The following is a 142592-nucleotide window of genomic DNA, read 5'->3' as shown; positions in this document are numbered from 1 at the left end:
AAGGTGAGCAAGCAGACAAGTTGGAGCGAGAGGGTTTGATGCTCAAACAACTATTGGGTAAGACCGATGACACTTATATGAGTTGGAATCAATGACCAGGAGTGGAAACTGTGGCTGCCACTTTGTACTGTGGAATCCTGCCTTTGATCGCTCTTCATCAACACCCTCTTAGTAGGGTTTAAGATGGTTATGGGGGTCAGAGGCACATTATGATGGGGAGTCTACTGCTTGACTAAACAGGATCACATTGGTTGTTGCTGCTCTCTCTGTTGCTTATGATTTAACTTTTCGGAGGCTGCCAGATTCCATTATATCCAGTGGTGAAAGGGGGGCTGCTGCCAGACAATTCACAATCTGGAGCCAATAATCTGCAGAAGATGGGTTTTCATTTTCTTCTAATCGGAGGACAACCATGAGTGGCTGCCATTGTGTGCTGGCCAATAAATCAAAGCTCTGTTTAGATAAAGCAAGGGTGTTGATCAGGGATGTAGGTAAAGGGGGGTTTCCTTGGGTTTAAACCCCCCCTGGCATGTCTGGCAGGGGGCGGGTGCTCCTGTATGCCCACACAGGCACTGCCCGCATTGCACACTTGCAAGCTGCAAGCCAGCCGGAGCCCGGGAAAGAAAGTCTCGCCTCTTGCAAAGCAGGTCTTGTGAGATGTAAGACTTTCTTTCCCGGGCTTCATCTGGCTTGCAGTCTGGAGGCAGGGTTTGGGGAGGTGGGGTCACGCCCCCAGGGGTGGGTGGGGCTGGGGCCCTGTCCCCTGAGCCCCGCCCCCCAAACCCACCCCATAAAAATTCTATACCTACGTCCCTGGTGTCAATGGCTGGGAAGTCAGATAAATTAAGGACAGTAAAGTTCTCTCAATTGACCCAGTTGGATTTTGTGATGCCCCCAATGGGAGACAAGAGAACATTGAAGACTTGACCTTCCATACAGAGTGAGTCTGAGACACTGCTTAAACTCAAAATGGTTCATTGAAGGTGGGGTGGACCCTTATTCTACCACTTCACTGAGCAAAGCTGACTTGTTAAAATATCTATACCTTTCCTTTTGGATCAAATTTGAAGCCCTCCTCCAATCTAAGGAGACTTCTTCCAACTTAAGTGGCTCTTTAAGGCTGGAAGAAGAATACATGGAGGATATTGGAAATACCCTGCTGTTGCAGTTGCAAATGATATCACTTCTCTTTTTTCGCTGAGTTTGTAAGTTGACTGAGACATCGTACACTTGTTCAACTGTCCTTGACTTCTGTTGCTTAGATCTATCTTCATCTAGAACAGTTAGTTGGAACAGTTACAGAGAAAGGCTAGTGTAATTGCTTTTTAAGAGTTATGCATCCCCTTTGGGGATGAGGCGGTCTATGAAGTCCAATGAAATAAATAGACTTCTTATCTTGCTATATCAGATGTATCTCATCTACGCCTGCTGGTTGGCTTATTTACACCTAAGTTGCTTCTCTCTTATTTAATGGTAACCAATCAGATATCTAGATCAGACTTGGATAGCCTCAGGCTAGCCTGATCTCATCAGATCTCAGAAGCTCAATCAGTATTTGAATGGGCATCCTCCAAAGAATATCAGGATTGTGACGAGGAGGCAGGCAATAGCACTCTACTTCCAAACATCTCTTGCCTTGAAAACCTTTTGCGGTCACCATAAGTTGGCTGTGACTTGAAGGTACACATATACAACTAAGTTTCTAGAAATAACCATGTGACTGTGATGAATCAAACTTAAAGATAAGACAGATATCTATATATATAAAAATCTATCAGTTCGTTTTTCTGCTGACAGGTAATCTCCCAAACTACTGGACCGATTGCTTTGAAATTTTCACACAACGTCACATTCACATGTGGCCAGGTTTTCATACTGTTTCCACACCTCCTGTTGTGTACATGTCACAACTGTGCCAGTTATTGTGTACATGCTACACCTGTGACAGTTGGAACCACAGTTCTGTTCCGCAACAGCGCCATCTGCTGGCTATCAAAGCAACACCCTCTGATACAAGGGAACCAACCATGCCTTCCTTGAAAACCACTGCCTTATGGAGTGAAAGGGATGCGGCGGGCTATCTGCGCATGGCCCACCCACCCTAACGGAGGAAGGGGAAGGTGAGGGCGGGTCCAGTGGTTTGCTGGGCCAAACGCTCTGAAATTTGAACACAACGTAGCTCATGCCTCCCAGCGTATTTTACGCTAGATAATTCGCCTGTAAGGGAAGGGAGTGAAAGAGACAGGACCAGCCCACCTGGACATGGCCCACCCACCCTAGCAGAGGAAGGGGAACGTTAGGGAGGGACCTGCAGGGTTGCCATGCAAAGGAACGGGAGAGAGGGAGGGGAGCGAGGGGCCCCTTGCCTCTCCCCTCCCTTGCAATCACTGTGCAATGACACATGTTTGAACCATTCACTTCCCCCTTTCTTCCTTTTCCACTTCACCAGACTCAGCCACAGCAACGCGTGGCTGGGCATGCTAGTTTTTCTATAAATAAGTGTCCTTGTAGTAAAATCAGATTTCTGTGGCTGTAAGTCTCAGAAGGAAAGTGAGATAGTGAGATTTTGAGTCAGCTGGACTTTTTGATTATCCCTAAAACCAGTGAAACAAAAGCTGAGACATGATTTGTTTAAAAACTATTATTAGCTATAACATGATTAAGCAATGCTAGGAATGCTGATAATTTTAGCATTTATTTCCACAGTATTTGTGAGGTTAATTCCTGTGTGCCTTTATATTTTTTTCCTGTCTTGTTCATTAAAATGAATTTTTTCGGTTCTCAATAAAAGATAAAAGTTTATACAGGTGCCTTGTCTGTTGGTTCAGATAAAAGAATTGATTCACAATTTTTGTGTTAGAGGCCAAAACATTCCTCTAACATGATAAACCCTGGATATCTCTGTGGGTAACCTTTGTTTTCACAGCCAAAGCCTTGAAATGTGTCTAGTGCAGTCTTTAAAATGTGTGAGAGGGGATTTCTCACTACTCCATTGTTTTCACAGCCAAAGCCTTGAAATGTGTCTAGTGCAGTCTTTAAAATGTGTGAGAGGGGATTTCTCACTACTCCATTGTTTTCACAGCCAAAGCCTTGAAATGTGTCTAGTGCAGTCTTTAAAACGTGTGAGAGGGAATTTCTCACTGCTCCATTATTTACAAAGTGTGGAATCCTGGATACATTCACTGGGCCTGTCAGGGGATCAGTCTCAGAATGGACCAACTAGCTCTTCTGTGGCAGCTACTTATTTCAGATAGTGTTTATTTTAATCCCATGGTGTCTCATGCCAGTAAATGTTGCAAGGTTCAAGTCAGGCAGTGTAGATTTCACCTCTCTTTAAGTGGCAGCTGATGGACTGATAGTGAGAGCGACAGTTGAAAAACAGCAGTTAAGGGAACTGAAGACATTAGTGAAGGAGTTGAAAGGGGAGTGTGTGTCGTGAAACCATCAGGAAGAGCTGTTTAAAGTTGACTGAAAAAGAGGTAGGTTTGTAACAAAGGATACCAAATGTAGCAGTAGGGAAACTTCAAAAGTTCAGTGGAAGAGAAACCTGGTAACCTTCTACTTGTCTGTCCTTAGTGTTATGCTCAAACCATAAATAAATGCTCAAACTAAGGCCGGTGGACTGGTCTCAGGAAAAGAAACCCACACACAATCTCAGATTTCGGTCTATGTATATTTTAGGGTATGAATAAATGGTGGCAACATGTAAATGACATGTTTGAGTCTCCAGCCCCAATAACTGTGCAGTGTCTGAGTGAGGGGCAATTGTTAAAGGGGGGTAAGTTAGATGTGTGACAGTCTGACATACCTATATAACCTTGAACCTTGGAGAGAGAGAGAGAGAGAGAGAGAGGTTGGTAGGTCCTCTATTTGGGAGAGGAAGGTGTGGCACTGTTCCTGCCTTTAATTTTATGCTTCATGCACCCTGTACTTTTTTCCATGGACTTTTAAAAAATGTGCTTTTCTAATTTTCTAAAATTAGTTAAATATAACTCCAGCATTGGAAATGTCCCTTCCTTTGTTTCATATCAGCTGTGTTAAGAACTGAAATGGATTGTTGGCTGCTTTTCAGTGCCTGGGAAAAACCCTTCCTGTCCCCATTTCACTGTGGTCATTTCAAAGCTGCCCACAAAAAAATTGATGAAGGTTTTTGTCTAGAGGTGTAACGTTTACAGAAGCGGCAAAGGAATGCTTCTTATCTCCAGCATACACCCATAGAAAGGGTTGCGGATCCACACCAAGGCTCCATTCTGCACGCAGTCTGTCAGCTCACATGCCACAGCTGCTGAAATATTTTTAAACAGTAATATTGGCCCCTTCCGCACACGCAGAATAATGCATTTTCAAACCACTTTCACAACTGTTTGCAAGTGGATTTTGCTATTCCGCACAGCTTCAAAGAGCATTGAAAGCAGTTTGAAAGTGCTTTATTCTGCATGTGCGGAAGGAGCCATAGTCTCGGACAAGTATGTTTTTCTAGTGCATTTTATTTGCTTATTCCAAAGGAACCCAAAGCCACTAATGATAAGCAGGTCTCTGAAGAGGCAGCATATGCATTTTCTAAATAGAGGAAGAAATAATAGGGAGATATTATTTTTTTAAAAAATCTAATACTACAATAATAAATCCAGGTCCAAAAAAGGCAAAATCTCGCATAAAGCAATCTGGGACCTTCCAAGGCCCTCTGAGTACCTTCAGATTTCACAGAAAGCCTAGAAGAGAAGAAACCAATCTCACCGTCTCAGGGAAGAAGTTCTACAAGTTAGAGGCAGTGGCTGAAAATAGCCTCTCAGGTTTCAGTAAATTACCCGAGACAATGAGAGCTTCACGCAACAAGATCCTACCAGTTGAGATCTGAAGATCTGGCTGGCCTGGCCAAACGCTGGACTGTCAGAGACTTTTGATGAGACTACTTAGAGTTTTGAATGTCCGAATGACTGGGTTTAGACTCAGAAACAAGATGGAAACTGTTGTGTTGAGCAACCTCTAGTTTTATATTCACATTATAATGAATCTCTGACCTTTTTCACACAAATTGGTTAATACGTTTCAAGAAAGTTTTCAAACCGCCCCGCCCCCCTATATTTGACAGCACTCATCTTCTCCAAATGCTTCAGGACTGTTATGAGAGGTTTTTTTGATGTGTGTGTGTGTTATTCATAGAAATGAGTCTTCGATTATTCTTTGCTTCCTAGATTCAACCCTCGCCAACAACAAAATGATGAATAAAGGTGAGGAGAAAGGAATGAAGTCAGACGCAAAAAAAATGGCCGAGGAGAAAGCTGGTGATGGCTTAGAGGTGTGGAAACAGCAGCGGGAAAGATAAAATGGTGTAAAAAAAGACCACTTGGTCAAAATAATAATTTTAAAGATGGTTTCAACAAAATGGAGGAAAAGCTGATCTATCTGCATGGATGCTCATTTCCCAAACTGCTAAAACAAAAATCCAAATGGCCCCTTAAATCCTAACATTTATTCATTTGTTTATGATTTATGACTCTTGTGAGTCAAAGCCCACTCCTTCAAATACATGGAATACTTCACACATACTTTGTCTGAGCTGAAGCAGAAATGCAACAATTTCCACTTAGCCTCTGTCTCTCTGCCCGAGCTAGATAACCAAATGCATCTATCCTGAATAACCACACCTCACATGCTTGCAAGAAATAATTTGTTGGACTTATGTAACATCCCTGCAGGCACTTTCTGAACAGCCACATCTCACAGCTCTGGTATGTGGGTAACCTACATACTGTTGCCTCTTGATTTTGTATACATTGGTCAGGCACATAGATTTTCTTGTGGTCTTTCCTGAAATGTCTGTAGTGACAGAGGAGGAGATCTGAACTGTTCACACGTACCTGTGTAAGTCTGGTATAGCGGTCAGATCTTTGAACTAGGATGTGAGAAACCTAAGTATGAATCCCCACTCTGCCATGGAAACTTGCTTGGGTGACATTGGACCAGTCACACAATCTCAGTCTCCACCCTGGCTACTGTATGCATGGGAGAACTCTAAGGAACATGGTGTGACATGGTGGCAGGCAGTGGCAAACTATCTCTGAACATCTCTTGCCTTGAAAACTCTGGGTCGCCAGAAGTCAACTGTGTCCTGATGGCAAAAAAGCCCTTTTTTCCTTGTTTCCTTGCTCAATTTCTATCTTCTTCTTCTTCTTCTTCTTCTTCTTCTTCTTCTTCTTCTTCTTCTTCTTCTTCTTCTTCTTCTTCTTCTTCTTCTTCTTCTTCTTCTTCTTCTTCTTCTTCTTCTTCTTCTTATTATTATTATTATTATTATTATTATTATTATTATTATTATTATTCGGCTTAATAGACCGCCCAACCCCCGAAGGGCTCTGGGCGGTGTACGAGACATAAAACAAATACAATATAAGGTCTCATAAATACAATATAACGATAAAACATTAAAATACATTATAGCAATTAGTAGACTCTTCATGGGTGATCAGGCAAGTAGCTTGTTAGGAGATTGGGTTGGACACAGAATTTTACGGGCTTTAAAGAATCCCTTTAAAGAACGCCTCCCCATGTGCTTCTCAGTCCGTGCAGGATTGAATGTAGTAACCACAGGCCTCACTCTTCACAGGTAACCACATTTGTTTTTATTTACTTCACCAATTTGCAACCAATAATTACCGCTGGCTTCAATAAAGGAAAGACTCAAACAAAAGGTCAGCCTTTTTTATTTGACAGGTGGCAGATGTTCAAATGGTTTCAGCCTCCTTGTATCAGGAGGAAGTCATTCTGGAAGCTCTGTGGAAAGGTTGGATGGATTCCTTTTTGCCGGAGACTAGGAAGGCCGACAAAGCTCGGGATGAGGGTAGGAGCTCAGTGAGATTTCTAACCACTCTTTCTCCTTCTTCCTCTCCCATGCGGCTACACGCCTCCCTGGATAGGAGAGAGAAAATTAAAACCATGGTTGCACTGCCTCGCTAGGCTGCCCTGGGTGATGTTAGATGTGAGACTCAGGCGAGATGTTCCAAAGCCTTTTACCTCTCCTCCCTCCTCCCTCCCACCACGGGCGCCTCTTCCTCTTCTCACACACTGGTCCAATTCTTTCCCCTCCACGTCAGCCCCCTGCCGGGCGACGGGCTGAGGCCGGGCGGCTCCTGCTGCGCCTGAATCTTGCCATTAGGGATGGGTCTTTGATCCCTGGGGCTCTTGGCAGCGGGAGCACCACCTGTCCCTGATGGGCCTTTCAGAGCCTATGGCTGGCTGGGGCCACCTCTGCCCTTTTTATCCTTGAGTGTGGGCCGCAGCCATGGCTGATGACGCTTTCTCCATTGTGACTAAATACAATGGCTGCTCTGTTAGGCAAACCAGTCAGTCAGGCCATATCATCAAGTTGACCAGTACATACTTCTATCAACAGACTAAATATTTTATTTTGTGGCATTTTATGAAACAAATACAAGGTATTGTAGAGAGAAATTTAGATGCACAGGAATCAACCATGAAGTATTAGAACATTTTTTGTAATCCATTATTGGGAAATGAATTTCATTGAATGAGATCTATTTTAATAATATATTTATATGAAGAATCAATCATTATTATTTCATGAAGACTGCTGTGACGTAAGCCACGCTTCAACTTGATGCACTTACAGTATCTTTCAGACTGTACTCTCTAGTTTCAATTAAATGGTGGTACAGTATTAAGGATGGATGTAAAGGCTATAATCTTTATGTTGAATGACAAAATATTGTTTACAAAAAAGTTTTATTTTGCAATGTGCTTCAGTCCAGTGGTTCTCACTTCTCATATTTTACACAGCCCCATCATAATAATCATACCTGTGGCGTAGCAAGGGGGGAAAGCGCCCAGGGCACTGGTGCGTCCTCTGCCCCGTCCCACCCTGAATATTCCCGCCCCACCCCGGAACGCCCCCGCCACACCCCCGCCACGCCCTCATCACACCTTCACAGGGGCGCACGCCTGATGCGTTGTGCACCCCCTTTCCCCTTGGACTACGCCTCTGCCTGTCCCATGCCCCACCTATGTGTTGAAGAATGTGAGTCACAAGTGGGTTGCCAGTTGTAGGTTGGGAAAATCCCGGATATTTGGGTTTGGAGAATGGGGCAGGCAGGGAATGGGGAAGGGAGGTACCTCAGCAGGTTATGCCATGCAGTCTTTCTTACAAATCAGCCTTTTCCTCCAGTGGAGCAGATCTCAGGAGATCTGTTGTGCTTTCAAGAGATTCCAGGTACTACCTACATGCTGTAGGTAGTATGTAGATGTTAGCAATCCTTGGCTCATACCAGGACAGAAGCAAAAAGCCAACTTTCCCCACAGTACATTGTTTTATAGGCATTCTGATTCATTTACAACCAATCACCTTTATTAGGTATGTTAAATTTTTAAAACAATTTTTTAAACCCTAACCAAAATAAGATCAAAGTCAGAGTGACTAGTGGTTTAACAAAGCCAGAGGTAAGAACTTCACTACACCTTCAGTCTGTTTAGAACAGCGATCATTAAGGAGTAGCTGCGTCTTGGCCCTATTGGAGAGGGCGTGGTTAACGTTTACGTGAATCAATATGGCGGGCACAATGCAGTAGAACGTGTTCCGTCATTTCAGTCAGAGTCAAGGACCAATAACAGAACCTTTTATGCAGCAGGATGCAGAGATATCTTCGAGTTGATGCTGTGGGGAGAATATTGAAGCGAGCCAGCATAAAGGCACATCTTAAAGCTGGGAATGTGAGGTTAAAAAAACAATCTGGTCTTCAGGGAAACCATGGACCCCCATAGATAGATGGTGAACATGATTTATTAGTGCGGGATGACAGAGTTTGTTTTTCAATATCTAATATTCTTTGTTTTATTATTTGGAGGATTTGAGCCTCACCTTGATTTGCAAAAAAAGTCTTAAGGAGAAATCTAAGTTTTTGACTTGGGCTGTTTCCCCACTTTTAAAAATGATGTCGGTTTCATCTGGTGTGGACCTTTTCAGCGCGGGGATTGTGTTCCCTGGCTTCCCCACTGCCCCGCGCTCTGCACGGGGTCATCAAAAGGCGCCGTTTTCAGCAGCGCCAGAAATGACGCGAGCTGAGGGGGTGCAAGAGCGGCAGAGTCGGGGCGGCTGCGTTGTCGCCGCCCCTGTAGTTAGAGTGCTGCTTGACCCCAGCTGCTTACTTAAGTGCAAGAGAAGTAGCGCAAGTGAATGGCAGGTGAGTGGGGAAAGGCCCTTGGTTAAGTATTTTAGAGTCCAAGAGAGACAGAAATCAGTTAAGCTGTGCTGCACCGGACTACCAGAGGCTTCACTCTGGAGTGAAGACGCACCCAGAATTGAAAGGTCAGTATCCAGATATGGGAGATAATGAGATTTATTTACAGTAAATATTAAGGACAAAGAAAAGCCAACAGAAGGACAATATTAGGTTCCTGGCAGGTAGGATTGGCAGGAAGGAGCACATCCAAGGCATTTGCTGAAGGGAGGCTTGCCATAAGGTCACAGATAATGTAAGGCAGAGGGGAGGAGCAGCAGGTAGACCATTCGATTGGGGGAGAGTGAATTCTTAATGGATAAAAACATCCAGTGTCCCATCATAGGCTTCAACGAATGAAATACACCAAGAAGATGCCAGCCTTCTTCTGTGTCCTCTCCTGTGGCCACGTCTCCCTAGATAGGACAGAAAATGAAAACCGTGGTTACTTCCGGCTAAGGCCCTGGTGATGTTAGACTCAGACGTATGTTCAAAATCTTTACTTCTCCTCCTTCTCCCACCATGGCGCCTTCCTCTTCTCCACCATCCACCTTCCCCTCCATGTCGTCCCCTACGTCGGCGACGGCTGCGGCTCCTGCTGTGCCTGTGGTTGCGGCTCCTGCTGCGCCTGCGGCTCCTGCTACGCCTGAATCTTTCCACTTGGGGTGGGTTGTAGATCCCTGCGGCTCTTGGCAACTGGAGCTCCATCTGTCCCTAATGGGCCTTTCAGAGCCCATGGCTGGCTGGGGCCATCTCTGCCCTTTTTATCAGTAAGTGCAGGCTGCAGCCGTGGCTGATGACGCTTTCTCAATTATGACTAAAATACAATGGCTACTCTGTTTGGCAAACCAGTCAGTCAGGCCATACGGTGAAATTTATATAGGGAATTAATGTGCCAGTACACCCCGCAATCAGCAGACTGAACATTTTTATTCCTGACATTGTATGAAACAAATAAAAAGCAAATTTGAGAAAAATGTAGAAATCAACTATGAGGTCTCAGAACACATTTTTCAGAAGTTATTATTGGCAAATGAATCTTTCTTGATTGGGATCTATCTACATTATATGTTTATACGAGGCATCCGATGTGTGTAAAGGATGTCTCTTTCAAGGCAGTGAACGGTATTGTGAAGTCTGAATTATTGACATATACACCTCAATTGGAATTTGGTATGTATTCATGACTTTTCTGGAAATAAGAGCGACTGAAATGGTGGTTGCTTTTACACAAACTGATTAGGTTTACTCCCTACGCTGGAAAAAAAATTGTACTCAATTTTTACCACAAGAATCTCATGATAGGAATTCACCTTCTGGTCAACGTTTTGACACTATGCATTTCCCAGGGAGTACCAGATGTGAAGGCAACTCAAAACTCATTATTGAATAAGATGTTTAGTAGCTTTGGTGCTTGAACACCAATAATTATTTCATGGGGATTGTGACATAAGTCACCATTCAAATTGATGTGCTTATAATCTCTTTCAGGTTGTGCTGTCCTGATTGGAAATGAGGTACAATATTAAGGACTGTACAATATTAAGGACTGATATAACCGTTGTAGTCTTTATGTCGAATGACAGAATATTATTCCCAAAAAAGGTCTTATTTTGCAGTAGGTTTCAGTCCAGTTGTTCTCAGCCGTTTACATTTTACCAAAGGCCCTTGTTATTTATCGTACCTCTCCCAGTCATGCTTGTGTGTTGAACATGGCTCATATTGGGTTGCAGGCTGTAGACTGGGAAATTCTTGGTGATTGGGGGTGGAGAATGGGGAAAATAGGGCTTTGGGGAGAGGGAGGGACCTCCAGCAGGTTAAACTGCCACATACAGTCCTTCCTCCCAAGTTCCCAAGTAGCCATTTTTTCCAACAAAACAAATATATCTTGTCTGGAGATCAGTTGTACTTTCAAGAGATTCCAGGCCCCACGTGGATGTTGAAAATTCTCCACTCACCCCAGGACAGAAGTGGAAAGCCAACTTCCCCCACAGTACATTGATATATTTCTAGGCATTCTGTTCTAGTTTTCTTTTACAGTAAATACTAAGGAGTAAGAAAGCCCTGCAGGAGCACAATGCTGGATTCTTGGCAGATAGGATTGGCAGGAAGGGGCATATTGAAGACCCTTTCTGGTAGGCAAGAGAGGCATGCCAAAAGGTCACAGGTGGATAATGCTTGGCAGATAGTGGCAGCAGGTAGAGCACTGGATTGAGGGAGAATTTCAGTTACAATGGCTTCTGGTTTTCAGTTACTAGATTCCTTCACTTCAATATGGATGTTACAGCTTTCAAATAACTTTACATTTAGTTTCACCCACGGACAGCTGTGTGTCTCTGATTAGGGTTAACCTTAACACAGAACTGAACGCTCTCCTAAGACTCCCACCCTTACTCCAAAGGTAACTGACACTGGTTGGAAACAAGAGTTTCCAATGTTAAGAAAATCCAGTTCTCATCTAGACTACATCTGCATTCTTCCATTGGAAACCAAGATTTTCTACATATAATCTTCCCACACACATGTTCCTAAATGTTTTTACAGGGCAGGATGGTGTGTCAACATGGCCACATTCATGGTCCAACAGACAGAACGACGTACATTCAAGTCTATTACAAAAAGATGTAGGAAAATATTAAACCACCCCAAATAGAAGTGGTGTGCAATGGAAAGTGAATGAAGTAAAAACAGATGTCCTCCTTTATGCAGATAGTCCCCAAGCTACTCCTGAGGGTCAGGGGAATTTGAATCTCTCCGCATGTGCTTCTCAATCCATGCAGGATTTAATGCATATGCTCACAGTGGTAACCACAGGCCTCACTCTTCATAGAAATCATTCCGATCAAATGGTCTCCAAATCGCGGGATTGACATTGATTCTTCAAGTTAGCAGATCAAGATTCAGACAATCCAGGTAACCACGTTTGTTTTTTATTTACTTCACCAATTTGCAACCAATAATTACCGCTGTAGCTTCCAATCAAAGGAAAGCACTCAAACAAAAGGTCAGCCTTTTTTTTATTTGACAGGTGGCAGATGTTCAAATGGTTTCAGCCCCTCCTTTGTATCAGGAGGAAGTCATTCTGGAAGCTCTGTGGAAAGGTTGGATGGATTCCTTTTTGCCGGAGACTAGGAAGGCCGACAAAGCTCGGGATGAGGGTAGGAGCTCAGTGAGATTTAACCACTCCTTTCTTCTTCCTCTCCCAAGCGGCCCACGTCTCCTTCGGGATAGGAGAGAAAATTAAAACCATGGTTACTTCCTGCTAAGGCCTGGGTGATGTTAGATGCTTGAGACTCCAGGCTAATCGTTTCAAAGCCTTTACCTCTCCTCCTCCCTCCCACCACGGGCGCCTTCCTCTTCTCCATGCCGTCCACCTCCCTCCCACGTTAAGCCGCCTCAAGGGCCGGGCGACGGGCCTGAGATAGCTGGCGGCTCCTGCTGCGCCTGAATCTTGCCATTAGGGATGGGTCTTTGATCCCTGGGGCTCTTGGCAGCGGGAGCACCACCTGTCCCTGATGGGCCTTTCAGAGCCTATGGCTGGTTGGGGCCACCTCTGCCCTTTTTATCCTTGAGTGTGGGCCGCAGCCATGGCTGATGACGCTTTCTCCATTGTAACTAAATACAATGGCTGCTCTGTTTGGCAAACCAGTCAGTCAGGCCATACGATGAAGTTTATATAGGGAATTAATATAACAGTATATACCCCAATCAGCAGACTGAATATTTTATTTATTTATTTATTTATTTATTTATTTATTTATTTATTTATTTATTTATTTATTTATTTATTTATTTATTAATTATTGTATTTTTATACCGCCCTCCCCCGGACATTTTATACCGCCCTCCTTCCTGACATTTCATGAAACACATAAAGATACAGCCCCCTGCCTACTCTGGGGGCCTTTGAGTTAAAATTATCAGGAAAGGGCATTTTAAAGAAAGGAATCTCTCGTGCTTTTGAGTTGTGTTTGAACTGCTTCTAAACTTCATCAGTCTTTATTGAATGTTTTGCGTTTGGCAGAAGGGAAGCTGTTGAAATGCGATAGACAGGAAGGAGGTGATCCTGCTCCCAAAGGGGAAATCGCAGCTCATTTAAGACCATAGCAGTGCCGCCCCACATCGAGTCACCTTTGAGATGTTGGAGAGAACACAGTCATCCTAAATTGCACAAAGCCGCTGGTTGTATTCAAATTCAGATTCACATGCTAAAGACACTGACCCACCCATATTCCAACCTTTTCAAAAAGACCACGTGGGTGAAATGGCAGAACGGTCCCGGAAGCAGAGAGAGAAAACTTGGCTGCTGTTTGCCAGCTAATGGAAACATTTCTCAGATATCACGTGTTAAACGGTCCTTCCTTCTTCTCTGTGTTTGAAAATCAACCAATCAACGCTCAGTGTGGGGGGATGATTGAGGCAGTGACATACAGGTACGCTTGAGTTATTGTTCCCCCGTGGAAGGGTAAAATGGTCGCCTGCAGCTTCACTATTTACAAAATAAGATCCTGTTTGGGAAAATTAGGCTTGTTTTGCAACGTGGTGGTGTTCTGACAGCTCTAGAAGCTCACCCTAACCTCAATCCCCACCCCCATCCAGCTTTGCACAGTTTTAAAAGCACACACATGCAAATACCACACACCGACCCTGTAGGGTAGGGCATGTCTCTATAAAGCTAGGCAAGCCCGGACAAGTTCAGGCATGCTCCTTTGGGCGGTGAGGGAAGGCACGTTGACGCGCTGTGTAATTTTCGTGGAGCGTGAGATGTTCTTTGGGAAACCTCGGAGGAAACCTTGATAACCCGCTAAGAAATTCTTGGATCTCAGAGTTATGTGTGACATATCAAAACAATCCTTCCAGCAGAGTTTAGAGTGTTTCCCCACGGTATTTCCAGGTGTGCCTTGTGCACGGTTGGCTCATAGTCTGCATTTTTGTTAAATCGGGGTGGGCTCTTATGTGAGCATCGACTTCATTGGACAAAGCCTCATTAACTGCAGTGAGGATGTGGAACTTGGCCAGATCTTTGGCAGTTAGCCTCTTCAAGGCTGTTCTAGGAACTCTGATTACTCAAATGCACCTCGGCAATTAAATTTAAGTGGCTGTTTTTCCACTTTGCCTTATGTAGCCCGACATGAGGTAATGAGGTTATGTCTATATTACTTTTGACTGTGGAGCTCTGTGCATTGAAATTATGTTGCTGGACAGTGATCTTCAGGACTCGTGGAACGTTTGAGACCCCCTCAGCTTGGCTGTCCTCCCCTTCAGAGCAGCCAGATTTGCTTGGAGAGGAAAGTACCATTCTTCCGGCCTCTCTAGTGAATGCAAGCTAAGAAGATCTGCAGATTAGCAAGGGGATGTCATTCAGTGATGGCAAAGGTTGCCAACTTCCAGGTAGGACTTGGAGATCTTCCAAAGTTACAGCCTACAGAGATCAGTTCGTATGGAGAAAACGTCTGCTTTGGAGTATGGACTTGATGGTATTATACCCACTCTCCTCCCCAGGCTCCGCCTTCCTAACTCCAGGAATTTCTCAACCCTCAGTGGCAGAGTGGCAGAACCCCTCAGTTCCTCACTAGGGCAACTGGCTTGTGTTTCCTGTCCTACCTCTTTAAGCTGGCTGTTCATACTCTGGAACTTGAGATGGTTAAAGTCATATCTCTGGCTCATTCTCTTCACTATGAGTGATCACTGTTTCCCATTCTAATGGATTAGCTTGACTTTAAAATAAATGGCACTAGTTTGTTCTTGGGGAAAGATCTGGTTTCATTCTCCATATTTTTATCCTATCAGAAAACCATGGTTGTCAGCAGTCCTGTGACTGTTCCTTGTCCTGGGAAGCTGTGCTGCAGCATGGCTGGTAGGCGCACGAATACAAAAATGCATCATACAAGCAGTGTTTGGCTGTGTGGGGGGTTATTGTACATGCAAGTGGAATACAGAAAGCAGCCTTAATGCCAGTAACGCAGGGCATGGTACAAAAACATAAAAATAAAAAATGGGGTCCAATCGCTGCACCTTCCGCGATGCGGCTACTTGAAATCAGAGCAGAAAGAAGTCTGTGGAATAACAATGCAAAAAATGGTTTAGAATGCAGCATTGAATAATGATAAATTCATTAAAGGCTGATTCACTAGTTAGGCAAGAAGACTTCCCATTTGACTCTGCAAACTGCTGCCCTGAATGTGAAATGTTGCATGGGTTTGTCCGCTCATTTGTTTACTAAGCAACGCAATAAGAATCAATATATATTTTAGTGGTCTGCTTCTGTATGCTGTTTACGTGCTGTGGTTTGTTTTTATGTTTAGTACATTGTTTTAATTGTGAACCGCCTCGAGCAGGATTCTGAAAAGATGGCATGGAGAGATCCTAAATAAACAAATATCCTAAATAAACAGACATTTGGAGCTGTCTATCTTGTCGGGGTTCTGAAGAAATTTGTCCCCCTCTTACCTTTGCCTTTCTACTTATTTGTTGACCTTTTATTATGTTTGAATTAACACCAAGACATCACAAGTGGTGGCACCAGTTAGGAAAACAGCCCTCCAGAGAGGTCAACCAACCACAACCACCTGTTCAGATTCATTTCAGAGTCCGTTCAAGCTTCCTCTGCCAGAATTCAGAAGATGCAGGGTTCCACTGGAAGACTCAACTACACCAAGCATTTTCAACACCGCTTCTGCTCAGTGTTTTATCAAGGTCAGCACTGTCTGCTCTGACTGGTAGCAGCCTTCCAGGATCTCAGGTTATTCATCTTGCCTTGCCAGCAGTGGTTAAGAGCAGGTGGACTCCAGTCTGGAGGAGAAGTGAGTTTGATTTCCCACTCCTCCACATGAGTAGCAGACTCTTATCTGGTGAACTGGATCTGTTTCCTTGCTCCTGCATGTGACGTCTGCTGGGTGAGCTTGGGCTGGTCATAGTTCTTCAGAACTCTCTCGGGCCCACCTACCTCACAAGGTGTCTGTTGTGGGGAGAGGAAGGGAAAGGAGTTGTTGTAAGTGACCTTGAGTCTCCTTACAGGAGAGAAAGGCGGGGTACAAACCCAAACTCTTCTTCTCCTTAAATCCAAAGATGCTGGGGATTGAAGCCCAGCATGGAGTGTTGGATTAGGATCTGGGAGACACAGATCCAAATCTCCACTTGGCCATGGGAGCTTGCTCAGCGAGTCACACACTCTTAGCCTAATCTGCTTCCCAGGGTTGTTGTAAAGAAAAAATTGAGGAGAGGAGAATGACGTTAGCCAATTTGGGTGTCTCTTGGGGGGTAAAAATGGGGGGTAAATAAAAAAAACTAATAAATAAATGAACACACCTCAAAGTTCCTGAATGTTAAGCAAATGCTCTGCCACCAAAGCACCATCTATCCTGGAGGGAAAAGAAAATAGTTAATATTGGGAGGGAAGGTTGTAAGGTTGTTAATTGTTTTGAAAACCTTGTGGTTGAAAAGTGAAGATATGAATCAAAGCATGCTTTTCTGGAATTGTGGAACACCATATACTGAAAGGTGGTATAGATCAATCACTTTTCAACCTTCGGAGTTTGGACCAGGGGCGTAACGAGGCAGCCCTGGGCAAACGGTAGCCCTGGGCAAAACCTGAGTTGGATGCCCACCCCCCCATGGGCGGCCACTCCACCACGACCAAATTTCTTTTTGCACCAGGACATTGGTGCCTGCAGGGGGTGCATTTTTAGACATATCAGCACCAATATTTCAGCATATCATCAGGAGACAGTCCTTATGCTACTCCCCAAGTTTGGTGAGGTTTGGTTCAAGGAGTCCAAAGTTATGGACTCCCAAAGGGGGTGCCCCCATCCCCCCATTGTTTCCAATGGGAGCTAATAGGAGATGGGGGCTACAGTTTTGAGGGTCCATAACTTTGGCCCACCCTGAACCAAACTGCACCAAACTTGGGGGTGCCATCACTATCTCCCAGATGATACCCTGGAATTTTGGTGCTGATACATCTAAGAATGCCCTCCCTGCAGGAACATCCTAGAAATTTGCCCAAGAATCTTTGTTCTGCATTGAGTTTTCTGCACTGCTGTCAATGGGGGTTGCAGGCTGTGGGGGGCACATTTCTGAAGGCACAGTCTCAAAACTTTCAGGATCTCATCAGGAGACTGCCCTAATGATACCCCCCAAGTTTGGTGCAGTTTGGTTCGGGGGGGCCAAAGTTATGGACCCTCAAAACTGTAGCCCCATCTCCTATTAGCTCCCATTGGAAACAATGGGGGATAGGGGCACCCCCTTTGGGAGTCCATAACTTTGGACTCCCTGAACCAAACCTCACCAAACTTGGGGGGTAGCATAAGGACAGTCTCCTGATGATACGCTGAAATATTGGTGCCACTAGCCTAAAAACTGCGCCCCCTGAAGGCCAAAAATGGAAAACCACTAAAATACCCAAAAACGAACCCAGCATTTTGATGCCCCCCACAAGGTGATGCCCTGGGCAGCTGCCCCCCTTTCCCAATGGGCATTACGCCAGTGGTTTGGACCATTGATAATAGGGAGACATGGAATGTATCTCTTGCACTTTGTAAGTTTTTGTGCTGATTGGTAGAACAGCCTGGCTCAGCCACCTCAAAGTTTGGACACTACACAGGGTCAGCCACAGATGATGATGATGAAGAGTTTGGATTTATATCCCCCCCTTTCTCTCCTGTAAAAAAGACTCAAAGGGGCTTACAAGCTCCTTTCCTTTCCCCACTACTGACACCTTGTGAGGTAAGTGGGACTGAGAGAGCTCCGAAGAACTGTGTCTAGCCCAAGGTCACTCAGCTGGCATGTGTTGGAGTGCACAAGCTAATCTGGTTCACCAGATAAGCCTCCACAGCTCAAGTGGCAAAGCGGGGAAAACCTGGTTCTCCAGATTAGAGTGTACCTGCTCTTAACCACTGCACCTCGCTGGGAAACCACAAAGGAAATGTGGAGCTGCGAAGCAGCCAACATCAAACCTAAAGATGCCAGCCTCCTGGTGGGACCTGGGGATCCCCTGGAATTACAGCTCATCTCCAGACTACAGAGATGTTCCCTTGTAGAAGACGGATGCTGTGGAGGGCAGACTCTATGGCACTTCACCCTACTGAGGTTTCCTTCCAAACCCAGGATACATGCCCAAATCTCCAGGAGTTTTCCCACCTGGTTTTGGACCCCTACCCCCATCCCCTGCCAGTGGCCAGGGGAGACTTGGCAACCCTAAAAGCGCCTCTGCTCATTTCATAATCTTGGGGGCACCACGAGCCAGTTGTGACTTAATGGAACACAATTATTATCATGAGCCTTTGCTTAACATGTCAGCACTGTCTGCTGGCCTTTCAGCAGCGATTCAACTGTGCCTTGGAGGACTGTAGGGGAATTTTTGGTCTGAGTCAGCAGCTAATAGGAGGAGGAGCTTGGTGAATGGGCTGACTCGTCATGTGCGGAGCCCTGCTAGTCTGTTGTCGGAGATCAACTCTCAAGGAGCTGACGTCCAGAGACCTGTGGATTTGTTGCTCACATTCAGAGGGGTAAGCTCCAAGGCATTTTTTTGCAAGAATCCTGTCTGTGCTTTCTGCTGAGAGTAGAAAGTGGTCGGAATAGTAGTAGACCAGTCCTATCAGCCAGCTGTGTTTCAGCAGCTGACAAAACATTCCTGTAAGGAGATCGTCTTCCAGTTTTACTGGGTGATGTTTTGTTAATTTCATTGGCCAGCAGTTGTAAACAGCGATTATCTCACAAGCATGCCACAAAACAGTTTAAAATGGAGTGAGAGGTTTCAGGAGGTGAACAGAATGCATGATGAAGTGAAGCATGTTGAGTTCTAGAAATGCTTTCCCTGCCTACTCTCGGGGCTTTTGCACAAAGAAAATGATCAGGAAAGGGCATTTAGAAGAACAGAATCTCTTGTGCCTTTGAGTTCTGTTTGAACGGCTTCTAAACCTCAACAGTCTTTATTAAATGTTTTTGCGTTCGGCAGAAGGGAAGCTGTTGAAATATGATGTATATGAAGTTGTCTTGCTGCCGAAAGGGGAAATCACGGCTCAGATCAGACCATAGCAGTGCTGCTCCAGCATCCAGTCACCTTTGAGATGTTAGAGAGACAGTGGCGTACCTAGGCAAACTGGCGCCCTGGGCAAAACCTGAGTTTGATGCCCCCCATGGGCAGCCACTCTCCCCCACCGTGACCAAACAAAATTTTTTTCCACCAGGTTGTTTCAAAGTCACTATCACATTATAGAACATGCCCCAACTCACACATCTGAACACAGCAGAAATATTTTTTTGAAAACATTTTCAAAATGCTTTCAAAATGTTTTATAACTGCTATGAAAACATTTTATGGTGTTGTATCTAGTCCCCCCAGTTGGCGAAACAGCATCACTTTCAATGTTTTTTAAACTGGGGACCCCAGATTCTCCCTTTAAGGTGGATTTAAAAGGAGAATCTGGGCTCCCTAGTTTAAACAAGTGATGCTGGAATCCACCCCCAAACAGCATTATTTTCAATGGTGTTTAAACTAGGGAGTCCAGATTCTCCTCTTAAATCCACCTGAAAGGGAAAATCTGGGGTCCCCAGTTTAAACAACATTGAAAGTGATGCTGTTTTGGGGTGGAATATCTCCCACCCTGAAACAGCATCACTTTCAATGTTTAAACTGGGGACCTCAGATTCTCTCTTTAAATCCATGCCGAAGGGGGTGGATTTAATAATAGTCATAATAACCTTTATTAGGCCTTGAGAGAAGAAAAGAAATAAAGAAAACAAGCATTGGCAGGAAGGGGGTGGATTTAAAAGGAAAATCTGGGGAAATGCCTGCTGTCAGGGGGTGCCTGCTGTCAGGGGTGAAATTGTTAAGATAGCAGCACCAAAATCTCAGAGTATCTTCATGAAGCCTCTCTACTGGTATTGAGAGTATGTCACCCAGGTTTTGGTGAAGTTTGGTTCAATAGGGTCCAAAGTTATGGACTCCTCCAAAGGTGTAGCCCCCATCTCCTATTGAAAGCTCCCATTACTGGAAAGCAATGGGGGGATGGGGCAAAGCACACCTTTGGGAGTCCATAACTTCCTTGGGACTCCCTGAACCAACCAAACCCTCACCTCAAACCTGGGCGATGAGCATCATCAGGAGAGTCTCTCAAAAACTCCCTTGGAAATTCCTTTGGTGCTGCTAGCCTAAAAACTGCGCCCTCTGCAGGCCAAAAACGGAAAAACACTGAAAATATTAAAAATGCCACAGACGAACCTGCAGTTTTTGCGCCCCCCACAAGGCGGCGCCCAGGGCAACTGCCCACTTTGCCCAATGGGAGGAACACCTCTGTAGAGAGAACACAGTCATCCTAAGTTGCAGAAAGCCACTGATTGTATTCAAATTCAGTTGTTAACCCGCTTTGGAATAATTTAGTAATCTGTACATATGCAAGTAGCGTAGGGAGATCAGTTCCCTTGAAAAGTGAAAATAACAGTAGCAGGCTGGATTCTTGGTTTAGACAAGCTAAGAAGGTTTTGTCAATAAACGTTACATTCAGAACAGGGACCGCTGTTTTTTGTGGAAAGGGCCTTTGCGGAGAAAACACCCTCTTGGGAGAGAGGCAAGGGGAAAACGGGTGTCATTGGGCTTTTGAAATCATTTTTCTTTGGAGGAGAGGTCTAAAGTTTTGTAACCAGCTGTTTCCTGATTTAGTCACATTACCAGCCTCTGTGATTTCACTTTCTCCAGTTCTGTTTTGAGAGGGACAGGGAGGGCAGAAATCAGCCTCCGTTTTGATCTAGTACTACAGGGCTGGCCATTCTGATTTCAAGAAATTTTTTTTAAAAAAATATTGTGGTTATTCTTTGCCCTGATAAATAAAGAATGGATCTTTTCTTAAGTACAGAACCTACATGTTTATATAAACATATTCTAAAAACCATCAGCAAATTCTTGTAAGCAAGCTATACTAATAAAAAAGTTGGTGTGTGATGATTACTATAATTAGTTCTAATGATTTTTCTTCCAAAATATATCACAATATCAAATTGTCATCTTTTTACTTATTTTAATTATTCAATCAGTTTCTCCCTTTTAAAAACTATTTCCATTTTTACTTATCAAAACCAAAACATATACTTATAAATTTTAACGATATCTCTTCCACCTTTCTTCGTTGTTGATCTTATTTTGATGAATGATATGAAAAGTACATTTTCCATTTACCTTGGAATTCTGGATTCAGTCTCTTATGCACAAAGTTGTTCCCTTGATTTGTTTATTTGCCCTAATCAATACTTGCGGTACAGTAACTGGTTGGTACTTCCAGAGGGAACAGAACTTGCCAGTGGCTTCAATTACAAAACAAAACATCCCAGTCTATACACCAAGAGACAGTCTTGTTTGTGCCCTCCACATTTAAAAGGTGGCACAATACACCATTTAATTTAATGTATGTTTCATGGATGCTTCTGAATTACCCTGTGTTACTGTTGCCAGCTACCTAAAGAAGAAATGTTTGTGGATGGGATGTTATTTATCTGGCAATATTTTGACTTCCAGGCCATGAAAAGTTTCAGTTGCCCATTTCTGCACATTAAACTCTTGCCTTGTGTGTGCTTTTAGTAGAACAGCTTTGTACATATCACGTGGAAGGTGCACACAAGACAGTACACACACTTCTTGACATGTCTTGAAGCAACATTTTTTTTGTTTTGTTTTTTTCATGACTGGTTCCTCAGTGTGTCAGAATGACTGAATGGAACATCCATATTCTGAAGCAGTAACTCTGAATGCTGGTGGGGTCAGCTACAGGGGAGCCTGTGGCCTCTGTGCCTTGCCTGTTGGCCTTCTGGTTGGCCACTACGTGAAACAGGAGGCTGGACCAGATGGGCCTTTGGATTAATTTAGTGGGACTGTTCACATGTTTCAAAATTCAGCAAAGAATCTCTGTGGCTGAGTGGAGATTTGAACCTGAGATACCTTGTCCAAGCCCAATGGTCAAACCACACTGACCTTCAGTGACTTCCTTAGTTCTTCCAGCTCTAGCTGTGTGTATGAAGTATTAGACTTCATGTTCCATCCATGCATATTACTCTTAGAAGTGTATGCTAGAGTTTTCAGTTCTAGCATGGGAATATCCTGGATATTCAGAGATGGATCTTAGGGAGGGCCTCAGAAGAGTCCCTCCAAAGCAGCCATTTTCTCCAGGGGTAGTGATCTCTGTGGTCTGGAGATCAGCTGTAATTCTGGAAGATCTCCAGACTTTACCTGGAGGCCAGCCATCCTAGTGTATGACTTTATCCATAAATAACGCCTTGTTCTTTTTTTCCTTTCCATGTACCAACTGCCTCTATTCTGTGCTGTTCCCTCAGTGGCAGGCACCATGGCACCTAAGTCTCTGCCTATTTTTAGAACTCTTGCATTCAGTGGTACTGCCTGACTCCTCCCTGGTAACACTGCGAGGGTGTTTTGGAATTGCATGCGGCACACCATGCCAGTGACTTCATTGAATCACACTGCTGTCTCCATGCTCACCTGCAATGACTTGTCTTTCAGTGGAATTCAGAGTCTTGATTTCAAAGGAAATCTGAGTCTGGATTTTCTGCAGAAAATGATGTGCTCCTGGCATGCCCTTTGCTCAGTGTATATGGAATTTTTTGCCAAGATGCTGAGCAAGTTCCTGTAGATAGGATAGGAATCACAGTGGCAGGGAGGGGCACCATCAGTGCAACAGCATTTTGTCACTTACAGGGAAAACTCAGAAGTCACATCCTACTGCTCTAGGAAACTCCAGAAATTCTATCCTAAAACCATAGAGTTCCTAGTGATTCCAAAAGTGGTGTGATGTCACCACTGTTTTTTTTTTCATGAAAGGGATTGTAATGCTTTCAAGCTGAAGTTACGGTATTTTTCCCCCTTCTACTAGCCTTCAGAGCAGAAGTAAGCAGCAGGTAAATGGTATCCCCCACTGCAGACCTGGACAACCTTCTCACCAGAAACAGATATTTCTGTCACTTTGGTAAATGGTCAAAATTGTACATATCATCTTTAACCTCAGCTGTCTTTAACTTTGCCCCAGACCAATTTTTAATGAAAAGCAAGTTTGCATCAGACTGAAAACTTGCCATGAGATACCAGCAGTGTATGTGGGGATTGCTTTTTCATTTTTTCCTCACAACTTTAGTTCCATAAGACCTGAAGAAGAAAAAAGGTTCACGTGAGAAGGTGGACACTGTTCTGTCAGCATGTGCTGCACAGATTGTCTTCTTCCTTGGAAGAACTGCTTCTCCAGTAGAAATAATGGCAATTCTTCAGAAACACCTCAGTTTTCTCCAGTAGTGGGCTTCAGCCGATTCGCACCAGTTCGGCAGAACCAGTAGTTAAATTATTTGAATCCCACCACTGTTTTTCTCCAATGCATGGGAATCCAATTGGCCATGCTGGCAGGGGCTGGTGGGAATTGTAGTCCATGAACATCTGGAGCACCATAGGTTGGACACTCCTGGTTGGAAACTTACTGTTGGTGTCCCCTGCAATTTTGCAGCTCCATGCAAACTTGCTTTTCTTATGAAATCAGAATTTAAGCTTTGCACATATTTCAAGCCTTTACCAGAGCAACAGAAATTGCTGTCAGTTTCTGCTGAGGGGTGTGTGCAGGGTTGCAGTAACTTGCTCATTCTATCGTGTCTACACAAATAATTCTATATAAAGTGAGCAATGAGCATGTCACGAATGCATCATTTTCTTCAGAAAAGACAGACTTGGAATGCCACTGAAACTGTGAGTCCAATGAAAGATGAGGAATCATTGCCTAATCAGCCCACAAATGCAGGCTCCAATGTGCGATTCTGAAGTGTAATCCATCCAGTTTATGCCCCATCATTCAACAAAATAAGAAAGGACCCTGGAACATTTCAAGAACTCTATGAGCATTTATGTTGATGGTGGCTTCATGGGGTCATTTTTCCACCCGCCTATATAGAGACAAAATCCAGACCCTTTTGGAATGTGTGAGATAGTTCCAGAGAAGAGTTATTTCTTCCATCTAACTGACTTTTGGATTACTTGATATATTATTGTACTGTTGTTTGCGATGTTTCTGTCCAAACTTCCAGTTTCAGTACTTTAAAAGCTGTGAGAGGGAATGGGTTGTTTAAGTACAGGTTTGAACAGGGCAACAATATCTTTAACCATTAACAGTATTACAGTCTCTCCCATTCATGCTGAACAGTTAAGCCAGAAGGTAACCCCGGTTAAGGCTAAACAGAATTGCCTTCGCAACCAGAGTCTCACTGGTTTCAAGGGAGTCATTTAGCAGCAATGGAGATTGCCCTGCGGTTCCATTACAGTCTCTTCCATTTACACTGATCAGTTAAGCCAGAAGTTAACCCTGGTTAATGTTAATCAGGATAGCCTTTACAACCAGAGTCTGAAACTGGTTTCTATGGAATCGTTAACAGCAGTGGAGATTGCCCTGTGGAGATCAGTGACAAGCTGTTAAAGGGAGGTGGGCTGGGACACAAATTGCTCAGGGTTCAACCATTATGAGGAAGCAGTTATCTCTATGGTGACCAAATGAACAAGAAGGTTACTGGAATTATGGAGATTTATGCTTTTTCAGGCCCTGACCTGAATAGCCCAGGCTTGAATGATTTCATCAGGTCTAAGAAGCTAATTAGTGTCAACCCTGGAAAGTATTTTGATGGGAGACCTCTGAGGAATACTAGGGGCATGATGTGAAGACAGGCAATGGCAAACCACCTCTGAATGTCTCTTGACCAGAAAACCCTTCAAGAGGTTGCCGTAAGTCAGGTTTTACTTGATGGCAAGAAAAGAGAGAAGCTTTTGGGAGGGTAAAACGAACATGACTACAGTTGTTGAAGGCTTTCACGGCCGGATTCAACTGGTTGTTGTGGGTTTTCCGGGCTGTGTGGCCATGGTCTGGTGGATCTTGTTCCTAACGTTTCACCTGCATCTGTGGCTGGCATCTTCAGAGGTGTATCACAGAGGGAAGTCTGTTACACACACTTCCCTTTGTGATACACCTCTGAAGATACCAGTAACAGATGCAGGCAAAACGTTAGGAATAAGATCCACCAGACCATGGCAACACAGCCCGGAAAACCCACCACGACCAATGGCTATAGTTATTGTCTATGAAATTTAGGCAGTTTTTCATTGCGCTGGGCTCACTGTGAACATACCCTGGTTTTGTTGCCTTGTTCTTCAGTTTTGTGATCCTGCTTCATATTTTCTAACTTCCTGCTGCATACTTTAATTTTGTATTCTGATTTTGCTGCATTGTTCTTCAACTTTGGCATTTAACTTCATTGACCCTATTTTCAGCTGCATGCTCTGATTTTGTGATCCAGTTTTGATTGTGTTGGCTTGCTGTATTCTGTGGCTGCATTCTTTTAAAATTGTGTAATCTTCCTTGAGTCTTGATGAAAAAAGGTGGACTATAAATGAAAGCAGTGTTTAAAATTGCAGTATAATCTGCTGGTAGCTGCTGTATGTTTTCAGCTGTTGGCTGTCAACCAGCTTGAGAGGGTGGAGACAAGGGTGAATGATGTTCTGCCAATGGCACAGCGTCCCTTCTGGTGGATATCCAGAAGTGATGTCACATCATTGATGGGATGCTCTAGGGTTCAGACAAAAATCTGGGTTTGCCATGTAGCTTTGGCCAAATCCTAGAGCAGTGGTGGCGAACCTTTGGCACTCTAGATGTTATGGACTACAATTCCCATCAGCCCCTGCCAGCATGGCCAATTGGCAGGGGCTGATGGGAATTGTAGTCCATAACATCTGGAGTGCCAAAGGTTCGCCACCACGGTCCTAGAGTATTTCATCAGCAATTTAATACCTGTTTTTTCCCCTGCCGCTGAGCAGTGGTGCGCAATGAAGAGAGAGGCTGGGAGATCGTCTCAGGCTGCTGTGATGATTTTATTAAACTATTTTTTTTTCAGCTCTCCTTCCTAGACATCACAAAAATGTCCAATCGGGTACCCATCATTTCCCCGGAAGATCTGGAGAGCATCACCCTGACTAGGGCAGGATTTGGCTTCATTCTGAAAGCTTTCCACACACCGCGGAACACTGACGTTGCCTTGAAGCTGCTGACTTGCAAGAGTGCGACAGACAGGTGGGTCTCCTGGAGGCGATGAGCAAGAGACAACAGCTCCAGAACAATTTAAATTACTGAACTAGGTGCTATTACAGATCTTAAACAGGCATAGCTGCTGCCACCTAGGATCTGGCCAGATCTCTTCCTTCCCACTTCCTGTTTCCTGCCCTAGCCTACTTCATCTCCCGCGAAGAAATGCTTCCAGCTCTTGTTTGTAGCCACTACTGTGATCAGGAACATGGAAAATGTTGTGTGAGTTGCACACAGTTTGCTTTTAATTGGTGGGAGCATCTGCAACATTTATTGAAGTGTGTGTACTGTATACACACAGTTTTTCTCCAAAAAGACTCAAAGGGATTTAACAAGAACAAGAAATTTAAATCAACCACTGCAGATCAAGCAAGCAAACAAGCAACAAATCAAAATGAGTACATCTTAGGGTGGTCCTGGATTTATTGCCTGGTTCAGTTGAAGTTGTAGGCTGTGAGCCACAGTGCTAACAGCCCTTTGACCCTTGTCAAGGACTCACACCTCTAGCCATGCAGAAGCTTTACTGAGTATTCCTGATAGGAAGGGGAAAAGCCCTCAGTGAAGATGTTAAACTGCTGGCAAAGATGTTCATCTTCTTATTTCTTCCCTCTCTTCCTGTATGTGATGCTGGGGGGGGGGGGAGTGAAGAGGGTACAGATGGATATGGAATCGTTTTAGCAGAACTATTAGTAGCTTTGGGTATTTAACATATGTATTATCAGTGGCATAGCTGCCATGGGGACATCTGGGGACAAACGCCCACTCTGGGGGCAAAACCGCCCCCCACTCTGCTGCCCAAGAGGCAGGCCTCCACCTGTCCCTCAGGCAGCAGATGACCTGGCTGAGGCTGCTCTACTGAACAGAAGGGGTGGCCATGAGGCCACTCCCCCTCTGCCCAACGGAGCAGTTGCGGATGCTGACTCTGTCAGGCAGAGGGTATGCCTTGGGCTATCTTTTCCAGTTATGGTGAGCATTTCAACAATATACCCATGAGCCTTTGCTAAATATGCAGATTACATATTATGGTATTATAATGAGAGAGTCTGTTGGTCCATCTCGCCCAGAACGATCTACTCTGGCTGACAATGAATGCCTTTTCAGGCCTAAAGCAGGGAATTGAGAAAGTCTTGTGTAGTGAATCGTCTTTTTTAGTCAGGTCTTTTAAGATTCTTGAAGTGTAATATTAGGAACTGAACGTCCAGCTTTTCACCCGTCGAACATTATTCCATTGCTCGACATTACGATGGTTCCTCCTATTGTAAAAAAAACTGAATTGGGCTCTAAGAGCACTTTTGATTATGAAAGCGATTGTGGGGGGGGGGGGAATTTCCCCCTGATCCTTTTAACTGGAGATGCTGGGCATTGGACCTGGAACTTTCTGCGTGCCAAGCAGTTGCCCTACCAACTGAGTCAGGGCCAACATTGCTACAGTTGGAGAACAGCCCCTGTTAGCCCTTCACACGTAAGTCCAAGAAAGGTTACTCAGCACTTGCGTTGTGCAAACAACTTGAGCTCACTCATGGAGGAATGTGGCCAGGTGACCCTGCAACAAAGATTTCCCATCAATGTAGAATTGCAGTTCCCTTGAGTTTTTCATTTCCGTAGTCTCAGTCTAACTCATTTCATTTGAAAGGGTCATGGGAAATCACTGCCTATAACTCTTGATGTGTTTGCAGAGACTTGAAGGCGCTGCTGGAAGATGTAGCTGGCATCCAGCATGTTAACTGTGAAAGGCTCATACCTTCCATTGGCATCTACCACTTCCAAGGACTCCTTGGGGTTGTTACGGAATGGATGCACAACGGATCGCTCCATTCCCTCATCCATGAGGTATGCGAGAGATGTTCCTTTTCCTGATGCAAATAATTGAAGGCGGCTTTGAGGCCCCCCCCCCCCCCCAATCAGATAGGTAAACATTTATTGTATATGACTAAAGGCTGTGACATGTTCCAACCGGAGTATTACATTTCATACTTTTATATTATGTGTGGTTCAAAATAAACTTCTGGCATAAGCTAGAAACCCAGAATAGAGTTTGAGTTTAAATACTGAAGTGAACATGTTGTTTGGATCCTTTTTTTTTTTAGCACGAACTCTATCTGGATTTGCCTCTTCCTCTGTGCATAAGGATATTGACAGATGTGGCAGAAGGCCTCGGTTATCTACACAGTTTGGAACATCCCATCCTTCACCACAGCCTGAAACCTTCTAATGTCCTCCTAGATCTTGAGTACAGAGCCAAGGTGGGCCTTTTAAAAAAATATTCTCCCCCACATTTCTTTCCGGTGGTGGAAAAGACCATCAAGTTGCAGCCCAGTTGTAGCACCCCCTCGTGGGATTTCCAAGGCTAGAGTTGAACAGAGGTGGTTTGCCATTATATCTCTCTGTATGGCAGCCGCAGACTTTCTTAGTGTCCCTCATTCGAGTACTAATCAAGGGTGACTCCGCTTACTTTCCAAAATCTTAAAAGATGAAACTAGGTTGGACCATCCAAGTCAGGCCTATTTCCTTTTAGCTTACAGTGAAATGCATTTAAAAGAAATAAAGGTCTGAGAAGATGACTTAACTAGTATTATACACAGAAGATTGGTTGGGTTTTGCCAATGGCATGATACCCAGAGGTGGGATCCAGCAGGTTCTCACAGGTTCCTGAGAGTAGGTTACTAATTATTTGTGTGTGCTGAGAGGGGGTTACTAATTGGTGATTTTGCCACGTGATTTTTGCCTTAGTTACACCCCTCCTCTCAGCAGTAGCACGCAGAACTTGAAGCAGTCTAGCAGGAGGTGCACCGGCGTGCGTGGCAGCCTGCGCCTGCGTGCATTCGTTTCCCACCCAAGGACTGGCGCAGTGGCTTTGACCTTGTCACAGCCCCGCCCTGGAATGCCCTGCCCCGGAATGCCCGGCCACACCCCCGTTGTGCCACGCCCAGCCCCACTGGCGCTACGCCACAGTTTGAATCCCACCACCATGGGAACCTGTTACTAAAATTTTTGGATCCCACCACTGATGATACCTTACTCCTTAAAGCAGTTACCTCCTTCCTTGATTCCAGCTATCAGATTACGGCTTTCCCACCTGGAGAAGGCAGCAGTTAAGATCTGTCCTACAGAACTCTAACAACAGAAGTTGTTGGGATTTGCATTACCTGTCCCCTGAAATACTCCAAGGAGGTAGCTTCTCTCGAGAAGGTGATATTTACAGGTGAGCTGGGTTGGGTTTTTTTTTTCAAAGCAGAATTTCATCACTTGAAACTTCTAGACACCATCCTGTCTATATACGAAGCTACCTGACAGTGTAGCAAACTGCTGTCATATAAACATTTGTCATATGGACACATGTGCATGAAACTTCTTTATACTGAATCAGACTGTGGATCATCATAGTCTGTATTGTCTGCTGAGGATGGCAGTGGTTCCACAGCGTCTCAGGTAGACGTTGCCTACTCTCTGATCCCTTTTGACTAAAGATGCTGGGGATTCAACTTGCGACGGTCTGCACACCCAGCAGATGCTCTGCCTCTGAGCCATAGCTCCTCCCAGCAGTGGCGTAGTGGCTTAAAAGCAGGTGCATTCTAATCTGGAGGAACTGGGCTTGATTCTCCGCTCTGCCGCTTGAGCTGTGGAGGCTTATCTGGGGAATTCAGATTAGCCTGTGCACTCCCACACACGCCAGCTGGGTGACCTTGGGCTAGTCACAGCTTTTCGGAGCTCTCTCAGCCCCACCTACCTCACAGGGTGTTCGTTGTGAGGGAGGGAGGGCAAGGAGATTGTAAGCCCCTTTGAGTCTCCTACAGGAGAGAAAGGGGGGATATAAATCCAAACTCATCCTCCTCTTCTTCCTCTTCTTCCTCTTCTTCTTCCTCCTCTTCCTCTTCCTCCTCCTCCTCTATGTCTGTTAACAGCAATTCACCATGCTCTTAGGCAACTTGCTTGACATTTGCATTTTGAGGGTCAAGCCAAATGCTGGAAAATCTGTGGACATGTTTCCAAAACATTGTTATTGCTAAATAGGGAATGTGGCTTGGCTGTGTACTGGAAAGGGGGCAGAGCTACATCTTCCCTACCAGCTCTCCCGACTCTGCCTAATGCGGGCAAGAATACAGCTTGCCATGTATTTCTACCAAAACAGGAGTTTCTCCATGAGGAGAACTTTTTTTCAAAATGGCACTTCAGGCTTGCGAATTTGCTAGTTGAGATATCAGATACTCCAAAGTAACACATGCTTTTCTCTTGATATTTATGCTTAGTTTTGGAATGATGTGTTGGGAAAGCCTAAGCAGACAGAAGCCACTGGAAGGTAAGCATCTGTTTGCCTTTTCTGATCCTTTCCTTCCCGCCTCCACCTGTGGAGCCTTTATTTATTCCCAGGAGTGCTTCTGTTCTTGTTTCTCTCTGGCTTGTTGCTTTCCTGAATACAGTCGTGCCTCCAGGCCCAGGAGGAGCATCTTTTGAAGTGTCGTGACTCATTTTCAAACATGCCCTGTCATAGCTCAGTTTTGGCGTGAATTGGTCTACTACGCATTTCCAAAGACAGATCGGTTTGATGCACCTTCCTGATGCTTCCTGCTGGGGAAATGCACTCTTTGGATTTCCACAGACGTTGTGCTTTGCAGGGACCCCTGAATTCTGTTAGTAAACTTCACCTGCTCGGGAAAATCATTCAGAGGCCATGACAGAGCCTAACCGGGTTTGATTCCCCACTCTGCCGCCTGAGCTGTGGAGGCTTATCTGGGGAATTCAGATTAGCTTGTACAATCCCACACATGCCAGCTGGGTGACCTTGGGCTAGTCACAGCTTCTCGGAGCTCTCTCAGCCCCACCTACCTCACAGGGTGTTTGTTGTGAGGGGGGAAGGGCAAGGAGATTGTCAGCCCCTTTGAGTCTCCTACAGGAGAGAAAGGGGGGATATAAATCCAAACTCTTCTTCTTCTTCTAACAAATCAGTTCACAAACAAACAGAGGCTATGGTACCATCGTTTAGAAAAAAGATGGGGCAGTTCAATTGAATTTGGCCTTCATTTCAATTCCCTACACCATTTGCAGGGGTGACCTGTCTGTCTCCAAACTTGACTTGGGGCTGTTTCTGTCATCACTCCATTGGACAGAACAATAATTGTAGACTTCGCCTGGCAGGTCCTGCTTCTACAACCATTAGTAAGCGAAATGGTCAAGGAATGGCCAAGACTTGCTTGATGCTGCACAATAGCATTTCTATAGCAATCTTTAATTGAAAGTTTGGAAAATGAATTCAGTGCCATGTATTGTCGAAGGCTTTCGCAGCTGGAATCGCTGGAGTGTTGTGTGGTTTCCGGGCTGTATGGCCGGGTTCTAGTAGCATTTTCTCCTGATGTTCCACCTGCATCTGTGGCTGGCATCTTCAGAAGATCTGATGGTGGTAAAGCAGGTGGAGTATATTCTACAGGTATATATACTCCACTTGCTTTACCACCAACAGATCCTCTGAAGATGCCAGCCACAGATGCAAGCGAACCGTCGGGAGAAAATGCTACTAGAACACGGCCAAACAGCCTGGAAACAACACAACGTCCCAATTCAGTGCCAATCCAATAGGCACAACGTGAATGTAGAAAAACAGCTAGGATGTGATGGGGAGCAAGAAAGTTTGTTTTCCACGTTAGCCCCACAGCTGAGTGGAGGTAAACAATGTTTATTCATGCTATAGGTTGAAAATTAGAAGAATGGAAAAGGTAGGAAACATTGGTGTATCTAATTTCAGAGCCTTCCAGTTTCAGAGCCCTTGAAGTCATCCGTGTATGAGGGCTAGATTCATTGCCCAGCCTTGTGCAAACCATACAGTCTAAATGCCTTGTCTAATGCAAAGGAAGAATCAGAAAACAGACGCGTAAAGAGAGAAAAATAATGGGATCAGGCTCCATCTTGGGAGAGCCGTGCTCAAGCTTTTCTCAAAACCTATTTAACTATTCATTGATCTCAGCAAAGACTTCAGGGATCAATGCATAGTTGTGCCTGTGGTAGTTTGCAGAAGCCATGATTGTTCAATCAGTTTCGGAAGCATTCAGATGTGGTGTTTCGAGGCAGTGCTCTGACCTGGAAGGCAGAGGCTAGCCTGATCTCTGAAGCTAAGCAGGATCCATCCTGGTTAGTAGTTGAATGGGAGACCACCTGGAAAGTCCAAGGTCATTTGCGGAAGCTGGCAATGGCAAACCACCTGTTTGTCACTTGCACTGAAAATTGCCATACATTGGCTAGGATTTGACGGCACTTTCTACCACCAGAGGCAGTAGCTGACAGGTGCTGTCCGCACCTCGCTTGTATTTTGAACCTCTTTTGCTTTTCCATATACTCAAGTATAGCCTCAAGTGCTATCTATCTGTACAAGAACAGGCCTTTTAGATAAATCATTCCTACATCCTCTGAATCAGAGCTTTCCAGCCTTGTCCGTTTACACAGCTCAGCTGCCAACCATCTGGTGTTGAGTAATCAAATGAGGTGAAACACTGCGATGCACATAAACTTTCAAAACATTCTACACGCCACAAGATGTCAGGAGGCGTAATCCTGCCTAAGCAGATCTCTGAATCTATCAGTCATGTGTACGCACGAGTCGCATGTTGCAGAGGTTTAGTAACAAGATGATTAAAATGTTCAGAATACAACAGAAACTTATTTCTGATATTGGGAAGGATCCTACAGGCTAGCCCAGAGGTCTGCAGAAGAGAGTCGAAAGAAACAGCGTAGAGCTGTGGTTAGACCAGAGGTGTCAAACTCAGGCCCTTCAGGTGTTCATGGACATGGGCTGATGGGAATCGCAGTCCATGAACCCCTGGAGGGCCTGAGTTTGACACCTGTGGGTTAGACTAAGATTTGGGAGACCCAGGGTCACATCTCCTGCCCTTCCGTCATGGGAGCTTGCTGAGACACCTCGGGGCCGTCACTCTCTCACAGCCTAACCCACCAAACAGGGCTGTTGTGAGCATAAATAGAGGAGGAGGAGGAGAAAGTTGTAAGCTGCATAGGGTTCCCATGTTGGGGAGAAAAATGGGATATAAATAGCTAAATAAATATGATTCAATCCAGGATTTGGACAGCAAGCAACTTGACTGTGGCTAGAAGTCATCGTTTCTCCCCTGTCTCAGACTGAAACAAATGGGGTAGGTGAGATGAGAACGTTTGTTTTCAAATGGAGCTATTATCTTCTTTCCTTCAGGCATGAGCCGTTACCTGTTTCTACATCTGGAATCCCCGGTAAATCTTTCCATGCCTCCGAAAACGCAAGCCAGGGCTGTAATCCCAACTGATGGATGGCAGCTGAAATCTGTGAATGCACACTGTGGCCAAGCACTGTGATTCAGATGATGTAGAATGTTTGTAAGGGTCTATTCTCATACACATAGACAACACTCAAGGTATACCATAGAGTCTAGGTAAAATCCCACACCTAGTTCCCTCAAGGTGTACCATAGAGTCTAGGTAAAATCCCACACCTATTTCCCTCCTCCCAAGGCACTGTTCCCAAGTCTCCAGAACTTGGGAGTCATCAACCCTCCCCAGCTGTTTTAGGACAAATAACAATTGGCATTTCCACTACAAAACTGCAGCCAGTGGGTCATTTGGACTGAAAGTCCGGATGGGAAAAGGCAGTTTGCTTTCAGTCTTATACTGCCCTCTTGTGTTGATATGTGTGAACATATTGTCTGTGGAAGTCACCGACAGCACTGTGAATCAATAGGAAGGGTGTATTCTGCTTAGGATAGTTCGTAAACCTAGTACAAACCCTAGATAGTAACCAGGCTCACATCCACAGCTTCAGTAAAGAAACATTTTCTTTGGGTGCCTCAGGCAAGAAGACCCTGCTTGAAGCTGTGACTAGTGTCTGCAACAGAGTTCGCCCTGGAGTCGAACCGGCCTTTATTCCCAGCAGCCTGCCTCATCGAAACAAACTGATAAGGCTAATCGCAGTGTGCTGGCACCCAGAACCCAGTTGCAGGCCCTGTGCTGCAGGTACGTTGGCTGACCAAAAAATGGATTCTCTACAAGCCATTTTGGCATCAGGGGATACAGAAAAGAGCACATCCGTTAGGGTTTGCACAAGTGCAGATATCACTTGTCTGTACCCACAGACTTACTTTTGCACTTTCCCCTCCTTCTACAGATTGCAAAGAGTTGCTACAGGATGTTCTTGGTATGTTTAGCAAGGAGATGATTTCTGACGCCATCTACAACCTGATTCATGCCAAGGTGAGTGATGCCTGTAGCATCCCATGTGGTTGTAGTGCCTTGACTTTTGGGCTCCCCCAGTTTCAAACACTACCATAAAAGGCTTAGCTGCTAGACACCAGGTAAAGGTTCTCACCTAAACCCTACTGTTATACATCATCTGCAAAACAGGCTGCTTATGTAAGCACCTCTAAAAACACTTAACATGTACACAAATAAATGACAGAAGGAGAAACAAAGTTCCAAACAGGAAACCTCTGACTCCCTTTTGCAGAGCAAGGAGAAAGGCTACCGTACCCAATAAGGAGATTTACTCCAGCAAGTGCAAGTGCAGTCTCTCAGTCTCCTACTTTGTGGGCAGCTGCTAATGAATAATACAGACTGGCTCAAAAATAGCAGAGCAAAGGATAAGATGCTTTGTCAGATCCCAGAAGCGGAGGAGGAGTTTGGATTTATACTCCACCATCCTCTCCTGTAAGGAGACCCAAGGTGGCTTACAAGCTTCTTTCCCTTCCTCTCCCCACAACAGACACCTTGTGAGGTAGGTGGGACTGGGAGAGTTCTGAGAGAACTGTGACTAGCCCAAGGTCACCCAGCAGGAATGTAGAAGGGCAGAAACACATCTGGTCCACCAGATACACCTCTGCCACTCAGGTGGAGGAGTGGGGAATCAAACCCGGTTCTCCAGATCAGAATCCACCTGCTCTTAACCACTACACCACAATCCCCATCCCTTTTGCCAAATATCTTTCTGTAACATTTTGAAACATGGGGTAGGAATGCAGGGGCCATACTGGGCCACAGTGCTCAGAAAAGCCACACGGAGCATATCAAAATGGCCCATATGCCCCCCCGCCAAGCCACTGAGCAAATATCACTGATTTAGGATAACACAGAATGTTAATTATCTGAAACCGATACATCATACACACCTCCACAGATGTCTTAGCTTCTCTAAGGGCCAGATCTCATGTTTCAGATGTCCTGCCCAAGAATGATACTGAACCAAACCCAAAGGATGTTTAATATAAGTCCTTACTGCTTATGGCTATATAAAGCTGACATAGTGGGAAGCAGTTGAGCCCTTATCTGCCACCCCCCCTTTTTTTTTATGGGTTACTTCTCTGTCCTTCTCTGCTTACCTAGAAGTGAGGAACAGAAGGGCTGGCTGGTTGCTAAACACATTGCCAAGCTTGGCTTTCCTCATTCTCCCCACCCCCACCCCCGTTGCTGTTGAAGCTAAAAGAAGGCAACAGCCACTATGACAGTGGTGGCGAGCCTATGGCACTCCAGATGTTCATGGACTACAATTCCCAGCAGCCCCTGCCAGCATGGCCAATTGACCATGCTGGCAGGGACTGCTGGGAATTGTAGTCCATGAACATCTGGAGTGCCATAGGTTTGCCACCACTGTACTATGACATAGTGGTTAAAACGTTGAGTAAGGACTGGGGAGATCTGGGTTCAAATGTCTCCTCAGATCTGGGTTCAAATGTCTACGCTTGGGCCGATCACGCTAATGCTTTTTATGACCACATGTACTGAGAGCCCTCCAGCTGCAAGTATCAGGAGTGCATGCTGCAGGCAATTCTCTCAATATATGCAGTAGCCCTTTGGTTTGTAAAGGTGCATCTTTTCAGCCTTGGTACACACATATTGGAAACCTGGTAAGTTTCCAGGATCAGGTTCTCATGTACCAAAGCTGCAAATATATACATTGTCCATCCGACAAAACGACAATTGTACATATTGGAAGGATCAGATGCTGTGCACGCTTCTGATATGTGTATTCAAAGTTAACAATGGAAAGGAGCTTCTCTCTCAATCTAGTCTATCTCTGAGGGTTGTCGCCAGAATAAACAGGAGGATGAGAAAACCGTGTAAGTCACTTTGAATGCCTTTGGAGAAAGAATAGGGTATAAATGTGAATAAAAAAAATAGAGAAAGGGTCTCCTGAAAGAGGTGTGCGTGTGGGAGAAATGGGGCCCACTACTCCAATGCCAGTGTTAGACCCCCCGCCCCCACCTCCCTGGCTGACTGCCGGTTTGCAAGCTATGGAATCTTTTGAGATGGAAAATAAACATGTGAAGCAGTTCAAACTTTGTCTGGATGACATCATAGTTCCCCCTGCCCCCATCCCTTGGAAGAATGAGGTCACCCCAGCAGCAGACTTGGGTTCATTTTCTTGCTGAGATACTCTTGTCAATTGTCCATCCCTTGTCACACTTTAGTGACCAGCAGTTTCACGCTGTGCTTCTCTTTTCCAGGACTGTGCAACAGATGCTGCCAAAAGCCCAGTTTCTCACGGTCTCGAAATCGATTTGCGCAACTTGGAGGTGAGCACATTCCGTTTGTTTGAGACATGATCCTGGAGGAGGGGACTGCTCTCTGCTAAGACTGGTAGTCCAGCCCTTGGCTGTACGTTTACTGGAACCCTTTCTCATGGCTTTCCCGGGAGCTCTTACAAATGCACCTTGCTGTAAAAATGTTGAAATGCTGATGGCTGCTCTGTAGGAGCAATGTGGTGTGGATGCCAGCATACATTTCAGGTTTCTTATGGGCAGTCTATCATTGTGTTTGGATAAAAGGGGAATTTTGTAATCTGTTTTTCAGACTCAAGGCAGAGAGAGAGAGAGAGATGCCAAAATAATTAATCTTTAAAATTGTGTCTGTGTTAATGGATTACACAAGGTTTGAGGCAGCAAATAAACAAATAAATGCATATTTCCCTGCCAGATATTATAACAAAGAGCTTAGAGGAACTGCCAAACTCAAACGTATTTCTTGTATCAAGCGGAACTGGGGAGGGGAACCGAGCACTTGCCGGAAAATCCAGGGAATTGCTGCATCGGGGCTGTGTGTTTCTGTTGTTGGAATATTAAACTGTAGATTTTGCTTTTTGTCACAGGCCAGCAGCCTCCGGGACGAGAACAGGCAGACCAAAAAGATTACTCTAGAAGCACAGAGCTTGCCAGATATCCACCTCAAAAGCAGCACACACACACAAGAAAAAGAAGCTAAGCAGACACTTCATGCCAACGCCAGCCCTCCTAATACAGCCTTGGAAAAAGGTATTAATAACTCTCCCCCCCCCCTTCCCAACCTGGGGTTTTGCCTCCTTAATGGGGTGGGGGGGGTGTTGTTTGCAGGGGAGTGGAGGGAAGACTCCATCAGTCTCATGTTTGCTGGTTCTCTCCTTCAGTGCCTATACCTCCACCTAGCCATTCACAACCTATTTCAACCCAGGTAGACTCCAAGACCAGAAGCACAGTTTGGAAGGGGATTTTCAGAGAAGAATTGGCAAGGACTAAGGAAGGCAATGGCAGGTGACCTCTGAATGCCTCTTGCCTTGAAACCCCTATGGGGTGGTCATAAGTCAACTGTGCCTTGACGGTGCCATGCACGCACACTCACACACACAAGAACTGCAAGATCCGTTTCTTCTCAGCAAATGCTCTCCTGCATTCATATTTCTTCTGCAGGCACATTTGCTAGGCAGCACACAGAGTTCTACCCTTCTGTTTCCACCCCTGCACCCAGATTAAACTCTTGTGTGAGGGATCAAGAGTACATCCTTCAGCATGGCTTGCCAAAGTACCTGTTGGCTTCAAGACTGACTGGCTTGTGAGCCGGGCTCCATGAGTCCTAGCTAACTATTTGGGGAAAAGCATGCTCTGTCTGTGACACAGAGTAGTCAATAGGCTATGCCATCAGCTTCTGTTTGCAGGGAGATTGGAAAGGTATCACCAGAAACAAATAGGACTCAGTTTCCCTTCCCCTATTACACGTTATAAAACTATGTGACTCTGACTTCTATGATCATACCTCTTTACTGGTGTGGAACAACAGGGCGATATTTAAAAGACAGCTAATGTGTTGTGGTGTGTAGAGTGCTGGATCAGAGACTTGGGTTCAAATCTCCACTCTGCCATGGAGGCTCACTGGATGACCCTTGGGCCCCTCACATATTAGCCTAACCTGTCTCACAGGGTTGACATGTGGGTGAAACTGAGAAGAGAAGAAAGATATAAGCTGTTTTGGGTCATCTCCATTCAGGGAGAAAGTGGGGCATAAATGAAATAAATAAAAATAATAAAGTAACATGCAGCTGCAAACATCAGAAGGGTTCATGTCTTCTATATCTCAGTCCTACTGGGGGATCTAACATGTTTCCAAAAATCACTGTGCAAGAAGCCAGAAAATGCACTGCGTTAGGATTTATCTTGTGCATTTCTTCTAACTGAAAGGACAGCTGTTGACTCCCAACATCCTTTCGCTGGCTTATCAAATATCACCTCCTCTTCTTTAATCAGCTCTGTTGATCTGAGGGAAGAGAAATATTCAAGAACATAGATAAATCCAATCTTAAACTGTTTCAGCTCTGATGAGCATAGTTTAATATATACTGCGCTCCCAGACCTTTTCGCCTCAGAGTGGTATCAAATCAAAAATTTACTCTCTAGGTTTACTATTTGAAGATCTTTGTATATTGTCACCCAGAGAGATATTCCAAACCTTAAAAAGCAAACTTTTAGAACAGGAATGCCATATCTTATTGGGGCAAGCAAATAAATCATAAAAAGCAAACTTTTAGAACAGGAACGGCATATCTTATTGGGGCAAGCAAATAAATCATTCTCACCCCTTTCTGTTGGAATAGTACTTGAACAGGGGCATATAGCTAAATATCTCAAATTATTAACTGAACCCCAACAGAGATGGATTATTACAAGGGCCAGATGCAATACTTTCCCATCTGCCATTACGAAGGGTCACTATTTATCTATCCCTCTCCAGGATCGGGTTGGTCCACAAGGTAAAAATCAAGTGAGACTCTTGCTTACATTATACTCGATTGTCCAAGATATGTGGATATTAGGGATTTCTCTCCTTGGCTGGCCCTAGACAAATCTGAAAGAGACTCTGACAATTCTGTTGTGGGACTTCTGTTAAACAAGTAGTAATTTTTTTTTTACAAGTGGCCGAACTTTCTAAGTCAGTGGTGGCGAACCTATGGCACAGGTGCCAGAGGTGGCACTCAGAGCCCTCTCTGTGGGCACATGCAGAGTGCCCCCCCCCCCCACATCTAGGCTGGCCTGGGACGCTGGGCTCAATTATTAGCATTAAACCTAAGACCTAGTTTTGGGGAAGCAGTGTCGGCAACCCTGTTAAACCCCACTGATTTTCATGCGAGGAAGTAAAGCGCGATCCTTTACCTGGGATTAAGCTCAGTTGCTGGCAATGGGGCTTGCTTCTGAGCAAACCCTCCTAGGGTCGTGATTCATCCGCTGGAAGAGTTGCACGGTTGCTTCAAAGCAAAGCCACCGACTACCACCAAGCTTACTCCCGAGTAACACACGCCTCGAAGCCAACCATTTCTTCTAAACTAAAACCTCAGTATTCCGTTTCAATTGCCGTTTTGGCACTTTCAATAAATAAGTGGGTTTTGGGTTGCAGTTTGGGCACTCGGTCTCGAAAAGGTTCGCCATCACTGTTCTAAGTAATGTCTAATGCTAGATACAGTTTCTCTGTTTTTTGATCATATTCTTGCTTTATACATTACAAATGTCTGGTAATGTTCCAGAGCTTATTTTATATGCTTAATAAAGGTTGTTGCTGTTGTTGATAAATCCAATCAAAATGTTAGGTGTGCAGGCAGAATCTAGGTCAGGTTGAAATCCCACAAGCGCTGTTTTCCTAACAGGCCGGCAGGATGCAAAACAAGTCTGAACAAACAAGTCTAAAGTTTGAAGGTTATCTTGGAGTCACTTCCCATTTTACTTTGTTTTTAAGATGTGCCTGGGAAAGGAGAACATCTTTCTCAAAGGGCAAGAAGTTAAGACTGGCATCCAGAGGCGTATCTGGGGAAAATGTCGTCTGGTGCAAAATCTGAGTTTTCTGCCCCTCCCCTCCATATGAGCTGCCGCCCTCCCCCATCACGACTGAACAACTTTTTTTGCACCAGGTCTTGAAGTTAGTGTATGGACCCAGGGGAAGGACCTAAGGGGTGTGAGGGGCGATTTTCTGCCCCCTATGTGATTAAATGACCGTATCCGGGGGACATTTGACCCCCATATGTCCACCTGGGTGGTACGTCCCTGCGTGGCATCCTACAAACCTTTCCAAAGCTGGCCCACTGAATATGTACACTTCTCACATTAAACATTGTGCATAGTATATACAGTCCCACCTACCACACAAGGTGTCTGTTGTGAGGAGAGGAAAAGAGGGTGATTGCAAGCCATTTTGAGACTCCTTAAAGATAGAGAAAAGTGGGGTATTAGAACCGACTCTTCTTTTTCTCCAATAATACTCTGAAGAGTGGTATAGAAATATTCTAGTTAAATAGTTAAAGGCAATGGTTTGTTCTCAGTTTACTGAAGCGACTGTATGGTTTGATGACCCTTCTCTGGTTCCAGTTTTTTTGACACAGTGCAAATCTTGAACTAATTTCTGCAGGCCCTCCAGCATGTGGCAGCAAAAGACAGAGCCCTCCTCATTTCTTATCCACTCTACTTACACTGGATCCAAGTGAAAAAGTCACCTCTTCCTCATGCAGGAAGTCCGAGGGTTGGCAGCCCCCGCAGCAACCTGTGCAGGGACCAGCTCGTAGTCCTACCCACAGTAACCTTCCCTCCACCTGGCCTGGATGCCCACTCACAGGTGAATTTTAAAAAGCTGCTAATTTAGAAGAATCAGTCCTGTTTCCAATCAATCCATTCTGAGTTGCAATCTGTTGCCGATTGATCATGGCTTGTACAAGAGAAGGAAACAAATGTGGGAAATGAGTCAACATGAGTTTAAAATGAACAATCCAAGTTGTAGAAAACTGTCCAATAAACTTCACTTTTACAATGACAGGTTGTAGCTGGGGAACAGCAGAAGCTGCAGTCCCCCACAGCTTTGGAACAAGCCTCAAGTGACCTGAGAAGGGCTTGCTCCCAAGTAAACAAGCATAGGACTGAACAGAAAAACTAATTACAGCTGCTTCTGACGTTGATTCCAGGTGGCAGGCGGGTTAGTTGTAAGCATGCAATAACACTGACGTCTTCAAGCCTAATGAAATTCATCTCAACATAAATTGTTGTGAGTCAGATCTCGCTTCATCAGATGAGTGTATGTCTTAATGATTTCCACTTACAGTTAGAAGCAACAGCTGGGCAGTTGTGGGGAGATGTTGCACAGAGAGGCCAGGCAGGAAGAATAGCTAGCCAGAGAGAAATCAGTCTGTCAAATCCAGTCAAGGAAGGCACAGTGGGAAATGAGATAAGCAGAACTAATTAAGAGCAGTGTTGGAAGAAGGGTGGGGATCATACTGAGCTATTATCTGTAGTGAGGGAGAAAGCCTGAGACCCCTTCCGCACATGCAGAATAATGTGCTTTCAATCCACTTTCAATGCACTTTACAGCTGTGCGGAATAGCAAAATCCACTTTCAAACGATTGTGAAAGTGGATTGAAAGTGGATTATTCTGCATCTGTGGAAGGGGCCTGAGTCTTTGCTTAGCCCTGGAAGAGGGATAGTATCTCTTATGTCCAGTAGCAATTTTTATGCTCGTCTGGTGTAGCTAGTTATAACTGACCACTAATTTTTCTCACTGTTTGCAGGCTCTAGCTTAATGCTTATAAACGTTACAGATTAGATGAGGGAGTCTGAAAAACTACTCTAAAAAATGAAATCTTTGTATCACATATTTACCCCACCCTTTCCTCTCAAGGAGCTTGATAAATTTAGTTCTTTAATACGTTAAATGCATTTAGTGATTGGTCCAAGTTAATACAAAAATCTGAAATTGTATGAAGGCCTGTGTTACAGCGCAGGGATACAATTGTACAGGAGTGCTATTTGGCGTGTCTACTGAATACTCCATTTAGGGTTGCCAAACTCAAGGTTCTGCCTGGAGATTTCCAGGTAGTATAACTGACTGATTCCCAGACAACAGATCACTTCCCCTGGAGATATTGGCTGCTTTGGAGGATAGGCTCTATGGTATTATATATCAGTGAGGTCTCTCCCCAAAATCCACCTTCCCCAGGCTCCACCCATAAAAGTCTTCACCCTGAAAAGTCTTGCACAGGCAATGGCAAACCACCTCTTTCTCTTGCCTGGAAAAACCTTATGGAAAACCCAGAGTTGGCAACCCTAACCTTTGTTATTCCAGTGAGGCTTCATCTACCTTTGAGTCTCCTAGGAGTATGATTTGTTTAGAAACTTCCTAATTGGTTATTCCGCCTTGATATATAGTTGTATGAACGATATAAGTTCTGCTCTGTTTTTTTTTAATTAGAGCTTTCCCCATTAACCTTCCTTGTAATTTTTTTAAGTTTCATTTTCTCTTTCACCTGCACCATTCTTTTACTTGAAGTCTAAGCAACTCCAATTGCCTCTCAATGAAATCCTCAGTTTAAAGGGGGGGGGGGGGGGGAAAAACTTCAGAAGAACTGACCAATTGGTTTATAGAGCAACATGCAGAGCAGCAGCATGAATAGCTCAAACTAAGTCAAACTTGTCAGAGCTTGGAGCAGGGGCGTACTGCCCAGGTGGACATATGGGGTCAAATGTCCCTGTGCTGCAGCCATTTAGTCATGTGTGGGGTGGAAAATCCCACACACACCCCTCCTCCTTTCTCCCAGGTCTATACACGGACTTCAAGGCCTGGTGCAAAAAATGTTGTTTGGTCGTGGTACAGGAGGGTGTGTGTGTGTGTGGAAAACTCAGATTTTGCACCTGGCTACATTTTCCCTAGATCCACCTCTGGCTTGGAGGCTAAGCAGGTTTGGCCATGGTCAGTATTTGGATGGAAGACAAGCATAGAAAGCTGCAGTTAGTATGCACAGGCAATGGCAAACCACCTCTTTCTCTTGCCCGAAAAACCCTATGGAAATTGCTATAGACTGGCTGCGACTCGATAGCTCATTATTATTATGTGGATTATGAAGTGGCATGTGTTGCAGAGGCATGAGATGGGCATATAATCCCAAAAGTGTATGAAAGATAAGAGTTCATTATGTTATATTCTTCTGTGCTACAGATCCATGCTCTAAAGGAAGCTGCTGCACCATCCTAGCCTGCAGGCGAGAACCCATCTTGCACTTTATGACAGAAGGGCGCCTGAACCACATCCTGGACGTCCTGCGCTCCCAGCAGATTTTATCCAGAACAGACTATGAAACAATCACTTCGTTCTCTACTGTGACCAGCCGGGCACGCGCTTTGCTGGACACTTGCCTCAGCCTTGGGGAGAAAGCTGCCCAAACCGTTGTGGGCATTCTGTCTGGCAGCAAGTGCAGCCCTTTGGCAAGAACGCGGTGAATTGAATGGCTTTCAGCACAGCGAGTTGTTCACAATTGTCTTTGTGAATGGTAACTTTGTACAGGCGTTGATTCATGTGTCTTCATGACCTTCCGCCGTGCATGAGAGAGTCTTGCACACTTCCGCTCAGTGACTTTAACCCAAGGAGAATTGGATTAAGAGGTCAAGTCGCCCGCTGCCTGAGCTCATAACCATCAAGAGTCCTTTTTACAAAAAAATAACGATGGACCTTTGAGATGTTGGAAGGAGGGCACAGCTGAAGTCCAGCGTTGGCTCTTAACTTCCTACTTGGAGAGGAGGCATTGTGGTGCTCTTGTTTTTCCTGCTGGGAGAGAGGAGATTGCCGAGACTTGGCCAATGAAGGGGAAAGGGCACCTAAGGCTGGGGTTGCCCCTCAGAGCAACAACAAAGGATGCCTGCTGGGGTGTGCAAACCTTAAGGGCAAACTCAGGCCAGCCTTGCACCAGCAGGGCATCCTGGTTCAAATGAGCTTTTATTAGTTGCTGAGTCAGAGGGTTTCTGAATAGTCCCCGAGGCACTTGGTTGGGTGTTTTAAATGACGTATCACCATCTGAGCTTGTAACTGAGGCGGGTGAATTCTCAAGAGAGGCTCTGCTCTGCCTTAGTGGGCATGTCCATCTGATCGATAAAATAGCGCTGAAGGTTTCTATAACCCTGTCTGATAGCAGCCACTTAAATTAGTAGCAGCAATTAACAGTCTGGCCCAGCTACGCCTCTGATGCAAGTAAAGAGAAGATTTCAAGCGTGGCCAGATTTTTTTTAAAAAGCATCTCTTGCTCTAAAGTTCAGAAACAGATATTTCACTCTAACCACCTGTCATTCATGCCAAATGACTTGAATTCTGCTTAACTTTCTCTCGATGGCTTTTTCAAGAAATGCAGAATAAGGGAGGAAAGGAACTTTCCTTGCTGATCATTTTCTCTCAGCCTTGCTTACAGCTATTTTTATTCTAATTACAGCTCCGGTGATTACTTCTCATTTTAAAAATGAGAGGGGGATTGCATACAATTCTGCATGATGCAGAGTTTAGAATCCTGTTATGTATACCATTTGGGCAAGCTTGATTGCTATGTGTACATTGTGCAATAAATAATTTCAGAGCTGGTCCATTGCAACAAAATTAGACTTCTGCTGAGGATATACACTCCCATGTCGCTGTCAAACTGACTGTGACTCATGAAAGCTTATGTTGGAATAAATGTTGGTCTTCAAGGTGCTGGGGACTTCTGTTTGTTTTTGTAAGGAATGAAATGATTCACTCTTGCTTTCCCTTCTCTGGAAAACTTTCCACTGTACTCTTGCTCTAACACCTGGCAAGGACACTCTGACAACATGAGTATGGTGTGTGCTCCAAGTTGTGCTGAAGCTGCTGGCAGTCCTGTGGGTTACTTGTATTTGAGCTTCTAAACATCCAAAGGTCACCCACAGCAAAGAACATGACCTCAAGGCCAAAATAGTTTCCGGAAGCATTCTGTGACATTGCTGACCCCAGAACCTGTTCTACAACTGTGGTGCCACCAGTAATCCTGCTGTGTCTAACACTGGCCTCAGGGTTTCAGCTCATGAACAAGGTCAGGAGGACTGAAAATCAGGTTTTCTTATGGATGATGGTCAAAAACTATGTCCGACATTATACTTTGGACTGTGTGGGAAATGCAGCCAGGGCAGCTTCTGTTGTCCCTCTTAGATAAGCAGATAATGGAGGTATAAGATGGAAGGAGATGAGAAGCAGGTAGGAGAACCAGGTAGGATCAATGTGTGAACACAATCTAGCACACTTGGGCTGCTTCCACACAGGGATGACTCCCTGTTCTGCTCTGATTGCCACTAGGAATGAAAAGGTGTTCCCAATGGCAAAGGTGACTCTGCACAAAGGTTAATTCTGTGCTTTACCTTCCTGTCTGCTATCTCTCTCACTCAAGCAAGCTTACTGCCATTTTTTTAAAAAAAAATTATTGGCAACAATCATAGTGCTATAATGTTATAACAAGACTGCCGATAATGTTCTAAAAACTTGGCAAAAATACTGGTTGGCAGTATGTGTGTGGGGTGGGGGTGGGGGGCAGGGAGTGCTGCCAGCTGTGCGATTTCTGCTTCCACCCGCTTTGGGTACAGCCTTCCAGAAAAGATTGCACCAAAGCAGGTGTGAAGAAAAGATGGAGAAAATGGGTTGAAGGTCAGTGGAATCATGACTACGGTGCAGAAGCCAAAATTAAATCTGCTGCGATGGAATGGGGAGTTGGGGAGGCACAGAAGCTATGTATTGTAAGGGGCAAAATATAGGGTATTTATTTATATTTATTTACAATTCAAACTTACTGTCCCGCCCACCCCCGAAGGGTATGCTGAACTGTGTTTCTGCCTGTCTGTTTCAGGGTCCAATTCCAAGTGCTGGTTCTTACTGACAAAGTACTGATTGGTTTGAAACAGGGGATGGACTGCTTCCTCCTATACCAGTGGTGGCGAACCTTTGGCACTCCAGATGTTATGGATTATAATTCCCATCAGCCCCTGCCAGCAGTCCATCCTATACTAACCAGCTTACTAGTTAAGAGCCTCCACTTTAGTCCTGCTATCTCTGCTCTGACCTGCAGAGGTGTGCTGCCAGCCGGTGCTAGCTCGGGCATGGCCAGATAGACCGGAGTCCAGGCAGGCAGCAAGTGAGGCGCAGTCAAGACAGTCCATAGTCAGGACAAACAGCAAGCAATGACATGGTCAAGACAGTCCAGAGTCAGGGCAGGCAGCAGGCACAGATGTGGTCAAGGGAGTCCTGAGTCAAGGCACAGGCAGGAGGTCAGGCAGGCAGGCAGGCTGAGAGCCAGAGGTCAGAGAAAGACCAGGCACATGGGGCTTACCAGAAAGTAAGTGGATGTAGGCACACTTCCCTGTCCAAAAGGGAATGTGTGACAATCTAGGAGAAACAGGTTTAAAATTCAGATGAGAAATTGGTTTAAAACTCATAACGATGGCTCTCACAAAGTCTGGCTGTTGCATAGCAAACAGTAAACCATTGTCTCTCTTGTGAATGTAAACAGTTGCTGCAATAATGGGACCTCTTCTTGAATGTGTGGCAAGGCTTCAGGCATTCTTAAGCAAATACTTCTTGGACCCTGAGATCCCATATCTTCTGAAGAGTCATAAGATTTCGCATGCTGGGCTCTATAAATCTTAGAAAGTTTCCAGTTCAGAAACAAAACCATTAAGAAGGGAGGGGGGAATGATTCAGGTTTTTTAAATGAATAGGGTAGAGAAAATGGATAGAGAGAACTTTGTCTCCTGTAACACTAAAACTTGGGAGGGGGCACTTAATCATCTTGATGGGCAATTGATGGGGGCGGGGGGGAAACAGTGGACCTTTACTCAACATGTTATTAAATTGTAGAATTCAGTACCAATGGATGTAATGATGACCACTAGCATAGCTTTCAGAGGGGGTTAAACAAAAGAAGAGGAAGACCCAACATGAGTTGGATTGACTCTAAAAAGGATGGCATTGCACTAGCAAACTTCAGATCTTTATAGCTTCTAAAATATTTAGTCAATATGTTGGCCCTTCCAATTTAAATTAAAAACAAACTTGTTAAAAAATCTCCTAAGTTCTTGAATTCCAAGAACATGAAATGCTGATTCACTGTGCCTAGCTAAAAAAATGGTGGCATTGGGAGATTTTCAAAATTTTGTGAAAGTTTGGGTTGATCGTCTTAGGGCCTCTTCTGCAAAGCAAAGGTAGGGATACAAATCTAACTCACACATTTTGCCAGCAGCTTCCCAAACCTTGTGGAAAACAACACATGCATTTTCTACAGACATTGGAGGGAACACAATTTTCTCTGTACAAAGATTGTGTCAATTCAGGAAGGTAAAATAATGTGTGAAAGCAGCCTTATTATTGTAACATACTAGGAACTTGTGCAAAATTTAAAGGTGCTATACTGTAACAGCTAAGGATATGTAAGAACTCAGAAAGAGCATTAGGTAAGTCCAAGTTGTCCAGCACAACTGTGAGGTTGAGTAACTTGTCTAAACCGGCATTCCATCTTGACCGGGATGAGACATGCTATTCTGATCTCAGAAGATCTCAGAAGCTAAGCCCCGTCAGCCCCAGGGGTTGCTATGCAGAAGAAGACAATGAGCAAGCCACCTCTGTATGTTTCCTGCCTTGAGAAGGCTATGTTGCCGTAAGTCAGGTGGAACTTGACATTACTGTCTTTGACTTTACCACACACATTCTGCCACTCCACTCAGCTGAGCTTGCGGCTTTCCTCCAGCCCCAGGAGCTCTCCATTCATAGAAGAGGCTATTTTGAACCTCCTCCATCTGAGGAAGTCTTCCTGGGTCAGACTTCAAATTTGGCTGAGTGATTTGGTAAGATGCCAGCCACTGTGCCCAAAAAAGATTTTAGAAGTGTTCAGCATAATCATTTGCTTGAAGAAACCAACAGAATTATGGCAGTATTGAATTTCTGCCCACAAAACTTTGGGGTGAAAAGAGGTGAACCTGGTGAGCACAAAATGTTCCTCAAAAACTAATTTTATTTCTTTTCCTTGTGTGCTGTTTGCAGCCTGCTGTGTGGGCATTTCTTCTCCCTGGTTGCAGGAGCCCGGAAAATCGGGGGATAGTGGGAGACACCACAACTGTAGATAGCCAGTTGTATCTTAATGGTCACTACAGATATGAACACTCCAAAAGTTTTCTGTATTACTCTGATTTGTTGTCATGGCTGCTCCTAGGGCCGTGGTTTGGCAGGTCCCAAGGGGCGATGGCAGGTTTCTGTGGTAAAGGTTGATGTGTCAACCCAGTGCTATGAAGTAAGTGTGGGCATTGCGGCATTGGGTGTGTGCCTCTGTGGTTTCTTTAAAGGTTTGGGGCACCCAGCTGTATAAATAATATTTACTATCAGCTGTTGCTTTTTGTTTTCCAGGTAGGCAGCAAAACAAGACAGACTTGCCTAACCTGTTGTTGGGTAATAGAGCTTCATTGTAAGCTATACCTGTGACCCATTGCGGTGAAAGCTGTTTAATCAGGGGGCTTGTTTTGGACCCTAGAGAAAAGAAATATTAGGCAATACTTTAGAAAGGCAATAGTCTATCAAAAATGAAAAGCTAAAGTGCAAGTAAATGGATTTGACTCTGAAAGTTTCCCCCCTGGCTAGCCGCTAGACTAGAGAAGCCAGCGGGGATGTCCTTTATCACCCCGTTCTTTGTCCACTCATTAGAACATTTGATGGATGCCATGAAGACTAACAGCAATATTAGAGGTGTAGAAATAAATGGCCAAATACATAGGACTGATATATTTGCTGATGATGTGGTAATATTAATGGCAAATCCTAAAGCCAGCATGGTGTAGTGGTTAAAAGCAGGTGATTCTAATCTGGAGAACCGGGTTTGTTTCCCCATTCTTCCATGTGAGCAGCGAACTCTAATCTGGTTAACTGGATTTGTTTCCCCTCTCCTACACATGAAGCCTGCTAGGTGATCTTGGGCTAGTCACAGTTCTTCAGAACTTTCTCAGCCCCATCTACCTCACAAGGTGCCTGATGCGGGGAGAGAAAGGGAAAGAAGCTTGTAAGCCACCTAGAGTCTCCTTACAGGAGAGAAAGGTGGGACATAAATCCAAGCTCCTCATCTTCCTCCTCTTTCTTCTAAAGAAACTTTACCAGAAATAATGAGAGAGATCCATGGGTATGGAGCAGTAGTAGGATAACATACTGGCTATAAAAATAGGCAGTACCCACAGACTCATCCCTTGGGTCCAAGGGGTATGTAAGACAACATTTCCAAAAATGTTCCAGAGAATTCTATATGGCAGCAGTAAATTTTTCTGCTGAAGTACACACCATAAAATCTTCTTTTTCTGAACCCTTTTCAGCTTCAACCGAAGTGCTTCTCCTCTCCAAAAAGTTATTTCCTCACAAGTCTCCAAAAACATTCATCTCTTCAGAAATGTTTGTTTTCCTCCTTCTGAAGTGTTTTTCTCTCCTCACCCAAACAAATATTTAAGTGAGGATTTTCTCCTCAAGCTTTGCCTGTCTGCAATCCTGTGCTGGGAGATTCTAGGTAAAATAATCCCTCCTACTAGCAGCGAGGCCATTTTGATTGTAAAAGGTGGCAATAGGACCCAGAAGGAAGGGCGGAGATATTTTCTTTAAGCACAGAGTTCAGCATCATTAAGAGGAGATCCAAAACAACAAAAGGTGTCTCACGGGCTCTGAACTTTATTTTACCTCATCTGAACTGGGTGGATCTCAATATGTAGCTCATACAAGGATAAAGGTTTTTTTTTTCTTTTGTAACTGAAAGGAAAGTACTTCATTGTGGATATAAGCCCCGCAGAATATAGTTGCTTGTTCAAGGATGGATTATTACGTTCCTTCGTTTTAGATTAAAGACGACAGTCAAAGGTGAATGAAGACACTATTTAAGGTGTGAACAAAGGCCATTTGACTTTACAATGAAATGCCAGGCCAATTTGCTTTGCGCTCCATGTAAGATAACAATGTTTGTTAGAATGATGTCTTGAGAGTTATGACCTAGTTCTACCAAGAATGTTTTTTTTACTTCTTTTGTTAAGATGGGAGTTAATTTTTAAACTGCTCGAAAGAATCTCATTTGGTTTCTTTGTTATCCCTCAGTGAGCACGAATACCATCTTCCCAGGTAGAGAACATGAGGACTTTTGCTTGCTTGCTCCTTAAATCCATACTAAAAGTGCTGTAGTCACTGTTCTACCATTCATTCGAAGAGCTCAAAGTGGCATTCGACAGTTCTGTTCTTCCTCTCTTTTTCTTCAGAAGGAACCCTTTGAGGTAGGTTAGGCTGAGTGAGTGTGACTGGCCCAGAGGCGGAGCTTCCACGTGGCCATCTGGGAACAAATGCCCTGGGCGGGCCGCTGTTCGGTCACATGGGGGGTGGAAAATTGCCCCACACCCCTCCTCCTTCCCCCCTCAGCCTTGGCTCGGCCCTGCCAGGCTGCCCGGGACTACTGCCAGCTAAGGAAAGTGGGGCACTGGCAGGCACTGGCAGGCACAGGGGGGGCAGGCACGGGGGTGCAGGGGGGGCACCCAGAGCAGGTGTTGCCCTGAGCGCCGTTTTCCCTTGCTACACCTCTGAATTGGCCTAAGATCACACGGTGAAATTCACAACTGATTGGGGATTTCAAAACAGATCCTCAAACCCAGTGGTCAGAGAACAATGCTTCTTTATTTATGCCACCACAAAGTGACTTCTCTGCCTCCACCCCATGAATATATTTCGCTGCCACCAGGAATTTAATTCCAACCCCCTTTATGCTTTTCCCTGAAATAGTGTGTCCAAGCTTTAAAGCAGATCCAAAGGGCTATGAGGTCCTGAGGAAATTACAAGTGAGGTCAGCCAGTACCAGTAATACCAAACCTTGTGCACTTGGTATAAGAGATTCACTTTGCATTTTTATAAGTCCATAACATGCAGTGATCCCAGGAGAAAATACACATAGAAAAGCTATCTAGAGAAATGCATTCTCGAGAGAGATATGATCATCAGTTCTAAGAGATGCATGTCCTTTTTGGGTTTCTATCCCTGGTTTGATGTCATCTTTGGGTCAAAATAAACAAATGACAGCAGAGCCAGCTTTGGCAAAACAGGTTTCTTCTGGTCTTCTATAAAGTATCACAGGAAATATCTGATCTACCAGCAAAGAACCAGAGGTAAGAAAAGAGTACCTAACCCTGCTCTTACCACTAGTTCCCTCTGCCAGCTAGGATTCCCAAGTTTATGTTTGCCTCAATTGGAAGAAAATCAGTTTAGGGGAGTGCAAAAGAGAAGTGAGAAGCACAGAAGGGTGAATCTTAGAATCTGCCTTTCACAATCCAGATCCCTGTTACAATATTCTGAGACCTAATTGTTTTATGCGGATAAAATTGGTGGCAGCAAGGGGCAGGATCTTGACTACAACATCCCCGCAAATCTGGACTCCTGGTGGAAATCAGAACTAGTTTCTTTTTGATTGCATTCTAAAATTGCTGTAAAAATCTACCTTTTTTTAACAGCCTTTGAAGACTACTCCCAAACATTTGGAGGTGGGGGGTGGGCAGGGGAGAGTTGCTGAATCTGCTGCATTAGTGTTTTTGTTGCTTTATTTTGCCATAGTAACAGAGTAATAAGCCATTCTTTGCAATTCCCCCCATTATACAACTTTTTAGATGTTCAAATGAGACCTGGATTTCCAGACCAGGGAGAAGTGTGACAGAGCATTTGCACCAAGAGAAAGGGGGGAAAGTGATAGCAAAACATGGATTAAGCCAAATTAGAGTTGACAGTAAACCCTAATTTTGTTTAATCCATCTCCAAATTTTAATTGCTGTTCTAATTATATGTGTAATGGTACTGCATCATTGAGTTAACGTTCGACTGTTTTTGGCATGTACCAGGCAACGTGCATAGTACCGACTGAAACAAGATTAGGGATGTGTGTTTAACAAATCCAGAGGCATATCTAGGGAAAATGTAGCCCACTGCAAAATCTGAGTTTTCTCCCCTCCCCCCTCCCCAGTATGGGCGGCCACCCTCCCCTACCACGATCAAACAACCTTTTTTTTGTACCAGGTTTTGAAGTCAGTGTATGAATCTGGGGAAAGGAGGAGGGGTGTGGGGGGGCGATTCCTCCCCCCCACGTGACTAAATGGCTACAGTCCAGGGACATTTGACCCTATATGTTCCCCTGGGCAGTACGCCTCTGACAAATCTGTTGTTAATGTCCCATACTCCAAAACTGTGGTTGTCTTGCAAGCTTGGTTTCAGTCCTGTGTCACAATAGGGGTGTGTGGCTGTTTGGATTTTTTCATACTTATGGGGAGATCATCCAAAATTTAGGATATTCTTGGGGTGTGCATGCATGTGTGTGTAAGTAAAGAGCTTAAGAGCAAAGACACCTGATGGCCAGAGTGAGCTGACTTTCTGCCCTTGAAACCAGTTGTGTGCAGAGGTTCTGCATCATAGTACTGAGCACACCACTGCTGGTCCATAATAACAGCTGCTGCAGTGGTTTCATGTCTGTAACAGCAAGATATATTTGGTCTTATATTAGTCTGCCTCGTGAGATCATTGAATAAAAACTCATTCACAAATTCAAGATGCTGCCCTCAGCCATCTGCACGACTTAATAGAGACACTGGATTCCTAAATCTCTTCAGATATGACTAGCTCTATAAGTACTAAGGCAAACTCTTACAGTACGTCATTTCATCCTGCATTATAATTTATGTTTAGTATACTGCAGTTGTTTCATTCTCATTATAGATGACCTGATTTCTCTTTTGATTGCATCTTGGTTTACACCGGCTTTTCTTTGTAATTTTCCTTTCCTCCCACTGGTTATTTAACCAAGCCTATCACTGTACACCTCTATGCACCTGAGAAAGTAAGCTCTGACTCACAAACGTTCATGCTGAAACAAACCATGCTAGACTTTACAGCGCTACCTGACTCATGCTGAATTGAGCAAATAAGCAGGTTTCCCATTTTGGAATGCCAATTTCATGACTGAAAGGTTCTCCAGACCAAAAAAGAAACAACATACAACAACACCAGTTCATGGAAAAGTTGCTTGTTAAATAAAAAGCTGTACTAGAACCCTCCTCCCTTTTGAAAATTCTATTTTAGCAATGTATACATATCTGTTAACCAAAACTCAGTGGCACCAAAACTTTGGAACTCCCTCCTCAGGGACATTTGTCTGTCTCCCACTATTAATGTATTTCACCAGTAGCTCAAGGCCCCTTTGTTTTGTCTGGCATACCCCAATAACAGTACTGGCCCTCCTTCTACTGCTGTTTGTTTTTGATTAAATTTTAAAATTTTAACCACATTTTTAATTGCTTAAATGTTTTTAAATGTTTTGATGTTCATTGCCTTGTGGAGACTGGTTGGGTAGAAAGGAGGAATAGAAATGTTTTTAATAAATTCCAATTAAAAACAATCAGTTTTAAACAAGTTACAATGTTCCTGCTTTCCCACCATTTAATTCCCTATCCTTGCTCCTTCTCCAATTCCTACAGGACTTGCAATTGGGAAGCTTCTGGACTTTTCCTTCTGATTATGATACCCCCACCCTCTTCACAACATGTAAATGCAGAGGTGTATCTAAGGAAAATGTAGCCTGGTGCAAAATCTGAGTTTTCTGCCCCTCCTCCAATATGGGCAGCCATCTTTTCCCACCACTATCAAACAACTTTTTTCGCATGAGGTCTTGAAGTCAGTGTATGAACCCCGGAGGGGGAAGGAGGAGGGGGGCGATTTTCCGCTGCCCACTTGACTAAATGGCCACAGGCTGGGGACATTTGACCCCATAAGTTTACCTGGGCAGTATGTCCCAGTATGGAGGAGCCAGCTTTGAACACATCAGCCTGCATCTACAGACCAAACTAGACATGGCAGCATCCTAATAGCTGTCATGAGGCTGCTGCCATTTTAAAGTCATTTAAATATGCTGCAAGAGCCCAATCCTAACTGGGTGCACAGGACAAAGCTCTTGTTCCCCGCCCCCCACACCTTTTCAAGTGTCAAACAGCTGTTGCGTAAGGGTTTTTTCAGCACTTGATAAGGCATGGTGTGGGGGTAGGGAGTGCCTCACCCCAACGCACTGATCGGGCCCTTGCAGCGTTTTAAAATGATTTTAAATGGCAGTGACGTCCTCACAGTATCCATGAAGACACCATCATTTTTAGTCTGGCCCTGAGTATGCCAGACACCTATCTCACTTGATTCTTGGCACATGACCATTGTGCTGAATTTTCAGTGAATGACATGTGGCAATTTAGCTTTGAAGCAGGGGATGAGAACTCAGAACAAAAGCACCCTCAAGTATGCACACTTAGCACCATAAGTCCTGAAGGACCTGGGATCAGAATATACTCTAGCAAGTTTCCTAAAAAAAAGCCCATACCCTAAAGGTGCTATGTCTGTCCTTCAGTTGCAGATTATCAAACATATCATCATGAAGAGACCCTCGACTGAGTGCTTCCTGAGTTACACTTAAAGAAAAATGTTAATAGTGTTGGGCTTTGTTATTTGATGTGTGATGGAACTTCTCTGTTTTGGCACAGCAGAACTTGCTGACTGATGGAGATGAGCAAAGTCCAAGCAAGGAAGTACGGCAAGAAACAGTCAATCAGATGTCTTTGCTCCCAACTGCCTAGAATGTGGAAAAGTTTCCAAGAAGTGTAGGGGACTGAAAACACTGGTCTTGTATAACTTGGTACTTGTGAAAAGGAGAAGCACCCACCACACTGTTCATACTTAGAAATAGACAGATGCTTCTAGCAGGGGCTATGGCACTCCAGATGTTAATGGACTACAATTGGCCATGCTGGCAGGGGCTGATGGGAATTGCAGTCCATGAACATCTGGAGTGCCATAGGTTGGCTACCCCTGTATGGAATGACCCTCCGTGGGCTTTCTGTTATTTCTCCACATGACTTGTGCTATTTTCATATTTCCAATCCAATCCACATTTGCATATTTATAAACATTTATTTTTAAAGGTGATATACATTTGCAACGTTCTGTCTTCTAAGGAATCAAATCTTATAATGGCCACTTATGCCGCTTAAAGAAATGGGTGATGCAACAGTTGTTTTTACCATCATGTAGGTTTTTATGACACATTCTGTTTTACTCCTTTGTTTGTTGTCTAGAAACTAATTTGTTTGGTTCAATAAAAAGCCACCTTAATAAGTTTGACTCCTGCCTGCTTTTTTTCTCATTCACTCCTGTGTGCTCTAATTATACCCCTGACTTGATTGCAGCTCTGGTTGGTTTCTTTCCAGTTCTTGCTAGATCTGCTGGAAGAATGTGGACGGAGGCTTGAAAATATACTCAGTAATCCCTTTCGGCTTTTTTTTGGTAAATGGATAATTTGTAAATGGATAATAATGCCAGCGGAGAATTTGAAACATCTGTCCCTGTGTCAAATGCCAAATGTGGAAAGTTTCATGTGGAAACTACAAACACAGGTGGGTGCCTATGCTAGCAAAGTCTACCCTTGACAGGCTGTGAAGAGTTGAATTCAAGCCTATTTTACCAGCAACACGAGTGTATGTGTCATTGCTTTAACTTTCTCTAAAGGATTTTGGCATGTATCGGTTTTAGCTGAAAACAGTATGCTAGCATTGATGTCAGTTAACATTTTATCTCCAGTAGATTCAGAAAACTGTGACCTGGATAGCCCAGGCTGGCCTGACCTTGTCCGATCTCAGAAATAAAGCAGGGTTGACCCTGGTTGGTACTTGAATGGGAAACCATCAAGGAAATCCATGGTTACTTCATAGAGGCAGGCAATGGCAAACCACCTCTGAACATTTCTTGCCTTGAAAACCTCACCAGGGGTCTCCATAACTTGACTGTGATTTGGCAGCCCTTTCCAACACCAGCAGATTCAGAAAAGATTGTACTGGAGGTTTTCACTAGCTCATGTAATAATTTGGACATTATAACACACATTGCCTTCTATGGAACATTTATTTTTGTTTAGGTTATTTACAGCACACCTTTCTCACTGAGACTCACTGTGGATTTACACGACGCAAATCCACTGGACAAGACATCTAAAAAGCAATGAAATAGGATTGGGATTGTGCAAACTAAAACCAAGTAAAAATCTGAAACAAAGCATAAGTGTTACCATGGGATCAAATTATTCAGAATTACTCAATAGGATAATGCATGCAGCAACTGATAGAATCATACTGAACACAATTGTTTAGCCCACAGTCCTTTCCCTTTTATTAAAGCATCTTCCTGAACCACTCTTATAATAAAGCTCCATTACCTTTGTAAAAATATCCTCCTGAACGATTGATGCATGTAGTCCAAGTGGCATTGGATCTCCAGGGATTGTTTTCAGCAGAAGTGAATCGCTGAGGGCATAGCCTTATAATAAGTCAGAATACTAGCACATTTTGCTCAGGGTTGTCTCCTCTCAATGGCAGCAACTCTCTGGAGCCTCAGAGGGGGACAAATTGTTCCTCAAAACCTGCTGTCTGAGATCCTGTAAATGGAGATGCCAGCAATTGAGCTTCTGTATGGAAAATATGTGTCTGTCTATTGTTCAGAGCAGAGGGCTAGGAGAAGCTTGAATCCCAAGTCTGGCGGAAGTTCACCAAATGATCTTGTGACTGTCACAATTTCTCAGCTTGACCCACCTCACAGGATTGTCAACAGGATGAAATGGAGAAGGGCAGGATGGTATAAGCTGCTTTGGGGAGAAAAGTGAGGTGTGCATATCTAAATAAATAAGCCGTAGCCTCTCCTCAAGATAAGCAAAGAGTGAAACAGTAAACAATTGTCTGCTTCTGCCATAGTATGAGCTAGATTCTGTTCCTCCCCAGTAGTGGGGATAATTGATGCTTAGTTCAAAGTCATAGGATTCTTATAACACCATGATTCTTTACAAGTAATAATATGAGCCTGGGGAGAAAGTGGTTTCTACCTGTGTCCAGGGAAAGAGCTAAAATTTGAAGAAAGAGAAGAAGGAGGAGGAGGAGGAGTTTGAATTTATATTCCACCTTTCTGTCCTGTGAGGAGACTCAATGTGGCTTACAAACTCCCTTCCCTTCCTCTCTCCAGAACCGGTACCTTGTGAGGTAGGTGAGGCTAAGAGAGTTCCGAAGAACTGTGACCAGCCCAAGGTCACCCAGCAGGAATGTACAAGTGCAGAAACACACCTGGTTCACCAGATAAGACTCCACTGCTCATGTGGAGGAGTGGGGAATCAAACCCGGTTCTCCAGATTAGAATCAACCTACTCTTTTCTACACCATGCTGGCAGAAATAACTGAAGATAGAAATGGAAATTTGAAGGATTAGAATAGAATAGAATAGAATAGAATCTTTATTGGCCAAGTGTGATTGGACACACAAGGAATTTGTCTCCGGTGCATATGCTCTCAGTGTACATAAAAGAAAATACATTTGTCAAGAATCATAAGGTACAGCACTTAATGATTGTCATATAGGTCTAGTAAGCAATCAGGAAACAATCAATAGTAATAAAAACATAAAATGTAAAATCATAAAATAAAATGAAATGTCAGCACAGGCTATAGTCATACAGTCATAATTGGGAGGAGATGGGTAATAGGAATGATGAAAAAAGTAGTGCAGTAATTATATAATAAATATATAATAAATAGTTTGACATTATCGAGGAATTATTTGTTTTAACAGAGTGATGGCAACTAGGGAAAAAAGAAACTGTTCTTATGTCTAGACAGTTGTCTTGGTGTGCAGAGAGGTGCTCTGTAGCTAATGTTTTCTAGAGTGGGTAGAGAGTTGAAACCAGTTTATGTCCAGGGATGGTAGAGGTCAGTAACATATTTTTTCTACTAGCCCTTTTTTTTTTTGACCCGTGCAGTAGACAGGTCCTGAATGGAAGGCAGGTGAGCAGCAATTGTTTTTTCTGCCAGTTCTGATTATTCTCTTGAAGTCTGTGTCTGACCCTTGTTGGGTTGCAAGAACCAAACCACACACAGTTATAGGAGTGTGCAGATGACCAGACTCAATGATTCCTCTGTAAGAACTGTATCAGCAGCCCTCCTTGGGCAGTTTGGCCTATCCTGAGTTGGCATGCATAGAAAGAACATCTCTTTGTTGTGCTTTTTTAATGGCTACTTTTTGATATTAGGTGTCCACTTTTAGGTCATGAGGATATGATGGGAGCCTAAGAAATGTAAAGGAGTCTCTACCAATTGTGCTGATACTTTGTGTTGTCTAGCCATTGTGAGAGGAGGTAGGATGGGAGGGTTTCTCCTGAAATCTACCACCATTTCTACGGTTTTAAGTGTGTTCAGTTCTAGATTGTTCCAGTGGCACCACGAGGCTAGTTGTTCAACCTCCCGTCTGTATGCGGTTTCATCGTTGTCTCGAATGAGACCAATCACTGTTGTATCATTAGAGTGCAAGGATGTGTGTGAAAGCAAGTTACATGTAGCTGCGCTTAGTTTTAGACTGAAATGAGGACAAATATAACACCTTCATTCACAATGTCTTGGCAAATCCAGTCAGGTTTGAGAATATAAAATTGCCAATGCTAACTTTTGTCAGAAAATTCTGCATGGATATTTGTTTGAAATGTTCAGTCATGCTATCTTAACGGATTAATGAAAACCAAAAATGCTGAAGTCAGTGAGAAGGGATTCCCACTTCAAGGAGATACTTTGGTGAGTTAAAAATAATGCTGTAATGCTATACATACACTTGTTTAGAACTCCATAGGACAGTGATGGCGAACCTTTTCGAGGCTGAGTGCCCAAATTGCAACCCGAAACCCACTTATTTATCACAAAGTGCCAACATGGCAATTTAACCTGAATACTGAGGTTTTAGTTTAGAAAAACCGGTTGGCTCCGAGGCGCGCGTTACTCAGGAGTAAGCTTGGTGGTAGTTGATGGCTTTGCTTTGAAGCAACCATGCAACTCTTCCAATGGGTGAATCACGACTCTAGGAGGGTTTACTCAGAAGCAAGCCCCATTGACAGCAACTGAGCTTACTCCCAGGTAAAGTATCGTGCTTTAGTTCTTCGCATGAAAATCAGTGGGGTTTAACAGTGCTTAACAGGGTTACCTACACTGCTTCCCCAAAACTAGGTCTTAAGTTTAATGCTAATAATCGAGCCCAGCAGCCCAGGCCAGCCTACATGCGGGGGGGTTTGCGCATGCCCACGGAGAGGGCTCTGAGTGCCACCTCTGGCACCTGTGCCATAAGTTCGCCACCACTGCCATAGGACTTGGGGAGCTAGTGTCTCTTTTTGAAGCCCTGGAAAATTTTTGCTCAGCACAGATAATAATGTCACTCACTAGTTTGACTCTCAAAAGGCAGCTTCATGTGTTAATTGGCTTTTAAACTCGCCACACAGGTCCCCCCTAATTTTATTCTCCCAACACCCCAGTGAGATAGGCTTGGTAAGTAGTAACCAAGCCAAAGTCATCCTGTGAAGTTAACAGATAATAGATTTGAATTCTGGTTTCCCTCATCCTCATTCAGCAGTCCAGTGATTGATTTATCCCATCTTACTTTCCAAGAACATGACAACTGAACAAACATAGATATCTTGCTGTGGGCACATCTGTTGAGTGTACAATGCAGCTATGTCTGATTGCCCACTCCACATAAGGGCAATAAAATGCTAAAATAAATGTTATGTGTAAGTACAATGTGGGCTGATTTCCTACACTGCACGTGTATACATTTTATCACATATGACTTGCTTCTAAATAGTGGCAAAAAAAGTAAGACTTGGGAGACTCATGTTCACACGCCCATGCATTGGACCAGTAATTTTCTCTCAGCCTATCCTAGCTCAGCTCACAGGGTTGTTGTGAATATTAAATGGTGAAGCCTCCTGGGTGATCTTGGGCCAATTATTTGTTGTCTTCTAGCCTAGCCTACCTCACAGGTTGTAATGAATATATAATTGAGAAAGGGAGAATACCCAGAACGGGTCAGTCAGTCTTTCAGCCTGGCTGCCAACCTCACCACAGTGAGGTAGACAGTGGTTACAGCTTGCTCAGATCTAGCAAAACAATTTTGATGTGCTGTATAATATATACATTATATGTTGTAGGTTTTCATGTTACCGTATTATATTTCTTGCATTGTTTAATAATTCTTGCATTGTTTAATAATTAATTAATAATTGTTTAACAATTAATTATTAATTAATTAACAATAATAATGTTTAATAATTCTTGCATTGTTTAATAATGTTTAATAATTATGCCTTGTTTCTGCAGTCCTGGTCCTATTGTTTATTAGATGTCTCCTCATCCTATTGACTATACTGATTTACATTATGTACTCCATCTTGTGTTGCCCTGAGAAAGGCAGATTTCAAGATGTATAGAGAACTGTTTATACTCCATTTTGCAGGAAAACAGAGTGACTGTGATCAATTTTGCACAGATCAAATATAATGGATGCAGGATGCTCAATAACCCAGGGGGGGGGGGGGACTTTGTACAGGTCCCGCCTCCAAAACAAGCCTGTCATGTTTCATTTTTCTCAACCTGGGATTTAAAAAAATTGTCAACACAGGGACCCTTTTGAAAAATCCCTGGTTGGAGCTACTGTTGCTCAAATTGTCAGGCAGGAGGTGCTTCATATTCCTTCCTTCCACGGCGCTGTCCATGGTCAGGGAGACTCCACCTGCCATTGCCCTGCTGTTGCAGGGAGACCCTTTTTCTTTATTTTGAAGATTGTATCTGCGTAGCTACAAAGGTGCAGCTGTTCATATCATGGGACGATCACCAAGGCAGTGGAAGTTCATCTCTGCATGCCTGCGTAGCTATACATGTGTTGCAGGAAGTTTTTTTCTTCAAAAGCGTCTGCGTGCAAAGGTGCGAAAGCACCCCAGGTTGTTTCAGTGGGCTTCAAACTCTGCCTGCAGTGCACAGTACACATGTAAATAGGAAAAAGAAAAACCAAACTCCTTTATAACGACTGCCACCCATTTTACATTTGCTGTGCGGAACTGGCCTGTGTGTTCCATAGTAAAGCAGTCACTATTGTCCTAGGAACATACTGAATGGAAACAAACCCCCTGTAATACTTATTTGTTACAGCTATTATGTTGATTTTGTTGTCAAGATATTTGTTTTTTTTTGCATGGACCAACGCGACAGGTCCATGCAATATAATAAGTTCTCTCATCATATAATAGAATGGTCCATGCCATATAATAAGTTCTCTTAGGAAGGCCACCAAAACGACTTGGTGCCCTATAGCTGGAAGCAAGCCCTTCTTGACCTCTCAACAGGCCTTACTCCCGAGGCAGCCCGCTTAAACCTGCCTCGCCTCGCCGACGGCGGGCGCCTGGAGACGCAGGCCGTTCCGGCGTCCCCAGCCCCGGCTCCCCTCACGCCAGGCGGCCGACTGAAGGGAGCGACGGCATAAGGGAGGCGCGAGGCGGGGCCGTGGGCGGGCCTAAGGCGAGCGGCGGCCGGGCGGCTGTTTGCGCCGCAATCCCAGTGGGGGAAAAACAAGCCGAGGGCGCATGGTTGGGCTGAGCCGGGGCAGAGCATCCTCCGCCGCGGCAGGACGAGGAGACCTTTCCGCCCTGAAAGGGGGACGGTAGGTGGGGAGGCTCTTCTCGGCCGGGTTTGAGGGCCTGGCCCGACGAGCGGGGGAACGGTTCGGGGCGCTGAGGGAGCGGGCGACGGAATTCACCTCAGCCGGCTGAGGTAATGAGGCGGAAGGAGACGGGACCGGCCTTTTTTCTTGCTGCGGCTCCGGCGGCGCGAAGGCAGGGGGAGCCTCGCGGGAGGGAAGGCCGGGGATATTTGGTTACCCCCAGGAGGAGGGGGCGTCTATATGGCTCTCCCTGCCCTGTTGTTTTGCACGGGGGAAGGAGAAATGGTGGGGGGCGTTTGTCCCTCTCAGGATTGAGGGTGCCTCACTCCCCCTAACCCGACCCAGTCCCTTTTCCACACTTGCGTACGACTCCATTCACTCGGATGGGGAGGAGAGGAGGACAAGAAATTCAGGGGTGGCGGGGTACGGCAGTTGGCTGCCCCCTCCCCCCTGGGAGAAATATTTCTGTCCTTCTATGGAGAGAGGAATTGTGTGGGGTCTCCCCCCCCCCCCCGCCTGTGTGGGATGCCTTGGCCTGTTTCAGCCCCCTTTTCATGGTGCCAGTCAACTTGACTCACTTAGGCCCCTTCCACACACGCAAAATAATGCATTTTCAAACCACTTTCACAACTGTTTGCAAGTGGATTTTGCTATTCCGCACAGCTTCAAAGAGCACCGAAAGCAGTTTGAAAGTGCATTGTTCTGCATGTGCAGAATGAGCTTTAGAGAGAGAGTAAAGGACGAATAAAACTTCAGGGGTTGGAGTAGAAGCAGTTAACTGGTTGCGCATGGTGGAATTAAATTGTGTGGGATATTGTGTCCCCGCTGCCACCCTGCAGAAGGTTCTGCAGTCCCATTTCACTTGCCTTTGCATGGCTCCATCCAAGTGAACGGACCTTCTGTTGCATTCACTTGGCTAGGAGGAAGGGAGAAGGAATCTTGGGGTGGAGGCAGAAGCAAACTATATTTGGCTACCTCTGGTAAGAAGATTAATATTCCCATTCCCATCATATTGTCAGGAGAGGGGGAAGACATGGTGTGGGGTGTTTGAAGGGAAAACCCACATCACACAATGGCTCCCCGACCCAACTACCCTTCCAGTTGTCTTCCTTGTTCTATCTCAGTGAATCAGCACTTATCTGCATACAATTGGGGTAGGGTAAAGCAGTAGCAATAAGGGAGAGGAAAGCATGGTCTCCCATACACGCTCAAGGAGTCTCCCCATTTATTAGAATCTTTCCCCCTTTTTTCTTGAAAGTTTTTTTTTCATTGCTTTCAGGTTTTACTAACCTTTTAGAACTGTGTGGGCAAGTTTGAACGAATTTGTTTTGTTTGGCTGTTTTATACATATATTGTTTTGATTGCTATTCATTGTTTTATTTCATTCTGGATTTTTTCTAAGCTGTCCTGAACTGTGGTCTGGAGAGGTGGCATACAGATGTTCTAAATGATAGCTAGGTCAGTTGTAAGTGTCTTGGGTTGCTGGCTGGCTTTCTTATTAAATTGCGCTGGCCCTGCAAAGAGTCAAGGCACCTTCTGGACAAATGCCTTGGGGGTGGGGGGAAGGTTCTTTGTAAATAAAGACAATTTTTAACCCCACCATGGATATACTGAGACACAAAGTGGTGAGAAGCAGTGTCAAGATTTTGCTTTTCCAGGTGAAAAATGGATGTTGCTGCTTCCTTTCCATTTTGTTGTTTGTGAAGAGGGAGTGACTTGTGTGTTGTTTTCCCTTGACTCCCTGCTTTGTAACCTTCTTTCCTGCCCCCCCCCCCCGCATGCAAATGTACAGACATCTGAATCTGTTCATCTGCCATGAACTGTCAGGAGGGGGGGGGGGGGTGAGGTGGAGATGGGAATGGGAGACACACCTTTTGCTGCAACTTCTCACCTTGTGTTCTCCCAAGGATCTGAGTATGTGAGTGAGGATTGTGTCCTCCCGGGAGTTCCTTAAAAAAAATTAAATTTTATTTCCATACACAAAGTAAACGAACACATACATCAAACATAGACTTTCATATTCTTACAGTTTATATGAAGCTTATCTAAATTTCCATTTTTTTAAAAAATGTCTTTTAAGTTATAAAACATGTCTAAATCTTTCTTCTGTTAGGACATAATAAAATAAGTAACAGTTGAAAGAATAACTCTTTCAAAGAAACATTAAAAGGGACCATTGATTGTAGAATAACATGAATAAAAGGCAGTAATTGCCTGAAAATATTAACATAAAGGCTACAGAAAGGAAAAATAGGGGTCAGGGCCAGCAGGAAAAGTTTGGAGTGATTAGAATGAATGCTTTTTCTTGAGAAAAGCATTTCTAAAACTCTGGGGCCATCTCTATATGATGGGAGCAAAACCTCTTATTCGGATGTCTGTAAGGTGGAGTGGGACTATTTTCAAAGTCTGTAGCCTGACCTAAGCCAATTAGTGCTTTGAAACATCTTGAAATTGACTGTAAACAAATGGACAGACTGTGCCCCTATTTCGGTATTATGGAATTGTGATTCTGTGCCAGACAAAAGTCTCACCAAGTCTCATTCTGCATTATCTGTACTTTCTGGACTGTGCCCAGGAAAAGCCTTACATAGAGCACATTAAATACTCTTTAGTCCACAGGTGTCAAACTCGCGACCCTCCAGATGTTATGGACTAGAGTTTCCATCATCCCCTGCCAGCATGATGCCGGCAGGGGATGATGGGAACTGTAGTCCATAACATCTGGTGGGCTGCAAGTTTGACACCTATGCTTTAGTCTAATGCAGAGGTCACTAAAGCATAGATGACAGTGGCAAGAACCTGATCTTCCAGCAGAGGGTGCAGTCGGCAAATCAGACAAAACTGAAATAAAGCTATCCTGGATTTCCAGGTATTGGCAGTGACCCCAAATAAAGCAGGATCTGAGAGGACACCTCATCTGTGAATGTGGCCTGTCAAGGAGAACATGACAAGAGATAAATGAAATCAGTTCTTATGACCTCATGAGCTCTTCCAAAGAGTTTGGGTTACAGTGTGGTTCCTCTTTCCCCCCTTCTAATAACCCATTGAGATAGTTACTGGCCATGTATTTCCCAGTGAACACTGTAGTTGAGTCAGGCAGGTCATCTAACCACTACAGCTAACTTCTACTGTGGTAACAGAGCTTACTAGGATGTTACTTTTGAGAGATGTAGAGAGGTGAACTCACCATCTGCCTCTCCAATCTCAAAGTAGAAGCTGACCATTATCATAGAAGTCATAGAAACAGGCAGTTGCATATGCAGTATGCAGTTTTGGCCCTTGTTTCCGCGGATTTGAATCAATGATGCTGGGAAGGGCATTCCATTTAAATAAGTGGGGTTTATCCTGACCCCATTTGGATTTATTATAAAGTTGAAAGTGCTCTGCAGAAGCTCACCAACTAGACAACTCCCTCTTATGCTGGAGTTTTCTCTGATGTTCCCTGCTGTGAAGTGGAATCCCACCCAGGAATGTCTATTTTCTTAGTGCTTTTCCTTCTTACTATATTTTGCCACTCCGTCAGCTCCTGTATGTCTTAGGGCGCATTCAGCCTCCCATTTTCATCAAGCATAATTACAGAGGAGTTCTATTCCCGTGGTAGTTAATTGGCTCAGTACAGACACATACATCCTTTCTGGAGCAATTAAATTTCTTTTGCATTACTTTTAGAGTTATACCAGCATTATTTTCCTGTGGGTACCCTGCATTCTTTTGCAGTGAATTTCCAAAGCAGCTTTGCAGAGATCACTACATTTATCTTTCATCCTTCCCTATCTGTTGGCTATTTTTTTCCCCATAATTCTTTTTTTTCTGAGTTAACCTTGCTGAGATGATAGCAGTATGTAAACTCTTACGAAATGGTGTTGTGTCTTGAGATAGAAGAAAAGGGTACTGTAGGCCACTATTCGACTCCAGGAAGTCAAAGCTATTTTTTTAAAAGCTAGAGTTAGGTGCTATCTTGGAGAGCTTGGAACTGGTATGAGACATAGTTTATTCAGCAAGTACCTAAAAGTTGATAGAAAAGCAGCATGGCCATCTGTTCCTTTCTTCCCATTGTAATTCCCATTATGATACAATAAATGGTGATTTTAGTCCTCTTTGGTATAACGATCATCAGTGACTCTTCCCCTTCAGAGCCAATAATTTTAAAAAATCAGAATTATCAGGACTTTATACTCTTAGAATGTTATTACTGCTGTTAGCGTTTAAATGAAAAATAAGTAAATAAATGCAGGTTAATTAATAAATGTACTAATTTCCAAGAGCATTTTTGTTGGTTCCTCAGGCTATACCTTTTACAGATAAAGATGACTCCAGATTTGAGAATTCATCCACCATTTCCTGAACCATCTTTGTTCTAGGATGCACTGCTTGAATCCTAGTGCCTTGGGGGACAGAATTAGGTAGACACCAGGACCCAAACAGAGCATTCTAGAACAAAGACTGACTAAGAAATGACGGATGAATTCTCAGATCTGGTGTCATCCTTATCGTAAAAAAGGTTTAGTGGCAGCCTGGAGTCCAATTCTTACAATCTTGATGTGAAAATGGTTGCAGTGAGACTGGGAGGTCAGTTGCAGCCATCATAGACAGTGAGTGTGGACTCTGGATTGGGTCCCCCCATTTTTCTCAAGCACTGATTCTTTTCATCCTTCTCTTGATAGTCTTAGTCATTATGACGTGTTATACCCACACTGGCATTGATTATGATTAATGCCAACAAAGGTTCCTGTTGAACTTGACAGTCTTTGAAGCTGACTTGCCCATCTCAACTAAAAAGGTCTTCCTTAGCATTACTTGTGTTTTTTTGTTACAGATATAGCCCATAACATAGTAAAAGCTGTTGGGGAAATGTGGAGTGCAATTGATGCAAGAGAGAGAACAGGGTAGAGAGAAGAAAATGCAAGATCTCAATTCGCTTTCCCAATCTAATCATGTTTACAAATTAGGAAGGTTGCATCTGCACTGGACTGCTTTTTTTGGGAACCAAACAACTGTGGTACTTATGGAACAGTCCATTGGGCACTTACCATGGAGGGTCCTTCTCATTGGAGGATAAGAGGACCCAAGAACGTCATCTCTTTGTGATTTAGAAGACAGATGCATTTTAGAGCGGCTTTCTTTTCAGCAGAGAAGAGGAGCTCAGGTTACCCAGGAAGATTTCAACTGGTGTAACAATGCTAAAAATAACTTGTCGAGCAGAGTTGTTCGTTACATTTAAAAGCCAAATATTTTACAACCAGTTAGATCAGATATGACACTCCTTTGGTTAGGATAAAAGCCTGGCAGCGTTTTCTCTGGCACTAGGAAAACAGCTTATCTCTTGAAGCGCTGGTAAGTTGGAACCCACAAATGCGTCACACCTGGGCTAAGATGCTTTGCACCAGTGCCACCTTCCTGTTTTGTTTCAGATTATTTAGGAGAGAAGGAGAGAGTGCAGAAAGTGGAAAACAAGGTTGTGAGAAAACAGAATTAAGGAGACTTCCAATGCAGCGATCCATATGTTCTGCTGTGTGAACTGAATGTGCGGGCACATATGAGGAAGAGTATGACATTTGGAGTATGACAACTGCTGCAGACCTGCCTTGCATTAAAAGAACTGCTATGTGCCAGTGTCCCCACTGTTTGGCAATGTAGTTGAAGCTATTTATATCTCTGCTGAAAGCTTTGTATCTGGCACCACCGCTTTTATGTTCTTGACACCTTAGTGCTGAGAATGGATGTTAAAGTGACAATCTAAAAATGATTCTTCTGATTTGAAATATCTTCTCACCATATTGCTTAAAGAAGACATTAATGAGTGAAAACATACAAATCGTCTTCTAGGCCACCAGGAATTTGGTTCATAAAGAGCTTTATTTAGCTAGCTAATTTGTAGCTCAATCTTCTTCTAAGGATCTTGGGTATTAACATTGAACATCACATTATGGTTTGGCTTTTTCTACTCCACTCAGTTGATGATAGGTTTTGGCACCTTTTCTCACATAAATTAAATGTAATAGGTTGGCAAGGTGAAGTTAATTTATGTGATGGTAGGCAACGCCATTCTGTTCCTTTGAACTTTTGTAATGGTATACTATTGTCACTAAGTTGATGTCTGTTGATAAATGTTCTGTAACCAGGTGTGCTTAACAATGTTTCTTTTCTTAGAACATACACAGAACTGAAACTGTATCCACGTTGTCTCTCTTCAGGTTTCTCTATGAAGGCCTTGTGTAGTCAGTATTCTTTTCTACTATTTTCAGATGTCCCCTTCCTTTTGATTTCTGATAAATACTCCCCTCCCTTGGTCAGTGCATGAACAGAGAGCATAACGCTGACTAACAAATTGCAGTGAAAATGCATTTGAATAGACCCCATCTGGATGAAATCTGAAATTTAATGCTGTGGTTTGCATAATATAGCAGGATGTATTATGTCCTCTGTATGCCTTTGAAGCTCAACATTTTATTGGAGACTAGGCTCTGGGGAAGCAGACACAAATTTTTATTGCTACTAAGGTGTACCAAAATGTGTAGACCTCTGGAAATCTAACCAAAGCTTCTACTGAGTGCACATAAAATCACAAAGTATTTTTTCTTTTCTGAAGACCAGGTACTTCCTGTTAGGTTTTTCCCCTTGCTTTCCTTATGGACTCTTTTTTGTTTAAACACTTCTTATGTATGTAAAACATTACTAACTGAACCTCAGATAAATTAGAGGATAACTATACGTATGTATGTATTTAACAGTCTACCTGGAATTCAACACTTTTTACCCTTTACATAAGGCTAGAAAGTCTTGAATTTCTAGGGCCGTATCTGCACGGCCCGTTTACGACGGCCTGGGGGCGCCGTTGCAGCAGCGGCGACCTGACGCCTCTTCCCTCCCCCCAGGGTGGCGTCAAGCCGCCCTAAACAACAACCCTTTAAAGGGTTGTTGTTGGGGAGGGATCGTCTTCCCTGCGGCGCGGTGCGAACCGCGCTGGAAGATTTCGCCTCATCTTATTTTGGAATGCTGCAGCCGTATCGGCTTCACACTGTCCTCCCACCTCCAGGGGTCGGAGGGCAGCGTGCATGGGCTGCGACGCCTGCAGGCTTAAAGACACAGTAAGTCGGGGGAGGGCGCAGAGGCAGCTCCGGCGGAGCCGCTTCTGCCTTCTGCCGGCCTCCCGCTACTGTCAGACGCTTGTTGTAAAGAGCTCCGCCCCACGGAACTCCTGCCGGCATGCAGGGGCCGCAGAAACGGCCTAGGTAAGAGTCAGCTATATCTCAGTTATATTTTGGCAGTAAGCAGTAATGTTTGGTTTTCTCATAGTTGCTTTAGCTAACAAACTGGATACTTGCACACGTAGTGGCCTTGAATGATGTAAATGCCAAATTTCTGTGTTGGTCTGAAATTAATAGAGATTGTATAAGAGCAGTGCTTGTTGGAGGGAGATAGAAAGATTCAAACAGAGATCCCTAAAATAACCGAGTAGGTCATTTGTTCATATTTATGTACACTCATACATCCTGCACTGATCCCATAAATTTTAGAAGTAAGGGTGTGCAAAATGTTGTCCTTTTTGGCTTTTGTATTGTGACCTCCACACATTTTACCCCCTATATTTTCTACATAAAGGTAATCCTTGTATAGGGGAAAAGCATGTGTGAAACAAGTATTTGAGATATTTCTCAAGTATTTGAGAAATATCTGTGGCAGAATTCATATTTTCTATCAGTAGTCCTGAAAAACTCAGGCAAAGCTCCTTTCTATTTCTCTTATATGCCGTCCTGATTTGGAAATCTTCTGTAGCTCTAGCATTGAACTCTGAATACTTGTGACATTGCTTTAAGACAGCCTTGAAAATAAGTCCACAAAAAAGATGTCCTGCTTGTGCATTAGCAATTTGTGACAGATGCATCATGACAAATATTTGAAATGAAAAAGGCCCAACTTTCCAGCTTGGTTGGAGGCAGGTTGTCTCTACCACTGGTAACCAGGCCGATGACCACTTTCAAGCCTGCTTTGACTCATTTTAAAATCTGTGTAGACTTCAGGGTGAAGACATTCTGAGAAGCTACCGGAGGTGTCATGAAATAACAGGTGTAGTATTAATAACAAATAGCAGGTGCATCTTAATCTCATTTAGATGTATCTTAAGATGAGCTTTGATCAGCAATGCACACGCAGAAATGTAAATCGATATAACGCGGTTCTGCTTATGCAAGATCTTGTGCAACACATAACACTTTCCTCCCTATGTATTATACTGCCCAGAACTTTGGATCTTGTGCAAGCGGAAACACAAGTGAGGATACTACGCAATACTTAATATTGCTGCATATATTAGCCAAAGGTGTATATTTTAATTTATCGAATATACCCATCATGTTTTTTATATAACTGCTGATGTGTTTGTAATTGCCCATAGCTACATACAAATAAATTCACTCGTATACATCTGACATGTACAAGTGATCACCAAGGTCTTTTGCTTTCTTTTGTGCTTGCACAAGAGATCTAACGCAAGTGGACATTTTATGCTGGATTTATCCCAATTAGTCTTATTACAAGCAACTTCGGAACATCTGCAGAAAGGCTTCCAAAGATATAAATGTTCCAAAGGGTTAGCAGCTGGTATTATTGGCCTCCTGTGGAAGGGGATCTGGGGTTGAAGTCACCATCTTTTATCTATTTGGGGTTTTATTGTATTTTAGAACTGCTGTTTATTGCTTCTTTTCACTTCTGTGTTTTATTCGTGTTGTATGCCACCCTGAGCCATTTGGGAATGGGTGGGGTAGAAATATAAATATAAAAATCAATAAATCAGTAAATCAATATCATTTCAGCCATGTGGCTGATTACATCCATACCTTTCAGCTCCCCTCCCTACCATGTATACTTTAAGATAGGTGACAGATCTTAATTCTACTTTCCTCTTTTGCAGCAGTGTGTGACTGGAGCTGGGGTGGAATACATGCTGATAGCATGATGGAAGAGACAGAAAAATGTTCATCTCTCAATTCCCTGCCTAAATACTTCCCTGTTCAGGAAGCTGACAAAACTGATCAAAATGGCAAAGCTCAAAGGAATGAAGACAAAGGAACAATGCAACTGAAAAAAGAAATCTCTCTTCTGAATGGGATCAGCTTAATAGTAGGAAACATGATTGGTTCTGGCATCTTTGTTTCCCCCAAAGGAGTGCTTAACCACAGTGCATCGTATGGATTGTCGCTAGTCATCTGGGCCATTGGGGGCATTTTTTCAGTCTTTGGTGCTCTCTGCTATGCGGAACTTGGAACCACTATCACTAAGTCAGGAGCCAGTTATGCATATATCTTGGAGGCCTTTGGAAGCTTCATTGCCTTTATACGTCTGTGGACCTCACTGCTGATCATTGAGCCAACAAGTCAGGCTATTATTGCAATAACTTTCGCCAACTACATAGTGCAACCAGTCTTCCCTTCTTGTCAGCCTCCTTATGTTGCTTGTCGACTTATTGCAGCTGCCTGTATATGTAAGTATGTTGTACAAGGAAGCGGGGGACAATTGGGTTGAGGTAGGCTTGTGGCAAGGTTGCTTTAAGTGCTTGTGGACTGGTATACAATGATTTCCAAAAGCAGATAATAATGTATTGCACGATACCAGTCAAGGCAAAGGTGATCTAGATAACCAAGAAGAAAACAAGAAAACCTTGTGTTATGAATGGCAGATTATTACTGTTAGAATGTCCAGGCCTAAGTGCAGTGTGTCCAGTCGCACCTAGAAACATCTAGACAGGACAAGGTTAATGGCCATCCAGTGTCTGTTTCAGTCATTCAGTACCTGCAGATAGTTTTCTGCCTTTGAACAGGAAAGTTCTGCCTTTGAACAGGAATAATAATTGTGGCCAATAGGCAGTGGTAGTCCTGTCCATGAATTGCTGTAAAACCATAACCATATTGTATGGCTATGAATTTCTTAAATTGGTTAAGTGTAGTACGAGAGAGTTGCTCCCCTGTTGGGTTTTGAATCTACTGCCAATTGATTTCATCAGCTTACTCTGAGTTCTAGTTGTACTGTACTGTCCTTAATTGACTAGGTTCCTTAATTAAAAATCTCCCAACATTTACCTTATTTATTATTTACAGGCCTTCCAGGATGCTTTTTACCTTCTGTTGTCCAAACATTATGTAGAGCAATTCCATACAGCATCTTAAAATCAAACCACAAGACTGACAATTCCTTGACCAAACAGAGCCTGACAGTGCTATTCTAAGCCCAGTTGCACCCTTTTAAGTCCACTGACTTCAGTAAATCTGGAAGGACATACATAACTCTGCTTAAGATGGTACTGTGAGTTCTCAAAGACAGAAGAACTTGAGCTGATTCCAGATTGTCGTGAGAGTGTGAGAATAAATGCATGTGCACCAAATTGCTTTTCAATTTCATTTCAAGGGATTTGATTTCATATTTAAAGAAAATGCAAAATAATTTATTGTTAGGTTTCTGAACTGCCTTTGAACCCAAACTTGGTACTCAGAAAACTGCAATAGGTAAAACCATTTGCACCCGCTGCATTTGTAAGCTATTTGTATTTTTCCCACCCCCATTTTATAGAGGAAGTTTTTACAAAATAGCCATCTAGTGAAAAATCCCTTTTGAGTTTTGGCTTCTAAGAAGGTAGACCATCTGTGCTTCTAGAGAAAGTTCATCAAGAAAATGGTTAAGCCCAGTCGTGTAGCATTGGAGGCAGCGGATGGGAATCTAGGCAACAGTATCCTCAGCGCAACCAGAAGCAGAGGCCTCTAACAACCTACATCTAGAACCAGTAATTGTTTCCTTGACACATGATAGTGCTGCAAGTAAGATATGTCCTGTGATCCTGTGGACAAGTGAAGACTTTGGTCTTGTGCTAACTTGCAATATTACATTTTATGCAGGATTTGGCATAGTAACCCAGTGACAACTTTGCATGTGACTTCCATTAGTAATTGCAATACTGCCTCTTTAGGCAGGCTGTTTCTGTGGGAGTCACTAGGGTTTGCAAACTTGGCTCTGCAGATGTTCCTGGATTACAATTCCCATCAGCCTCTGCCATCATGTCCAAGTGGCAGGCCTGATTGGAATTGTAGTCAATGAACATCTGGAGAGCCAAGTTTGCAGACCTTGGATAGAGGAAGCTGATTGTGGAGACTGGTGAACTTCAAGAAATTCCCACTTATTGGTACTGGCAAGCCTATCAGAGGGCAGCAAGTCCTTGTTGCACTGCATTGTCAGATTGGCTCACTACAAAGTCCTGGTTGTGAAATACTTCATTCAGTTTCGCTTAAAGTTTAAGCAAGCACTTAATAGGTTGATCTGACAACCGATTACTTGGAAAGTAGATTTTCTTCTATCCGTGGGAATGGTGCAACCTCAGAAAATTTCAGTTCAAGCCACAAAATCATTTCCTGGTTTGCTCACAAATGATGTATTGGAACTGAATTTGATCTCCTTACACTGTTGTCCTATATGTCTCTTGACTCTACCCAGCGTGCCTGGCATGCTCAAAACCGTGAACAGAATGCAGGGATCATAGCCTTAAATAGTGCAGAGGCTGTCTGAAGTATTAGGTGTTCTGTTCTATTATCATCCTTACATGCATTCTTGTGTGCTGGCATTCTTGCAAATTGCTTTCCCTTGTTTCTCCCATTCAGCTCTGATCACACTAAAAAAGAATGTATTATTTGAGCAGAGCACTCTCACTGACCCCCCTGTTGCTCTTTTGTTTTCACTCACGTTTTTAAACTACTTGTCAAAGGAACTAGAGATTCTGAATTTGTATTGCCACCTTTAGGGATGCTGTGGCATCTTGTATTCTGTTCATGCGCTGCCAGAATTTAGCAATGGACTTGACTTCCCACCCCCAGTGAGATTCAGTTAAATGTGTGAATAGTTTGGCAGGGAGGACACAAGCCTAATTTCTTTTTCTTCAAGAACGGCGAATTAGGTGATTATTTTATATTTGAAGGAGCATTATTGTTTTCCACCTGCGAGAGGGGATTAAGAACAGTCTTCATGTCTTGCACCCTTGGATATAGTAATAGGTCCACATATTGATTCATTGCTGCATAAATTGGGTGTTTTTCAAGCAGGATGCACTATATGTGGCGCCCTGTTTACCTCCTGAGGAGACAGGTCAAGGCAGCTGTGGATGAAAACTTGCCTGATAACCTGGTTACCATCCACGATATGGAGGCTGAGGGATTTCATCATACCTGTGTTTACCAAGTTGTTCCATAAGTACTTTGTGCTGTTGTCACAAGATATTCCCTGTGTGTCTAGATTGGCTTGTGATGTAGTCCTGACTTAGCAGAAAGAGCTTGTGCCACAGCATATGGTAATGTTAAGCAGCTCTTGAACACTTTACTGTAAGCCCCCCTGCAACTGCTCAGCCTTGGGGGTTCTGTGGCTTCAGATTCAGCTGTTTAGACCCCACCTTTTTTAGCCAGGTCCCATCAGTTTCACCATTGTTGGGGTTGAGGTTGGGGTTAGATAAAGATATGGAGACTGGATTTTTTTTTGCAATTTAATTCAATACAAACTCACTAATTAGATATGTCTATAAGAATGGCTACATTTGGACAAGTGGAGAAAGGCACCGACCAGGGTTTTTTCCTACCACCATTTAGATAGTTAATGAAAGCATTAATTCTTTTGTTAAGCTCCATGTAGCATAGAGTGATGATGGAATTGCTTTGAGTATTCTCCATGTTTGCTATTGCATAGGTAATGATAAAAGACTTCCAAAGGAGAACCTCCTCCCGTCTGCATGCTTAAGCCACAATGATCTGATCTTTATTGAATTGCTATCACCGTGGCTCGGCTCAAAACATTTTTCAAATCAGGGTTGGGAGCACTGATAACATGCTGCAGGCAGTGGTGGGATTCAGCAGGTTCGCACCACATCGGCAGAACCGGTGCTCGTAAACAACCAGTTGTTAAATTATTTGAATCCCACCACTGGCTGCAAGCACTCAAACACTCACCTCTGGTTGTGCTGATGTTGCCCCCTCCCCCGCCTGCCCCTGGGTGGGTTTCTCTAAGCATTTTTTGCTGTGATATCCAAACAGGAAAACTGATAGAACTAATCTCCAAATGGCAATCTGAAGCCATTATTTGAAGTGGGCCTACAAGTCATGGTCAGAGCCCACCACCCAATTTGGGTGCCCAGTTTGGATGTTGTGGCAACCAGAAGTTGGCATGCGAGGCTATACGAGAAAAAGAGAAAAGTATGTTCAGGCCACGCCATTTATAGGTGTACACTGTGAGATAGGCTTGAATTTTGGGGTGGGTGTAAGTGTTTGCATTCTTCTTTATCAAAATCATAACTTTTCTGTAGAGCTTATCCAGGTACTTTAGAAAACTGATATTAAAGTTTAAGTTATTGCAGTATGATGATTTACTATTTCTGCGCAATTGATCTGACAGAAAGGACATTGTGATTTTGCTGACATACTTTCTGCTTATCGACAACTATGGGGGGGGGGGTTTGAGCATGTCAAATGAATGATTGTTTAGAGCTGTAGTGTTCCATACTTTTAAACTATTTTTTTCATTCAACATGTTTTTCATTTATTCAGTGTATGTCTGCTTGACCTATTTTAGACTATTAAAGCATTCTGTAACTACCTTTAAGTGTACCTAACATTTCAGTCTGATTATGGTGTTAAACTAATTAACTGACAGTCTTTGATGTTTGAATAAAGGAGTTCCCTAAGTGGCACTTCCTGTTTTCACTAGGAATGAAAGCTGTTTACTTCTATGTGAATGGGCCAATTAACAGGTTGATATCCCTAAAGATAACAGATAGGTTGGGACTAGGCCAGGAAATCTCCTGTTCATATGAATTGTGTGTGAACTGAAGTCATCTCTGTTTTGTGCCAAGGAAATGGAGACCACTGATAAGAACTCCTTTGCCCACTAAGGTTCTGCTTAACCCAACCTGCTAAGCTTGTTCACACTAATATGTAATTGTAACATGTTAATTCCAGCATGGAGCAGAATTTCAAGTCAGTGCTTAATGTAATGGAACACTTTCTAATGCCGTCCTTGCTTTCCTTTTTGTCTCGTAGGTCTTCTAACGTTTATAAATTGTGCCTATGTTAAGTGGGGAACCAGGGTGCAAGATGCCTTCACTTATGCCAAAGTCACTGCTCTTATTGTCATCATCGTAACAGGAGTTGTTAAACTGTGCCAGGGTAAGATTAACAGCTTAATACATAGAGGTTTGTATTTATTTGAAGATAAATATTGAGAAGACGTGTTGGAGTGTTCATGGGAGAATATCTTCAACCATTAGCAGTGTCCTCCTGCCAATTAAGCTAACTCACAGTTATAAACTTCTCTTAGCAGAAGCAGAACTTGCATGATTGTGTAATCTTCAAGTAGAAACAAAAATGGAACTGATAATAACGTGTTCTAAATTAGTGGCTCAGTAGTAATTTAATAAGGAAGACAGTTGGAAATATTCACAATAACCTTCATTTGAATTTAAGTTAAATGTAATGCATAATATAGATCTGACGAGTTTATAAGGAACATTGTGTATGTCGTTCTGAGTTTGTGAAAGTTTCTGATAAAACTAAACATTCAGGACAGATTGTAAAAGCATTGGTTCCCAGGCTTTGCTAGTACATCTGCTCAGCCTGGTTTAGGCAATCTACATTCACTAGGGTTTAGTTCCATGGGGATGAGCTTGTGGTTTCGTTGGTAGTCCCAGTTCCTGACTGTACGAACTCCTCTTATGTACAAACATCCAAATTTGAGGACCAAATTATTTAGTTTTAGGGTTTTCAAGGCAAGAGATGTTCAAAGGTGGTTTGACATTGCCTGCCTCCGTGTCATGACCCTGATATCCTTTTGAGATTTCCCATCCAAATACTTGGCCAAGATCAGGGCTGACCGTGTATGACTGGCCCAAGATCACTCAGCAAGCTTCCACGGCAGAGTGGGGATTCGAACCTGGATGTCGCAGACTTTAGTCCAGGGGTCCCCAAACTTTTTAAACAGGGGGCCAGTTCACTGTCCCTCAGACTGTTGGAGGGCCGGACTAAAAAAAACTATGAACAAATTCCTATGCACAAATGATTGTAAAATGTTTGCTTTCACCTTTCAGCCTTTCAGCCTTTCTGTCATGGTCTATTTTTAGAACAGTGACCAAAGTATGTCAAGTACAGGGTGGGCTCCAAATATTGTTGGGGAGGCTGTGGAATACCTTCCCCTGAAAAAAAAAGCAGAACTTTCCCAAATGAAACATTCCATCTAAACCCAGGATCTGGTATCTTCCTGGGTTCTTTTCCTCCCTAGCAGCCAGCTGCAGAAATGCATTCGGCCAGCCTGGCTGATGCCAAAGGGGAGTGAGGGCGGAACAGAAAGCCTGAGAGCAACACACACATACATGGCTGGAGGAAGGGCGGAGCAGGCGTTGCTACATGCAAGGTTTCCAACTCTGTCAGAAAAAAAAATTCATGGAGATTTGGGGGTGCCATCATGTAACTGCAATCAACAGCCATTGGGGCCGGTTCCTCCTCTCCCTCGAGCCCCCATTGCACATGAATGGAGCCATCACCACCATGCCTGGCGGGCCGGATAAATGCCTTCAGGGGGCCACATTTGGCCCCCGGGCCGTAGTTTGGGGACCCCTGCTTTAGTCCAACACTTTAGCCACTACTACAATCAAACAAAATAAATAAAGTGCACAACTCTTTAAACTGAACAGTGGTTTGACGCTTCAGCCGTGGGAAACTCCTCTAGGGCGACCATTGACTTGTTGAATTGCGGCCCCGTACCTTACAACCTTTATTTAAATATTATTAATATGCTACCTTTTCTCATCTGCTATGCCACTTCGACATCAGGTTGATCTGGAAACCCAACCAATAAAGAACATTGAAAAGCAGCACGTACCACTTCTGCGTGGCTGGTTTTGGCAAGGTTGCAGCTCAGAAGCAAAAACACTCTGCACTTTATCCTTCAATCATTGTCCCCCCTGTCTATGCAGTTTTTATACAATTGGCTCTGCTGATTATTTTTTCTCTGTGAACCGTAGTGTTCCAGCTGTTATTTCTTTGTCAGGGGTCTGTGTATAAGCTTTTATTCCTGTTTATTTTGGAAGGTTTCTTAGTGTGCTGACTTGAGAAAATAGGAAGCCTGCATTTCCACTGTGCTGAAAAAGTGTTTTGTACCATTTGTCCCTTCCAGATTTAAAAGAGCTGTGGTATCTGTTTCCTCCGGTCATCTTTTGTGCCTGTGGAGGATAGCACATGAACATAACACAATCACAGCTCTCCTGATAATACGATTTTTGTCTTTGAAATTCTTTTAATGCCTTAACCATCTCTGTTCTAACCTGACTGTGGTTTCATCTTCCCAGTGCTGCAAAGCAAGGTTAAAGATATCAAAATTATGAGGGAAGTGCTGGCCATGCCATAGCCATCTTAAGCATTGTAAAGATTTCAGGCTGAGAAATGCTTTAACATTAGTTAGAATTGCTTTACAGTTCTGGCCCCCCAAAAAAGTTATTTTTAATAAAATGCCTTTATGAAAGTCTTTTTCATTCTAAGGATGCAATTTTTAAAAGTCAGGTTAGACCAGGGGTAGGCAACCTTTGCCACCCAAAGAGCCATTTGGACCCATTTTCCACAGCATCAAAGATCTACCGAGCCAGAGAGGTGGCTCTGCATGGAGCCGCCTCTGGTTTGGCCCCTCCACTCACCTTTCCTTCCAGCGCTGGGAGGCAGAGGCAGCTGCCTGCTCTGTGGGCAGAGGGGGGATGGCGGCTGCTCTGGAGGGACATGCCCACGCTACCCTCCGATCTCCAGGGGTTCGAGTGCAGCATGGGTGTGTCCCTCCAGCCCTCCAGAGCAGTGCTGGAAGGAGAGGTGAATGGAGGGGATGCGAAAAGTGGCGCCCTCACGCGTGGAGCCACCTCCAGTTCGGCTCCTCCACTCACCTTTCCTTCCAGCGCTGCTCTGGAGGGACAATCGCATGCCAACCGCCAACCTCCAGGCCATGCAGAGCCGAAGTATAAGGCTGAAAGAGCCGCATGTAGCTCCAGAGCTGCAGGTTGCAGACCCCTGGGTTAGACCATGTTCTTGTTAGTATTGATTGCTATAGATTCAAGATCAAGTACCCATTTCAATGTAATAGTCAAAGTCATAACTACTTGGTAATTTCCTTTTATACCACCACTGGCTTTCATAACTTATGTCCAGCCTTACAGAGCTAGCTTCAAAACTAACTTCAGCATTTAAAAACCCAAATTAACAAATCACATGGGGCCTCACTACCCATGACAGATCATCTTAATAGTATGTGGAACACTTCCATATTCATTATTGACTTTGGGTTGGGTCCAAACCCTCATCATGATGGATGTTGCGAATAGAAAAACTTCCTTTTGTTAAATGCTTTGGATTGGCATAGTTTTAACCTGCACACCTAGAGAAGTGGGTAATAGGTAAGTTTGGAAAGATGGTGCAGGTAATAGTTTTAGGAAATCTCTTGGTAGCTATCTACCTCTGTGCATGAACATCAGAGAAAGAGTGACTTTTTAATCAGAGCCCATAAGACCCCATGTGAAAGTTTCAGTCTCCTTAAGTTCATGATACCTCCATTAACATTTCCAAAGAAAAGTTGAGGCTTTAGTTATGTTGGACTTTATTTTGTTTCTTGGTTTTACAATATTGTAAGCTGTTTGCATTCTTCCTATTTTTGAAATTATTCACTCTCAGTATGTACATATATTTAACGCTTTGTGTCCAATGAAAGGAAAAGATGAACTAATTATACCAGTGACTTGACAGTAAAATGGAATGCTCTAACCAGAAGGTAATTGGGGTGTTGTGTGGTTTCTGGACTGTATGGCCGTGGTCTGGTAGCATTTTCTCCTGATCTTCAGAGGATCCAGCCATATATGCAGGCGAAATGTCAGGAGAAAATACTACCAGAATACGGCCATACAGTCCAGAAACCACACAACACCCCAGTGATTCCGGCTGTGAAAGTCTTCGACAATACACAGAAGGTAATTGTGTAAATTTGAGCGGTTTTTAAATGATATTTTAAATGGTATTTTGAAACAGGCATATTGTGATATTCAGGATTATACTTCAGTGCAGGATCATAGCAAGTAATGAAACTGAATATGAATTTCAAGTCTGTATACTGCTTGTTATGAGCTTGCCTATGTTGGTTTCTCTGTAAGTTGGGGCATGCATGAAATTGGCCTTTCTTAATAGCCTTTCTTAAAACTGAAGCTGACCTTTTCACTTTGGCTAACAGAAAAAAGAAAGGAGAGAAAATGCGGGCTAATTTGTATACACCGTAGAATGAAGAGTCTGAGAGGTTGACTGTACCACTGTAGCCTTGCTGGGGGGGGGGGCTATTTTTCAGTGCCCTCCCCTATAACTTCTTGCAAACAGGAAAGTAGGGCAGCAAGGAGTGGATCTAACTGTGCTGATTTTCTGTTTGCATTGGAGGGGGGTGGGTTGGTTTCTTTGCTGCTATATTTGCGAGGAGGAGGAGGAGGAGGAGTTTGGATTTATATCCCCCTTTCTCTCCTGCAGGGGACTCAAAGGGGCTTACAAGGAAGCATTTTATAAAAATAAGATTTTGCTCCTGTAGTTGGATCTGGCATAGTTTGTTCTTTGCTATTATTCTAGCATCTGCATAAATTGGATCTCTGCTTTCCACCTTCAAGGTGCTTTCATTCTTGGCTTATGTTCCATCCTTGTGTAAACAACTTAATCTTGTGTGTGCCAACATTGCATTGATTCTTGTGTTTTTCCTTTTGCACACAGGACACTCGCAACACTTTCAGGACTCTTTTGAGGGATCATCTTGGAACCTTGGTGGCATTTCTCTTGCACTTTACTCTGCCTTGTTCTCATACTCAGGTTGGGACACCCTTAATTTTGTAACTGAAGAAATAAAAAATCCAGAAAGGTAAAATTTTGTTTAAAGTTTTGCTTCATTAAATTGAGTTTTGAGATATCTCATGAAACTGTGTCACTAGCAAATGTGTCCTGAGCTGACAGGGAATCTGATCTCTGTAGCTAAAGAAATATTTTACACTGACATTAACAACTCAGAGCTAACATTTATAAAGGGCAGCCTACAGACTGAGGAACCCTACAGCCTAATCCAAAAGGCAGGAGTAAAGTGGTAGCCAGGGACAGTGCAAGAGCGCTGCCTCCAAAGAGGTAATCAGTAGTGTGGCCATGGGGAGAGAAGGAGAAACTCCTTTTTCCCCTAGTAAAGCCCATAATGGAAAATGACCTATGCCATATTTCTTGGTGGCATATGTCTGCACTGCTGAAGGGGTGCATTCTTGGACTGAAAGTCTTTTGGGAACTGACTAAACTAGGCTCTGCCCCTGGGAATACCTCCCTCCACAGCCTTGTGGGCATTTGCAGCGGCAGCTAGCTGCTTCAGGGGCCAGCTTCTGGGTTTGTGCGCTGCGGCAGCTGGTCACCAAGATAAGTTCCTTGGAGCCAGCATCCCTGCCAGTTTGCATGGCGCTGGTGGCACGGACACCGGGACAATCCTTCCACTACTTCCAATGCTCCTTCAGCCCCTCCCCCTCTTTGGATTGCACAGTAAGAGAGACCCATGAAGGGAAGCTTGTCCATCTGCAGCAAATTGTCAGGGTTAGCAGGGTTAGATGTATTCTGTTCAATGACCTTTTTTTTTGGTGGGGGGAGGGTAAATTAACTAGCAAAAATATCCTGACATTTAACAATGTTTCAGTGTATGCTGACAGTTTCATAGCTCATTCCAGAGCCTTTTAAGTAGTCAACACAAAAGTGTTGTGGTAGGGTAGAATACCCAAATGCAAACAATGATTTTTCTGCCACATTTCATTACACGGCGAGGTTACACCTGAAGATGGGTCTCACCTGTACCACTTTAGATAGGCATTTGCATAATTGAACATTCTTCCTTTAAAAAAGAAAAGAAAACCATCTCCTTGCACATAGAATCTTAATACATTGGGGGTAGGGGGGTAGGAAGAGTTCTTGCATCACCTACTCCCTGACATGTTAGCTTTCTAGGTGATGTAAGGTTTTTGGTTTTGGGGGGTGGGGAATATGTGTAAACCAGGGATGTCCAACTCTGGTGCTCCAGATGTTCATGGACTACGATTCCCATTATCCCCTGCCAGTATACTGATGGGAATTGTAGCCCATGAACATCTGGGGCACCAGATGGGAATTGTAGTCCATGAACATCTGGGGCACCAGAGTTGTACACCCCTAGTGTAAACAAACATGCTATCATTGGCTGTAGTCTGAAGTAGAACTGCCCAGGTAGCTTTACTATCTCAACAGAACAAAAGCCCTGTTATTATTTCAGGAAAAGGCTTAAATCAGTTTATACTTAAGTCAGTCTAAATATGGTTATAAAAAGATGACCTCCCCAATTTCAAGAATGTGTTTTTCTTGCCTCTTTACCACTTCTAAGCTGTTTTTCTTTCATTTTAACCAGAAACCTGCCACTAGCGATTGCAGTTTCTATGCCAATTGTGACAATTATCTACATTTTGACCAATATAGCTTACTACACAGTGCTGGATATTAATGCCGTACTCTCTAGTGATGCGGTAGCAGTGGTAAGTCAAATATTGTTCTACCCTTTTGTGATAAGGATGTAATCCTTGGGTAAGCTTTGTGGGGCCCTTGTTGAAGCTGTGCCAGTTTCTGCTGGACCATTCACCATTCATGACCTGACGGTCTTTTGACTTTTCCAACCTGCTTGGATCAATTGATCTTTCACCTGTGCTTGAACTGGCTTGGCTGTCCATAGCGCACCCAACACTTTCCTTCAGGGATGCAGATAAGAGCCCGATATGTGCAGCAGGAAACCCCTAGGCATAACAGCTTCCTCATAGACTGAAAGACAGTTGGTGCAGAATTGGTAGTGCTGGCCTGGGGAACATGTGAAGCTACCTTCTGCCGAGCCAGACTATTAGTCTGTCAGGGACAGTATTGTCTACTTGGACTGGCACTGGCTTTCCAGGGCCTCAGGTGGGACTGTTTCACACCTCCTGCTACCTGAGCCTTCTTTTCCTAAGTGGAGATGCTGGGGTTGAACTGGAGACCTTCAGCATGCAAAGCTGGTTCTCTTCAACTGAGCCCTGTGCAAAGGTGTAGGGGGGGAAAGTAGCGCCTGGGGCAACACCTGCTCTGGTCACCCCTGTGCCCCCCCATGCCCCCCACTTACCTTAGCCAGCGGGAGCAGTTTGGCTGGGCCGCTGCCAGGCACCCCTCGGTCCCACCCCGCCAGGCTGCTCCTTTAGCCGGCAGAGGAGCAGCCTGGTGGGACGATGGTGAGGGGAGAGGTGTGGGGGTGATTCTCCGCCCCCCACATGACTAGCTGGTATGCGCCTGGGGACATGTGACCCCACATGAGTTCTCCACCTCGCCCTGCGGATGCTAGTGATCAGCAGAGTTGGCTATTTGGTAAGGTTCACAACAACGTAAGGTTTCTCCCAAGAAAAATGTTGCTGTATTTTGCAACAGACGAGATTGAAAAGTGTACTTTCCCTTAAGGGTGAAGCACCAGCTGGATAGGAAGTGACCCATGTAGGTTCTGTACAACATGAACATTTTCCCACAGACATGCAGCCTCACTAAGGCCTTGGCCAGGGGTGGGCAATTATTTTTTCCTTGGGGCCGCATAAGGAACAGAAAATATTGTGGAGGGCCAGGCCAAAAGGTAGGGGGGCGAGGCGCTTTAGAAAGCCCCGCAGAAGCCGGCAGCCAAGGCAACCGGCTTCTGCGGGGCTTTCAAAGGCGCCTCGCTCCCCAGCATGGCAGGGGGGCCAGTCAGGGTCATCCGGCGGGCCGGATGTGGCCCCCGGGCCGTATAATGCCCAGGTTTGGCCTTGGCTGAGGGCTGTCATATCAACCAGGTTGAAAATGGCACAGGTTTGCCCTGTCCACCATCATGGTGCTGGACTACCATTGGGCTGCAGCACAAGCTATCATGGCAAGTCGAGTTGAATGAAGCAGTGGGAACCCGCTGTTGGCACCCTGCCTGGAACCCTTCAAAATCTAGCTCCAGCACTCTTGCAGCCACTTACTACTTAAAGCAAATTACCAGCTAATGCCAAAAGAAGTTGTTAGAAAGATGTTATTTATCCTATGTTATTGTGCATTATCATGTTGAAATACATTGAAAGAGACCAGCTGTCTTATTTCTTATCTGTTTACTTACCTAGGTATTGACATTCCTAATGTTTGAACTTATCGATCAAGCTGATAGGTTACATCACCTCTCTGCTTTCTAGTTCCACTAAAACTGTTGTGATGTGTAGAACTCTGTTACATTAAAGGTTAGCATTTTATCCAAGTTTTTTTTTCAATACATTTGAAGGCTTGTGGTCTTTTGTGTGAGTTAATGTGTACATGGAAGCAGATATCCACACACATGCTTTAACTTGTGTACTGTTCACGTACAAGGAACAGATCATGGACTTCTCTTTAAAATCTTTTATTCCTGTCAGTTTGGTATGAATGTGAGTTGTTTAAAGTTTGTATCTTGTTTTTTCTCCAAGCAGCTGAGAAGATGGTTCTTTATTTTGGTAAAAAAAATAGTGTTGAGGAAGGTCAGGCTGACAAGAGAGTGATTTGCCCACTGAACTTCACAAGAATTTGGCTTTCCATGTTAATCCCACCCTTCTGTTGTGCCACACAAAATCTTTCGGATTAGGACCTGCATGTCCTTCTCAATGTGCCCCTCACCACAATAGGGAGCGCAGTAGTCTGCACTATGGAAAGCAGTCCTAAAGAACTCCGCCCTGGATGAGTTCATTCTTTACTAGAGAGAGAGAGAGAGAGAGAGAGAGAGAGAGAGAGAGAGAGAGAAAGAATCTGTATTTGCACAATAATGTCAGCATTAGAGATGGTTAGCATTTTCATTGGAGTTGGAGGGAACTAGACGTTCCAGGAGACATAACTGCCTCCAAAAACCATGGTTTTATGTCTCCTCCTCTATAGTTAACATGTGTGCAAAACAAAATCCATCCACAAGCTTCATTGGTAGCTGTTTACTTGGGAGTGGAAGGAGGTTGGACTGCCATAATGAGTCATGTCATGCTTTTTTTATTTTTGTTGTGAGTTCAGGGAGAGAACAGAGGAGACTAAGATGCAAGGGCTTTTTTTGTCAAGAGCAACCTCATATTCTGTACTGCGACTATAGTGTTAAAAGCATAAAATCTTAAATATGGATTGATTGAAAAATCTCAGATTTGGATTGTCCTTAAATTATCTGCTTTCATTTTCTGTTTAGAGCAGCAAGGTGTGATATGAATGTCTTGGAACCATATAATATCTCGCTGTTTTTGTATCTGATTGCAGTTCTATGTGGTTTCTTGCAATCTGTTATAATTAACACATTTTACATAGTGTTCCTCATATACAGTGCAATCCAGAACAGTGTTTAGACTGGAGTAACACTGTTCTGGATTACTCTGATGGTTTCTTTTGTGCCGTTACATGGGAGTACCTCTTCCTTTCCCTTTTACCTTTTTAAATAGTAACCATTTGGTTACACAGAATTTTCAGTTTAATGTAAATAATTATAGGAAGATATGGAACCTCAGTAAAAAGATGTTCTCTTAAGTTTTTGCTAAGCTTATTTAGTGTTCATGCATATAAAGGTAAAGTTCCCCCTTCAGTTTTGTCCGACTCTGGGGTACCACTGCGAGCAGTGATTTTATAGGCAAGCCTCTTTTGTGGGGTAGCCATTGCTTTCCCTGGCTATTCTTACATATGTGCCCCCACAATTCCAAAAGAGTCCAAAAACTTAATATTTTCCTTGTCTTAATATTTTTCTTTGTCTATCTGTCTATTGAACCTTTTTAACTGGGATTAACTTCTTTAGCTTCGTTTGCTTATTTGTCTCTGGTGCAGGTTTGCAACATCTTAGAGTTTACTTATTGTACAGATTTGTTTTGCTAGTCATCCTCTCTTCCCACGGAACAGTACTTTTGCAGGATGTCTTTAACATATCATCACTACAATTCCCAAGATTCTTCGAGAGGAAACTGTGACAATTGAACTGACAGAAAGTGAAGTGTGTATGCCCTTTGTGGCCCATCCGTGAGGCTCTTGTGACTACTGTATTTATGCATGGTAATATGTCACTTTGGAGTTTCTACTCCTATAGTTGCCTCTAATAGTACTAGCAGAGTGCTTACTGCCTTACAGAGCCTCTGAAAAGAATGTAGGAACAAGCTGTTTCCTGCCCGCTGGTTTATCATCCAAAGTGCACAGGCTGAAAGTGACAGAGGAAATATTTCTGACTAAGTTTTCAGCTGGCAGGAGACACTTTTGCCAGGGGACAAGTGAACAGTGTTTTTTTTTAACAGATCTCTCCATCACACAGCAGATACCCTATGGAATGCCCAACTTCTCTACTAGTGCATTAGCAGCAAATCACCTCTGAAGGAGCAGCAGTTTTCAAGTGACACATAGTATGGTCACGAGAGCATCATGGATGGACCACAAAGAGCATAAACACTTTAAATGGTACAGCAGACTGCAATGGCAGAGGGTACACAGAAAAGTTTGAATTCTCGTGTGCGGCTGCCCACTACATCAAATCCGCCTCAGTGGTTCTGCCTACCAGAAGCTGAATAGACACTGTATATATGCCCTTTTCTCCGTATATTGCACTTGTGAGGCTTCCATCCTGCAATCAGTGTGCGCCCAATAAACTTTTTACTCCACCAACTTCCTTCTTTAATCTTTCTCCCTCTGGTTTCCCTTGAAGCCATTTTAAACAACCTTGTCCTGTTTACAAACCACACCAGCTTTTCCAGAGGCACGTGATTCCCCCCACCCCTTTCCTCAAAGAGTTTCAAGATAGAACAGTTTCTTGACTGGGTATTGCATTTAAGAACGAGACTGTTCTTGTCAGGGTGCTAATTCATACAGCAGACCTATCCCACTTCTGAGGATAAAGAAACCGCACGTCTATGATGCGTAACTCTTGTTGGGGATCTGATAGAAATGTCATTGCAAAATATTATTTTATGTCTCCTCTATAATGTTTTTTTTTTCAGGTTGTTGAGACTGAATGCTCCATTCAAGAGAGCTATATCACAGCACCCAGTCCCATTCCTTAGTAAGCTGTTGCTAGTGAGCATGTCACACCTAAAGAGGCCATAATGCACAGTGCTGGTGTTGCTTTATTAGGTATGAACAGTTAAAACACATGACTCCCTCTCTCTTAGAATGACTCATTTTAATAGGCGAGAGCTGGAGCATCAAAAGATGTATTTTTTAATATCATTCTAGCTAAAGAAGACAGAATTTTTTACCTTAACAGCAACAGTAACAATGAAGCAGTGTCTAAGAATCTGTATCACACAGCCGTAAATTCAGTACACTGTGAAAGAGTCAGTTTCCTGAAACACTGTGCCAGAAAACAGATTTTGCAAGAGTCAAAGGAGAATGAAGCAGACATTCCTAAAGTAATTTTATTATGACCGTCTCGATGAGTTCAAAAGTGCAGCCGCACTGTGAACTATTACCTGGGAGAAACCAGAGCCTGAACACTGGAGTGAAAAAGTCCTAGCCACTTAATGGAATGATTGCATTTGTTAATTCCTAACACAGCATTATATTTTGCAACCTGATTCTATGAGCATTTACTCACAGTGAGGATTTGGGGCAGAATTGTACATTGCCCTGTTTGCATATCTGTTCCAAGCCCGGTCAAATCAAAGTGCAATGACAATTCCATGTTTGAAGCTTCCAGTGATTTCTGGACCAGTTCTCAAGTGTGTCAAGATCCCAGTTGTTGACAAAGTTTTAGTGTAGTCCAGTTACTCCAATTGGGCAAATAGTAGCACCCTGGTGTTGTTTCAGGTTGGAAAAACATTGGGGGAAAGCTAAGCTTTCTATCTCTGTATGCTCAGGTCCTGATTCGGAACACACTGACCCATGCCTGAGAATTAAATTTCAGCTGGGAACACCCACTACATATTTAGTTTGACAGGACCCGTGGCAGATCTGTAAACAGGATAAAATGTAGCTTAAACCTCAGTTCAGGGTGGTTCATTCTCGGTCAATAGAATGACATCCATGATTTTTAAGATGAGGAAACTCAGAAGTGTGGCCATAATCTGGAGAAGTTAAAATGCATCATGTTAAGGAAGCAGGCTGGTATAGCCAGTAGGCTAAAATGTAGAAAATTTGATAATGATTTTTTTCTGTGTCTGGGACAGAGAAAAAATGGCTATAAATTAGGTGACCTGTATGCCTAACAAGAGATTTGGGGCTAAATTACTGTAGAAGTTAGAGGTATGGGTTCAAAATCTGCCAATGTCCTGAAGAGGTAGACATTTTGCTGTTGTGTGTTTAAAGTCTTTCCTCATTCCAAACCTAACTAAATGACAAAAACACACAGGCTTTATAGACTATAAAATAAGGTCTGCAGCATTTGTGGACATTGCCACCCATGGAGGTTGCAAACAAAGGGTCAGCCTGTACTGGGGAAATAGGAAGTGGGGGAGGAAAGTTATGTTTCCTCTTTGGCAGACTTGGAAGGAGAACCAGACCTGCTGACCAAGTGTTTTCCTCTGGCAGTTTCTGTGAGATACGTCCTCTGCAAAAGGTTTGCTCGGAAGGTCTCTTGTCCCAAGATTTTTTTCCTCCTCTTAGGATAGGGCAGTTTTCCAGTTTTGTCCTATTCTTATTGTGTTCATGTGCCTTGCAGGGAGCCAGTCTTTGTTTCTGGACTTCTCAAAATAGGTTTTTGTTCAAAATACCCATTCTAATGGACATGCTGAAGATTTCAGGGGGAAAAATAGTGAGACTGTGTGTGTTTCCTGTGCAATAAAGTTATGGAAATAATTTGAATTAACAAATTCCAAAATGTCCTACCATTAATAGCTTTGCTCAGCTTTTTCAAGTTGAAGGCTGTGGCTTCCTTTATTGGGACAATCCATTTCTTGTTGAGTCTTCCTCCTCTTCTGCCTTTGACATTTCCTAGTGTTATTGTCTTTTCCAATGAGTCTTGTTGTGATGTGACCAAAGTATGATGCCCTCAATTTAGTCATTTTGGAGGGATTGCTAGTCAGTGGAAGCACAGTTGACCCCGATATGGGGGAGAATAATGGTCCTTCAGATATGTGGATCCTAGGCTATGAGTGATGTAGGGTAACTCAAGTTATGTCTTGAATTTCATTCTGTTTGATCATTCGCTTGAGATTAAACTAAAATATCATCTCAGGCATGAGCATTTTGGATTCAGGCACCCAGCAGTAACTGCTGGCATCCTGCCCGTTTGCTTCTATTTCATTAATATCTGCCTGGTGACTTGGGCTTTTCATAAAAATGAAGTTAACGGAAGTTTTGTGCTTGTCTGTGAGTTAATTGTTCTAATTGGGAGAGTTGGGGGTTAACCAGATTTCCTTATTAATCCACTTTTATTAAAAAACACAAAATCGCTCCCTGACTGCCATTTCGGAGAAGCTATGGTCCTTGAATTACTTCCACCCGTGATGCAGACTTTAATGCTGTGACAGTGTTATCTTTTTTTGGGGTGGGGGTGGGGGTGGGGATCTTGTTGAACACTAAAACTAGAGTAGCTGTTTGATGGTGTAGTATGAATCCTGAGTTTTCGATTACCTCCAGCACCTATGTGAATATAAACAGGTCTGTTTGAGACCATTTGTTACATCAGGTTCTGGGTTGGCAGCAGACATATACTAAAAGGTGGAAGGAGCACTCCTGTGCTGCAAATGCTTCTCAAGGCTGTTTTAAAACGTAGGAAATTAAGCAGTTGCTACAATCAGTTCAGCTTAGTATTACTGGAGTGCAGACTTGATAGGGAATGTGACTGTCTTATGGGGCTTCTTGTCAGTCCTCCTGCTTCCCTTGATCTTCTTCCTCCCTGTGCCTGTAACTGTATTTTTTTATAGCAGCAATGATTTTCCACTGAGGTGAGTCCTGCAGTCTTTAGCAACATGTACTGAAGGACGTGGGTCTTTTCCTTGTCCCCCCTTTCATCAGCAGTCTTTCCTGACCCAGGGAATGTGCGTTCCTGGAGTTGCAACACCAGGTGGATAAGACTACAGTGGGGAGGGGAAAGGGGGGGGGGAATAATATTTTCCGCCTCTTCCTGCTGTTGATGAGAAAGGGGAGAAAGTGAAGTTTCATCTCCTCCCTTCTGCAGCCTCTCGATCCTTGTGGGTATTGGTCTATAGTACTCTAGACAAGTTCTGCAACCTTACCCTGTTTCCCCGAATATAAGACATCCCCTGAAAATAAGACGTAGTAGAGGTTTTGCTGAAGTGCGAAATATAAGGCATCCCCCAAAAGTAAGACGTAGCAAAGTTTTTGTTTGGAAGCAAGCCCGATGAACAGAACACAGAAAAATAAGACATCCCCTGAAAATAAGACACAGCGCATCTTTGGGAGCAAAAATTAATATAAGACACTGTCTTATATTCGGGGAAACACGGTAGGAATCAGTTGCTAAGAACGGGGAACAAGAGACAAAGCCCTAATCTCCTTGTGTTCTCCCATTGCAGGATCCAGCCCAGTACAGTTTATTTACTGTAAAAATGTCTCAGCGTCACTTCTCTGTCGTGTGACTGTATAATCCCCATTATGCAGATACAGAACTGAGCGCAGAGATCTCAGTGTTTCTGTGGCCTGCTGAAATTTGAAACCCACAATTCCCCATGTTTAGTCCAATAGTCACTACAATGCAGTGCTAACCTTTCCTTGGGTGGGCTGGTGTAAATATAATGGTAGGCCCTGAAAATACATATTCCTTTTTACTCCATGAAACAATTTCTCATCCTTCCCTTTGTTACTGCGTATTATATGTGCATTGATACAAATTAAAACCTCTTACATACATCTTTTCTTAATCTGATTATGTGTACAGTTTCTGCTTTATGAAGAATCCTTACATTAATCATAGCTTGAATAAAGTGCTGATATAATACAAAGTCATAGTTAACACCAGGAAGAGGAGGAAAAATGATTTTGGGGATGGGGACGGGGGAAACAATAGGTAGAAGAATGCTTATCCCCAAGATTGGCTCCCAAACTTTGCAGCTGAGAGCCGGTATCTCGACATTTATTAGACAGAGATACTTTGTCCTTCTGTGACTTTAATTTAGACTGGCCAAATGCCTACCTGATGGTCACATGATAGTTGTGGTAATAGGTGATCGGACTAAAAGAAAGATTCCCTTTGACTTGTGTAGTATCAGGGAGATAAGAGTAGTACTAAAAATAAGGAAAATAAACAAGGATGCTTAAACCACAATAGTGTCAGGAACTTTAACAAAATATTTGTGGAAGGGTGTGTGTTTTTGGAACGACCTTCGCTGTACCCTTATGTCAGTGGTGGCAAACCTATGCCACTGGTGCCAGAGGTGGCACTCAGAGCCCTCTCTGTGGGCATGCACAGAGTCCCCCCACACACATCTAGGCTGGCCTGGGCCGCTGGGCTCGATTATTAGCATTAAACCGAAGACCTAGTTTTGGGGAAGCAGTGTACGTACCCTGTTAAGTGCTGTTAAACCCCACTGATTTTCATGCGAAGAACTAAAGTGTTATCCTTATCTGGGAGTAAGCTCCCAAAGTTGCTGGTAACAAAGTGGGAGGGCTTGCTTCTGAGTATATAAACACCATCCTAAGGTTAAGTCGGATTCACCCATTAGGAAGCAGCTGCAATCGGTTGCTTCAAAGGCAAAGTGCCACCGACTGCCACCTCGCTAAGGTTAGCCTCTGAGTAACAGCATCACGCTCGGGAGCCGCCAACCGTTTTTTCTAAACTAAAACCTCAGAATTCAGGTTAAATTGCTGTGTTGGCACTTTGCGATAAATAAGTGGGTTTTGGGTTGCAATCTGGGCACTCGGTCTCGAAAAGGTTTGCCATCACTGCCTTATCTAGAACTTTAGAAATGTTTTAAAAGCCTTTTCATAGCCCTCCTGAACTTGGAATCGGGCTCTTTTTTATATTTTTATAATGTATTTTTCAGTTTATGGCTTTGTTGAGGCAGAGAAACTGAAGCATTTAACCAACTTGGTTGCATCTGAATCCTAATTCTTTGTGTGGTGGGTTTCCTAATCCTAAACACGTCTTTGAAATTCATTATGACGTTGAGTTGGGAAAAGCTAGACACAAAAAGTTCTTCAACTCGTGATGGTTTGCTTGATTTTTAAAGAATTTATTTGCGCTGATGTTTATTATTTTTTGAATGCTAACATTTCATAGAAAAAAAATCTTTGTGTGTGTTTGGAATTCATGTTCAATTTATGTTTCTTGGGAAGGGGAGGGCCTAGTCTAATGATTTGCTTCCCCTCCACTCATTAGACATTTGCTGAGCAAGTGTTTGGAGTATTCAGCTGGATCATCCCAATTGCTGTTGCCTTCTCTTGTTTTGGTGGACTCAATGCTTCTATTTTAGCATCATCTAGGTAAGGGCTTCTAATGTTGATATTATCATACACAAGACTGCATGTCTCATGCCGCCACCACCCCTCCCCCAAACAAAATTCTGTGCTTCTGCACTTTGGCTGAATTGGTGCTTAATTCGTACGTTCTCCTGCACGGCTTTGTTGCAGTTCCTTCTGTCTTTGTTTTAAACATACAGAATTGATATTTCTTTTGTAAACATGGTGAGTATGAGAGAGGAGGATTGAAGACCACGTTAGAGGCAGAAAATAGATTTGGAATGATGGGATTGGGTGGGGGAGTCAAGGAATTGTGAAGTCTTAACCCACCTAGAGGACAGTTCTTTAGTGTAAATTGTTGTTTGCGATGTGATGTTAGCATTCTAAAAATGTGTTTTCAAAGGACTTCTTTGTTTGTGGGTTTTTAAAAGTAATACTGTAGCTTTGACAATGCTATAGAAACTCATAACTGATCTTTAAAAAAAAGATTTCTTTCTTTTATTTATACCCCGCCCATCTCTGAAGTTTATTATTTTCTTAGGGAAAAAAACCTTTATACCCTCTGATTATGCATAAATGTGAAATGTAAAGCAGTGTGGATATTGTGTTCACACCAGAAAGAAGTTCTAGGAAACATATTATGTAGCACATTGGCTTTTAGACACTCCAAGATTCTGAGAATGTAGAAACTGGAGTAACATTGTATTTTGATTAATTTGCTTCATGTGTCTCTGTTCTTATCCATTACCTTAGTCTTTTACATACCAATAATATTGTATTAAAAATAAATTAATGATCATGGCATGGAGTGACTTTCTTTGTTTAGAACACTTACATACCCCAGCACATGTGATAAATGGTTATGTTCAGAAGCTCTCTGGAGTCTTTAGGTACCCACAATGCAAACCTATTCTGTGCAGACAGGAAAAGCTATATTCCCACTGCTGATGTGAAATAGCCTGTGCACAGCAAAGCAGTGTTACTCTATGGAGATTTTATATAACGGGCAGTGGGGATTCTCCTCTAGAGGCAGCATGTGCTTATGCCGGCAGATTTGTCCTTCCTGGGGCACTTATGCCAGTGGAGGCAAATCCATCAGGGACCAGCCACTGTGGCACTCTGCAATGACTGACTGCTACACCCAGCCTCAAGCTGGCATTCCCACGCTGGCCCAGGCTACACCAGCATTCTAGTGGTGTGGTGGGGGGGTGGGGGTGGGGGCGCTGAACATATTCGGGTCCAGAGCCCACTCAACTTCCCAAGGCCAGCAAAGCTGCTGGCAGAAATATGCTGTGATTTTCGTGACGTTACCTCTATGCCCAACTGTGGGGAATTCTCAGCTTTCTTTCTTTTTTGACTTTTGAGGGCTTTCACACTGCCAGAAAGCCCTCTGGAGAGGTGGCGCATTGCTGGAATGTCATTGTCCCCACCCGCCCGATAGCTGTGGATTGAGCTGCAAGTATAGTTTTTATAATTTTGGCATGAAAATGCCTTGCTTTGATCTCTCCAAGTGCATCTCAGAAAATTTAAATAGAATATATTAACTGTGCTTTCATGTGACAATTGAGGAACCTAGCAATATATGTACTTAAACTGTATTAGTCACATTCTCTTCCTGCAGGCACCTGAAACAATGTACAGTGAATTATAAGACACAAAACGATTATATTTCAACATTCTAAAATCAATAAAACATGCTTTTACGCAATTCCTGCAAGACAGTTTTGTGTAGGGTGTTTCTAGCTATCATGCTGTAAAGTCAGGTTCTCGTATTTCAGATTAACTATGAATCTTGTTCATAATGATTTTCATTAAGGATGCATTCAAAGTTGTCACCCTGTTGCAGTTGTCTGCAGCCTTGTTCAGTTATATCATGGCCAATCTGTTGTTTTTCAGGCTGTTCTTTGTCGGATCCAGGGAGGGTCACCTTCCTGACCTCTTGTCAATGATACACATAGGGAGATTTACACCTGTACCTGCACTTCTATTCAATGTAAGTAATACTAAGATGAAATATTAAGTGACATGCTGCGAAGATTGCTGTAAGTGTTGCACCCCACAGTGTTTTATCTTATGGTAGCAGGTGGAGAAATGTTAATTGGAAGTAATGCACTTTGGTTGAATCTAATGGACAGTAGAACTGTCATTTTCTTCACAGCATTCCACAAAGCTGTCTCACCTCTCCCCTTCTCACAATAGGGAGCAGGGAGGGTAGCTTCCCATCTATTTCTGATTTGCTCCATTTCTAGAGGGCTTTCGAAACAACAAATCAACAGAAGCGGTTTCCCATTATCTACTTCTTCAAAGCAACCCTGGGACTTCCTTGGTGGTCTCTCATCCAAGTTCAATTTTGGGTTGACCCTGTTTAGATTTCAGGTTCTGATGGGACAGCCTGGAATATTTGCTTATGGTTATCAGATAGCAGACCAAAGTGCTGCCTCGAAAAAGCCCATGCTTGGACCATCCAGAGGGCGGATGATCTGTGATAGTCATACAGCGACTGAGAACATGCATGCCTGTGTTTATCCATATGAACAGGACTGTAAGCATAGTGGACTTTGTTGTGTAAGATAGCAGGCCATTTCTGTCAAGCAGCATTGCCCTTAAAAGGGAGCAAGTACTATTGCTGATACCTGTCTTGGAATTTTTCCAGTGTTCTATGAGCCTGATATACTTGATTGTCGAAGATGTCTTCCAACTTATTAACTACTTCAGCTTCAGCTATTGGTTTTTCGTGGGACTGTCAATTGCTGGCCAACTCTACCTCCGTTGGAAGGAACCAGATCGGCACAGACCACTCAAGGTAGGGACCAGTTCTGTGGGTCTCAAGGGAGGAGATGTAGTTTGGTGGCAGAACACATGCCTTGAATGCAGAAAGTCACAGATTCAGTCCCTTGTATGGAAAGCAAGCAAGAAAGGAGAAAATGTTCAACTCATAACAGACTAACCAAAAAGATTGAAAAAAGAAAATAAACGCATGCTTGGGAATATAAAGATCAATTGCAAATAATATTCTAGAAACTTTAAAAAGGTAAAGGCCCTGCAAGCAGTGATTTTATAGGCAAGCTGCTTTTGTGGGGTAGTTTGTCATTTCTTTCCCGGGCTATTCTTTACCCCCTGACTATGAGCTAGGTACTCATTTATCAACCAAGAAATGGATGGCTGGCTGAGTTGACCATGAGCCAGCTGCCAGGATATCTGACCCACAGGGGGCTCGAACTCCTGACCATGTGAGTGGCAGTGCAAGCACTTAACCACTATGCCACATGTAGATTATAAATGTTAAAAATTGCATTGTACAACCCTTTTTGATTACATATATTTGTACTTTCCCCTAGTGTAAAAAACTTTTATAGTTAAGCTGCACTTTTACAATGGGAATGTCACACTTTTACAATCATCTTTCTAATAACAAGTACAAATATAAATAACATGGAGTACATGTCAACCAAACCCAAACACATTTCAGCCATGAGAGCCTTCATCAGTGGTTTAAAATTGTGCAGTTCACACTGTCCGGTGTTTTTGTGAAAGTTACCACATGCCTGACCAAAGCACTGAACTTCCTAAAAAGGAAGAGGGGGAAAGAAAAGCAATTGATTTTGATTAATTATTCTGTGAGTATTTTAAAAGCAAATATAAGTTTTCTCTCTTTGTTAATTAGGACTATCAGAGATAACAGATCATTGGTATTAGTTGACCAGATTTATAAAAATTATAGAGAAAAATGCTGTCCATTAATTCCAACAAAATATTAAAATGCCAATTAAAAATAGGAAATAATTTTACACTAAAAATATGGAAACTTTACCATTGAAAGCCAGTGGCAAAAGACCTTTTTCTTCTTGAGGCTTATAGAGCTGCTGGCAGTCAGAGCAGATAATACTGTGGGCTTAATGATCTTTTAAAAGGCACATTCAGATAAGAACATAGGAAAGAGCCTGCTGGATCAGACCTGAGTCCATCTAGTCCAGCCCTCTGCAACTCGCAGTGGCCTATCAGATGCCTTTGGGAGCTCCCATGCAGGATGTGAAAGCAATGGCCTTCTGCTTCTGCTACTTCCGAGCACCTGGTCTGCTAAGGCATCTGCAATCTCAGATCAAGGAGAATCAAGATTGGTAGCCATACATCAACTTCGCCTCCATAAATCTGTCCAAGTCCCTTTTAAAGTTATCCGGGTGAGTGGCCATCACCACCTCCTGTGACAGATGTTCATATGTAACTTAATATGCCATTTTCAGTCATTAATCTACAGTCAAATATATTGTTCAAACCTTAATTTTCATTTTGGTGTTCTGTGAGGTCACTGTTACTAAATCTTTGTCATTGGCATACACATTAAATTTTTTAGACTGCATGAGAAATGTGTAAACTTCATAACCATGGAAAAACCAAATTGAACTGTAGAACCTCCAGTTACTTATCTGTTGTCCACATTTCCTGTCTTTCAGCTGAGCCTGTTTTTTCCAATATTCTTCTGCATCTGCTCGGTGTTTCTGGTGGTTGTGCCACTCTATAGTGATACCATTAATTCCCTGATCGGCATTGGCATTGCACTCTCTGGGATTCCAGTGTACTTCATGGGAGTCTACCTGCCTGTTTCCAAAAGACCTCCACTGGTCAGCAAAATCTTAGGTAAAGAAGAATTGGATGAGGGTGTGGACAAGTTCTCACTTAACAAATAAACGAGTAGCAGAAAGTCAGCAAGAATCATTTTAAATCATGTTAACCAGGGAGCAGCCATTATATGTTTTAAAAATATATACAATTTTTCTTACATCTGTGTCATAAAAAAGAATGTTATAGTGGTGTTTCTAGTTTCTGCTAAAGTTTATTTGCCAATATGCGCAGCCATAAAATAATGTAAAACTTTGTAGATAGCCAGTTCTGAGTGTTGATGACCTGAAATGGCTGCTACCTAGCAGGAAATGATATTTTCTTCTAGATAGTTTCATGCTTTGTGTGTGAGTGTGCGAAGCTCAACAGAGCTGTAATTCTCCATGCTGCCCCCAGCAAAGTGACAAGTTAGTAAGGGAGGCATATACCTGTGTCATAATACCCCATACAGCTATATGAATTCCAGTGCTCAAGGAACTTTCCACTTTCCCAGAGTCTAAAGGGACCACTGTGTTGTGTTGGGAGCATAAAGGGTGGGAAAGCTCCACAACTATAATCCGTTCTTGCCGATGGATCCCTGGATCTAACCCCCCTATTAGTTAAAACACAGCATGTTTTCATATCAATGTGTCGAAAAACTATATTCAGTAAAGGAAAACTTGTAAAACCCCTAAGGTTAAATAGATGGTATTTGCTAGGGGAAAAAAATACATCACTGTGGGACAAATCCAGAATAGAAATAAAGTGTCTGTTTATTTGGGAAAAATAAATAAATTTGTGTTCTGTTCAGTTGTCAGTCTGGCTTCAGTAAGCCACTGGTTTTTACACCAATATCACCTTGAGAGTCTCTTGGTTCATTTTACCTTTTATCTCTTGTGCAGGTGCTGTCACTCGAGCCACTCAGCTGCTTTGTTACTGCGTTCTGACAGAAATGGATACGTCTGAAGAAATACTAGAGGCCAAGTCTCAGTAAAGACACACGTGACTAAAACACGAAACGAGCTGTGGGAGAGACCGTGGGCCTGCATTGTGGGCACATAGGGAGCAAGACTGGAGTCGGGACTCTTCCCCTGCCCCCTGATCGGGGGTTGTTGCCCAGATCATACCGTGTCATGATCTAGGGTTGCGTTTTGGAGTGTGGTGTTTTGTTTCTGGGGTGGGTTTTTTGTAAACTGTATTGGAAAGGCCAACCTTCTCAAGCATAGGACTCATCCTGAAAATAAGGAATGTTTCTTTGAGCGCAAACTGAGCATTTTAATCAGGGTTTGGAAATTTGGTTTCACTTGACTTCTGAGCCGCATGGCAACAGTGTTTTATTTATTTATATTTTCACCCATTCCAAACCAGTTTAAAAGGCACCAACAAATCCTTCCCACCTGCATGCATTAACTGGCTGCAGACCTCTGTGGACTTGTGGTCTATGGCAAAATGTTCAATCACAGATTGAATTCAGCATAAAGTTCACCTTTTACCACCTTTAGGAACTCTTGTCTGCAGGTAGAGCATCCTTGGATGTCATGGTGTATCTACTGACTGTGGAATTCTTGCTCTGAAGCTGCTGTTCAACATTTGAACACAGAAACATTTTATTTCATTAGACGGGGACAATCCAAGTTAATTTTTTTTAATGCTGAAGAACCACCTGCCAGGTCTTGTTTGGGTGGTTCCAATTGGAACCTATAAAGTGATAATAGGAACTTAAATACTTCCAAAGGCTGAGAATATCACAGCAGGGACTGGCTAGTCAGTCTTTTTTCAGCACTATTTATTGTGTAGTTACTAATGAATACTTATCAGAGATCTTTCCCGTATTTAAAGACTTCTTTCCTATAAAGCAGAATGTTTGGCGATATTAAGAATGGAATTTTCCAGTTCGGTATGTGGGTCTTTGAGAACGGGGATGAAATGGTATCGTTTAGGGATCTATATACTGTGCAAAGTCTTATGTGCCATGTTCACAAAGACTTTCCCCCTCACACACATTTGGCTTGCCTGAGATGTTTAATGCAAAAAGGTGAGAAATGGCTGCACCCCTCATGTGTGTGTATGTACAGGGGGAACTCTAAACTTTAAAACCAACCAAAAGCTTGACTCTTTCCTTAGAATTTGGTTTGAATATTTTTAGCCATCCTTTCCTTTACACCCCCTGGAAGTTTATAGTTATGAACATCTATTTGTCCTCTTACAGTGTTTTTGTGCTGCAGTTGTACTCTCCTAATATGTGCAGGAAATGCTACACAGGAAACTGTTAGTAATGGGGCACTATATTAGTTGCTGTGCATCTCTGTGCTCTCCACAGATGGCTTTCACTTGTCCAAGGCAGCAGCAACTAGAGGAGTCCTTTTTTCCCCCAGTCAGCTTGAAGGGATGAAGAAGAGTTTTGGATTTATATCCCACCTTCCTCTCCTGTAAGGACACTCAAGGTGGCTTACAAGCTCCTTTCCCTTCTTCTCCCCACAACAGACACCTTGTGAGGTAGGTGGGACAGAGAGTTCCGAAGAACTGTGACCAGCCCAAGGTCACCCAGCAGGAATGTAGGAGTGTGGAAACACATCTGGTTCACCAGATAAGCCTCTGCCACTCAGGTGGAGGAGTGGGGAATCAAACCCAGTTCTCCAGATTAGAATCCACCTGCTGTTATCCACTACACTACGCTGAGCCAGGCTGTGGAAGTGATCCGACTGTTGGTTCCATCTTATCCTCCTACTAGGGGAAAGTGCTTGCTTCTCCCTCTTTCACATACCTCCACACATGTAGCTTGTCAGACTTCTGAGTAGATCTGCTTTTGATTGCTAAGTGTTCCTTTGTATTTTAAAGCCTCTCTGTGGGGCTGCTGATTTGATCAAAAAAAGAGAGGTTATTTTGGCCTTTTCCATGTGTGTGTGGAGGGAGGAAATGGAAATTTGGAAGTATTATATGTTTTCTTCCGCAGAGATGATGGTAGCAGGGAGGAAGAGGAGTTCAGATTGTGGAAATGGTATCATAGATAATGGTGCAACATCCTTCACAAATTTTCCATATCAGAATATCAGCACCACTTGGCTGTTAAACCTTTCAAAGTAGGAGATTCTGATTGGATAGTCCATATCACAGTTAGTTTGGCTGCAAGAGTAGGTTGACATACAGGATAAGACTTTGTTCCCTGCAGCCTTTTAAACAATACTCAGCACATCCACCTATCGGGCAGCCCCATACAAGCGCTGGGCACCTGGCCACAACCATGCCTGGCCACTGCCCCCAAAGAGGCTTCCCGGCAGCGTGGGGAGGCTTAAAAAGTCAAAATGCCTCCCTCCCCTCAAGAAGCCTCTATATAGACCTCAATGGGCTTGCACCACCTAAAAGCGTGTCTTACATCTGGTGTACAGTCCACTGGTGTAATGCTGGCAAAGGCCAGGAGGGAGCTGACAGCAGCAGCAGGGGCCCTGGAATGCTGGCACAGCGACCTGGACTGTGCTTCAGTGCCAGGAGGGAGGGGCCGTGGTGGCCATATGCCGCAAGAATCACCCCTCCACCAGGGTAAGTGCCCGGGGGAGAGCGAATCCAGCAGCATGCGGCTCCCATGAGTGGATTCAGGTTCCCCTCTTTGGACGGGGCTCTCAATCTTTTATTTAGGTTCCAATGGAATCCAAACTGCCCATTTACATTAGCAGTAAAAAATAGCCTGTTAAGAGATTATATAATTCCCCTACCTTGTTTCACCTTAGCATGTAGAAGTGGCACTCTGAATCAACACTGCAATATACTTTCACAATGGAATTTTGTATAAAAAGTCTACATTGGATAGTTCCAGAATTGTCCAATTGATTGTTAAGAATAGTGGCTACTTGTATACCACTGTGATGTATAGCAACTTGGGGAGGGGGGGTGAAGACTTAACTTCCACTATGTGGGAATAAAATAATGAGAACCTGGTATTCATTCATTATCTTCTTGTTGTTCGAACGCGAAGGAGAATAATCATACTTCACTGTTCACACCAACTCCATACATCCACATAATCTATCAGTACTACACTGTGGATGTTAGCTCTGACTGAGTCTGTGAATTACATGATGATCGTTCAAAGCAGGCAGAAATAGGTTTTGAAGCGCAACCCTACTTAGCAAGGGAAAACATTAGGTTGCCTTAGTATATTCTCTGCGAGTGGTTCTGTGTGCTGCAAGGGTCCTGGATATTGTATTCAGTTTTCCTGTGAAGGGCTGCAAACTTCTGCACCTTCCTTTCTATCTGTGCCTTAGGCAATGGAAATGTTCCAGCTGGCTCTTAAAAATATAAACAGCAGACTTTGAAAAGAGACAGCGCTTTCCTTTGACTGGTTTCCTAGAACCTAACAATTAGAGTCAAAAGTAGCACAATTGGCTAATTCTAGGAACGCATGGAGCCGGTTGGCATCCTCTGCTTTAGCACACTGCTTAGACTTGGAACTGTGCCAGTATTCATATTGCCAGCTTCTGTATGAACTATGCATTTGCTACTATTGTACCCCATTTTACATTGTGGTAGGAAACAGGGCAAATGCTTGGAGCAGGAAGTATTTGTAGAGGATTTGTTTGAGAGAAACTTCTGCTCAACACAACTAAACCTCTACTCCTATGACTTGGTGAGAGAAAGGTTGTACCCCCCCATCACTCTCATCTGATCAGGAAGTTACCACAGAATAGTCTGGACCTATACTGCACAATAAACACCCACTGGGGAAGTGTTATAATCAGGGTAGAGACTTAATATGCAGTTTGAGTACTCGGCACCAGCCTTAATATGTCAAAACTACTGGCAGTACAAGTGACAGATAGGTTGGTAGAAGCAGGTTTTCTACCTACCCAATGCATGAGCATTGAAATCATGATGCCAGAATTGGGCTTGTGTGGATCAACCACCATTGCCACATATTGGCAGGAGGGACAGTTTTGCTTGCTCCCCCTCAGGGCAGGCACAATGGTGTTGGGCTTTTCAGCAAAGGTTCCAGGTCACGCTGCACAGAACTTAGTCCCATATCTCCACACAGTAAACTCCACAGATTCCTAACTTTGAAGAAAATTTACACCAGGATTGGCTAATTTTTTCCATTAAACCCTACAGGCTCTGAATTGTTAAATGTTTGTTTTCACACACGGAAGTAGCTGACCATGCAGGAGGTTTAGACTAGAACACTGGTCCTGTTTGTGGAATCAGAGCAAAATTAAGTAGACGGCTGCACAGACTAAATTACTTTCAGATGCTCTAAATTCCTGACCATTTTTTCAGCAGAAGCCACTCTCTACATTGATGAAGTCCTCTGTTTTAGCCTTAAAGCGAATTAAGGCCTATTAGCATCAAATCTGAGCATTAGTGGTGAAGGGCTTGTGTTAGCCTAAACTGTAGTGCTCCAATGGTGTGAGAAATGCAGGGCAATGACTGAGACTTTATCTTGTTACCAAACAGTATACAGTAATGTAGTTCTGTTATGGCAAATGCTGAATAATTCTTGGGGCATGTGGGTTTGCTGCCACTGCTCCTTAAATTGTTGAAATGAGAAGGGGTGAACAAGGCTGTTAACAATAGGATGTTTTGGAGATTATTAATTCACAAGTTTGCCACAGGTTGGAAGAGAGTTGATCAGAGGGGTAGCAAGGGGGAAAAGCGAGCAGTGCACTGGTGCGTCCTCCGCCCCGCCACGTCAACGTCGCCCCTGGAACACCCCCATCCCATCCCTGCCACACACCCCACCATGCCCCTGGAATGCCTTTGCCATGGCCCCACAGAGGTGCATGTCTGGTGCGTTGCGCACCCCCCCCCCCCTTGGAGCTATGCCTCTGGAGTTGATGGCACTTAGCAACACACAGACAGAAGGGATGGGTGTGCGCTGTCCATTTGCGTGTGAGAATCATTCGAGTGACAGCACTGCTTCCATATTAAGGGTCGGAATCATGAACGTACAATTGTGAGAGATTTCAAGAAAAACAACACTGATGTATTCATTTACACATTCAAAAACCAAGTCCTAGCAATCCAGCAACACTAAAGATCAAATAACAGTTTGACTTCAGTCCACAGTAGAAAATCTATAGAAAATGCAGTACTGACCAACGAAGGCAAACTGACTTTTAGGAAGGAGTCTCTTCTTGGTACCTTTCAGTTAGGCAACCCCAAAAGTACAAGGATTCTTTCACATTTATTGTTCTATGCAGGTAGAAGTTGCAAGAACAGGGACTGAGATATTTCTAAAATCCTTTCTGTTATTCCATATTGTCCCATAATGAATTGCACAGCATGTACCACAAGTGACATAGCTGTGGTGCTACAAACTTCAAAAGTCATTGTCACCAGTCATCTTGGCACTAAAGTTCCCTGTGCTCTTAAAAATTCAGCTTGTGGATCATAGCCATACTGTTCTGATGTATCCACTATCTTCATCACTGCTTCCACCTAGAAAAAAACACACATAAATTTATATGTGGTATGTGAGAGATTCCTCTCTAATAACAGCAGTGTTCTGGCTAGGATGTTGCTACTAACAGCCGTCCTGAGAGCTATGCCTCAAGACTCTGTGATTCTTGCTTAACTGATCTAGTTGGTCCCACTGATGCCATGCATTTCCCAGCATAAAGGATATCTAGAAATACTAGCCAACTTAATATCCCAGAAGTCATATCAAACTCACCAAGGTGTGTTTTCTTTTCCTACCCCTTAAGACTGTCCATTCTTGATAAGGCCAGTTCTTGGCTTTCTGCTACTCAGAATGGTATCAACAGTTCATGCAATCCCATGGTCAGGGTCAAAAGGCACTTACTTGTTTCCCTGTCACTATTTTCATCTTCCTCAGCGAACTCATCTTCATCTGGGTAGTCATTGCGCCAGTTGTTCTCACTGTTCTCATCATCATCGTCATCATACACCTCTTCTGGGATGACCTCTTCATCCACCTGCATGTTATCAAAAATATATCACCAAGAAAGAATGCACAAAGACTATTCCTATAGCCAAAAGAAAGGGAAAGCCTCAACTGATGAAACAGTTAAAATTGCTAAAGAAGGAAAAGTTAAAGGTGACAGGAAAAGAATCAGGTCTAAATGCAGCATTCAAGCAGCTTGCGCGTAGATATAACGAGAACAACAGAAAAGGAAATGTTCCACAAGATTTAAAAAAACAAAAAAACGGCAATTTAACACAGGCATGCTTGAGATCAGTGTGAAAATGTACTAACTAATCAGGACAAAAGAAAGAAAAGAAGGGAACACTGAAGAACTGCAGAAGAGATGCAAGTATGACAGATTCCTTCCAAGAAGAAACTTTTGAAGAAGAACCTACAGTTTTAGAAAGCGCAGTCAAAGTTGCACAAAGGGCAACTGGAAGTAACGTTTTCCACCTCCTTACCAGTTCATAATCATCTTGATAAGGCTGTACGGACAGTATGTTCTCAATCCAGCCTGAGGATGCTGCTTCCATATAATAAATATCGTAAACATACTCCTCTTCCTTCATGCTACAGGCTGCTTCTTTAGTGCTGTCAGATACTGTTAGGCGTTCACGAATCATTTCTACAGCATTGCAGAGAATCACATCCGGATCATCTGTTTTCTGTTAGATTAGAAACAAATATTGGAACCCCAAATTGCTAATTAGGATCCCTTCTACCTAATAAGCTTCTTGATAAATTTTGTTCAAAAACACGCATCTGTTACATGCTTCCTACACATTCACCTTTCTTCTTTTTTCATATCTTAAACAGGATATAACAAGCATTCATGACTAAGATGAACATGCTTGGTTTTTACTGAAAAATCTTGGAAACAATCCTTTCAAATTAGCTCACATTGCTGTTATGATTTGGGCTACAGTTGCCTTATTATGGGCACTCAGACGACAGTTTCAGGGTTATCCAAGAAATATGTTGCTTGATTAACTCACCAATTCAAATGTCACCCAATAGTATGTTTAATCAAAAGTCATGCAAGAGATTGGGCATCAGAGGAACTGGGCTCCAGTCTATGAAAATATATGCTACGATTAATCTATTAATCTTTACAGTACCAACTTAATGATCCACACTATAGCTAAATGCTACTGTTTGCTGGCATCTAGTGGCAGAAGTACAGAATGCTCCCATTAAGAGCTAATAATTTAAGAATTTGTGAGTATTTTTCAAATTTTAGGTCCATCACAACCTGTTAACCCAGATGAGCAAATAATAAAGCCAAACAAAAATGTTGTACACAAGAACTACACAATTGTTTAAGGCATGTTGTTAATCAGTGAAGATTGCTAAAGATTTCCTACCGATGAATGATTTCTGTGAGACTAGCTGCTTGTAGGTGCTAGAACAAGATGTAAAATTTCCAACAATTTTGAAGCCATTGGGAAACAATACTCCCCCCCACCTCCGGGAAAAAACAAATTTAGGGGAAAACTAAAATATATGCTATACTTACTTTCCTATTAGGCCTAAATTTCTTTTACTGATGGAAAAGCATAAAAATGCATCATAACTTAGCAGAACGTTATACTATTTGGCATATTTATGGAATGTTAAAATATACATGCTATCATTTTCTATAACAAGTGTTTTAAGTATACTCAACACTTGAGAAAAAGTTGCATATTGATGCACCCTATGATGCCTTTAATAATATAATGATCAACAAACACAATAATAGATGCCCCAATTATTTATACTTAAACAAAATAAAATTGAAAATATTAAGTAATTTTACTTATTCTAAAACAGAAAATATTCCATAGATGCTTCATTTCAGCCTTCCCCTAAATTTTCCCATCAGAAAAACTGGGGGGGGAGGCCTCAGAAAAGTTTTTTCCCAGAGTTTTTTCAGGGGTTTTTTTGGTGGGGGCAATCTCGCAGTGTTATAAAGAACCAACCAGGCTCTGTGCTGATACTTCTCAAAAAACAAGTAAAATACATTTATTTATTTATTATTTTATTCACTATACCGCCCACCCCTGAGGGGCTCTGGCTGGTATACGAAGGTTAAATCAATTAAAAAGTCATCACTAGCAATTAAAACAGAATTAATGTAAACTACAGACAACAAGAACCCAGCAGAAAAGCAAGGCTTGGATAGCAACCTGGAAAAGGAGACCAGGCACAGCAAATGACAGCCAATGTGGATGGTATATATATTGGGGGGAGATGTGGCATGGGAGACAATCAGCAGTTGGCTCCCCCTAAAGTCCTGTGGAACAACTCTGTTTTACAGGCCCTGCGGAACTGTCCAAGGTCCCATGGGGCTCTGTGGAACTGTCCAAGGTCCCTGGAGGCCCTGATAGCTGGAGGGAGAGTGTTCCACCAGGCAGGGGCCAGGGAAGCAAAGGCCCTGGCCTTGGTAGAGGCCAGCCGCATCTCATACCATTTTTCAATAGCAATCCATGAACTGGCCATTGTCAAAAGGGAAGAAAAATTTATTCTGTACACAGTCATGCCTAAAATTGATCCTCAGCAAAAGGACAGTGTTATATGTGTCTTCCCAGATTCTGGCCCAGACGTCTAGCTCAGATAAAAGCAACAGTAAACATAACCTAACTATACTATGGTAAAGAACATGTAAACACACTAAAGTTCTTGAAAGTACCAGTGATAACATAGAGTGAGCTTTGAGCCCAGCTTCGCTGGGGTAAGCCAGGATGAAAATCTAAAATAAAGTTAAATACACAACACAGGCTCCATCAAAGCTTGTAAATATCTACTTGCCAACTTCTGGTTGGTAGAGGTTATTCCTGTGAAAGGAATCAGAATGGAGCACCCCCTTGCCCTGATTGTCATCCCCCCCCCAACAGCAAAGATGTTATAGAATTAGGTGCATAGCTAAACCCATCACTTGACTCCACCATCTCAAATCCTATTGCTGCAGAACAAGGCCCTGGGAAGTCTGTAGATTGTTCCAGGCCAGGTGCCCCAGCTGGAGGAGTCAATTAAAATTCAAACAGCCAAACATGGCAAGGAGAGCTCCCTGCAGCAAAACAGATTTGTGATTTGTAGTTCTTCCACCCAGACGCTTACAGAGCGTTCCACTATCAAGCATTTTCCAACTACACCACCAAATCGCATCATTTATTTCAACCTGTATCTCAAATGCAATGTTTGCCTTTCCAAGCTAGATAAATGTGGTCCCAAAAATCTGATGATGTATACAAATCATAAGTATTCAGACAACTAAATGTGCTATATTTATATGTTCTACGTTCATGCTGCATTTTAATGCAGGCAGCTGACCACTCAAGCATTATAGCCTCATCTGGGGGTGGGGTGGGGGGAATCCATCCATGGGAGTGGTGCATGGCTATGCTAGTAGATATGCCGTCCCTGGGGGACGTGCCCTGGAGGAGGGGCGAATCCGCTGTTGTGCAGCTGCTGCAGCCCTCTCCAGAGCTGGGACTGTTGCTGCTGGCGTAAAAAGGGCGGGTCAGGGGAGGAGCCAACACTAATTGGCTTTGCTCCTGGCCATTCGCTGCCTTATGCCGGCTGCTGGTTCTTTAGACTTAAGTTCAGTTCTGGTCACCACACTTCAAAAAGGATATCGAAGAGATAGAAAAAGTGCAGAGAAGGGCAACGAGGGATTGGAGCACCTTCCTTATGAGGAGAGGCTGCAGCGTTTAGGACTCTTTGGAGAGGAGATGTCGGAGGGGGGATATGATTGAAGTCTATAAAATTATGCATGGGTAGAAAATGTCGACAAAGATAAATTTTTCTCTCTTTCTCACAGTACTCAAACCAGGGGGCATACATTGAAAATGCTGGGGGGCAGGGGGAAGATTTAGGACTAAGAAACGGAAACATTCCTTCAAGCAATGCGTGGTTGGTGTTTGGAATATGCTGCCATAGGAGATGGTGATGGCCACTAACCTGGATAGCTTTAAAAGGGGCTTGGACAGATTTGTGGAGGAGAAGTCAATCTTTGGCTACCAATCTTGATCCTCCTTGATCTGAGATTGCAAATGCCTCAGCAGACCAGGAACTTGGGAGCAGCAGCAGCAGAAGGCCATTGCTTTCACATCCTGCATGTGAGCTCCCAAAGGCACCTGGTGGGCCACTGCGAGTAGCAGAGTGCTGGACTAGATGGACTCTGGTCTGATCCAGCAGGCTTTCTTATGTTCTTAAGCCACAGAAAAGGTGGCCTAAGTCTATTGTTCCCCATGGAGGCTTCTTGGTGGTGGGGAGGCTTTTTCACTTTGCAAGCCTTTTCACATTGTTGGGATACCTCTTTAGGAGGTGCAGGGCGGCATGGCCGTGGCCAGTTGATTGGATGGGACTGTTAATACCAACCTGTGGTATACCAGGGTCTTTCTCCACATCTTCCTCTTGTACAATATCAAGCAACTGAAATTCACCCGAACAGCCTGAAAAACCATAGCTTTCTTCATGGGAAGGGTTCTTTTTCGCTTCAGCAGCCACCTGCTTGTTTTCATTTGATTGATCTGCAGAAAGAGCGCTCCTGTCGTCCGTGAGGTCTGGACGGTGGCTGGCTATCAGGCGGTAACGGCTCTCCTGCCTTCTGGCCTGCTTGGAAGAACGAAGGTCTTGCACTATCCTCTGGGCGCTTCCCAATGACGGTCGCAGGCGCTGAGCCGCTTTGTTTTTGGTAATAGCTTCTTGGATATACTTCTGAACAGGCTCATTCTGAACAAAGCAAAAATGGATTGAGTTCAATTAGTATCTTAAAAGTGTTTTTTAAAGGTAACATGCATGCAGAATCATAACCACTAGCACAACAAAGAAATACAAGGGTCACCTGCAGCAAGCATATACTGGAGACCACATACATTTTCACTGTCGTTCTTTTGTCACACAACTGTGGAGAAAGACATGTGATCCAGCAGTTCAGGGATATGCTAATACAGGTGCTGTAGAATAACTTGCAACAAAGTCTAGCTGCAAGAAGAGGATTAGATGAACACATGAAACAGCCTCATGTGGAGTCAAACGAAGGGTCTGTCAAAGTCAACATTCTCTATTCTGACTGGCAAGATCCCACTTCAAAGCCTTTTACATCACCTACTATCTGTCCCTTGAAACTGGACTATGGAATGCAGTAGCACCTTAAAGACGAATGGAATTCGTTATAGCATAAGATTTACCTCATGAACTACATGGAAGCGCTAAGAAGTGAATTCTGGTTTGTAAAAGCTTCTACTGGAATAAATTATGGTAGTCTCTGAGGTGCCACTGGGCCCGTTTTATTCTGCTGCTACAGAGTAATACAGACACACATCTGGAAGTCTTAGCTTGACAAAGATTCTAAGAAAAGTAGCCAAATTAGTATGTTGCACCAACAACACACTAGCGTCTTGTGGTACCCTTAAGAGGCAGTGTTGTGTAGGGGTTAGAGTGCCAGGCTAGGATCTGGGAGAACCAGGTTTAAATCCCCACTCTACCATGGAAGCTCACCAGATGACTTCGGGCCAGCCTTGAACACTCAGCCGAAGGTTTGTTATGAGGTCAAAATGGTGGAGAGGAGGAGGAAATAGGCAACTTAGGGATGTCACTAGGGGAAAAGGATGGATTATACATAAAGAAATAAAAACAACCGGTTTGAACATTAGTGTTTAACAGTGCCATACACCTGTGTTTATTATAACCTGATAAACAATTATTTGTCCCAACAGCTTCCACACACTTATTTCTGATACTTCAAACTGTGCCATGGAGAGAAACACATGTCACTATGACATGCCTCTGAAGATGCCAGCCACAGATGTAAGTGAAAGGTTAGGAGCGAAAACTATGAGATCATGGTCACACGACCCAGAAACCCACAACAGCCAACTGAGACCTAATAAAAAGAGACCTGAATGCTGGTGCTCAAATGTCTTGAGATATTTGGGGATGGGGCCTGAGGGGAGGGCAGAGTCTGCAAAGCTGCAATTCTGGGGGCGCTTGAGAATTGGAAACCCTCGTTTGCAGCAGCAGGAGGAGACGGGCAGGAGTCAAGCGACTCGCCTACTGCGTCGCAGGTAGTAATCCGAGGTAGCCACCAGGTGCGTCGCAGGTGGGTCTCACCTGAGAGTCCACGGTGGCCACCAGCTTGAAGAGATTCTTCTCCACTCCATCCCCGCCCGCACTGGCGCCGGCATCTTCCGACTCGGTCCGCTGTCGCTTGCAGGCCAACAGCAGGGCTTCGGCCGGTGCCGACCCGCCGCGCTTTCGCTTCACCCGCACCACCGCCGCACCCTCCATGGCGACCCACGCAGGCCGGGCAGCGCGCGACGGATGCTGGGAAGAGGGACGCGAAGATTATGCCCCGCCCCTTGGATGGGACTCGCGGCATCGGTAGGGAACCTGCGGCTCTCCAGATGTTCAGGAACTACAATTCCCATCAGCCTCTGTCAGCATGGCCAATTGGCCATGCTGGTAGGGGCTGATGGGAATTGTAGTTCCTGAACATCTGGAGAGCCGCAGGTTCCCTACCCCTGTCTGAGTGGAGCGAGCCACCCCGCTCGTCAGCGTTGCTCAAAGAGATGCAGTTACGAGGGTTTTTTGCCGGCAAGTGTGTGTTTCTGTGCGGTTAGTGCAAGCGTTTAAGAAGTTACTGTAAAACTGGAGCAGCGTTTAAGAAGTTACCGTAAAACTGGAGCAGCATTTAGGAAGTTACTGTAGAACTGGAGCAGCGGGGCAGTGGTTAGAGCGGTGGGAAACATGGGGCCACCGCGCCCCTCTAATGTGGCAGGGAGATGAACGCAGCCAAACGGGTCCAAACCTATCTATATACACACACGTGTGTGTGTATATATGCATATGTGTATATGTATGCATATATATGTATGCGAATACACAAACAGACCCTCACAACAACCGTTTGATGTAGAAACACAGGAGCAAAGCCTCCTGATCATTCCAGAGATCATACCAGGAACAAAAAAAGGGCTGGGAAACCTGCCCCACAGAGGAGCTGTTGCGGAGACAGAACAGATGATATCTCTGCATCAACTTCTCGCCCTCTGCACATCTGAACACAGACCCTGTCCCTCTCGTGTGGAATCCGGAAGTATTTGAGTTGCTTGTCATATCTGGCGCGTTGCATTTTGGGAAGATGGCGGCGCCCTGCGTGTAAGGCAAGGGGTGGCTGCCAGGTGAGTGACAGACCGTCTTGATCCGTGCTTAGAGGCGGGTATGGCGGCTGGACTGCGTAGAGAATCTCCCCTGGTTGTGACTGCGTAGTGAGGCAGCTCCTCTGCTTTGCACCTTGCAGAGTTCCTCCTGTAGCTCGCTATGCCCTTAGTTGTAGGATGGGGGTGGGGGGTGGGGGAGAGATTAGCAGGCTCATAAATAAGTCGGTTCTTGTTGGTATTTGCAAGAGTCTGTCACCACTCAGTCCTAAAAGGGTTACCCGTTTGCATGTATCCAGGAGTCTGATATTGTAATGAGCTATTGATTCACTGACCTATTAAATAGCTATTGGTCAGTTAAGTAGCCATTGGTGACATGTTAGGGAGCACATACGTCAGAAGTTATAAAGCTGATTCCGCATCGTACATTTATAACGAGTTGCAGTCGTTGTAAATGAACTGGTTTTCCCTTTTAATAAACGGAAAACGAATTCATTTATAATGGTTGCAACTTATAAAAACGTGCAGAATCTGTCAAAGTTGTTTTCTTTGTTTCAGTAAAAGAGCACATAGACAGACAGGGATAGGAAGAAAGAGCAAGAGGTAGTCTGAAATGTTTCGTTAGTACTGTAAATAGGTAACAGAGCAGTTTAGCATTTGTTTTATTCTATGCAACCCTCCCTTTTAAGTAGCTCTTTCGTGGCAAAGGCGTTCCAGACTGAGTTCTGTTGGCACTAGAGAGTTGGCATGTTATTTTTGAATGGTCGTTTACCAAGCGGTTCCTTTGCTCCTAGTTGTTCCTGAGCCCCACACTGGAGAGCTTCTAAACAAAAGCTTTCATCGCACCTGCCAAGGCAAAGCAATGATGAAAGTTTTCTGTGGAAGAGCCAATCCAACCACGGGAGCTGTGGAGTGGTTGGAAGAAGATGAAAACTACGACTATCACCAGGAAATTGCAAGGTATGGCAGATACTGCTTTCATTATGTGAAGTCTAATAGCGACACCATGAAAATAAATTATGGTAACCAGTGAACAAAAGGAATTGGGATAGAGGTTAGGCACTTTGCCCTCTGGGAGAGGTTGGGCTTTTTGCTGTACTAAAGAGTTTCTGAGTTTGACTGTGCCAGAGACAAATTTGAGGGACTGTGGCTCAGTGGAAAAGCATCTGTTTGGCATGCAAAAGGTCTCAGGTACAATCCCTGGCATCTCCAGTTAAGGATCAGGCCAGCAGGTGATGGGAAGGACTGTCTGAGAGCTACTGATGGGAATCGTAGTCCATGAACATCTGGAAGGCTGTAGGTTGGAGGTGACCCCTGTTGTAGAGCAATAGTAGCAAGCTTTTGAAAGGTATGGTGACTCTTCATCAATCCACAATACAGCAGAAAACCCTCTTAGCAGTTGTCTTGCTCCTTTCTAGTTGAATGTGTAAAGCCAGTGTGGTGCAAAAGTTAAGAGTGGTAGACTCTAATCTGGATTCCCCCTTCCTCCACATGAGGATGTGTTTCCTCACTCCTACACACAAAGTTTGCTGAGTGACCTTGGGATAGTCACAGTTCTCACTGGAGTCTCTCAGCCCCACCTACCTCACAAAGTCTCTGTTGTGGGGAAAGGAAGGGATGGAGTTTGTAAGCTGCTTTGAGACTCCTTACAGGAGAGAAGAAAGACTCTTCTTCATCTTCTAATATATTCTTTTAGCATTTCCTCGGGTTGGTCATCTATGCTAGTTTCCTTTGTCTGAACTTTTAAAAAATACAATACTTTGTTTACAGGTCATGTTACGCAGACATGCTGAATGACAAAGACAGGGTGAGTAATTTTTTAAAAAATATATGTGTATGTTGCATTTTGACCACATGTATGTTGCCTCATTAGAGAACTAGTGTGGTGTAGTGGCTAGAGAGTCGTACTAGGACTTGGGAGACTCCAGGTTCAAACGTCCACTCTGCTAATCCCCAAACATTTATTTCTTTGAGGAAAAAGAAGAGTTGGATATATATATCCCCCCTTTCTCTCTTGTGAGGAGACTCAAAGTGGCTTACGAGCAGCAGTGGCGTAGGAGGTTAAGAGCTCGTGTATCTAATCTGGAGGAACCGGGTTTGATTCCCAGCTCTGCCACCTGAGCTGTGGAGGCTTATCTGGGGAATTCAGATTAGCCTGTACACTCCCACACACGCCAGCTGGGTGACCTTGGGCTAGTCACAGCTTCTCAGAGCTCTCTCAGCCCCACCTACCTCACAGGGTGTTTGTTGTGAGGGGGGAAGGGCAAGGAGATTGTAATCCCCTTTCAGTCTCCTGCAGGAGAGAAAGGGGGGATATAAATCCAAACTCTTCTTCTTCTTCTTACAAACTCCTTACCCTTCCCCCCTCACAACAAACACCCTGTGAGGTGGGTGGGGCTGAGAGAGCTCCGAGAAGCTGTGACTAGCCCAAGGTCATCCAGCTGGCGTGTGTGGGAGTGCACAGGCTAATCTGAATTCCCCAGATAAGCCTCCACAGCTAAAGTGGCGGGGGGAGGGGATCAAACCCGGTTCCTCCAGATTAGAGTACACCTGCTCTTAACTGCTACGCCACTGCTGCTTTGACGAGAGATGTGTATGTATTGGCAAGAAGAAGGATGAGAAATCTGCTGTGGCTTTCCTGGGCAAAAGTCTGTTTTAACACAACAGGAGACCATTCCCTTCCTTGGATCTTTTGCTACTATATCTGCCAGTATTGGACCGCTGAAGCCTTCTGTTTGGAAAGAAAGATTTAGAAAGCATTTTTCAAGAGATTTTATAGGGCAGGGGCGGAGGGCGGGAACACAGAAATATCAGTAAACCTTGAAGCATTTCAGGTTGCACCAGTTTTACAGTTCTTGTTGCAAGGTATTTAGCTTTTTTATCATTACATTTTCAGACTTTTCTTAGGAAAGCATGGGACGAGTGTTTTGATTTACAGAAATTCTAATGAGCATCTGTGCTGTAGATGTGTTTTCCCGGAATGTTATATTTTTAAACAATTTATTTATTTATATTTAATATTTAAATATTTATATCATCCCCTAGACTCCAGACAGTCTTAATTGAATCATTCATTGAAAAGAGTCATTTTTTATTGTCAAGGATTGCATGCTTTCAGCGTCAGACCTGCAGCATGTCTGTCCTGCAGCCGAAACAGGAGCAGCAGTGGCGTAGGAGGTTAAGAGCTCATGTATCTAATCTGGAGGAACTGGGTTTGATTCCCAGCTCTGCCGCCTGAGCTGTGGAGGCTTATCTGGGGAATTCAGATTAGCCTGTACACTCCTACACATGCCAGCTGGGTGACCTTGGGCTAGTCACAGTTCTTCAGAGCTCTCTCAGCCCCACCTACCTCACAGGGTGTTTGTTGTGAGGGGGAAAGGGCAAGGAGATTGTAAGCCCCTTTGAGTCTCCTGCAGGAGAGAAAGGGGGGATATAAATCTAAACTCTTCTTCTTATTCTTCTTGTGTCAAAAGTTAACTGAAACAGACTTGTGTCAAAAGTTAACCGAGGCCTGTCTGTCTCAACAGAATACAGAGTATTCCGACTTTAATGAATGGATGACTACATTAACTATATATATAGTCATTGCGAAACTAACATCCTTTATACATAATAGATCAATTTCAGAATCTCAAAGAAAATGGAATGTCTTTTGTAATTATATAGTTGAAAATTAAGAATACAGTTAAATCAAGTTAAACCAAAACAGAAGAAGAAAGATTTAGGCAAAACATGCCTAATTTTTTAAAATTAAATACAAAGATATATTGAAAAGACAGAGTATTTTAAAAATGTAAATTTGAGCTTAGTACAGATTGTAAGAATATGAATGTCTGTTTCTTATGTCTGTTTTGTGTACTTTTAAAACTTTTGAAAACAAACAGAATGTAAAGTACTTCCAAGGCATTCGTGCTGCAGTGAGTCGAGTGAAAGCAAGAGGGGAAAAGGCAGTTATCCTGGATATCGGCACAGGCACGGGGCTTTTGTCCATGATGGCTGTGACAGCGGGCGCCGATTTCTGCTATGCTGTTGAGGTAAGTGCCATCCCTTTTCGAGGTACATTGCAGTGGTGCGCAAGATGTTTATCAATCCAGATTTCATTTCTGAAGCAGGTGGAAAGAAGTATGCATTCAAAATGGAGTAGTCCACCTTAGATCTGGAGGGGTTCAGTCCACTCTGTGACTCCAGAACTTGGTCTGCTGTGTCTGTAGACCTGGCTTCAGTATATGTATTCTGTCACAGTCAGAAAGATGGGCTGGATCCAGAGAAAAAAGTCTGTTGATGAGAGAAAGGGGGTGATTTTTGCTGACACCCCTGTCTCGTGCCCTGATACTGTTCCTTATGGATCCCTTGTCTCCAAGGGGCAGCATTTTGGAGGGCATTTTGAACTGCAAGAGAACCTATACTGAAGGATGTCCTATTAGTCAGTAGAGACTTTATACATAATCCAGCCCTTATTCTTCAGTTCTTATATTTTAGTTTTGTATGGGATTTATGTCAAACCTTTGTCTGATGAGAGCAGATTACTTGGCCACTGGCGGTCTGTAGCCATCTGGGGTGTTTCTCCACCTTTCATTTGCCATTGATATTTTGGCAGGAGCCTTGGTCTTTCTGACAGCTGTGGCTGCTGAAGCAGTCTCGTGTTGCCAGGCTTTTTGCTCTAATTAGGTACCAAATTGAATGTGTCCAGAAGGTTTCTGTCTCACGGGGGGTGGTCTCATCTGTGTTTCTGAGTTTGCAAAGTTCCATTTCTCAAGCTCTTTTTCTAAAAAACTCCTTCCATTAGGTAGTGCTTAATTTTATTCTCGTGGTTCATGCCAATGCTAGTTCCATCCAAGGGATTTCAGCACTTTAAAAGAAATTCTGGCCCCTTGCTGCTTTGGCGTATTCCCTATTTCCACACATGTTTTTTGTGCCTTTAATTTTAACTTCATTTGTTTGTTTCAATTGGCCATGCTGGCAGAGGCTGATGGGAATTGTAGTCCATGAACATCTGGAGTTATATGCCATTAAAGGTTAAAATGAAAATGAAATGAACATCTGGAGCACTATAGGTTGGCTACCCCGGCCTATGGTATTGTATGGTATATCGGCCCACTTTGCTGGGATATTGTAAGAATTAGTGACATGTTTTTGAACCGTTGTGCATGCATAATGTGAACATTCCCATGTTGTCGTTTAGGTTTTCAAACCAATGGCAAATGCAGCGATGAAAATTGTGGAGAAGAACGGCTTGAGTGATAAGATAAAGATAATCAACAAGCATTCCACTGAAGTCACTGTTGGCCCTGGTGAGAGTCATGTGAGCTGCTCCTTTGTGTTGCATGGGGGGCTGCATGGTGTAGTGGTTAGAGGTTGGCATCTGGGAGACTCAAAATTGAATCCCCGCTGTGCCATGGAAGCTGGCAGAGTGATCTTGAGCCAGTCATTCTCTCTCAGTCTGACCTACCTCACAGGGTTGTTTAGAAGATAAAATCAAGGAGCCGGATGATTTTGTAAGCTACTTTTTGTCCCTGCCGTGGAGAAAAGTGGGGTATAAATATATAAATTAGAATAGATAAACAGAAGAGTCAATGCTGCACAAAGAATGGGTGTAGTGCAGGGGTGGAATTCCCTCACGTAAATCAGGGGGGTAGGTTCAATGATTGCTGATCTGATCAGAGTATCCAGAGCAGCAGAAGGCTTGTTGTGAAATCTGTTGGACAGCCACTGTTTGTACTTCATTTATGCTTTCTAGATGGAGATATGCCGTGCCGGGCAAATATCCTAATAACAGAGCTCTTTGATACTGAACTGATTGGCGAGGGGGCTCTGCCCTCTTATGAGCATGCTCACAGACACCTTGTACAGGTAAGAGATGAGCTACAGCTGGACCGATCGCATCACTCGTGTTTTTGGATGATGTTGGTCGTTGTCTCATAGCAGAAATTCTACCTGATTTTCATAGATCATTTCCAACTTTGCTTTTCTCAAAAATGCTGTGAAACAGATCTTGTAAAATTCCTTTACCTTTTATTTTTTTAAAAAAAATGTTTAGGAGGGATGTGAGGCCGTGCCCCAGAGGGCAAGGGTGTACGCTCAGCTGGTGGAGTCTGAACGAATGTGGTCCTGGAACAAGCTGTTTCCCATCCACATCCAAACTGCAGATGGTGAAAAGACCGTTGTTCCCTCGCCTGAAATGGAAGACTGCCCTGGTTCTCCTTCCGTCTACGATATCCAGCTGAACCAGGTGCCCTTCAAAGACTTCACTGCTCTCACTGACGTTGTTACCATGTTCAGGTGAGCGCTGAATTTAGTCATTTCTTTGTAGCTCACTTTTTCATCCCAGTGGGGGACTCAAAGCGGCTTACAGTGTCGTCCTCCCTTCTTTCATTTTGTTCTTGGAGACACCAACCCAAGGTCACTCAGCAAGCGTCATCATGTCTGAGTGGGAGTTTGAACCCAGACCTCCCCGATCCCTGTCTGACACCCTGGATCTTATAACTGGAAACAGTGTGCAAGTGCATGCAAGTGCATGCTATGCAGGCGTGTGCGGCAAGCAAGGTAATAGCTTGTAGGCTACATTTACGTACAAGATACGCTTGTAGTATCTTGAAGGCTACATTTTCTTTTAGAGGGTTTCCCACAGACACTTTTTTAGTTTTTTCTAATATATATATATTTTATATATATATATATAAGAAAAATATATATATATTAGAAAAAACTAAAAAAGTGTCTGTGGGAAACCCTCTAAAAGAAAATGTAGCCTTCAAGATACTACAAGCGTAAAACTTTCTGTTATGGTCTGTTTGTTTTTGCTGCTATAGGTCAACATATTTACTGTCGCATCTTTAAATCAGTTTGTCTTTTAGGGGGCATCAGGATTTTTGACAGTTTAATTTCAAATGGTTCATGGTACTCAAAACTCGAGAGCCAGTGTGGTATAGTGGTTAAGAGCAGATGGATTCTAATCTGGAGAACCGGGTTTGATTCCCCACTTCTCCATCTGAGTGGCAGAGGCTTATCTGTTGAACCAGATGTGTTTCCACACTCCTACATTCCTGCTGGGTGACCTTGGGCTAGTCACAGTTCTTCGGAACCCTCTCAGCCCCACCTACCTTACAAGGTGTCTGTTGTGGGGAGAGGAAGCGAGAGGAGCTTGTAAGCCACCTTACAGGAGAGAAACTACTCTCCTCCTCCACCTCCTCCTTGTGAGCAGGCCAGCCTGCCCACTGAGAAGTAGGACAAAGAACTTTCATATAAATTCAATGACCACCATGTGCGCTGTGGCACCAGCCATGTATTGTTTCGACAGTGGTGCCTCCTGTACTTCTGGTGAAGGACTGATGCCAAGGGCTATGCTTGTTATCAGATATCTGCCCTGCTGAAAGGGAGATATCATGGTGTCTCCATACCAGGAACATATATGCCCTTATGCAAGTGGGAATGTTGAAACTGTTGGGCATGCTTTATTGCATTGTCCTATCTATAGTGATCTTAGATGTGCTTTTATTACTCTGTTTTGTTGTGTGTGTTTGTTTGTCAAGTCACAACTGGCTTCTGGTGATTCTGCAGAGTTTTCTAAGCAAGCAATGTTCAGAGATGATTTGCCATTGCCAGCCTGTGCATAGAGGCCCTGTATTCCGTTGTGGTCTCTCATCCATTTACTAACCATGGCTGACCCTGGGCTGGCTTGGGCTACCCAGGATATCCTCTCCAGTTTGGAGGAGTCTTATACCTCCTTCTTCACTCCATCTATGGATCCTGGATTTTGTGCAGCCACTAGAGTCTGTTGTAGTTCAGTATTGATTCATCAGTTTTTAATGTAAATATATTTCGTATTGTTTGTCTTATGATGCTGGTCTCTGACTGTAACAAGCCATTCATTCATTCATTCATTCATTCATTCATTCATTCATTCATTCATTCATTCATTCATTCATTCATTCATTCATTCATTCCTTGTGAATCACAATGGCTGTGTCCCCACTGAAATGTTTTCACTGAAAGAGTGTCAGTGTGGTGTAGTGGTTAGAATGTCAGACAAGGAATTGAGACCCAGGTTCTGCCATTGAAGTTCACTAGGCAACCTCTGGCCAGTCTCTCCCTCTCCCTAACCTACCTCAAAGGGTGGTTGTTGTGGGGGTAATATTGAGACGGGGATAATGATGTTGTAAACAGCCTTGTATCCTCATTGGGGAGAAAAGTGAAGTATAAATAAATGAATGAAAAGAAAGTAGATTGTAAATTCTGCGATACATCTTTGTAGCAGGTCTCTTGAAATACTCTTAGTCCTTTTTAACATTAAGTGTAGAGAGAGTATCTCTAAAATGAACTGATTGCAATTTGTTATTTCCCACAGTGTAGACTTCAGCAAGCAAGTAAGCCAAGCTCCTACCTGCTTCACAGTGGAGCTGGAGCCTATCCGATCTGGTCGAGCCCAAGTGGTCCTCTCCTGGTGGGACATCGATATGGACCCTGAAGGGTCAATCACGTGTACAATGGCCCCCTACTGGGTGCAAGAGACTTACGAGGATCTCTCGGTAAAGTGATCAGCCTTTTAGAAGTTCTTCTTACCTCTCATAACACTTTACCTCTCATAACACTTTAAGGCTTTCATGGCTGCATTCAACTGGTTGTTGTGGGTTTTCTGGGCTGTGTGGCCGTTATCTGGTAGATCTTGTTGCTAATGTTTCACCTGCATCTGTGGCCGGCATCTTCAGAGGTGTATAAATAAACTAATGAAAAATGGGTGGCAGAAGACGCTGATTTTATGCAACCTTGCAAAAGTATGTTTAAGGGACTTTCATTTCTCCATCATCCCTTTTCAGTTGGTCCACAGTAGAAATTGACCAGTTTTTCAAGAAAGCTTTGTCAGCGTTCTTAAGACCTGTTTTAAAACTTCAGAAGTAAATTTGTTCTCCCAGAAATTCTGGAAGTCTGGATCATTGTTTCTAAGAAGTCACACTTAGTATTCCTGCCCACCACATTGGATGATGGAGTAATAAAGTTTTAGAATCCACATCTCCCTGTACTTACAATATAATTCTCAGTCAGACAGCATTGGGGTAGGCTAGATGTACGTCTGGATGTGTTTATTGGAATCCCTGTTCCAGTTGAAAAGGGGGAAAGCAGGTTAGTGGTCCTTGAGGTCATAGAAATCTGAAAAATGGGACTACCCATTGAATTTCAAAAGGTGTTTTTATTCTCCAAACTCCAAACATTTTTCAGAGCGTAGCCATGTAGATTTGAGTCCATTAGTATCTTAACAGACCAGCATGATTTTGCTCTTTTTTAATTTACTGAGTGGTTTTTTTCCCCCTTGTTTTAATTTTCCCCCCAGTGGAGAGATCATTGGATGCAGTGTGTCTATTTCCTTCCAAAGGAGGAACCTGTTCTCCAGGGTCAGAGTGTGAACCTGACTGCCTTTCGTGACGATTACTCCATATGGTATAAGCTTCAAAAAGTCCGGTAAATTGAGAGGAGCGGGGCGCCAAGCAAAATGCACTGTGTCAGGGAGGCTCGCTTTCTGAATGAATATTATTTTAGGACGCTGTCACTCCAGCCTGATTTACATATGCAAATCAGAAGGTCAAGTGAGCTGTGGCCTGTACCATATCAAGTTTCAGGGATCATGTTTTGAAATGTTCTTTATGTTTAAAATTTTCCCTGTATGCCAGAGAATGTGAAGGGGTGTTCAGATCTGGGAATTGAGCATCTGTAGGGGAGCATTCATTTTTCCATTTCGTTCTTTTGCATGTTTGAAACAGGACTAAACAGGCAGTTCCCTGAAAATTGTAATAATCCTACTATGGATGAATGTGTACATGGGTGTATTTCACATCTTGAACATACATTGGTGTAGGCCTGGTGACTATTTGTGCAGGAAGGATCCGTACAGTTGGCCTTATCCGTGTGCAGCAGCAAACCTCTGCATTACCTTCAGCTCTGTTTTTATTTGTTTTATTTGTTTGGGCATTTTTACCAGCAGCAACACAGGGTGCCTTACAAAATACAATTTAAACAAATCAACAGTATAATACACCCACTCTCAGGTTAATCCTGGATCCTCAAGCCCAGCTCATCTGTGGCCACAAGAAACAAGCCATAGGATAAGACTCAAGGATGACGAACCCTTAACCTTTGACATGTACTATAGATTTGCACTTCTCAACAAGTACATATGTATGTGTGGTCAAGTAGTGACTGATTCACAGCGACCCCAGCAAGTGGGAAGCAGGGATGGTTTGCCTTTGCCTTCCTCTACAGAGCCTTCCTTGGGGGTCTCATCCAAGTACTTACCTTCTGAGGTCTGACGAGGTGGGGGTGTGCCCTGCTGCCTTCCCTCTGGCCACGTTGAGGCTTAAATATCTACCAACAGGAGAGGAAGCGGAAGTCAAATCCCCATCTCCTGCCAGCTGCAGAGATGTTCCCAAGATTCCTCTCTGCTGTTGGACGACCCGTCCTCCCCTCCCCCGAGATCCAGCTCATACACAACAGCTGTCACTTTTAACAGGTGCTTGAATGGGCCAAAAGCTTAACGGGCTATTTTTAACGTGAATGAGCAACCTTACTTGCATAAGCAAAGAGCTCCCGTGGCTCTGTGAACAGGGTCCCAAAAGAACATATTGCTGCTCCCAGGGTCCCAAAAGAACATATTGCTGCTCCCATAGCAGTTCAGGCTCAAACCTCTGCAAGGCAGCAGCCTTTGCTATTGTGGAGTTTTGGAGGCAGCCTGTATTGTGGTTCTCATCTTGGGAAAGAGCTGTGAACTTTTTGTTTCTTTTGCTCTCTTCTTTGTCTTCAGAAGCCTGTAGGATGCAGATGGGGGAGGGGATGAATGGTCTGTCCTGATCTTTTAGCACTGCAGATTCACTGGGTCTAAGGAGCAACAGGGGGTTGCTTTCAAGTCCTGGCATTAAAACAGATCTGCTGCATCCACCCTGCTGCACCGTGCTGCTCTGCCTCAACACGGAACGCGCTTCTTCCTTTGTGGAGCAGGAGCAATTGAAGGAGAACTACTGGATAAACTTGTTGAATTGAAAAAGATGCCTCGGCCATAGATGTGCTTGTGAAACTGCCTTCTGCTGAGTCTAATGCTCAGTCTGTCAGGATCAGCACTGTCAACTCTGGCTGGCAGTGGCTCTCTATGGTATCAGCCGGAGGCTTTTAAGCAGAGGGGCCAGGAATTGAACCCAGAACCTTCTGGGCACCTAGCATGTGCTCTAGTGCTAGGAATTTGGGAATGAATCTAGCATTTGTCCTGCTTTTTGGAATGCATAAAATGAAGCCTGTTGGGAAAGCACACAACCGAAGGGGATATTTGCCCACTTGTTTGTAGAAGCAAAGAGGCTACAGCCGAGGTCGCCATTGAGAGTCCTGTGTGTCGGTGCCAGGCCCACCTTCTGTGGAACAGGCCGCGGTTTGGAGAGCTGAATGATCAGGCCCGGACAGCCCAGTACTTGCGAGCTCTGAAGGAGGTGAGTGGTGTTTCTAGAATGCATTGTGGTGTCCTTCTGACTCACTATCAAAATGCCAGTATCTTACATCGCTGAAATATCTACGCCTGCTTGTCAAGTTTGCTAGGAAATTGTTAGCTTGCGCTCCCAGAGATGGTTTGGCACTGATCATTAGTATTTCTCTGGATCCAAAGAGGGTTGTCAAATATGGCTTGATAAGCTGCTTTCAGTGGCAAAACCCTGCCTAGGTGGAGACTCTGCAGCATGGCAGGCTGTGGAATGCATAATCTGTACAATGCACCTGCAACCAACGCTGAACATAACTGCAGAGGCCAGACCCTCCCAGTAAGGGACAGGCAGAGTTACTGGGATGCCATAAGTTTAGCCGGCCACCAGGGCCGCCAAAATTGATCGACCCCTGTCAGAGTCTGCCTGGTGCGAAGAAGCCCGTGTTTTGGCACTAGGAAAAGATGCCTCTGTGTAATGCAAATGGAAACACACACACACACCGATTTTATCACATTTGGGTACTGTGTGGTTTCCGGGCTGTATGGCCGTGTTCTAGCAGCATTCTCTCCTGACGTTTCGCCTGCATCTGTGGCTGGCATCTTCAGAGGATCATTCAGAGGATCAAATTTATCACATTGTTTGTGTAGAAGTGTGCGCCTTGAATCTGCTGGAAGATTTCCATGAAAGGGAGGGGGCTGATTTTTGTTGGATTTCCCCCCACTGCTGTAGAACTCTCCCCTGTCATTCTAATCCTGGAGTGGGGTCCCGGATCCCATAGGAACAGAACTTTTGGGGCTGCTGTGGGGTGAGGAGAGGTGAGGAAATCATGTTCCAGACATTAATCACCAGTGCATCAAAGCCATTGTTGCTAAATGATAAGATCCTGCATTTTGACTAATTTAAGGTTATATTCTTAGGCTAAAGGCATTATAACCCTAACCCCAAAGAGCAGAGAGAGAGATTTCCAGAATCCCTTTCTTTGGGAGGAAACCAGATTGCCTATGGGAGACTTTTTTAAAAATTACTGCTTTTGCTGTTTCAAAAACCCATTCATGTTTTCACTATCCCTCATGTCCAGATTTAAGGGATGATATCCAGCTGTGCGGATGGGGAAAGGAAGCAGAAATTGGCGAATATTTTTTATTGCAACAAATGGATTCTTCGTGCAAACGTTTGCTCATAAAAGTGTGACCTCTTGTAAATTCTGCCTGAAATATACTTTCCCAGACAGCCTTCAGGCAGTAGCAGAAATTCCAGTAATGATACACAAGAAAATGCAGGAGTTCGTCATGAAGGAATGTTTGCACCTGGGAATCGGGGAACTTCTGGCAGGGAACTGCTGACTGTTTTTGTCTTCTCTCTTTCAAAGGTTCTGAAGCCCAACAGCGTTTGCCTGTGCATCAGTGATGGCAGCTTGCTTCCTATCTTGGCTTGCTACCTGGGAGCAGAACAGGTGTGAGACTCCCCCCCTCTCCCCACGAGCTTGGAATTCTTGTTTCTTTTAATAGATGCTGGCACCCTTTTTCTCTTTTCCGTGCTTCTGTCGTATGGATGTCTGTCTGTTTTCCGTGCTTTTCTTCAAGAGCTGTCGGTAATATTTTCCATCTCCCACAACGCTCCTGCTTCCTTAAAGCCCCTGCCCCTCCCAATTCTCTCCTTCTGTCCTCCTAGAACTCGCTCTCAGAATGACTGAGTGAGGCGACATGGCTCTTCTTCTTCAAAACCCTCTTTGTGAAGCTCACATTTCCCCCTGTGAAACCTTTGAATTAAACGCTTGGTCCTTATTCCCCAACTGAAATGGAGCTTAAATATTAATAATTGGGTTACTTAAGTTCATCTTCCACCCGTCTCGCTTCTCCCATCTTGCACCCTCCCTGTGTTGTTTCCCTCACTGCTTGTTACTTCTTGAGACTGGAGACCTATTACTCTGTAAAATCAGTGTTCAAACTATTGGGAGGAAAGTAATGAAATCCACAAGCTTCACCCCTCTGACTCTCCTGAGGAGCAGCAGTGGCGTAGTGATTAAAGGCAGGTGTACTCTAATCTGGAGGAACCGGGGTTGATTCCCTGCTCTGCCATCTGAGCTGTGGAGGCTTATCTGGGGAAATCCAGATTAGCCTGTGCGCTCCAACACACGCCAGCTGGGTGCCCTTGGGCTAGTCACAGTTCTTCGGAGCTCTCTCAGCCCCACCTACCTCACAGGGTGTTTGTTGAGAGGGGGGAAGGGAAAGGAGTTTGTAAACCCCTTTGAGTCTCCTGTAGGAGAGAAAGGGGGGATATAAATCCAACTCTCCTCCTTCTCTTCCTCCTCCTCCTCCTCAATTATAGCCCGCAGTTGGCCTCATCAACCACACCCCAGGCTCTGTTCCTTAAAGAATGCTGCACAAATTATTCACATAGCATCCATTCAAAGAGCCACGTGTGGTCCCTGTAAGTCGACGTTCTGAAGCGTGGCTTTGATAACAAGGTCGGTGATAACCTTTTAGAAGCTGCCCTGAAGGAGATTAAAGCCTGCTTGGATTTGTCGGGGGTGGAACGCCACTCTTTCTGCAAGCCAAAGCTGTAGATGAAAGCAGGAGGCATGATGAGGTCATTGTGGTCCAGGTTGATGAGGGCGTCTGTGCTGTGGCAAGGAAAGGGCACCTGGAGAACCTTCTGTCATCTTCAGTTCAAACTGTACCGAGACCCAACTCCTCACTTAACTGCAAAGAAGGGAAGGAACAGATGCTTTGTTCTCACAAGCCTTATTTTTGGTTTCTTGGTGCTAAAACCGAACGCACAAACCTATAGCAATAATGCCCCTTCCCCTTTCTTCTCACTGTGCTTGTAGGAGGCGGTGTCTGGAAAAGGAGATACTGCCCCTACCCCCCCGGCCATCATACTGGGCTTTACTCATTTGAGCACCCCCCTTCCCTCCCGTTTCCATCTCAGAAGGAGATCAGTGGCCATATGAGACAGGAAGTGTTAAGGAAAGCATTGGCTATCAGCCCTGGTTAGTGAAGGGAGCCTCCGTCTCCAGAAACAGTATATCTCTGCTAGAAGGCAGCATCAGAGCAAAGCCTTGAGCTCTGTTTCCTAATTTGTTAGCCCTCCAGGGCAACTGGATGGCTGGTCTGTGAAATAAGAGGCTGGACTAGATAGACCACTGGCCTGATCCAGCAGGGCTAGACGACTCCTGGGGAGCTGACTCAAGAGGGCTACCCATGTGTTGCTCAGTTCCACGAGAGGACAAGTCATCCTCTCTCCAATTTCCTCAGAACTCTCGCAGCTCCCATTGTCAGAATAATCAAGTCAGCCTTTCTGTCCTTGTAGGTGTTTACCCTGGAGAGTTCCACAATCTCCTGCTCGCTCATGAAGAAAGTGAGTAATTCACCCTATTTTGAATGATTATACATGCACACAATAACTTCTTGTGGTCACTGCAATGAAGGGATGCTTTTGCATGTGAATTCTGTACTCTGTTCCACAGAAAGATGATAGTTCGGTCAGTTGAGGTGCAGTGGTTGAGAAAATTGTATGCTGCTACATTAAAATATAGCCCTGAACGAATATGAGAATTATCATTCATTTTTACGCATTGCCCTTGTCAAAATCATTATTTTGTGCATTATTGAACAAGGTATTTTGATACAAGAGCATTTATGCCAAAATGTATTTTTACTTTCAAACGAATAGCGTGAGCAGGGTTAGGTAACCACTAGCACCCAAGTGGAGCATTTTACAGCAAAGAAGGTCCGGCATGCTTTGTTCTGTGGCGGAGGAATATACACCCCTACTATTATCTTTCTGTGGATCAGAGTATAGAAGACCGGAGAGAGCTAAGTTTGAATTCCTGCTTGGGCCAGGAAGTTTACCGATGCCTCAGCCTAACCTGCTCCACAGGTCTGGTGTGATATGAAATAAAAAAAATCCTTGCATAAGCCCATCCATAGACCCCACCTTGAGCAACTGGGAGGAAAATTGGGATAAGAACTGAGGGGATCATATATTTAACTTTAATAATTGCAATTGTTTAGTATAATTCTGCATGCTTAAACTCTCACTAAAACCTTCCTCTTTTTTTCCTAAGATTTTTAATGCCAACCACCTACAGGATCAAATTAAAATCATAGAGAAACATCCAGAATCGATTATCTCTTCTGATCTGGGAGACAAAAAGGTAGGCGGATTACTTTTGCTTCTAATTTTAAAAACAAAGGAAACAGCCACAGCTGCCTGTCCCTAAAAGACGTGTAGTTTTTTCACTCACTCTCGTCCAGCGGTCCTCCTTATTACATCCCTTTCATGCATTGCAGCCTCCATGATCCCCAGGGTTGCCTTTTCCAATGGGACCTTTGATTCATCTTTCACTGGCCAAAAAACTGGTTGGATCCAATCCAGTATGCCATAATTAAGACGTGGTTTTTCATATATGGACATCACTTTCTGTACAGTCCCTTCAGCAGATGGACTCAGCGCTCAGTCATGTTTAGGACTCGACTGCGTGGATTACTCTGCAGTTTTTGCCACGCAAATAAGAAGTGGAGTTAGTTGCATAACTGATGTAAATAATAAGGCCCTGATCAAGGAATCCTAGCAAGCCCCTGCCAGCCTCTCTCTGTCTTTTGACTGGTTCCATTTTTTCCCCTCCCGCCTCGAAGGTATCGCTGTTAGTCGGAGAGCCTTTTTTCTCCACCAGCTTACTGCCATGGCACAATCTATACTTCTGGTATGCCCGGTCTGCAGTGGCAAGCCACCTTACAAGCGACGTCACAATCCTGCCCCAGTCTGCTTCACTGCATATGATGATCGTGGAGTTCAAGGTAAAGAAGCTGTTTTTTTCCCCTTCAAATTTGCCTTTAAAAGAGAGCGTGTTCAGACACTGTGAGTTTAAAATTCTCACAGTGAAACTGTATGGAGGATCTTCAGACACTGTGAGTTTGACTGTACAATTAACTAGCGTTGCTTGCAAGAAAAATACGGTCTGGAGGTTTGGGAGTTTAGATCGAGGGGAAGTTGTTGCAGGATGAAGAAGCTTCTTCTTTTCCTCCACTACTGCTTCCTTGACCGATTCAAACCCCCCAGCCCCTGGGAGCCAGCGGTGTGGCTCCTCCCCCTGTCCTGCCGTTCCACTGAGCAAGGTTTATTCATTTGTTTATTAAAATATTTCTACCCCAGTGGTCCTTTTGGCTCAGATTTGAAGCCTTGCTCCAACCTAAGGAGCCTTCCCCCAAGTTTAGCGACTGTTCCATTCCACTGGAGCAAGAGCCACTTAAACAGAAGGGAGGAAGATTAAAGGATGGTTTGATCCATCCCAGGATACTCCAGGTTAGGTGGTGTTATTCTGAATTGGCTAGTCAAAATTCAAGCTGCCAAATTTTGCATCAGTTTCTGGGATGTCTTCAGGGGCAGCACCGACTGGAATGTGTTCAAGTAGTCAAGCTTTGAAGTGACAGTGTCGAGGATTTGTGTAGTTAAATCTGCTCCATCTGAAAAGAAAGACCATTTCTGTGCCTGATAGAATTTGTTGGGGCAGACCCAGTATGTTCATTGTTGTGGCCTCTGTGCAGTCCAGGTGGGACTGTGCTTGTGCAGCTATGTAGAAACCCCTGTCTTATTCCAGCTCAGCCTTTGACCCACATGCTGTGACCCACTCTGAGCTCTGCGGGGATAGGGTGGGATAGAAATCCAATAAAATAAATGAAATAATTATTTTTGACCTCCCTGTCTTCGTTGCTTTAGCAATCAGCTCACAGCCGCCCAATTTACCACCATTTAAAGCTACACCCGACCAATTTACCATCGTATATAACAACACTGCTAATAGCCCAGATCAGACTTCTTTGCATTCATGTTAATTTTCAAATGGTCAGGGGGAGTAAACTTGGCTTCTTCCCTAGGACTTGTGGAGAATACGCAGCCCATGCGGCACCTGTGAGGGTTTTGATGTTCAGATTATGGATGAGATGATCAAGGTAAGGCATGCCAATTAAAGTGTAGCTTTTGTTTTGGATGAAAGTGGACGTGTCTCTAGTTCCAGCTCACATGAATATTAACTGCTGCATTCATAACAAAGAGAGAGCCATCATGGTGTAACGATTAAGAGTGGCACCAGGGGTGGCCAACCTACGGTGCTCCAGATGTTCATGGATTACAATTCCCATCAGCCCATGGCAGCAGGAATTGTAGTCCATGAACATCAGGAGCACCATAGGTTGGCCACCCCTAGACCTATGCTCGATTCCCCACTCTTCCACAGGAAGCTGCTGGGTGCCCTTGGGCAAGTCACAGTTCTCTTTCCCATGAACTAGTTCATATTTTTTTAAATTTTAATTCCAATTGAGTAATTTATGGTTTATGTTACTTGCATGTTACGTGTTTAAAATCTTTACCAGTCGCCAGCGTATGATCCTCCCCTACTCCAAACGCTCTGCAGTTGCCCTTTGCAGAAGCTTGCAGCTTTCCAAGACTAGTTATTCATCCATAATTTTGATGAGTCACCTTCTGCCTGGAGGCACAGATGCAACATACACTATAAATTCCCAGTACAACCAATTAAAAAATTGAAAAGCAATCACATAAAAAAGCAGGGGCACATATATAACCGAAACAGCACGCAGATCTAGCAATAAATGCGAAGAGCTGTAAGAGATGTATAAAACACAGCAGCTTCTGAACAGCAAAGTTTAGTGGCAAACAGTATAAAGTGACAACAGAAAACCTCACAATAGATTAAAGAGAGGATCGGTGCCACGGGCTTTGGCATGACCTAAAATTACTAATCCCAAAGAGAAATGTTGTCCCTTTCACGGTAATAAAGCGACATTCACAAGCCCTCCGCCTTCACAGCAAGAGGCCTGGGGGCCAATTAACTTAATTGTAAAAACGTGGAGTTATTTTGAAAGTACCACTTAGGAACGTCTGGGATGACGAGCGTAATGAGTCACATTAGCAGCTTCAAAGCTACAGCAGAAAGTGGCGTAAAAGGAAGAGCTGCAGAGCAATTGGTTTTAGCTGTTTAATTAGGAGCAAATAGTCTCCCTCACTCTGCCCCTGCTCAGGCGTACTGGCCCGGAGCAAAAGCTTTGTGTAGTGAACCCAAAGCTCCTCCCGTACAAACGGGGATGCTTGGATAAGCGCCGTCTCTAAACCCAGCAGAGTGTCAGATTCCCCATTCAGACAATAAATCACTTGATTGGTTCAAGGCTTTTATTGAAGACATGTCAGGGTCATAGAAAGAGAGTTCTGGCGAAAAGCGGGCCAGACTCTCGATATTATGAGTGCGAGGTCCCCACCCCTGCATGAGAAGCAGACAGTTCGTGTTGTCCGGCTTGGAGTCTCGTCTCAGCTGCAGAGCTCCAAGGCCAGGGAAGTGAAAGCAAATCCCGCCCCCAACAGCCCCATCATGACACAGAGACCTGAGGCTGGTTTTGCAAGTCATTGACTTCAGTGGCTTGCCGAAGGCCTTGTGCAATATCATTGCTTCTCTCCTGGTCTGTAAGCCATCTGTTATAAGTGATGTAGCTTGTAGGAGAACTTTGGAAATGGGTGTTAAATTGGAAGTGGCAGGTGGAAGAGAAAGGCCAATTGAAATGCTGATAGAGGTCAAGGTGCTGACAAAATGGCCTTCCAGAGACCTGCCCTTGGAATGGTTGCTATTAACTGATCAGCAGGGGTGTACTGCCCAGGGAAACATATGGGGTCAAATGTCCCTGAGCTGCAGCCATTTAGTCACGAAAAATCGCCCCCCTCCGCCTCCCGGTTCATATACTGTTGCATACACTGGAGATAACCTGGTGCAAAATTTTTTTGTTTGGTCATGGTGGGGGAGGGGCAGCCGCCCAATCGAGGGGCAGGGGGCAGAAAACTCAGATTTTGCACCGGGCTACATTTTCCCTAGATATGTCTCTGCTGATTGCAATGAAATTCGAGTTGCCGACAGTCTGGATACAAAATATCCAGTCCTTTTAACAGAGGATTAATGGAATGTCGTTTACCCAATAATGGTGTTTCCCTCCATACCATGGAAATCTTCCATTCCCTGTTTCCACACATTAGTCTTCTATTCAAGGGACAGGGCATTTTTTTCTCCAGCCTTGTTGGCAACCCAGAATTGAAATGTGATCTGCAGTAAAGTAGGTTTTCTAATGTTCAGAAATAGCTCTTTTAAAATGTTCCGTTCGGTCATCTTTTTTTAAAAAATGGAAGCGTTAGGTAACGTAATGGATATGCAACAACATTGCAAGTACAGGGACCTGGAGGATAGATTAAAGAATGGAAGGGTAAAGGGGAGCGATGGAGAGAGACCTTTAAGGTTTCACGTTCTGAGTAGAGGAGACGTCTGAATCACTAGCCAGAACATACAAAACTGCTTTCTGAGTCAGACTCTTGGGCAAGCTGGGTCAAGATTATTTTCTCCAGCTTCTCCCTGGTGTATCAGAGAAAGAGAGGTTCCACACCACCCATCCACCCACCCACCACCAATACCTGCAACTGCTTTTTTAATTGGTCATGTCAGGAATTGAACCTGGGACCTTCTGTACACAAAGCGAATGCTTTCCAAACCCGTTGCAATCCGTAGAAGGTTCATGCTCTTGGAGGCATCCAGATTTGAACTGGTGTCTTGTTGATCGGCAATCCAGAGCTCTGCCATTGAGCTGTAACCACTGAGAGCTGTAATCCCTCAGCGCATAGACTTCTGTGCCCTCAGTCTTGACAGCTACTGTACTAGTCCAGCTGATGCTATGAGCTATTATGCAGTGAGACTAGATATGAAAACCAGGTCAAGTCTTCTGTCTGTCAGTGTGAAGAAAGAAAGCATCTATCCTTCCAGTGAATTATCTCCCTTTATAACTTAGTTTGTCTCTTTTGGTGTGGCGGAAATGTTAAAAGCACAACTCAGTCAAGGAAAATTTGGGTAACTAGCTTTGTAACTCAGCAGCTCAGTGCTTTCTGAGGATTTAAGGTCTGATTGCTTGGATGAACTCCTCACCCAATTTACTACAAGGGTTACTTCTGGCTTCTCTTCTCCGGTAGACTTCCTTAGACTTCAGGGAATCCAGAGAAGCAGAGCCTCACCCACTGTGGGAATACCCTTGCAAATCACTGTCTGATCCTCTGGAGGTCTTGACATTTGACTTCAGAGAAACGGTGCCAGAGCGCTCCGTCGGGAAGGAGGGCACTGTAAATCTGTTGAGGTGAGTGGCACACAGAGCGGTGAGTGGTTTGTTGGGCCGGCCATGGGCGGACTGGCCGGACCAGGGAGGGATGCTCTTTTGCTGATGTAGTCCGGCACCCACCGGTGCTGCTGTGCCCCACCAGGCGTTGCTGGCTGGGCAGACCACAGGAGGACTGGCCAACCACATGTTTCTGGGCCAGTGGGGAGGGCTCCTTTGCTGCCGGACTGTGGCCGGACTATGCTGCCGGACCCTGCTTCTTGCTCGGGATGTGGGGGAGGATGGAGAGGAAAACACCCAAAATGCCCCCCCCATGTGACTTTCAAAAGTCATACCTGGGTCATCTGCCCCTCTCTCCACCCCTTCCCCAGATACACCCTTATTGCTTCTCACCTAACTTCACAGGGTGGAGTCTTTCGGATCTAGACCTGGTTTTTTAAAATGATGAATTAGTTCATAAATTATGCTGGAAGAAAGGGAAGGCAGAGTTTCGCCGTAGAGCAAAATGGACACAAAGGTTTAGAGGAACAACTCATTCTTAACCCCTTTCAATTAAAAAGAATCTCTCATGCGTGTAATAGCTTGCTGTTCTTAATGCATAATGTATAAATTACATGATGACAATATGCTTGGACCGATTTATGAAGCTGTTAGCTCTTCCTCTCCAAACGTAGCCATCTGTTCCCTGGCTGATCATTTCTCCCTGATCCAGGATGCCACATGTGGTGTTATCATTCCATCCATTATAAAATATTGGAACATCCTGTGCAGTAAGGATCAATATTTGTCTGCACCGTGATCCTTATTTAAGCTTCACGTGTAGGTGTGTGTACATTTGTTTTGGAGATACATCGGTTACGCGCACGCAACGTGTGTAGACTAAAGCCCAAATCAGAGATATGTACCTCTTGCTTCTTTGAGGCGGGTGTTTTTGTTCATGGGAAATAGCCAAGCGTTTTGCAGTAAATCCAAATGCCAGCTTTCTGGAAAGTGAGCTTCTTACAAGCAATAATTAGTCATGAAATATACCCACAGCCCCATTCTGCTGTTTGCCGCCCTGAGCCCTGTCGAGAAGGGTGGGATATAAATCGAATGAATGAATGAATGAATGAATGAATGAATGAATGAATGAATGAATGAATGAATGAATGAATGAATGAATGAAGCCTGCAGCAGAGGGCCACAGCACTGCTTTGGTGCTGCCCTACCGCCTCCTGGTTGATTCCTACCAACCAGGTGATGGTTTGCTTCCAAGGTTTCAGGCTCCTCCAGAGTAGCAGTCACATTCCTTTCCTCAGTTCACCCCAGACTTCTCACAAAGGAAAATCGTATTCGTATTTGAAATACTGCTCACATTTCAAAAGAATTTGCAATGCATACTGTATATGTCAGCCTACCGGTGTTCTTTAACATTTGCAGAAAACCAATACTTGTGGGTTTTTTCCTTCCAGGCCTGGCAAGAGTCATGGAGCTGTTCTTTGGATGGAATATAATCTGACTTCCACTCTTTCGGTTAGCACAGGACTCGTGAAACTTTCAGATGAAAAGGTATTTGCTTGATTCTCTTTCATCCACACTCCAGAGAGGAAAAGGAGAGTGTGAAACTGCAACAGAGCGGGGTCCCTTTATCTTGCTCCAGGTCTTTCTCACGGTTTTATCTTTTCTGAGTTAATCTGTTTTAATAAACCTTTGTTTACATCTGGTTGTGGTGGGTTTTCCAGGCTGTGTGGCCATGGTCTGGTAGATCACAGCCACACAGCCCGATAAACCCACCACAACCAGTTGAATCTGGCCGTGAAAGCCTTTGACAATACTTTGTTTACATCATTTACTTAAGAAATATGTCCTTGGAGGGTACTGTGTAGACTCAAATGTGCAGCATATTTTAGATTAACCACCACACTGAGTCATACTGGCTAGGATCTGCTAGCAGAGGGGCTTTCCATTGGTGGTGGGAGTGTTCTCTGCCATATAAGGGGAAAGGCACCTGCCGTCTGACGTAAGCATCTCTGCTAGGGGAACAGATCTGCAAGACACAACCCATGATGTAAAACATTTCTGCAGGCCGAAGGGAATTTATTTCCCCCCACCCTCTCTCTCTTTTGGCAAATCGCAAAAAAATTGTAATTTTTACAGTTTAGGGGTGTGCCCAAATTTTGTTTTCTTGAAAACTCGTATTTGGGCATAATGGTCCTGACATTTTGGGGGAAACCCAGATATTCCTGAAGCCCCATATTGGGAATAGCTGGAATCCTGAAAAATTCAGGTCCATTAATCTGAATGTTACCTTCCTCCCTGCCCCATGTTTCCCTGCCTTCAGCACTGCCGGTGGCTGCCTTCAAGCCCCACGTAAAACCCGGAGGCGGCAGCAGTGGACAGTGCAGAGCTGCATACTGGGCTTGGGAGGGCCAACTCGGCTTCCGGCTCTGCTCTGCCCACTGTCTCCAACACCCAGTGGTGCCTGAAGGCAGCAGCAGAATTCTGGGCTGCCCTGGCAGGTAAACAAGGGAGGGTGGGAATGGGGATTCTCCCCTTTAAACCACTTCCATTTTTTAAGGAGTGGGAAATGCCGGATTTTGGCTTGGCTTTTTTCCAAGAGCACAGTCCTACTCACAACCAATACTGAGAGGCCTGGTATATCATTGCGGTAGATTGTGAATGGACTGTACCACTTTAGATGTGGGATTACTCTGGTCAAGGTTTCTCCATGTGAATAATCTCAAAACGTTGAGTTCAGATGATCACTGCTGAGGTTGATGGTCTTCCTCTTGCTTCTTTCCTTCAGGGCTACTGTCAGTGGGTTCCTCACTGCAAACAGGCCGTGTATTTCTTGAGCACCGTTTCTGCGCCCGAGACTGTTGCCGACCACCTCTCTGCAGCTGCATACTCGATAAGCTTCAATCCCAAGACTGGAGACGTTATCATGGATTTTAAACTCTTAAGTTAATGTGGCATCTCTTCCACCGAAGAACCCCCTTCTCCTCCCCACCAAGATACTAATAAATATATGGGGCACTGTTCTCCTGGGCTACTTTCCCCTTGAAAAGTGAGAACGAAACCCGAAGTGGCCTCTGAGCAGTTATTGTGCTGTGTGCAGATATGCTGCTTGGTCATGAGAAAACTGAATCTCTGAATTGCTCTGAAAATATCAGTAAAGTATTAATGTACACACCAGGCTTCCCAGCCAGGCCGGGGACTTACATTCAGTGGTGGGATTCAGCCGATTCGCAGCGGTTCGGTAGAATTGGTAGCTAATTTTTTTCTAGTTTGGCAAACCGGTTGTAATCCCACCACTGCGCCCCCCCCTCCCCCCGCCCAATGAGCTGAGGGGGCGGCAGCAGCCAGCGGCAAGCCACTTGAGCTGAGGGGGCGGCAGCAGCCAGCGGCAAGCCACGAGCCTGCCGGCTGCTGCCGCCCCCCCCCCCCCGCCCGCCGCTGAACCAGCACCAGGTGTTAAATTATTTGAATCCCACCACTGCTTATATTGGTTGGGTCCCATGGATCTTTCCTCTGGCGGAACAAACCTTTCCGATTGCAGGAGGCTCAAAGGGAAAAGAAATGAGAGACTCAGTAGCTAGTAGGTGGTGGTACCTTTTGCTGGAGGGAAGAGTCTCTGTTAGCAGAATGGATCTGCAGGATCCAATTGGCTGTCTAGTTTTTTATTTGCCTTCTTGCTAGATTAGCAAAGTCAGGCTCGTGCTAATTGCTGGCTCAGATGTTTGCAGCTGTTGCTCAACTTTCTGTTACAGGACTCTCTTCTTTCCTTTTCACCGTGACGGGTGAACAGATGAACTTGGAGCATGGAGTACTAGACCAGCGTTTTCCATATTTCTTTTTTACATTTGTATGTTGCTTTGTAGCCGAAGTTATTACGCTGGCTTTCTGTAAAACGTTAAAACAAGTGAAACAGGATGACAATCAAATGAAGTTCAGGCAAGAAAATTGATGAGCAGGTCAATAAAAACAGTCCAGTAAACAGGCCTTTGGGGCAGGATCAGATTTAGAATTCTGACAAGCTGTTATGACCCCCCCCCCCGGTTTTCCCACCTTTTAACAGCAGGGGGCGCAGCAGACAAAGAAAACTGCATTGGTTTTTTCCCTTGCTGTGGAGGAATGCAGTTTCATTTCCAGCTGGACTTTGTGAGGGAGGAAAGCGCAGATAACTTTGTAAAAAGGGGAAGATCTAACAGTGGAGGGCAGGTCTGGCAGAGGTGTCCTAGCTGGATATCCGGAACTTCAGCCTTCTCTTATTGAGAAACTGCTGGTCACCAACAGTGCTAAGGATGAGATCACCTTTGCAATGAATGTCTCATTGGAGGGAACTGCCCCCCCCCACCCCGTCTGACACCTCTCCCCAGGAGGCCTTTGTTGTTTTCCTTCTATTTCTGCATTCTGCTACTAGCTCCATAGACAACTTCCCTCCCCCAAAGTGCAAAACACAAACCTCACCGTATCCTGGGGAACCAATCCTTTCACCTGGAGGTTTTGGGAGGGAATGTTTGCATAATTGTCTCCTCTTTTTTGAATGGTCCCAGACGACACCCCTCGTCTTTCTCAGGGAATAAGCACGGCCAAGATAGGAGCCTTGTGTCAGATTTCAGCTCCTCTCCACTTCCCCTAATTTGTATTTGTGCTCAGAATAAACTTGTGAACATGGCATTTCAGCCCGAGAGTCTTTTTTGCGCTGTGCTTTCTCCGTGGGCTTGAGCCCCTCGATTTGTTCTACTTCATGTTAGAAGGAAGGTCGAGGAGGCGGTTGTCCCAGCGGAGACAAGGAGCTAGCTCAGCCTTCTCTCCGGGGGCAGAGAAGAGTGGGCGGGTCTGTCTTCTGTCTCAGGATTGTTTTGAGGCAGCCGATTTGGGCAATGAAGAGTTAATCTCCCTGCCTGGTTGCAGCTGAACCTGAAAGCGAGTGATCCAAAGAGACTGGGCAATGTGCATAAGCAGGTGCACCCCACATTCTTTAAGCAGGTGAACTCCACATCCATCATACTCCCCCCCTCCTAAAATTTATTATTTATTATCGTTACAGACCATAGCTCATGTTAGGGTCATCTCCTGTTGTCTGTGCTAGAAGCTCTTATATCAGCAGCTCACCACCTCTCCTTCCACAGACATGCAGCCTCATTGAGAGGTATTTGAACATATCTGATATGAGCCAAAGGGCCAGAGAGCGCATATTGTAGCATGTTGCTGTGCGAGAGGTGCCTTTGCCAACCTGATTGGCTTGCTTTCTCTTCCTGGGTCATGCTGAAGCTGCCGGTTTTATTTCATGTAATTCCATTGTTCAAGGAGTCTTGTGATTACCAAGCAAACTGTGGCTCTAACGGAGGAGTTATCAAGTATCTTCTGCCACTGCTGTGACTTCAGTTGAGACACGTTTGAAGCAGAGGGAGTCCTTCCTTTAGAATGCCACTAGAGGGTGCCAAAGCCTCACCCTTAACAACATCTGGGAACACTTCTGACCTTGACTGGAATCAGAGAGGTTTTATTCATAGGTTTCTTGTGGAGAAACAGGATAAAAATGTCTTATAAATAAATAAATGTCTTCAAAATAAATAGACATGGACAGCTTATGCTGGCCTGTTCTTGTTAGATCTCAGAAACTAAGTAGGGTCAGCTGTGGTTAGTATTTGAATGGGAGACCACTGTGGAATATCAGGGTCATTGTGTAGAGGCAGAAAGTGGCACTCCATCTCTGTTAGTCTCTTGCACTGAAAACCCTACTGGGTTGCTGTAAGTCAGCTGTGACTTGACACCACGTGTGAGTCAATCCTCGATGTGCATATTTTCCTTTCCTTTTCATTGTGTGCAACATGCATGGCTGTTGCTTGGAAGAAGGCTGGCATGGCTGTATTCCACTAGTAGAGGTAGTTCCCTCTAATGGGCAGAGCCTCTTGCATGAAGGGGGAAGACTCCTAACTGCAGAAAACAGTCCCTTTAGAACAGGGGTCTGCAACCTGTGGCTCTCCAGATGTTCACGGACTGCAATTGCCATGCTGGCAGGGGCTGATAGGAATTGTAGTCCATGAACATCTGGAGAGCCACAGGTTGCAGACCCCTGCTTTAGTGGAACAGAACCATGTGGTTGGTTGTACGAACGTTGTAAGCCTAACTGGAGTATGAAAAAAACTGGCAGAGCAAGTTATTTGAACAGCTCTTGGATTTTCAATTCTGGACAGTTGGTCAAGCTGTCATCCAAGCACGACTTGTGGGACTATTTTTGCACTGTCCAAAGAATCTGAATGTTGTGAAAGAGAGAGGAGCTGGGAAAAGATAGAATAAAGGAGGTGAAAGAAGCTTTTGAAGTGGGGTCTGGAAAGAAGAATCCACTGGAGCTGGGGTTTTTGAAAGAAATTATGTGAGCCTGTCACACTTAAGTGAATGCTTTCCTGTCCAAGGTTCGTCCTACCCAAAACAGGAAGCTTTAGACAGCAATGCTAAAACCAGAAGCTAGGGAGGAGACAATGGGTAGGATCCAGACTCAAAGGGCAAGCTGCACTAATTTCCACCATCTCACCTCAGATCCCCCAACATTTAATTCCCAGGTTTCCCTACACCCCAGTAGCACCCTTTCATGGAATTAGTGGGCTGTCATGGGAGAGAGAAAGGCAGAACAATTCCATTCTGCCACTGGAAAATATAATCTGGCTCCAACCCAATATCTTGTCTCAAAAGATCAGTGTATGCATGTGGGTGTATATATAAGCTCATTAAAAGAAATACATGTACTGTACTCAGTCTTATTAGTCTGGGTTTTATTGATTTCCTTTTGCTCTAAAGGGAGAAGCAAGACTGGGTTTTGGACTTGGTTTTCACCTGAGACTTTGTATCAGCAGCTCACGAGAAGGTGGAGACAGTCGAAACCTTTTGGCTTTGGTGTGTGAGCCGCAGTCAATACAAACCCAACTCCACTGAGCTTGTTCGATGGATTTCAGCTGACTTGGTAGCCTGGAGCACTTCTCAATCTATACTAACTTGGTTAATGGCTAACCAGAGGCGGCCAGATTTTTAGCTCAACAAAGGGGTGAGTCAGCCTAGTAGAAGGTTATTCGTCTTGAAGAGAGGAGACGGGTTCTCATGTAAGAATTCGGATGAAGCTCAAATTCTAGCTTTGCCATAGATTCCCACTAGGGATACTGGGGGAAAGTAAAAAAATCTACACCCCCAACATGGGCACAATCCTCTGGTCTGGAGGATGGGGAGGGGGCTTCTATTCATTTCAGCAGCTGCCTCGCATCACCGAGTGTTGTTATACCGATGCTGAAGTGACTCAAGGACACTGGGGCAGATGAGAAACTCGGCAGAACCAACTGATGCTCTCCTAGCAACAATTAAGTGAATGAGAAGCAGCTATAGCCCAGCCCAGATCCAGAGTGTAAATGGTCCAATCTAGAATTCCTGCCATTAGTTGCAGGAGCTGCAAATGGTTGGCTTGAAGCCAGACCCCAAATGCAATTTGCAGAAGCATCTCAACAGTCCTATTGGATCAGGCCAATAATCCACTAAAACTGGCATCCTAATCCACATAGGGGTGGCATGCAAGGGCAGGGGAGTAAGGGAAGGGAGGGGAGGGAGGGAGGGATGGCATGCAAGGGATGAAGGGGAGGGAGGGGAGGGGGCCCAGCATCTGGATATGGCCCACCCACCCTAGCGGAGGGAGGTGAGGGAGGGGGAGGGGTGGCATGCAAGGGAAGGGGAGGGATGGGAGTGAAGGGTGGCATGCAAAGGAGGAGGGGGAGGAGGCCCGGCATCTGAACATGGCTCATCCACCCTAGTGGAGGGAGGAGATGGGGCGGCCACCCCTGATGCCCCGAAAGGCCTTTAAGCAGGGCATGGAGGCTCAAACTTATCTCTGTGGTTGCTCCCACCTCTGGTACTGGTATTCAGAGGTACGTTCCTTCCGAACATGGCAAGTGCCATGGTTGCTTCTGCATAAACATGCTTCCCATGCTCCCTTGGCAGCAGCTGAGGGGTGTTGTTTCCCTATGATATCATCTGGTTGCCCACATTCTGACTCTGCTTTGATATGATTGTTCCTGAAAGATCAGGTTTGGGAAGAGTATGAGTGGGATGGTGTACCTTTCCATGCCTCTCCTCCTCCTACCCCCCCACCACCCATGCACACATTGAGTACCAATTCCTCCCTGTTCTTCTTACTAGTGGTTGTTTTGTCAATGTTTTAAAGAACAGTAGTAGAGCTACCACGATACACTATAGACATACCTGTTGCTATTCTGGGTCTGCTGCTCGCTCTCCCCCTTCTGCCATGGCTGACAGGCCCTTCCTATGGCCTTAGACGTGGGCTGGTCCTTCCTCAGAGGACTCCTGCCCCAGTTATGGCCTCCAGCTACCTGCTTTTGGCAGCACCGCATCATCCCTGGCCAGAGGCGTAGTGTCAATGGGACAGGGTGGGGCGCGACACCCTGGGCGGAGCAGCAGTGGAGGCATGGCCAGGCTGCAGAGGGGGTGTGGCGTGGTGGGCGGCGCCCCAGGCAGAGTTTCCCCTCGCTCCGCCTCTGTCCCTGGCTACCCACTGTCCCTGGCTCTCCACTCTTTCTCCTTGCCAATTCCCCATAAGCCCCACTCCCACCCCTTTGCCCTCCCTTTCTGGGAGATGCTGTAATTCCAGGCATTCCCCAGGTCCCACCTGGAGGCTGACATCCCTAGAAAAATATGAGAGACACATCAGGCCTGAGCAATCCAGAGGCTTTATGCAGCTTGCCAAATGCAGGGGCTGACGACGTATATATCTGAGGTACCTGAGAGAGGAAGAATACTAATTTCTACTGCATCACAGGGTAGCTGTGATGTCACATTTGGATGATGTTGCTACATACATTATGCTGCTTTTTCAAGCCCCCAGTATTTGCAGCTGCCAAGTTTGCAACCTATTGTATGTAGGGTTGCCAGTCCTCTCATGGAGATATTCCCCACCTGGAAGAAGACTTGCCAGTCCCCCAGAGCAGCAGTGTGATTATTTTTCAAGCAAAGAAAATGGATTTTGGACCCAACGGAGTGCCATCACAGTGACACTGCACTTCTCTAGGGATCACCAAAAACTCTGTGGTTTACAATAGAGTTTCCAGTAATCTCTGAAGAGGATTGATGTCACTTCTGGGGAAGTGCCCCCCCCCTATGTTCCCATCTATACCAGGATTGGCAACCCAAATTCTATGGTACATCATAGAGTCTCTCCTCCAGAAGAATGACTCTGCGTATTCTGGAGATCATTATAATTCCAAGAGTACCCCTGGAACCACTTTGACATTGGTAACCCTAAAGCAAATTGAGGCCTAGCGTGACCTTGAAGCTTTCAGAAGTTTACTCCAAATAAGAAGTAATGTGAGCACAAATTTTTATTATATCATTTGCATCATCCATTAATTCCTTTCAGCACCAATAAAAAGTGAGGGAAGAAAGAATTAGTTTCATTTCTCCAAAATACCTTTCAAAGGAGTAAGCTGTACATTTCTTTACATACAAAGAAATGGTTGGAACGTCTTCATTTGGCTTTCCTACATGCCAGAAAGTTTTATGTGCTTACCATATAAAAACCTTTTTTTTATTTAGATACAGAAAAAATCATTGAAATTAAAAAAATGTTGTAGACTTTCTAAACCGATTAATACAATATTTATAAAGACAAAGATTCATAGATTAAAATATGTGCAGGTTATGGAAGGAGGAATAATAATTAGTTTTAATTCATCTGTGTTATCAATGAGATCTGTTAATGGGTGGCATTTTGACATCACGGTATTGAATTCTTCACTGTCCCTTCCTTCATCCAATTGGACCCAGACAATGTCTCTTAACATTGTACCTTGGACTGAAATGAATTGATTCCAACAGACTGGCATTCTGAGCCCAAATTATAGTGCACAGCCCTAAAATTGAAGGAGAATACCCATCCATCAGAGATTCAGAGAACTGCTTCAAGCAGCACATATGGTATTGTGAACTGTGCATCAATCAGTGGTCATTTCTGCACAGCAGAAATACAACATCTTCAGGACATTCTAAAAAGCATTTTGGGAGAGAATTCACATCTCTTCCCTCCCAAATGTCTTTAAGACATTTGATTTCTCTCAACCCGGGTTTTATGAAAATTGCTAAACTATCAATCTTGTTTTCCTGAAAATGGGTTGACATCTTCTGCTTGCTTTGTGACGGAGATGCTTTATTCCGCCCAGCTCTTACTTTCATTTTCGCTGCCATTTTGTGCACTGCTGCAGAGATTCTCCTGCCTCCACTATTTGGTGAAGGTTTCCCATGGAGGGTTCTCTGCTTGCAGCTCATCTGCATGTGATTCCGCTGTAAAAAGTACATGAATAAAGTTTGTTTTGCCTGACGATCTTGCACACATGCCATTTCCCCCTTTTTTTCTGTGTTGAGGGATATGTCTGCAAAGCTACCATGACACAATGCAAGAATCTGTAATATGTGCATATTCATGTTGTCATAGCTTCGCAGACTTACGCCTCAAAACAAAAAAGAAAAGATAAACGACACGTGCGCAAGACCACCAGGCAAAACAAACTTTATTCATGTACTTTTTCAGTGAAATTGCACACAGATTTCTTGAAAGCCAAGGAAACCTCAGTGGGAAACCTTCACCAAATGGTAGAGCCAAGGGAATCTCTGCAACAGCACACAAAATGGCAGACACAACTATGAAATTGACAATAGCTCAGCTGGGTGGCTGGTGGGAAAAGGGATCCATTTTGGCTGACAACGCTTGTATTGTCTGCGCAGAGCGAACAAAAAAATCGCCAAAACTTATCTTTTTAAAATGTCCTCAAGATGTTTTATTTCAGCTGTGCAGAAAAGACCAGTGTTTCCCAGTGTTCCACGTTTCTGGGGAGCCAGGGACAGTTCAAGAACGCATTGCCCAGGGAAGCTCTGGAGACTTGCATGATGAGGAGTTTTTTAAGGGAAACGGCTCGTGAGATT

At 44.0% G+C, this 142592-nt stretch overlaps 4 protein-coding genes and 1 long non-coding RNA gene across 9 annotated transcripts; 4 read left to right on the top strand and 1 right to left on the bottom strand.

The window, feature by feature from the left end:
• The first annotated feature begins 3414 nt into the window (after positions 1-3414).
• On the top strand, positions 3415-5388 carry LOC125443504. Its single transcript, XR_007246132.1, has 2 exons — positions 3415-3479; positions 5196-5388. It is a non-coding gene; the product is annotated as an uncharacterized LOC125443504 (long non-coding RNA).
• Positions 5389-18651: 13263 nt separating this feature from the next.
• Positions 18652-45077, top strand: LOC125443257 (receptor-interacting serine/threonine-protein kinase 2-like). The gene is made up of 12 exons (XM_048515249.1): positions 18652-18733; positions 26142-26317; positions 28006-28159; positions 28417-28572; positions 29383-29531; positions 30577-30626; positions 34151-34312; positions 34464-34549; positions 36796-36864; positions 37437-37599; positions 40988-41191; positions 43560-45077. Exons 2-12 carry the CDS (start codon positions 26166-26168, stop codon positions 43838-43840), a joined length of 1626 nt encoding a protein of 541 aa, XP_048371206.1. The 5' UTR covers positions 18652-18733; positions 26142-26165; the 3' UTR covers positions 43841-45077.
• Positions 45078-61827: 16750 nt separating this feature from the next.
• SLC7A6 (solute carrier family 7 member 6) lies at positions 61828-99182 on the top strand. Of its 3 annotated transcripts, none has more exons than XM_048515997.1 (10): positions 61828-61964; positions 70879-71445; positions 76025-76150; positions 80753-80897; positions 82440-82563; positions 92301-92404; positions 94277-94373; positions 95034-95183; positions 96832-97015; positions 97879-99182. In XM_048515997.1, exons 2-10 carry the CDS (start codon positions 70917-70919, stop codon positions 97968-97970), a joined length of 1551 nt encoding a protein of 516 aa, XP_048371954.1. In that variant the 5' UTR covers positions 61828-61964; positions 70879-70916; the 3' UTR covers positions 97971-99182. The 3 variants fall into 3 exon arrangements, with proteins under 3 accessions (XP_048371954.1, XP_048371953.1, XP_048371955.1); XM_048515996.1 differs by having other exon boundaries at positions 70876-71445; XM_048515998.1 differs by lacking the exon at positions 61828-61964 and adding an exon at positions 70017-70031 and having other exon boundaries at positions 70876-71445.
• Positions 99183-102881: 3699 nt separating this feature from the next.
• Positions 102882-110183, bottom strand: SLC7A6OS (solute carrier family 7 member 6 opposite strand). Its single transcript, XM_048515199.1, has 5 exons — positions 109986-110183; positions 108252-108605; positions 104351-104554; positions 103767-103899; positions 102882-103402 (listed from the first exon to the last, which is right to left on the bottom strand). Exons 1-5 carry the CDS (start codon positions 110160-110162, stop codon positions 103353-103355), a joined length of 918 nt encoding a protein of 305 aa, XP_048371156.1. The 5' UTR covers positions 110163-110183; the 3' UTR covers positions 102882-103352.
• Positions 110184-110451: 268 nt separating this feature from the next.
• PRMT7 (protein arginine methyltransferase 7) lies at positions 110452-136293 on the top strand. Of its 3 annotated transcripts, none has more exons than XM_048516057.1 (18): positions 110452-110472; positions 111826-111991; positions 112802-112838; positions 114916-115065; positions 116214-116322; positions 116769-116881; positions 117069-117310; positions 119376-119556; positions 120357-120484; positions 122355-122493; positions 123851-123934; positions 125794-125841; positions 126551-126640; positions 127122-127283; positions 128361-128435; positions 131497-131657; positions 133088-133184; positions 134422-136293. In XM_048516057.1, the coding sequence occupies exons 2-18, from the start codon at positions 111894-111896 to the stop codon at positions 134581-134583; spliced, it is 2076 nt and encodes a 691-aa protein (XP_048372014.1). In that variant the 5' UTR covers positions 110452-110472; positions 111826-111893; the 3' UTR covers positions 134584-136293. The 3 variants fall into 3 exon arrangements, with proteins under 3 accessions (XP_048372014.1, XP_048372013.1, XP_048372015.1); XM_048516056.1 differs by lacking the exon at positions 110452-110472 and adding an exon at positions 110496-111055; XM_048516058.1 differs by lacking the exons at positions 110452-110472; positions 112802-112838 and having other exon boundaries at positions 111899-111991.
• The last annotated feature ends 6299 nt before the right edge of the window (positions 136294-142592 follow it).

This window comes from Sphaerodactylus townsendi, linkage group LG14 (genome assembly GCF_021028975.2).
Source record: "Sphaerodactylus townsendi isolate TG3544 linkage group LG14, MPM_Stown_v2.3, whole genome shotgun sequence".
Taxonomy (NCBI): domain Eukaryota; kingdom Metazoa; phylum Chordata; class Lepidosauria; order Squamata; family Sphaerodactylidae; genus Sphaerodactylus; species Sphaerodactylus townsendi.
This window is presented reverse-complemented; position numbering and strand designations above follow the sequence as displayed.

Bases quoted from the DNA above. Each gene is read 5' to 3' on its own strand.
- LOC125443257 (XM_048515249.1), top strand. From the start codon at position 26,166: ATGTCCAATCGGGTACCCATCATTTCCCCGGAAGATCTGGAGAGCATC. The intron at 34,313-34,463 runs GTACGTTGGCTG...CTCCTTCTACAG, and splicing joins TTGCAGGCCCTGTGCTGCAG to ATTGCAAAGAGTTGCTACAG. The intron at 34,550-36,795 runs GTGAGTGATGCC...TCTCTTTTCCAG, and splicing joins ACAACCTGATTCATGCCAAG to GACTGTGCAACAGATGCTGC.
- SLC7A6 (XM_048515997.1), top strand. From the start codon at position 70,917: ATGATGGAAGAGACAGAAAAATGTTCATCTCTCAATTCCCTGCCTAAA. The intron at 94,374-95,033 runs GTAAGTAATACT...GAATTTTTCCAG, and splicing joins TACCTGCACTTCTATTCAAT to TGTTCTATGAGCCTGATATA. The intron at 95,184-96,831 runs GTAGGGACCAGT...CCTGTCTTTCAG, and splicing joins ATCGGCACAGACCACTCAAG to CTGAGCCTGTTTTTTCCAAT.
- SLC7A6OS (XM_048515199.1), bottom strand. From the start codon at position 110,162: ATGGAGGGTGCGGCGGTGGTGCGGGTGAAGCGAAAGCGCGGCGGGTCG. The intron at 108,606-109,985 runs GTGAGACCCACC...TGCTTTGTTCAG, and splicing joins TGGCCACCGTGGACTCTCAG to AATGAGCCTGTTCAGAAGTA. The intron at 103,403-103,766 runs GTAAGTGCCTTT...GTTTTTTTCTAG, and splicing joins AAATAGTGACAGGGAAACAA to GTGGAAGCAGTGATGAAGAT.
- PRMT7 (XM_048516057.1), top strand. From the start codon at position 111,894: ATGATGAAAGTTTTCTGTGGAAGAGCCAATCCAACCACGGGAGCTGTG. The intron at 115,066-116,213 runs GTAAGTGCCATC...GTTGTCGTTTAG, and splicing joins ATTTCTGCTATGCTGTTGAG to GTTTTCAAACCAATGGCAAA. The intron at 133,185-134,421 runs GTATTTGCTTGA...TCTTTCCTTCAG, and splicing joins TGAAACTTTCAGATGAAAAG to GGCTACTGTCAGTGGGTTCC.